The 140469-nt window shown below is 49.6% G+C and overlaps 4 protein-coding genes and 2 non-coding genes across 7 annotated transcripts; 4 read left to right on the top strand and 2 right to left on the bottom strand.

Moving 5' to 3' along the window:
- Positions 1-27928: 27928 nt before the first annotated feature.
- LOC113889841 (acyl-coenzyme A thioesterase 11) lies at positions 27929-78447 on the top strand. Of its 2 annotated transcripts, none has more exons than XM_027537152.1 (16): positions 27929-28421; positions 53645-53849; positions 54800-54869; positions 59834-59894; positions 61428-61526; positions 62333-62468; positions 65789-65945; positions 67077-67196; positions 68591-68735; positions 70354-70409; positions 71328-71394; positions 71748-71795; positions 72740-72873; positions 74055-74186; positions 74875-75001; positions 76403-76790. In XM_027537152.1, exons 1-16 carry the CDS (start codon positions 28389-28391, stop codon positions 76556-76558), a joined length of 1746 nt encoding a protein of 581 aa, XP_027392953.1. In that variant the 5' UTR covers positions 27929-28388; the 3' UTR covers positions 76559-76790. The 2 variants fall into 2 exon arrangements, with proteins under 2 accessions (XP_027392953.1, XP_027392952.1); XM_027537151.1 differs by having other exon boundaries at positions 27933-28421; positions 71712-71795; positions 76403-78447.
- Positions 76622-91380, bottom strand: LOC113889842 (protein FAM151A-like). The gene is made up of 8 exons (XM_027537153.1): positions 91127-91380; positions 89601-89747; positions 84575-84727; positions 83262-83421; positions 81606-81830; positions 78682-78821; positions 77764-77907; positions 76622-77372 (listed from the first exon to the last, which is right to left on the bottom strand). The coding sequence occupies exons 1-8, from the start codon at positions 91239-91241 to the stop codon at positions 76699-76701; spliced, it is 1758 nt and encodes a 585-aa protein (XP_027392954.1). The 5' UTR covers positions 91242-91380; the 3' UTR covers positions 76622-76698.
- Positions 91381-91785: 405 nt separating this feature from the next.
- TRNAP-AGG lies at positions 91786-91857 on the top strand. The gene has a single exon. It is a non-coding gene; the product is annotated as a tRNA-Pro (tRNA).
- A 4905-nt stretch (positions 91858-96762) lies between these two features.
- On the top strand, positions 96763-96869 carry LOC113890558. Its single transcript, XR_003510523.1, has one exon. It is a non-coding gene; the product is annotated as a U6 spliceosomal RNA (small nuclear RNA).
- Positions 96870-102088: 5219 nt separating this feature from the next.
- LOC113889840 (acyl-coenzyme A thioesterase 11-like) lies at positions 102089-104489 on the top strand. Its single transcript, XM_027537150.1, has 3 exons — positions 102089-102158; positions 102475-102558; positions 103478-104489. Exons 2-3 carry the CDS (start codon positions 102511-102513, stop codon positions 103682-103684), a joined length of 255 nt encoding a protein of 84 aa, XP_027392951.1. The 5' UTR covers positions 102089-102158; positions 102475-102510; the 3' UTR covers positions 103685-104489.
- On the bottom strand, positions 104384-132398 carry LOC113889839 (protein FAM151A-like). Its single transcript, XM_027537149.1, has 8 exons — positions 132192-132398; positions 129729-129875; positions 110930-111082; positions 109803-109962; positions 107560-107784; positions 106541-106680; positions 105526-105669; positions 104384-105134 (listed from the first exon to the last, which is right to left on the bottom strand). Exons 1-8 carry the CDS (start codon positions 132307-132309, stop codon positions 104461-104463), a joined length of 1761 nt encoding a protein of 586 aa, XP_027392950.1. The 5' UTR covers positions 132310-132398; the 3' UTR covers positions 104384-104460.
- Between the last annotated feature and the right edge of the window lie 8071 nt (positions 132399-140469).

Below are 140469 nucleotides of genomic sequence, written 5' to 3'. Positions count from 1 at the left end.
TTTACAGCCTTAGCTTTTCCCACTTTTGCTAACACTTGGTGTTTGCCCTTAACAGACACCACTGTGTGCTTTTCGCGTATTAACTTGTTTAATCCAATTTAAAAAAGAAAAGAAAAAACCCACACACACAAAAAACCCCTTGAGGTAGGCACTGTTATTACGAGCAGGGCTGTTTAACAGATGAGGAAAGTGAAGCCAGAGAGAACTGGTCCAGTCTTACACCATGAGTGGGTGGCAGGGCTGGGGTTAAATGGAGATGGGTGGTCCTCTGGAAGCCCTACGGCTTCTAGAAGCAGCATGGCGCTCTCACCTGCCGTTCAGGGGGCAGCCTCCCCACCACCTTGTGAAATGTGGACAAGTCCTTGGAACTTGCACCCCCACATCCCTACTGCTCCCCCAGACAGCTTTTCAGAGTATTTCATTCAAAGATATATGATGTTTGTTTTGAGCTGTACATGTCTGGATGAGCAAACCTTCCTCCATCTCTTTGACACATTTGACAGAAACCACCATGAAAAAAGGGACAATGTTTACAAAGAGATGGGAGCCTCTCCTGGAGCCCAACAGAACTGCGTCTCGGGGAGGGGCGGGTGTGACCTCCAAAGTCTCCTGGTATCTTTTTGTCTGTCTGAGCCCCTCTTCTTCCCCTTCCTCATACTCCTCCTCTTTATTCATCCTCTCTGGGCTCCAAGTGGACAATAACCTCCTCATGGCTCCGAAGCACTTATATACCTTTCAGTTCCCAGCGAAGAGAGAAAATCTAGTTGGCTGAGCTTAGACCAGGTAGGTCCAGTGAGGCCCTGCCACCTGTGACTGGGAGAGGGCATGAGGTACAAACACGGCGGTCATGGCCTTGGCCTGGGCGTGGGGGTGCAGCCTTCAGGGGAGGGGGTGGCCGTGAACTGCGGACGGGCACTGGAAGTACCTGTTGTGGCCATGGTGCTCCTTGAAGGCTAGACTAACAGACTTACCTCCGGGGCAATTTAAGGGTTTTAAGCCAAGGAGTAGCAGAATCTGATTCACAATTGAAAGCTTGCTTTGGCTGTGGAGGTGGAGGTGGGTTGCAGGGAGACCAGTGAGGAGCCCATTACTCCTGCATAGCTGGTGAGGGCCTGGATGTGGGCACAGTCCCTTAAGAAGGAAGCAATGGCACATGCTGTCTCCTTCTCAGGGCCACTTTTACTTCCTCCCTCCTGGGCCAGCTCAAGACTTGTCCATTGATTCCGACCCCTTACTCCACTCCAGGCCCTGTGCTGGGTACTAAGGCCCTACCCTTAGGAGTTCACTGCTGTGGGAGAGAGAGGACATGGACACAAACCTGTTAAATTGGGGAGTGGATGTGCGAGAAAGGAGGGTCAGGTGAAGGGCTTCTGAAGATCCTGGGAGGCCAAAATTACTTGGGATTGGAGCATGGGGTAGGAGGGTGGCTCTAGGCCATATCCTACAGAGTTAGCGTGAGGCAGGCATGGAAGAATAGGTAGAAGTTGAATGTATGGAGCCATGGGTGAAGGGCTTTCCGGGTGGGAGGGATGGTGTGGGCAGAGGCCTGGTGGGAAAGTAGGAGGCGTGGCTGGAAGTTCTGTTATTATCAGCGAGGTGTGTGGAGCTGAGCAGTGGGAGGTGCAACTAGAGAAAGGCAGGCACTGTCCTTCGTGGGACATCTTAAGTGCCAAGCTAAGGGATTTAGACTTTATGCAGTGGCAGGGAGGATCCGCTTGTGGAAGTCCAGTCCAAATATGGGTTGAGAAAGAATTTCCAGACACAGAGCATTGCGTAAAGGGAGAGTTTATTAAGAACAGAGAGTAGAGATAATTTGAGTGCTGTGAGCACCGTGGGCTGCCCTCCTGACAGACCAGGGAAAGCCGACTGAAGGGAGAATGGAAGGTGAGGGACACTGCAGATACAGCGGGCTGACTTCCTGACACACCAGGGAGAGTCTTTTTGTGAGTTAGAAGTCAATTTTAACTGAGGATTCCTGCTGGAAAGGTGGCATTAAGTGATTGGTTAGGGCACTATAGGGTGAGTGCTGGGGGTCATTTTTACCTGATATGGGATCAGGGAGCTGGCCTGTAAGGATCAGAGGGGCTTTTGGCAATGGTTCTCAATGAGGCTCAGTCAGTTCCAGAGGTGACCTTGGTCCTGGCTCCGCACCTATGGCCTTGGCGCAAGGCCTTGCACCTGTGAGCTTGACTCCACACCACTGACCGTGAGCAGATAGTGATGTGGTTGGTGTTTTCCTTCAGGACCCTGATAGCAGGGGTTCTATAAATTAAACCAGGGAGAAAGGCATTCAGACCTTCAGAGTACCAGGATCTTGGGGACATACTGGTGCCTAGAAATCCTCCTTTGAAATGCCCACCCCCATATCCCAGGGCCTTTGGGAATACAGCAGGGTGGTCGATGAGGCCAGGAGAGGTTTGTACAAGCACAGGGTGGCTGTGGCAGCTGCCACATGGCTGAAGACCTGCAGAAGCTGCTGATGGCTGGAAGGTAATTAACAATTGTAATCACTCCTGTCATGACATCATTAAACTCCTATTGCACTGGCTAGGCAGCTGATGGATGGGCCCGGGAGTCACAGCTCGTGGGGAAGGCAGGATCATTTGTCAGCAGGCAGAAGATCAGCAGTGGGGGCCCAGGTCTGTACACATGAGGTGCTGCTGGGCTCCCAAGGTGCTGGCTGCCATCCTGGGCCGGATCAGGACAGGTGAGGCTGGGCCCAGACCCTGAACTTGTTCAAACTCTAGTGTTTGACAATAGGTCTGAGCTGGGGGGTCTTGAGCAGCCAACCAGTGGAGGTGCCCAAGGCCCTGTATTGGGGGCTGAGCAGGGGCAGAGGTTGTGGGGCTCTGGGCATCCCCCTCCTTGCTTCAGATCTTTTCTCTCCAAAAGGAAATGTTTTTTTTTGTTGTTGTTGTTGTTGTTGTTGATTATACATGATTATTGAGAAAGAAATTCTAACAGTGTGGAGGAAGCATGTTCTCCACGATCCCGTTCCCTACACATCGTGTGTGCATGGGTGCTAAATTGCTTCAGTTGTGTCTGACTCTTTGCGACCCCATGGACTATACCCCACCAGGCTCCTCTGTCCATGGGATTCTCCAGGCAAGAATACTGAAGTGGGTTGCCATGACCTCCTCCAGGGGATCTTCTCGAACCAGGGATTAGGCTTATGTCTCCTGCAACTGCAGGCAGGTTCTTTACCACTAGGGCCACCTGGGAAGCCCTCCCTAGACATCATCATTGTTAGAAGTTTGGTTTCTCTTCTGGTTCTCAAGGTCTCTGCCAAGATTCTACCTGCTCCCTGGGCTACCCTGGTGATCTCCCAAGAAATCCTCCTTTTGACTTAAAAGTAGTCTGATGCTATTCCTTCCAGGTGTGGGCAAACTCAAGGAATAGAAAATTCCCACTCCCTCCCTGCCAACCTGCCCTCCCCCCAACCTATCCCCCTCACTCTCCCATGGCCAGGCTAGTTCCTAGGGTAGCTGGTCACTTTCATTCAGTAAACTCAGGAACAAGCTGTAATGTCCCAGCTTCTGTTGGTTCCTTGTGTTGCCAAGGAAAGAAGCTGCCTAGAAGGCTCCTATTTAGCCAGGCCCTGCATCTGTACAGAAGCTGGCTTGAGGCCTTGGGGTGGGGGGTGGGGGGTGGGGAGGGGAGAGGATGAAGGGTTAAGCTGTTAGAAAAAGCAATAGGAATTGGGGTTGTGCACGGGCATCTGGTATATTATCACCCTGCTTATTTAACTTATATGCAGAGTACATCATGAGAAACGCTGGATTGGAAGAAACACAAGCTGGAATCAAGATTGCCGGGAGAAATATCAATCACCTCAGATATGCAGATGATACCACCTTTATGGCAGAAAGTGAAGAGGAACTAAAAAGCCTCTTGATAAAAGTGAAAGAGGAGAGTGAAAAAGTTGTCTTAAAGCTCAACATTCAGAAAATGAAGATCATGGCATCCAGTCCCATCACTTCATGGGAAATAGATGGGGAAACAGTGGAAACAGTGTCAGACTTTATTTTTTTGGGCTCGAAAATCACTGCAGATGGTGACTACAGCCATGAAATTAAAAGATGCTTACTCCTTGGAAGGAAAGTTATGACCAACCTAGATAGCATATTCAAAAGCAGAGATATTATTTTGCCAACAAAGGTCCGTCTAGTCAAGGCTATGGTTTTTCCTGTGGTCATGTATGGATGTGAGAATTGGACTGTGAAGAAGGCTGAGCGCTGAAGAATTGATGCCTTTGAACTGTGGTGTTGGAGAAGACTCTTGAGAGTCCCATGGACTGCAAGGAGATCCAACCAGTCCATTCTGAAGGAGATCAGCCCTGGGATTTCTTTGGAGGGAATGATGCTGAAGCTGAAACTCCAGTACTTTGGCCACCTCATGCAAAGAGTTGACTCATTGGAAAAGACTCTGATGCTGGGAGGGATTGGGGGCAGGAGGAGAAGGGGATGACAGAGGATGAGATGGCTGGATGGCATCACTGACTCGATGGACGTGAGTCTGAGTGAACTCCAGGAGTTGGTGATGGACAGGGAGGCCTGGCGTGCTGCGATTCATGGGGTCACAAAGAGTCAGACAGGACTGAACTGAACTGACAGGCATCTGGACACAAGGGTGGAGAAAAACAAGGCCCAGGTGTGTGGATATGAGCTGCAGGAGGGTCTCCTCCTGTCTGCAGTGTGTTGGAATGAGCACTCTTAGCCTCCAGGCCTGGGGGAGTGACCCATCTGACTGATGGGACCACATGGAGCCTGACGTCCATGGACCAGGTTAGCCTGGGGCAGAACCTCTATGTCTTCGGAGACAGGGTGTTGGGTTGTTTAATGCTCTATATCAAACTGTCCCATAACTAAGTGGCATAAAGCAACCCTGTATTCCACTCAGAGATTCTGTGGATCACATTCTGGGCACTTCTTGTTTGGGGTCTCCTCAGTGGAGTGCAGGGTGACGATCTGGGGCAGATTCTCTCTCTCTTTTTTTGGCAGGAATGGGGAGTATCATCTTGCCGACAAGTAGAGGTAGGTAGAAGACACTCCCACCTTACAACCCCCTTCTCCAGTCTCACCTCACCAGCAATAAACAGAGTATTCCCTTGGGCCCTCCTGGAGCTCCTGGTCCCCCAGGGTGGCAAGTCATGAGGGCTCCCCTCTGTGCCCCCAGGAGCCTGGTGGGCTTGTAAGAGGAGCTTGGCCCGAAAGCACAGCGACTGATGAACTTCAAGACAGTGATGGCTGATAAGGGCTTTGAGACATTTCCTGGTCTGGCCCCGGTACCTCTGCTGCCTGATTCTTGTACGCATTGCTAGACGCCACGATCTCATGGTGTGGGGGAGCTCAGGGTGGGGTGTGTCGGGGCTGACAGGAACTCAGGGAGCAGGCAGCACAGACTGCCTGGGGGTAGCCAGGGTTCCGGTTAAACTTCTCATAGAAGGCAGCTTCCAAGATGGCCCACTGCCCCACACCTCCTGCGTGGTTCTCTCCATGCCAGATCAGGGCTGGCCCTACGTGAACAACAGAATAAAATGAAAGTGACGATGTGGCTCCAGGGACTGGTTCACAACAGGCGCTGCAGCGTCTGCCTTGGGTTCTTGGTTCTCCTGCTGCAGGGAAGCCAGCTGCCAGGCCGTGAGAACACTCAGCAGCCTGGAGAGGCCCACACGGGATGGAGCTAAGGGCCTGGGCCAACATCCAGAACTGTCACAAGCCAAGGGAGTGGGTCACCTCTGAGGTGGGTCGTCGGGCCCCATCAAGCCTTTATGTGTCTGCAGCTGCGTGGGAGACCCAAGTGAGAATGGCCCAGCGTCCTGAAATCTTAACCCAGTGAATTTGGGAGCATAATAGGTTATTGCGTAGGGTCACTAAGTTTGGTGTGATTTGCTACACGGCATCTGATAACGGTTACCTTCTACATCATACGTTCCAGAGAAGGACAGGAAGACGGTCCTTGAGAGAGTGGGAGGCAGATAAAAGCAGACATAAAGATGGACACAGCTCTCCCATCCCCTCGGGAAGCTGGGGGAGAGACCAGTCTGGACCCTGCGACCTGGCAGTCTCTGGTGTCAGGTTAATGTAAGAGGGTTTGTACAGTTTTCCACAGTGAGTGGGGCTAGAGTTCTTGTAGTGTGCTTAGGCCAGAGTTACGTTATCAGAGAGAATATACAGACACAGTAAGGGTTTTCTACAGGAAGCTAGTCTTTGAGATGTGCAATCTGTGTGATTTTTTAGCTGTTAGGGGAGGGAGTGAATTGTAACTATTTCTATGACCTCCCTCCTGCCCTCCGTCACCAAGGGATCCAAAGTTCCTGCCTCCCCTCAGCACAGGACCTGGCAGGGAAGAAAATGCCCTTGACTGAGAAGGGGCTGAGGAATGCACAAGACTCAGGGGTTGTGGGAGGGGCTTTTCTGGTGGTCCAGTGGTTGGGACTCTGCCCTTTCACTGCAGGGGGCTGAAGCGTGGGGCTTAGGGGAGTGGAGATGGGGTGGGGCAGGGTTGATCCCTGGTCTGGGAACTAAGATCCCACGTGAAAAGTAAGGGTTGTGGGACACCTGAGACTCAGTGGGGCAAGGGGCAGGGCAGGGAAGGGAGAGGCCTGGATTTTAGGAAGGAGAGGGGGTGAAAACCAAACAGAAAAGCATTTGTAAAAGCATTCTACTAAAAAAATATTTGACAATCATTGATTTAGCTGAACCCTCCTCAGGCTTCCTGTACCCTAATTTTATAGGAAAATGGGAGGTACCTTAAGTTGTGTTTTCCCATAAGCAGATCCTGAGAGAACATTTGGAAGGCAAGCCTGTTTGAGAGGTGACTGCGGGAATCAAGGAGGGGAGTGGGGGAGTGAGACAGGGCAGGGAAGGCAGCTGGGAAAGAGTGTGTTATCAGGCCAGTCACTATTGTGGGCACCTGGGTGGAACAGGCCCCACCTTGTCATGCCACCATGGGGCCAGGGAGCTGGCATGTATCCTCCAGCTCCCATTGGTCCTTGTCTGGGGCTGCTCCCAGGCCCTTCTGGACTGTTCTTCACCACACCTGGCCAGAGAGATGTCTGGGAGAGTGGCGTGGCAGGCTTTCCACCTGCCCTTGGGTGAGCTCAGAGGGCTAGGAGTGGGACATCCGTGGATGGAGCAGGCTGGCCCTCACAGAGTTCCCGGCCTGGGAGGCCTTTCCCAGGCAATCAGGAGACCTTGCTGACCCAGACTTCTGATCTGCAGTGGACAGCAGAACTGAGGAAAGTGATTTGTTGTAGCTTGGGTGCCTGGAGAGTGCTCCTGGGAGCCTGTTTGTGGGGGAAGGGCTCAAGGAGGATGTGAGAGGAAATTGGTTCAAATCCTGACTCAGTCCCTTACTCACTGGATAATTTTTATTAGGCTTATCTCCTTTCTCAGCCTCGGTTTCCTTAGATCCAAGGCGGGGCTGATGCTCCCTACCCTTCTGATCTAGAATGCTTAGAACACTGTAGGACTTTCCTGGTGTCCAGTGCTTAAGAATCCACCTGCCAATGCAGGGGACACGGATTCGATCCCTGCTCCAGGAAGATTCCACGTGCCGCAGGGCAGCTAACTCCATGTACCAGTCACTGAGCTCATGCCCTAGAACCCGTGTTTCACGACAAGAGAAGACCATGCACCACAACTTGGGAGTAGCCCCCACTTGCCGCAAATAGAGAAAAGCCGCGTGCAGCAACGAAGACCCAGCATGGCCAAAAATAAACAAAATTAATGAAATTAAAAAAAAGAACATTGTAGTGGGTATCAGTACCTTGCCTCCTAGTCCTTTATCAATTTCCCCTTCTTCTGACAACATTTGGGGCTCCAACTGTTCCCACTCTGTTCAGGAGGTTTGGCTGGAACTCCACCCTTGGATCCAGCCAATCTGAGCATGGCATCCCACTGGCTGTGGAGACTGGCTCAGAGGTGGGCATGTGCTGGAGCCCATCCTGCCACAACGAATCCCAGGGCTTGTGTAGGAGCTCTTGGAAAAGCTCCTGTCTCTGGTGAGCTAGGGTCGGAGCGCAAGAGAAGCTTATCACCAAGTGGAGCTTTAGAATGAACCCATGCATGGGAGAGAGTAAGAATAAGAGACAGACAGAGGCAGGTCCTAATGACTTTGCTTGAACCCCTGAATCAAGCTATTCCTGAAACTGCCATACCCCTTGTTGTCTCTGTATCTGAGCCAGTATGCTCCCTCTGTTGAAACTTATTTGTGTTGGATTTTTTGTCACTTGCAACAGAGAGATTTTTAACTGATAGAATCTGCAGAGCGGCTACTTTTTGCTTGTTTGCTGGCCTGAAAGAATGTTTGAGACCATCCATTCTTAGACCAGAGGAATTCTCTGGAGTATTTTATTGAGCAGAGGGATGAATCCTGTTTACTTTGGTGAACGGACATGAGGGTTGGTAAATGGAGAGACTGGAAGAGGGGTGTTGGAGAGTTTTCTTGTTTTTCCCTAAAACTGGAGAAACTTTCATTCTTGTTTGCCGGGGTAGACCAACGCTGCTGTCCTTATGAAGATGAGGAAAGGTGTGAAGGGCCAGGGCAGGACCCCAGGCAGAAGCCCCCAGAGAGGAGATGTGTGTCATTTGCAGGGAGCTCAAGGGGTTCATCTTAGGCTTCTGGACCCAGCCCCTCCAGGGTAGGAAGAAAGAGAAAGCGTGGAACATGGGGAAAACTTGAGCTCTCAACCCAGACAGCCAGATCAAATGCTTGCTTTTCTGATGACAGCCTGTGTTCTCCATCTGCCTTACCAGGCTGTGAGTTCAGATCTTTACCTTGTGTCCTGAGCACCAGGCCCAGCACAGAGGCGGCCTCAGAGCAGACTCATGGGATGCGGCCGAAGCTGACAGGAGATCCCTTTTCCAGGGAGAATGACATTTGTGGTAGAGTCTCCGCTAAAAGAGGTTATTTTCCCAAGATCCCACCAGTTGCAAGCAGATGAAAACCCCCTTTCCCTCCCTCTGCCCCCTGCTGCTTGTGGCTATGGAGGTGCTGGGATTAACCCCACCTCTGCCACTTACCAGCTGTGTGGCCTTGGACAAGTGTCTTGGCTTCTCTGAGCCTCAGTTTCCTGATCAGTGAAGTGGAGATAACTCATTCTTTGTGGGGTTATGTGAAGATTAAATGAAATAACTTATGTGGAAGGGCTAAGCACAGAGCTTGGCGTAAAGTTGGGTGCAAAAAGAGAGAATTCCCACCCGTCAGCCTCCACCAAAGGTAGGACTTGAAGAAAATGTCTGTGCATTGATGCTACATGACCTCACGTGTTCATGTGCGTGTGTGTGTCCACGTGTGCACATATACCGTGCTTGTGGTTATGTGCATGCTGTGTCTGTACGCACTTCAGTGTGTGTATAACCAGAGGTGTGCATATACACATGTGCGGTTATCTGCGTGCACGAGTGCCTGTGTGCTTTCCCAGCGCTATTAGTGGAAAGCCGTAATTATGCTTTATGGCAGCAGCAGCAGCAGCTCTGTCCCCCCAGCCATTAAGCTGCCTCCCCCAACTCATCCGGTGGTGGGGAGTGGCTGCAGCCGTGGCGCCCTCCCTTCCCCACCCCTGCATGCTGCTTGAGCACCCGGATACCCCCCTCTCTCACCATATGTCTGTCTTTTACAGTTCTTTGGTGCGTGGTGCTCATCGAGTGGGTAATTAGCTAAATGAATTAATTGACATCCATACGTGTAATTAGCAAATGGTTATAAGCAGCTATTCTCCTTGGGATGTCTAAAATTTCTAGGGGTCAGACACTGGGGAGGGAGGGTTTGTGATGTTCTAAGGAGTAAATAAAAGTGGCCAGTGTGAGTGTCGAGGACAAGGATGGGCCTGGGTGCCTCACCAGGCTTGGTGGCCTGGCTGTGGGTGGGGAGAGGGGCCAGGAAGGAGGGAAGAAGTATCCATGAACCTGGTCGGGGGAAACTGACTCCTAAGGCACTGGGAGTCAGGAGGCCTGGGTTCCTGCCCCATTCATGTTACTTTCTCTTTGATCTTGGGTGTCTTCTCTGGGCCACATTCTCCACTTCCAAGAGGAATGGATGGGACCGGCTGTCTCTTAGAAGTCTCCCTGTTCTGACATTCTTCCTGACCTTAAGCCAAACTTTCTAATGCAAACAGGGCCGTGCAAAGGTAGAGCGACGAGTCCCCTTCCTTGTTCCAGAGCATAGCATCACCATGCTGCTCTTTCACACCTGCAGCTTTGGGTACATGCTGGGCCCTCTGCTCCAAATGCCCTTGTCCGCCTTCTCGGCCTTTAAGGTCATTCAGAGCAGCACGCCCAGGAGAACTTTCTGAAATGACGGAAATGTCCCATGCAGTAGCCACTAGCCACATACAGAGATTGAAATGTGACTACTGCAACTGAGGAACTGAGTTTTAAATTTATTTACTTTTAATTTCTTTACATTTAAATAGCCACCTGTGGTTCGTGGCTATTGGACAGCATAGCTCTAGATTCTTTAAGATCCATTTCATTAATTTATTTGTTTACTAATTCATTAATTCATCAAACAAATATTTATTGAGTGCCCTCTGTGGCTAAGAGACCACCAAGAATAGGCAGGTGTGACCCCTGCCCTCATGAAGCATTTGTAATGGGAGAAGATAGGAGGGAGAAGAGAGAAAAACGAATGCACAAATCATTGGAAGAAATTAGAGCTATGAAAGACACCAACGAGGGGCTGAGACAGAGAATAAAAAGCCCAGGGAAGACTTTCTTTAGATGAGTGTTAGTCGCTCAGTCATGTCTGACTCTTTGAGACCCCATGGACTGTGGACTGCTGGGATCCTCTGTCCAGGGGATTTTCCAGGCAAGAATACTGGAGTGAGTAGCCATTTCCTCCTCCAGGAGATCTTCCTGACCCAGGAATCGACCTTGGGTCTCCCACACTTCAGGCAGATTCTTTACCATCTGAGCCACCAGTAAAGGTGTTTCTGGGGAGGTGTCATTCAAGCTGAGACCCAAGGTGAACCCTTCAGGAAGAGAGTGGGGGAAGGGTGCTCTAGGCACCAAGGTCAGGAGGCTGGCAAGAGCTGGTGAGTCTTCCGTGTTGGGTGTGATAAGTGTTAGGGTGAGGCCAGGAAATGAGGGGCAGGGGCCTGATGGAGAGGCCAAGGAGAGGACTATGGATTTGTGGTGAGGGTGGTGGAGGTGACTGCGGGGGCCTCAGCAGAGGTGTGGTACCATGAGCGAGCATCTTCAAAGCTGCATGGCTGCTCCGAAGGGCCAGTGGAGGGGATCCTAAGGGAAGCTGGAAGCTGGTCACCTAGAGGAGGGCACCTGGCAAGCGTGGTGCAAGGAGAGCTCATGGCTCCCCAGGCTAGACCAGGAACCTCTCTGAGATTATGCCACCCCCCAGCCCTAACTGCCACAGCACTACCACTCCTCGTCACCACCTATTACGGTCGGACCTCATCATCACCGAAGCACGTCTGATTCTGCGTCCCCACCTCACACAGCGCCTGCTGCAGAGTGGGTGCTCGGGCAGGACAGCTCCTCCCCAGCTCAGCCGGCGTGTCCTCCGTCTCCTGGGAAGAGGCCGCTTGGGAAGCTGACAGCAGTGGTGGGAGAGATGCCCGAGCCCCTGCTTCCTCTGCCACCCCTGCCTCGTGTGCTGCACTGGGCAGTTTGCAGAGCCTTTTTCCCATCCATGGCCTCAGTTGTCTCTCAAAACAGCCCTGAGAGGGAGGTGGAGCAGTAACCTTCATCCACCCATTTTACAGATTAGTAAAAAGTAGTAGCAGGGGGACCAAGTGCCAACCTCTCTGGAGGTAACAAGTTACAGAAGTTCAGTGTATAGCTTCGGGGTCAGACAGGCTAGGTTTGAATGCTGGCTGTTAATTTCTTAGCTCTGTGACTTCCGGCAAAGCACTTAACCTCTGAGAAGCAGTGTCCTTATCCATAAAATGGGGGAATAACTGCATCTATTTCCCAAGGTGGTGTGGGACTTATAAAGTGCTCAGGGGGAGTGCCTGGCACATAAGAAACATTCAGTGCTCTTGGCAATAGTTTGGGAATCTGATGGAAGTTATGCACAGACTCCACAAAATGCATGTATAGTTTCAGAAGGTTTGCAGGACTCCTGGAGCTCAGTCAGGGATGCCTTGGTGACAACGGACCCCGAGATAAGAAAATGTAATAAGAAAGACCCCAACAGCAAAAGAGATATCTAAGGAATACAGTGTCTAAAGAACAAAAGATGTGTAAGACTAGCATGGAAAATATTTTAACACTTAATCAAGGGATATTAAAGAAAACTTAAATGCAAAGACTTAACATTGATAAGGTATAAAATTGTCCCTGAATAATATATTAATATATAAGTATATTTAGTGTAACTCCAATCTAATATTCTAACAAGGATTTCTATGAAATTTGATGTATTGATTCTGATATATATATATATATATATATATATATATATATGCTGCTAAGTCGCTTCAGTCATGTCCAACTCTGTGCGACCCCATAGACAGCAGCCCACCAGGCTCCCCCGTCCCTGGGATTCTCAAGGCAAGAACACTGGAGTGGGTTGCCATTTCCTTCTCCAATGCATATATATATATAAGAAGAAAGATCAAAAAAATAGCCAAGCCCTTTCTGAAGAATAAGGTAGATTTGCTTTACCAGATATCAGTATTTATTATAAAACCCCAATAGTTAAAACAGTGTGGTCTGGCTCAGGAATGGACAAATTGACCAGTCAAATAGAATTGAGAGCCCGGCGTAGAACTCTGCATTTAATTTGCAAGATAGAAGCAAAAGGCAGGTGGTTTTTTGAACCACCAGGGTGGTTCAAGCTATGGCAGCTTCCAGAGCTGGACTGCCTGGCTTTGAATCCTGGCTTTGACACTTATTAACTGCATGATTGGAAAAGACTGATACTGGGAAAGATTGAGGGCAAAAGGAGAAGGGGGCAGCGGAGGATGAGATGGTTAGATAGCATCACTGACTCAGTGGACATGGATCTGAGCAAACTCCAAGAAATAGTGAAAGACAGGGAAGCCTGGCATGCTGCAGTTCATGGGGTCACAAAAAGTAAGACACAACTTAGCGACTAAACAACAACAAAACTGTGTGATCTTGGGCAAGTTGCTGAATCTCTCTGGTCTCAGTTTCCCCAAGGGCTATTCAATAAATAGAAGTGGACAACTTAATTGCAGATATGGAAAAATGAAGTTGAATTCACACCCAACTTCTTTCCAAAAAGCGATTTCAAATGGGTTAAGTACTTAAATGTCCAAGGCAACACTCTGAAATTTTGAGAATAAATGTAAATGAACATCATTCTGATTTTGGGGTAGTTCTTTAAAAAGACCTAAAAGTACTAACTATAAAACTTTGACTATATTAAAACCCAGAACTCCTTTTCCTAAAAAGAAAATCTTAAAGAAAGTAAAGTACTACAAATACAAGAACATATTTTCAATGCATATAGTAGCTAAAAGATATATATCAAGAACATGCAAAACTGGTTAATAAGGAAAATAAGCCCAAACTAAAAATAGGAAAGAAATATATGGCCAGGCATTTCTTTCTTTTTTTAAATATAAATTTATTTATTTTAATTGGAGGCTACCAGGCATTTCTTAAGAGAGTGCTTCCCTGGGGACTCAGTGGTAAAGAATCCGCCTGCCAAGCAGGAGATGTGGGTTAGATCTCTGGGTTGGGAAGATCCTCTGGAGAAGGACATGGCAACCTACCTCAGTATTCTTGCCTGGAGAATTCCCTGGACAGAGGACCTTGGAGGGTTTCAGTCCATGGGGTCACAAAGAGTTGGACACGACTTTGCAACTAAACGGCAGCAGCATTTCTTAGAGAAGGAAACAGGTGGTCAATAAACATCTGAAGAGACGTTCAACTTATTAGTGATCATGGAAACAAAAGTCAAGACAACAATCAAATGTCATTTTACAACATTTGAGTGTCCAAAATCAGAAGCCTGACAATTGGAGTGAGTGTGAATCAAGAGACTGCTTACATGTGGTTTGTGGGTGTGCAAACTGATACGACCACTTTGAAAAACAAGTTATTATTTTGTAACGTTGGACATTTTCATACACTACACCCCTGCAATTTTACTAGGTATATACCCACTCCTAAGTATGCATGCATGTGTGTGCTCAGACGCTAAGTTATGTCCAACTCTTTTCCTACTCTAGGGAATCTTCCCAACCCAGGGATCGAACCCTTATCTCTTGCATCAGCAGGCAGATCCTTTGCTGCTGAGCCATCAGGGAAGCCCCCACTCCTAGGTATATACTCCTTATACCGCAACAGGAGTCAGATACGAGAATGTTCATAATAGCAATTTGTATTAGAAAAACAATGACAAACCTCCTCCTCCATGCAAAGGAATGGTAAATACAAAGTTCAAGATGATGATTCCCTGAGTTGGGGAGGGTCACAGGATGGTGAGGACAATACAGGTAGATGAGAGTTACCATGAATACTCTAAAATTCGGGTAGTTCACAGGTCTTCATTCTATTATCAAAAATAAACTGATGAGGGAGTTGCCTAGTGGTTCAGTGGTTGAGAATCTGCCAGGGGATGTAAGTTCAGTCTCTGGTTCGAGAAGAACCCACATGTCACCAGTCAACTAAGCCTGTGTTCTAGAGCCCGAGAGTTGCAACAAGAGAAGCCACCTCAATGAGAAGCCCCACACATCTAGTGAGTAGCCCCTGCTCGCTGCAACTAGAAAAAGCCAGTGTGCAGCAATGAAGACCCAGCACAGCCAGAAATAAATACATTCTTAAAAAGTAAGAAAAAAGTAGGTTGATGAGAATTAGAACACAAGCCACAGACTGGGAGAAAACAGAGACCTCATCAAAGAAGACAGACAGATGGCAAATAAGCACATGAAAAGAAACTCCACATCATATATCATCAAGGAAATGCAAATTAAAACAGCAAGATACTACTGCATGCCCATTAGAAGTAAAACTCCTGGATTTAGCAAAATCCAAAACACTGACAACACCAAATATCGGGATGGATGAGGAGCAATAGGGACTCTCGTCCTTGCTTGTGGGAATGTAAAATGCTCCAGCCACCGTGCAGCACAGTTTGGCTTCTTACCTTACTAAACGTACTCCCACTGTATGATGCAGCGATCATGCTTGCTATTTACTCAAAAGAGTGGAAAACTTATCTGCATACAAAAACCTGCACATTGATGTTTATAGCAGCTTTATGCATAAGTGCCAAAACTTGGAAGAAACCAAGATGCCCTTCAGTAGGCAAAGAGATAAATGAACTGTGGTACATCCAGACAATGGAATATTATTTAGTGCTAAAAAGAAACGAGCTATTAAGACTTCCCTGGTAATCCAGCAGTTAAGATTCCCCGCTTCCAATGCAGTGGGCCTAGGTTTGATCCTTGGTTAGGGACTAGATCCTGCATACCACAATGAAAACTGGGCACATCAAGAGAAAGAAAGGAGCTATCAAGTCATGAAAAACATGGAGGAAACTTAAATGCATATTACCAAGTGAAAGAACAATCTGCAAAGGCTGAGTTCCAACTATATGGCATCCTAGAAAAGGCACAAAAGTGTAATGCCATTTTTTTAAGACAACAAAAAGCATTATCTTAGGATGTTTTAATAATTATTACTAACTCAGGGTTTGAGATAGTAGACTGAATATTTTTATTTATTAAAAAAAATGTCTGCTCATTAACAAGAATCCATTAAAATCACAGTAAAGGAAATAAAAAGGTACAAACTCCCAATAATGAAGAAACTGGAAAGGAGGGGCATCAGCACTTATGAAATTTTAGCAATAGACCAGTATAAAAGACAATTGACAATAGAGTCTCAGTATCCTCCAAAGATTGGCTCCAGGACTCCTGAGGATACCAAGATCTGTGGATCCTGAAGTCCCTTATATATGTGTGTGTGTGTGTGTGTGTGTATGTATATATATGGTGTAATATTTGTATATAGCCTTGGCACACAGAGAAGGCAATGGCACCCCACTCCAGTACTCTTGCCTGGAAAATCTCATGGACGGAGGAGCCTGGCAGGCTGCAGTCCATGGGGTCGAGAAGAGTTGGACACGACTGAGCGACTTCACTTTCACTTTTCACTTTCATGCATTGGAGAAGGAAATAGCAACCCACTCCAGTGTTCTTGCCTGGAGAATCCCAGGGACGGCAGAGCCTGGTGGGCTTTCGTCTATGGGGTCACACAGAGTCGGACACGACTGAAGCGACTTAGCAGCAGCAGCAGCAGCCTTGGCACATACCCTTGTATACTTTAAATCATCTCTAGATTACTTATAATGCCTAATATGATATAAATGCTATGTAAATAGTTGCCAGCAGGCAGCAAATTCAAGCTTTGCTTTTTGGAGCTTTCTGGAATTTTTTTTTTTTTTGGAATATTTTTGATCTGGAGTTGGTCGAGTCTTTGGGTGCAAAATTTGGAGATATGGAGCAGCTGACTGTATTTAGATATGTCAAGAACTCTTTTATTTAATTTTTTTTTTAATTGTGGTAAAATATACATGACAAAATTTACCAAACTCAGGATTTTTTTTTTTAGCTGCACCATGCTGTTTGTAGACTCTTAATTCTCAGACCAGGGATTGAACCCACACCCTCAGCAGTGAAGAGTGCAGAGCCCTGACTACTGGAATGCCAGGGAATTCCTCAACTGTCCGATTGTTAACTGTTCAGCTTGGTAGTGTTAAGTATATTCACATTATTTTGCAACTAATCTCCAGAACTTTTCTTCTTGCAAAACTGAAACAGTACATTCATTAGAACAACGCCTCATTTCCCTCTCCCCCAGCCCTTGGCAATTACCATTCTACTTTGTTCCTATGGATTTGACTACTCTAGATACATCATACAGTGGAATCATACAGTATTTGTCTGTCTGACATTTCACTTATCATAATGTCTTCAAGATTCATCCATGTTGTAGCATGTGTCAGAATTTCCTTCCTTTTTAAGGCCGATTAATATTTCATTGTATGTATATACCACTTCCTGTTTATCCATTCATCAGTTGATGGATGTTTGGGTTGCTTCCCCATTTTGCTCATTGTGAATAATGCTGCTGTGAACATAGGTGTACAAATATCTTTTGGAGAGTCTGCTTTCAATTCTTTTGGATATACAAACAACTCTTATAACTCAATAATAAAACAATCCAATATTTTAAAACCAAAGAAGATACACAGATTGTGGCAAATACGGATACAAAAAGATGCTTAGCAACATTAATGAACAGGAGACTAGAACTCAAATCGACAGGGATATACTGCTATGAATTCACTGAAATGAGTAAGGGATATACCGCTATGAATTCACTGAAATGAGTAAGATTAAACTGATTGATCAAATAAGTGCTGGTGAAGGTACGAAGGAACTAAAATTCTCATACGCTCCTGGTGGGGATGTGAAATGATACCAGCTTTTTGGAAAAATTTTGATACTGTGAAAAATGTTAAGGGTCTTCCCTGGTAGTCTGGTGGCTAAGACTTGGAAGTCCCAATGCAGAGTGCCCGGGCTTGATCATTGTTCAGGGAACTAGATCCCACATGCCTCAACTAAAAATCCTACATGCTACAACTAAGACCTGGTGCAGCCAAATAAATAAATACTAAAAATAATGTTAAACCTACATCTATCATGTGACCCAGCGAATCCATTCCTAGGTATTTCCCTAGGAGAAATGAAAGTATATGTGCACACACAGATTTGAGCATGAATGTCCATACCACCTTTATTTGTATAATAGTACTTAGAGACAACTCAAAGTCCATCAATAAGTAAATGAATAACCAAATTGTGATATATCCATAAGATGACATTCTACTCAACAATTAAAAAAAAACAAATTACTGATGTGTTTAATAGTGTATATGAACTGCAAAATAATTCTTCCAAGTGAATGAAGCCAGACAAAACACAATACATTGTGTATGTTTCCATTTATGCAGAATTCTAGAAAATGCAAACTAATCTGGAGTGACAGAGGCAGATTATTCTGTGCCTGGGAATGTGGGGCAGGGGGCAGTGGAAGGCAGAAGGGAGAGATTATAAAGGGCCATCAGGAAACTTTGGGGGTGAAGAATATGTTCATTACCTTGATTGTAGTTATATGGTCATGAATATATATGTATATACGACAAAACTCATTAAGTTGTATACTTCAAATATGTGCAGTTTATTGTATGTAATGATATTTCATTAAAGCTTACAAAAGCAAGCATAAAGAGATTAAATACATTTGAGTAGATCTATATGGAAAGAAATGCTATGTAGCAATAAAAATTATGGAAAGGTATTTATGATAATTGTAAAAAGGAAAAAAAAACAGATTACAAAACAGTATATCCAATATGGCCACTTTTCTATGGATAACCTGACTATCTCTAGGATTCACCATTTGATTGTGAACAATGTCTTATTAAAATTAAGCCACAGTTTATGTCAGCCCAGCGCCACTGCCTGTGTGGGAATTCCCTTTCCCTGCAAAGAACACCTGTCCCATATGTTTCTGGGTGTTCCCAAATGCGTCTCACTGCACTTGGAAAGCAACGTAGGATGTCGTTTGCTGTTGCAGATGCCTGGGGCCTCTTCTGAGCTGAGGCTCCTGCATTAACGCCACTGTCTGTGCCAGAGGTTGGCTTATGTTATCACCTAGGCTGCTGCCAAAGCCCCACGCATGGGGTGAGGGAAGTCCCCCATCTTGTTACCCAGCCAGGGGTCCCCATAGGAGGGCTGCTTGGGCCCCAAGTGTGGTGCGCTCAGCATGGCAACTCTTCTCTGAGAGGGTCTGGGCAGGTGAGTTCAACCATCAGCCCCTGTGAAGTGTCTGGAATGACTGTTCCCTCCCCATCTCTGGCCCTGGTATGGAATGCACTCCCACTGCCAAATTCCTCTTCCTGTGATAGCTATCTTTCAGGGATCACCAGCATCCTCCTGTGGTGACCCAAGGACTGAAGAGCAGATAAAACCAAGGAGGGTCTTGGAATGCAGGAATGGAAAAACCAGACCCTTATTGTCCTTCCCTCCCCCACGTTGTAACTATTAATGGATTTAGGTCCTCTTGAGCAGTAGAACTTGTCTCCCCTCTTACCCCATAGGGAGAAGGTATTTGCCTTACTCTTCCCCCCACCCAGTATATGTGCCTCATCCAATCAGCAAATGACCCGCAAGACCCCTATCCCACTCCTTGTACCAGAGGTGTAAAAGTGGGCTAAGGGCTCGTGTTCAACGTCGGTTCTCCCTTGAGCTGGCCTGCTGTTCTAACAGCGTCTCCCACTCTAAATAAACTTTATTTCCCTCTCATTCTGTCTCATGTCTGGAAATTCTTTTCCAACTTGCGCCCGGACCACGACATCTCTGTCAAGTCTCTGTCAAATTTGCCAGATGAGCCTGTATCCCAAACGTGAACACTGATGGAGATTCTTCTAGGCGGCTCCTTCATGTCTACGATCACATCACACATTTCATATTATATAACATACATATGTACTTACACTTGGTGGAGGGAGAGGGAAGCCTCCATCTCCCCTGGCCAGCATGTTTACCTCTTTCAGCTCTAGCGTAGCTGGAAGCACATACCAGGAAAACAGTAAGTGATTCTCTCTCAGTGAAGAGATCCCTGGGTGGTATTTATTTTCTTTGATCTCTTCTGAACTGCCCATTAAAATTTTTTTCTATCAATACCCATAAGGGCAAGGCCAGTGTGTCCTGCTCAAAACTGCACCCCAGCACCCAGCACCGCGTTTAGCACCTGATAGGTGCTCAATAAGGTGTGAATGACTAGTAGGTATTACTTTTTTTTTTTTTTAGGTATTACTTTTCAAGGCTGTGAGGGGCTGGTTTAACAATGACTGGGAGAACGTGTTTGCATCCCGCAGGCCGCCGGGCTCCACCTCGACCCAGCCAGGTCCCCAGCGTTTCCGCCTCTGCCTGGCGCCCCGGGATTGACGCCTAGAGGGGCGGAGTGTCTGGCTCCAGTCCGGGTGCCTCGGCCCTTTCTGATCCGCAGGCTCGGCAGCCCAGGGGCCACCTCGCCTGCGCTGGGGAGGGGAGGAGAGGGGACCAGACTGCTCCAGGAACCGGTCTGGGCCGCCCCGGCCTGTGCCTCTACCCGCTTCCTGCGCCTCCCTCCAGCCTCCGCAGCCTCCCCCATCGGAGTCTGCTCTGGGACCTCCCCCACGCCCCCACATCAGCGACGTCCCCAGGAGACTCCCGGGCCTCCGCCCTGCAAGGTGTTGGGTCCCCAGTGTTCCGCCACTTGGGTAAGACCCCAGCCGCCCGCAGCCCCTCCCCCGTCCCCTCTCTCCGGAAGGGCCGCTTTCCCTGGGATCCTTCTGTTGCTGGCTCCTCCTCGACTCCAGCACCCTCTCCAGGCCTGTCTGCCTCTACCCTACGGGAGCGCTCCAGATGGGGCAGGTGGTGCCTGGTAGCACTCCCGCTTGGGCAGGCTGGGGCACCAGGCATTCTGGGACAGGAGCTGGGATGGGCGGGGCCTCTCACTAAGAGGATGTAGCCTGGCCCTTGGAGGTGACTGAAGGCACAAAACTCAAAAAAGAGCCCACAAGGTGCAGCCACTGCTGCTCACTGGGGCCCAGGGGTGGGGTCGGGGAGCCAGTCACTGGCAAGGGCTCAATCCTGGAAGTTAGGCTGCGTCTGGATCCCCAGCAGCTGGGCCAAGAAGGAGGAGGTGATGAGAGAGAGAGAGAGGGAGGGCATGTTTGAGCCGCTGGGCAGGAAAGATTTCAGGGCTGGCTGGGCAGGTCCGGTACTCTGCTCACACAAAACTGAATCCGGCCTAAAGGACTGTAGGCATTCCCTCCCCTCCATCCCCAGCCTGCTGTATCTCCTCCCCTTTGGACCTTTCAGTGGGCTTCTCAACTGCTCTCCTGGCCCAGCTTCTCCACAATGGCGGTGGTTCTAAGAGAGGGCCTGGTCTTGAAGCAACAATGCAGTCACCTCCACTTCCTCTCTTGATGCCTTCACTACCGCCGTCCTTTGTTCCCCTCTCTTGCCCTCTCTGTAGTTATCTCACAACTTCCTTTATTCTGCCATGCAAGCCCAATGGGTCCCCAGAAAGAACCGGGAGTCTTAGCTCTGAGAACAGGGTATTCTTTCACTCACTCATTTGATCATTCATTCACACATGCACTTACTTCCGTTCACTCAATCCCTTTTCTTTCCCATTCCATCACTCACTCCCCCATTCTTTAGACACTTACTGAGCATCTACTGTATTCCAGTACCTGCGTGTTTGGTGGGAGGGGGGAAAGGTAGTCTGATGAATCAACATCGTTGGTTCTACCTGTTTGTTCAAGGTGAAGAAGGAGAAATGAACACAAGTCAGCCCAATTTAAGAGAAAAAGCATTCAATCAATGCTTTGATTGAAGTGTGGCTGTGTGTTTGTGTGGGCAGTGAAGATACAGAGGAAGGGAAAAATGTAATTTCCACTTAGGAAGAGCCCAGAAGTCTTCCTGGAGGTGGTGCCATTTGAGCCAGGCCTTGACTGTGAGGGGAGGGTTTGGATGTTGCGTTATTAGAGGGCATCCTGGACAGAGGAGCCTGGTGGGCTGCAGTCCACGGGGTCGCAAAGAGTCGGACACGACTGAGCGACTTCACTTTCACTTTTCCTTTTCATGCATTGGAGAAGGAAATGGCAACCCACTCCAGTGTTCTTGCCTGGAGAATCCCAGGGACGGCGGAGCCTGGTGGGCTGCCGTCTATGGGGTCGCACAGAGTCGGACACGACTGAAGTGACTTAGCAGCAGCAGCAGCAGGGTGGATGGAACAGCAGGAACAAAGGAAGGCCCAGATGTGTAAGGGAACAGTGGGAAGCTCTGTTCATGGCTTGAGGGAATTAGAAGAGATGTCTGGGATTTCCCTGGTGGTCCAGTGGTTAGGACTCCATGCTTCCACTGTCGGGAGTGCAGGTTTGATCCCTGGTCAGAGAATTAAGATCCCACATGCCGCTTGGCACAGCCAAAAAGAAAGAAGTCTGGACAGGTAGACTAGGGTGGGCAGAGGACAAGCCATGTGCTCCCTTGTCTTTGCCAGCTGTCACAGGCCATGGGAGCAACCTTGTTCTGGGTGATATAGAGCCTTGATGAAAAGGTGAAAAGCCTTTTCCTCATGCTAAGAGTAATGGTAATATCCTTGTTGATACTAGAGCTCTTTAGTATTATAGGCAGCCTTAGATGGAGTGAGTTCTTCAATCTTGAGGGTGTGTAAATGGAGGCGAGGACACTAGATGTGTGTGTGGAGAGGGGAGAGCTGCAGGCTCTGGCCGCTGGTGGGGTTCAGCTAGGACAATGCTGAAAATTAGTTGGAGTGATGGCGTCAGAGGTCCCCTCCCACCTAAAGAGTCCGTCGTCCTATCTGGGAAGGCCAGAGGGTCCAGCAGAGGGGATTCCTGGGAGTTTGGTCATTTATTCACTCATTCATTCCCTCATTTGCCCCTACACTCAATCACTCATTCATTAATTCATCACTTAGTTACTAAATCCTGGTCTGGGCAATCCTGTACTGAGGACTCAGCTGACACAGATGAGCTCCCAGTCTGATGGGGGAACAGACCCACGACTGACAGTGACAACCCAGTGTCGTCATGGAGTAGGAATAGAGACTGTTTCATTTATTTTGTTGCTGAGTGGGGGTAGAGCTGGTACTTGGACCTGAAGAATTAATGCAGACTTTCATCCTCCAGCCAGGAAGCCCCCATCGGTGGGGTCAGAAGAAGGATATAATTGTGGGAAAAGAAGTGTCTGAGGTAGAAAATACTCTGGGTTCACAAGACTTAAGAGGCAGTCTTCCTCTAGACATGGACCACTCAGGACCAAGCCTTTGGGCTGAGGGTGCCACAAGCTCATCCCTCACTGGAAATGAGCCCGCTGGACTTGGGAACCTCTAGAGAATTCCTGGTCAGCATAAGCTGTAAGCACGTTGTGTAGAGTGGGGGTTAAACTTCTGGGCTCTGGACCTAGATCAGTGTGCAAGTTGTGGTGCTGGCTATTATCAACTGTGTGACTTTAGACTCTGCCTCTGTCATTTCCTCTGCAGGAGAAAAATAATCATAGTACTTTCCTGTTAAGGTGACGCCCAGAGACGGTAGCAAACATGAAGTGCTTACCCAGTGCTGGGCAGGTGAGAATGATGGGCTAAATGAAGGGCTAAAATGACAGTGATGATGCTGATCATGATTGTGATGATGACGATAGGGATATACTGTCAGCATTTGCCTTTAAAACCTCAGGGAGAATTTTGAGCATTACTTTGCTAGCATGTGAGATGAGTGCAATTGTGTGGTAGTTTGAACATTCTTTGGCATTGCCTTTCTTTGGGATTGGAATGAAAACTGACCTTTTCCAGTCCTGTGGCCACTGCTGAGTTTTCCAAATTTGCTGGCATATTGAGTACAGCACTTTCACAGCATCATCTTTTAGGATTTGAAATAGCTCAACTGGAATTCCATCACCTCCACTAGCTTTGTTCATAGTGATGCTTCCTAAGGCCCACTTGACTTCACATTCCAGAATGTCTGGCTCTAGGTGAGTGATCACACCATGGTGGTTATCTGGGATCTTAGACATGCAAATTCCTGGGCTCTGTTGCAGCTCTGCTGAAGGTGGGTCCCAGTGATCTGTATTTCAGTAAGCCCTCTGGGGAATTCCCTGGTGGTCCAGTGGTTAAGACTTTGCATTTCCATTGCAGTGCATGCATGTTTAGTCCTCTGTCGTGTAAGTCTTCTCCAACTGTTTGCAACCCCATAAACTAGCCTTCCAGGCTCCTCTGTCCATGGGATTTCCCAAGCAAGAAAACTGGAGCAGGTTGCCATTTCCTTCTCCAGGGGATCTTCCTGAACCTGAGTCTCCTGAATAGCCAGTGAATGCAGGTTCAAACCCTGGTTAGGGAACTAAGATTCCACATGCCTCTCATTGTGGCCCAAAATAAAAAAGTCCTCTGGCTGATTCTGATGCAGGCTGAGGTTGGAGAACCATTGACTAGCTATCACTGAAGATCTCATCTCAATTCGCCTTTCCAGGACTATGATTCATCAGGTGTGTCTCATGCCTTCTGCATTTAAGGCCCTGGTCTGTGGGCTTGTGGGAGAGGCACAAAGATCAGTAAGATGGGATCTCAGCCATCAGGGGGCTCCCAAGGTGGAAAGGGGAGACAGACACCCATGGAAATATTCACTGGAGTAATAGACCAGAGCTGCTGAAGAGACACAAGGGTCAGTTCTGTAATAAATAGCAAAGGGGAGGGAGACCTTCGTGGGCTGCTGGGGCCTCTGCAGAAAGATCTAGTTCTTGACAGTACATTGATTCAGCCTTGCTGGAAGTCTTCTCATAAGTCTGACTGAATGAAACCTTTCGTATTTTATGCCTTGCTGTCATGTTGGTGGCCAGGACTCTAGGTTTGACGTCAGGAGTGGTGATTCTAGACAGCTTCCTAACTGTGTGACTCTGGTTGGCTCACTTTTCATCCCGGGGTCTCACTGTGTCCATCTGTAAGATGAGGGGACTAGACTGAGTCCAGTGAGTCTGAGTCCAGACATCTCTGGAGAGAGGGTAGGGTTGGGGCCCAGAGGCCTTCTGGGTTTCCTTCCCCTCATCTTACAAATAGCTGTGAAAAGAAGAGAAGCAAAAAGCAAAGGAGAAAAGGAAAGATGTAAGCATCTGAATGCAGAGTTCCAAAGAATAGCAAGAAGAGATAAGAAAGCCTTCCTCAGCAATCAATGCAAAGAAATAGAGGAAAACAACAGAATGGGAAAGACTAGGGATCTCTTCAAAAAAATTAGAGATACCAAGGGAACATTTCATGCAAAGATGGGCTCGATAAAGGACAGAAATGGTATGGACCTAACAGAAGCAGAAGATATTAAGAAGAGGTGGCAAGAATACATAGAAGAACTGTACAAAAAGATTTTCATGACCCAGATAATCACGATGGTGTGATCACTCACCTAGAGCCAGACATTCTGGAATGTGAAGTCAAGTGGGCCTTAGGAAGCATCACTATGAACAAAGCTAGTGGAGGTGATGGAATTCCAATGGAGCTCTTTCAAATCCTGAAAGATGATGCTGTGAAAGTGCTGTACTCAATATGCCAGCAAATTTGGAAAACTCAGCAGTGGCCACAGGACTGGAAAAGGTCAGTTTTCATTCCAATCCCAAAGAAAGGCAATGCCAAAGAATGCTCCAACTACCGCACAATTGCACTCATCTCACACACTAGTAAAGGAATGCTCAAAATTCTCCAAGCCAGGCTTCAGCAATACGTGAACCATGAACTTCCTGATGTTCAAGCTGGTTTTAGAAAAGGCAGAGGAACCAGAGATCAAATTGCCAACATCCGCTGGATCATGGAAAGAGCAAGAGAGTTCCAGAAAAACATCTATTTCTGCTTTATTGACTATGCCAAAGCCTTTGACTGTGTGGATTACAATAAACTGTGGAAAATTCTGAAAGAGATGGGAATACTAGACCACCTGACCTGCCTCTTGAGAAATCTGTATGCAGGTCAGGAAGCAACAGTTAGAACTGGACATGGAACAAGAGACTGGTTCCAAATAGGAAAAGGAGTTCGTCAAGGCTGTATATTGTCACCCTGCTTATTTAACTTATATGCAGAGTACATCATGAGAAGTGCTGGACTGGAAGAAGCACAAGCTGGAATCAAGATTGCCAGGAGAAATATCAATAACTTCAGATATGCAGATGACACCCCCCTTATGGCAGAAAGTGAAGAGGAACTAAAAAGCCTCTTGATAAAAGTAAAAGAGAAGAGTGAAAAAGTTGGCTTAAAGCTCAACATTCAGAAAACGAAGATCATGGCATCCGGTCCCATCACTTCATGGGAAATAGATGGAGAGACAGTGGAAACAGTGTCAGACTTTATTTTTCTGGGCTCCAAAATGACTGCAGATGGTGACTGCAGCCATGAAATTAAAAGACACTTACTCTTTGGAAGGAAAGTTATGACCAACCTAGATAGCATATTCAAAAGCAGAGACATTACTTTGCCAACAAAGGTCTGTCTAGTCAAGGCTATGGTTTTTCCAGTGGTCATGTATGGATGTGAGAGTTGGACTGTGAAGAAGGCTGAGTGCCGAAGAATTGATGCTTTTGAACTGTAGTGTTGGAGAAGACTCTTGAGAGTCCCTTGGACTGCAAGGAGATCCAACCAGTCCATTCTGAAGGAGATCAGCCCTGGGATTTTTGGAAGGAATGATGATAAAGTTGAAACTCCAGTACTCTGGCCACCTCATGCGAAGAGTTGACTCATTGGAAAAGACTCTGATGCTGGGAGGGATTGGGGGCAGGAGGAGAAGGGGACGACAGAGGATGAGATGGCTGGATGGCATCACTGACTCGATGGATGTGAGTCTCAGTGAACTCCGGGAGTTGGTGATGGACAGGGAGGCCTGGAGTGCTGCAATTCATGGGGTGGCAAAGAGTCGGACACGACTGAGCGACTGAACTTCCTCTCATCTGCATGATGAAGAGCCTGAAATTGTCCTCCTGCCTGCTTTATCTAGTGAGATGAACTGTCCTCTTTCTGAGCTGTTTTTCTTACCTGTCCAGAAAGTTCTCATGACACCTGTCCTCTTCACCTCGCATGGCTTTTTATCATGTTGAGCACAAACTTCAACTCAGAGGCTTCTTGATGCCTGAACCCTGTTTCCTGGCATTCAGGGTGCTCAGTGATAGATTTCCAGCTTTAGGATGGTTACTGCCTCTGACTGCATCCTGTTCTGTTCCCTTAAGGCCTCCCACCTCACCACTCTTCTCAGCTGATTCACTCTGCGGTCCAGCTCTAGCGCTGCCTCCGCCACGAAGCCTCCCAGACTACCCCAGCCCTCAGTGCCATCCTTGGACCATCTTGCCATTAAAAAAAAAAAAAAATTATTTATTTGTTTGGCTGCCCCTGATCTTAGTCTCAGTATGTGGGATCTAGTTTCCTGACCAGGGATTGAACCCAGGTTCTCTGCATTAAGCTCAGAGTCTTAGCCACTGGACTACCAGGGACGTCCCCATCTTGCCATTTTTAAGGCTTGACTTTAATTTTTCATTTGTCGACATTGAAGCCTACTGACAGACGTAAAGTCTTCGAAGGGAAGGCCTGAGCTCATAGTGATGGACGTTAGGGTCCTTGACTCCTAGAACAAGAGGGCCCAGAGAAAGCCGGAAACTTGCCCAGAGTCACACAGCACATTAGTGGGGAAAAAAAAGGGCCGGAACCCAGTTGTCTTAGGCCCAGGGGGAGACGTTAGGCACGTGGTCAGTGAACTAGAGGCAATGAGGGGCAGAGGCCTCAGAATCAGACTGACCTCTGTTGCAGTACAGAGGTCGACAGCTGTGCCACCTGGGACACCTCACCTGCCCTAAGTGACTGTGCGGGGGGTTGAAACGAGGACGTGGTGAGGCCCCGCACACAGTGGGTGAAGGTTGCTGCCAGGTGCTCTCTGTTGCGCACCATGCACTTGTCCATCCCAGCCTGCATTCCGCTCCCCTCCTTCTTTCCCTAAGCACCGAGCACTTGATTCTGTTGGCCTGCCATGAGAAATCCCATGTGTGTGTCAAGTCTGCCTCACCATGTCTCTTGCAGAAGTGAGAGGGAGAAGGGAAGATCCTGGTGGTCTTTTAGTCACTAGTGGCTACAGAGGGGCTGGGGTGGGCGCCCGGGGGCTGAACTCTGTGGTGCCCGTGGTTGGAATTAGGTAGGTGTCACTTTTAGAAAAGTCACACTGCCTATTTTAAGGAAGTGAGGGGGTGTGCCCTGGCCCTGGCCAGCAGCTGCTTGATGCTGGCAGGCCGGAGCGTGAGGCGGCACCCCAAGGGTGAAGAGTCCTAGCAGGTGGCTCTGGTATCTCTCTGGGAGGCTGCTGGCAGCTCCCTGGCTTCCTGCCACCTTCTGGCCTGACCCTTCGTGGATGGATGGAAACCTGGTGCCCGTTCTGTCAGTTTTCCTGGCTGGGACTGGGAGTGATCCCAGAGCAGAGACCCTGTGGGGAGGACGGCAGGGGCTAGCAGTGGGGGTGACCAAGTTTGGCGGTGGCTGGAGGTGTAGTGAGTGTCCGGCTGGCTGCCCAGTGGGCGGGCACAGGGCCCCTGACATGGCTGTGGCCCAGCTGGCAGGCTCTCTCCTTCCTCTGCGCTGAGCGGCGGGCACAGGAGCCTCTGTGCGGGGCTCTAGGGGAGGAGGGCAGTCTGAGAAAGGGCCCAGGCTCAGTGATAAGGGCTGGCTCAGAGGGCTGGAGCCGGGAGGGGGAGGAGGAGTGGGAGGCGAGGCGATCCCTGCGTTCGGAGTTGGAGCCGGCTGTCAGAGTCTCTGACCAGTGTCTCTCCGAGGAGGGTGCGACCAGCTAACGGGGCCTCCGCAGCAATGATCCAGACTGTTGGAAATCACCTACGAAGGGTATGGAGGGTGGGTGGAGGAGGGAGGTTTGGAGGCAGACGGGAGGGGACTGGAGTCTGGGGATCCCAAAAGAGAACGGAAGTTTCCATTTGAAGTCAGAAGTCCTACATCTTCTCTCTCCCTTTCCACTGGCCATTTTCTAGCCCTCTCTGCAAGGAGAAATTTCAGAACTCCTGGGCTGGTTCATTATAAGCAACAATCACCAAATAAGCCCCAGGGGCCATTAGGCCGACTAGCTGGGTTGTGTAGAATCATCTTCAGCAAGTTCTTTGCATCTGGGATTCTATTCTGGGGGTGCGTGTGTCTCCCCATGGAGTTCCATGCTTGTTTCTGCTGGATGACTGAGCTCTGTGGTTCTGTGGTGTTTAACTCTCAGGGTTCAGGGCTCGAAGGGTTTGGAGCTGCTAGAAGTTACAGGCTAGGGGTGTGCATGTGGGTGAGTGAGTATGGCAGACTGAAACCGAAGGGTTCTTGGGGACAGTGACCTCTTTGGGAGAGCATGTGCAGGACCAAGTGAGGGCTGTTGGGAAGGTGTTCTGCAAGGTAACCTTGCAGAGAACGTTTCCCTGAAACCTCTTAACAGGGACTTTAGAGCTGAGATTGGATGCTGAGGCACCAGACAGACCCAAGTGCTCAGTGGTCCCTGGTGGGGGCCTTTGATTTGGTAAATGGAAAAAGGTTCAGGAAAGACTGGCAGACGTGCTATGCTGGATGTAGAGTGAGTGTTCTCTGAAGACATTTTGGGGGAAAGCCTTTAAAAAGGGGTAAATAAAGACATCTCTTCTCCACTCCCTTCCTCTATCTGCACGACTACCACTCAGCCCAGACCTCACCATCCCCAACTGGCCCAGCACCTTTCCTTCCCTGCTTCCCTGTCGCAGGTCCACCCCCTCCTACTCACCCTCCGCTACAGAGATGCTTCTAAAAGGCAAATGTAATTATTCCTCACCTGTTCAGAAGGCTGCCTTGGGTATCATGCTCACATTCCTTACCTTATATAAAGGGATCTTGGTAATCTGCCTCTGCCCCCCTTTCCCTCCTCATTCCCCCTTCCCCATGCCTCTGTGTTTAGTATGGCAGCCATACCGAACAGCTTGCCACTGCCTCAGTGCACCACGCTTGTTCCCTCCTCTGCAAGAGTCTCTCTGCTAAGTGACCCCCACCCCCACCCCACCGCCAGACTCCCCACCAGCTTCCTGCGAACTTGTCTCCATGATAAGTTTCTTCTGAGCCCTCCAATCTGCTCAGATGCTGCCTCCTCTGGAAAGCTTTCCCAGATTTCTCTTGACATGACAAGCCCCTGTGCTAGCTCCTTCCCACCATGGATTGTGTGTGGAATTTGCATGTCCATCTCTCCCATCACCCAAGGCAGCTCTTGGTATTCCCAGCACCGGGTTGGATGTGGCCAGGCCTGGGAATGTTTAATGAACCAGTGGGCACAGGCAGCTTCTCAGTGAGACCAAGGATGGGATCTGAGCATCAGGGCTTCTTGGTCCCATCCCTGAGTGCAGGGCAGACAGCCTCTTCTGGGTGGGTAGGGCTGTCTGTGTCTTCTCTTGACCCCGTTGTCTTTAACCCTTCGTGACTCTTTTCCCATTGATCCTCATCAGTAACTGGGGAGAAGGCAGTGGAGGAGCAACATGTCTTTATCACAGAGATGACAGTAGTAGCAAATCCTTATACAGCTGAGCATGCTAGGTATCATATCAGATGCTTTGTGTTTATAACTCCTCCAGTTCTTTGTGAGGTAGGTGCAGTTATCATCTCCACGTCCTCCATGAGGAAACTGAATCTCCTCATGAGACTCAGAGAGGTTGAAGACTTGCCCAGTATCACACTGGAAGAAAGTGGCAGGGCGGAGATTTGAACTTGGGCAGTCTGGCTCTAGAGTTTGAGCTCTTAGAGAACTTAAGGCTAGGCCCGATGAAAGCTCAGAATGGGATTCCCACCCACGTGTCCCAGCTTGGAGCCCAGCTGGCATTCTGCTTCCCCACATTTGCCCCCGCCCGCACCCTGAGTCTGGTGGAAGTGGGGTGGGCATGGAAGTTGGGCTCACAGGCTGGCACAGGTGGGGTGGAAGTGGGGTGGAAGTGGGGTGGGAAGTGGGGGTGGGCATGGAAGTTGGGCTCACAGGCTGGCATAGGTGACCCCATACTGGCTGAGAACACTGTGCCCTTGATCACCACCTTTGGATTGCTGCCTGAATGGCAGCTCTCCTTGCACTCCCCTTGTTTCCTCCTGAGTTCTCCAAGTTCTCCTGGAATACAGGAGGAGACCATTCTCTGAGTTTGTTCAGTTCAGTTCAGTCGCTCAGTCATGTCCGACTCTTTGTGACCCCGAGTTTGTTACCAAAGCGGTTTTCAATAAAAAGCAAGCAAACCAAAAAACTCCACCAAACTCTTCCCTGGGGACAAAGAGAACTGTGTTAAATGCAGTCCTCAGATAACCCACAAGCCCTGCTTCACAGGGTTCCAGGGCCCTTGTCAGGATCACATGGCACTGCAAACAGTGAACATTTTGGAGTCGGCTCTGGCTCTCACCTGTTCCTGGGTACCCAGTGAGCACTGGCACGTGTGAGTGAGTGAGTGAATGAGGTTGCAAGTCTGATGCCAACCTAGGGGGACGAGGCTGGAGGAGCGCTGATGCCCGTATGGAGGTGCTGAAAGGGTCGTTTTTCCTGTTTCTCTCAGTGGAGACCCTTCTTCCCCATGCAAGTGGTCAGTCTGTACTGGGTACTGAGTCCTGTCTTCCTGGGTTGGCAGGGACCTGCAGGCACCTTGTGGGAGGCTGTGAACCTCTATTAAACCTGGGTTCTACTCCTGTTCGGGCAATTCCCCAAGGGGCCCAGGACTTCAGTTACCCTGGGAATGAGGATGGGGTTGTTTGTCCCAGTTTTCCCTGGCAAGCCTTACACCCGGTGGTGCTGCTGGCAGGGTGGTAGAAGACCAGATACAGCTGTGGGCATCTGTGCACGTGTTCACGAGCCCACAGACCTGCCTGCTGCTTCCGACCCCCTGTGGTAACCCCCTGCTTCACCTTGAACCTGAGGACAGCTGTTGGAACCGCTCCCCAGCCCCACCCCCAGCCTCAACTGGGGTCTAGTTCAAAGTGTGGGGAGGTTTAGGACACAGTATTTGGCCACCTCTGGATTAATATCTCATCTTCAACCCATTGTTCACGCTTAACCTTAGGCCAGGTGCTCCCCTTTTCTGGTTGTTCTCTGAGGTCTCCATCAGCCTTGACATCCTGGGGGTCTGGATGTTTGCGAAGGGTTTGTGCACCACTTTGAGATTGGTCCTGACAGTGAAAAGCAGGGGCCTGGCTTCCTCAACTACCCCACTGAGTGGTGGGGGAAGAGAAAACCCTAGACATAAGATAATGTGTCTCTCATGTAGCAGGAACGCAAAAACTTGTGAACAAATGGGCGGCCATGATGGCTCAGAGGGGGCTGAAGTGTTCCCAGAAGTCTTCCCAGAGGAGAGGAAACTCGGACACTTAACTTCAGCCTATCTGGGAGCCACATCTGAACCCCAGTCTCCGCCATGGGTGGATAGACCTGGTGTTCTTAGTCTGTTTGGAGGATTCATCTCCATCCTTCAAAACCCGGCCCAGCCATCATTCCCCTTCAAACCTCCATCCTTCTGCTCCCAGAGTTAGTGGTGTTTCCTTGGGATGGTGTGTTGGCCTGAGGTGTTTCCTCTACAGTGATTAGCCTGTGTCAGGGCTGAGTATTCTGTGATGAACCCAGGCTGTTGTGAGCTGACAGCTAATGAGGGAGACACAGTGAAAAGGTAGCCAAAGAAATATACAATGGAAATCTGTGATAAGAGCTGTGAACAGTAATAATAAATGTCATAAATGCGAGCTAGGTGACAAGCTTGCATTACCTCGTATATTTCTTATAACAAGTCTGTGGAGTAGATAGTGGTGCTGTGCCCATATTAAAGATGAAACTGAGACAGAGAGGTTAAGTAACTTGCCCAAGGTCACACAGCTAGTAAGTGGCACTGCTGAGATTAAACTCAGGTTGTCTGGGGAACAGAGAACTGTTAGAGAATAATGAGAGAGGTCAGAGAGAGTTCTCTGACCAGGTGACAGCTGAGCAGAGACCCAGCGGCTGAAAAGGAGGCAGCCATGGGGGGAGTTGGGGGGAGAGCATTCCAGGCAGAGGGAATAGCATTCATTTGCAGGCTCCAAGATGGGGGGAGCTTGGCAAGCTGCTAAAGGGAGGCTGGCGTGGCTGGGAGTGAGTGAGGGCAGAGCGGCTGGAAGGGTCTGAGGCAAGACTACGATGAGCTGCAGGCTGGGGGCCTGGGCCCCGTGAGCAGGGTTTGGGGTTTAGAGTGCTGTGAGTCCTGTTGCCCTGCCCACCAGGCTGTGCACTCCTTGGGGCTCTCTAGAGCCTTGGTGCTAAGGTGTGTAGTCCCTGCACACTGAGCTCAGCAGCCCAGGGAGACACATCAAAGGAGTTCCTCTCCTCTGAATGGCCTGTGCTATGAAGGTCCCCACTGCTTCCCATCCACCCTGACAGCTCACAATTGGGAAGTGGACCGTGGGATCAGCACCCTGATGCAGGCAAGGCACAGAGAAGTAAGGGGAAGTGCAGGGCTTGTATCGCTGGCAAGAGACTCAGAACCCCTACCTGCTAAGTGGGACCCCTTTCCCAGCCTTTGTCTTGGCCACTCAGTAAGTAGCCTCACTCTCCCACCCAGACTCACCCATGCCAACCTCCTCTGCCTACCTTCACACACTGACAATGCAGATTCAGAGCTGACCTCCTGCTTCAACCTCATACACACTATGGCCTGGAGAGGCTGCACCTCTGCCCTTCACCTGTGCCTGGTCCAGGAGCCTGGGGCCAAGCTGGACAGTGCAAAGTGTTAACTGCCTTTGCGATGCTCACTCACTTCATCTTTGGAGGCCTTTTCCTGTGAAGCAGGTCTGTTCCTGCAGATCTTGTTAGATTGCTGGCAAGATTAAAGGCATTGGAGGAGTGTAGAACTTGACACATAATTGACTATAGTAAATATTGGTTCTTTTCTTTCTGTCTCCTCTGGACTTCAGTTTCCTTAGTGGGTCAATGACAGGGTCAGTGGGTTGGGTGATATGGTAAATGCTATCTTTTGTTGAACACCTACTGAGTGTCAGGCTTAGTTAAACTTCCCAATAGCTCTGCATGGCTGCTGGTTTTCATCTAGCTTTACAGCTGAGAAAACCAAAGCTCTGGCCCCGAGTCACTTAGAGTGAGTTAGAGAATTCGAAGTCTTGTCTGATGCTAAGCTGCAGCTGGGCAGGGGCCCCGGTGCTGTGGCTCTTCTCCTTGTCCTGGGCTGACCTGGCTGAGCCGAGGGACTGACACCTCTGTCTGGTGCCTCTTGTGTCCTGTGGCTCCAGGGACAGATGGTGCTGCTGGCTGGGTCCTCTGCCAGCTCCCTGGCTGTGGGCCTGCATGTTCCTGCTGTTCCCAGAAGCAGCCTCCTTGTGGGTAGGAGGTGGCATCGAGCAGTGGTGGAAAGGACCAGAGTCCAGCATTTGGGGGACACAAGGATGAGTCAGACTGGACCTGTCCTCAGGTACCCCCTAACTGATAGACTGAGGTTCAAACCTATGATGACAGCACGGTGTGGCTGGGCTGTGACAGAGGGAAGTGCAGAGGTGGCCACTCACAGCCTATAGGACAGGGTGGTCTCCCTGGAGAGGATGATGGGGTAGCTCAGCTTTGAAAACTTTTCCAGGTTAGAAAGCACGGTCTAGGTGGAGGTTTATAAAATGTGGGAAAAAGTCTTTCCAAAGGAATAGGGAGAGCATTTGGCACTGACCCCTTGAGGAGTCCCTCCCTCCCTGGCCCCCTTGCTTATATAATATGTATCGTGCCTGGGCCTTCTTTGGTAGTAATAATCTGCTCTCAGCAAATCAGACTAATTAATAGTAATTAATGTGAGTAGACATTAAGTGTTAAGCCTCTCTTTTGGAGAGGAAGCCTAGTGAATGAGTAGAAAGAGCTCTGTTAGTGAGAAAAGCAAAGTCCCATCTCCACCACCCAGAGCTGAGTGGCCTCAGGTGGCCTGGCTTCAGTCCCCTCGTCTGTGCAAGAGGGAGTGTCGTCCCTCTCAGGGTCCAGTTGTTGTTCCGTCGCTCAGTCTTGTCCAGCTGTTTGCGACCCCATGGACTACAGCACTCCAGGCCTCCTTATCCTTCACCATCTCCGGCATTAAATGGCTTGTGGATACAAAGCCATCATATAATGTATATAAGTGCCTGGAACATAGTAGGTGCTCAAAAAAGTATAGTAGATGACTTCCTTGGTGGTCCAGTGGTTAAGACTCTGAGCTTCCACTGCAGGGGCTGTGGGTTTGGTCCCTGGTCAGGGAACTAAGATCCTGTATGCTTCACCATGCAGCCAAACGAAAAAAAAAAAAAAGTATGGTAGACTGGTGGGGGGGGGGAGGGAAAACATTGGTCAGAGGGTACAAACTTTCAGTTGTAAGATGAATAAGTTCTGGAGACCTGAAGTACAGCATGGTGACTGTAGTTAATAATAATAATGTCTTATGTACTGGAAATTTGCTAAGAATGTGGAGCATAAATGTCCTCCCTCCTCACCCCAGAAAGGGTAACTGATGTGATGGATGTCTTGATTTGCTTGATTGTGGTGGTCATTCCACAATAGTGATATAGTGAAGTCGCTCAGTCGTGTCCAACTCCTTGGGACCCCATGGACTGTAGCCTACTGGGCTCCTCTGTCCATGGGATTTTCCAGGCAATAGTCCTGGAGTGGATTGCCATTTCCTTCTCCAGGGGATCTTCCCAACCCAGGGATCGAACCCGGGTCTCCCGTATTGTAGACAGATGCTTTATATACATATATCCAAACACCGTGTTTTGCAACCTAAATGTGTACAACTTTTATTTGTCAACCGTGTCTTAATAGAATTGGGGGAAAAAAAATTATGGGGAGGCCCTAGTTCTCTACAGAGACATGGGACCTGGTTCCTGTTCTCAAGGAGTTTTTTTCCTCATATGTGCGCCCACTTTACAGTTTAAAAGGGACTGTGTTTTACCTGGTCCGGTTGTTCAAAAGTGCAGAGAGTCAGCAGACTGGTGGTGGGGGGAAAAGGGAAAATGTTGGTCAGAGGGTACAAACTTTCAGTTGTAAGATGAATAGGTTCTGGAAACCTGAAGTACAGCATGGTGACTGTGGTTAATAATAATAATGTCTTATGGCAGCACCCTTGAGGTGGCCCCTGGAGGCCCATCCTTCAGGATGTGAACCCTGGCCTCTCCATCTCTGAAACCGGCTCTGATCCGCCCTGGGGTGTGGCCCTGCTCCCAGGCCCGGAATCCAGGTCAGAGGTCAGGAAGGGAGTGGCTTTCAAGTCTTCCTAAAGCAGCCTCAGATTTACAGCATACTTCAGGGCTGAGCCAAACCAGGTGGGTCTCAGTTTCCATTTGATCCCTTGGAGGGGCTGTGGAGAGACCCAGCTCCTCTCCTTCTCTGGTGATACTGCCCCTCAGAGCTGTGGGAGGGATGGTGGTCTGGAGTCGGAAGGCTCTGGCTGGTTCAAGCGGCTACTGGCTACCTTTTCCCAGCCTTAGTTTTCTCATTGGTAACACATGGACTTGGAGGTAATAATGGTCCCTGTCATTTGAGCCTGCTTTGTGTCAAGGAGGGTAGCTCCATGATGCATAGAGACTGGATGGCCTGCCTACAGGCTTTGAGAGTGGTGGAGTGTGTGGGACATATGGGCCTGGGGAGAGGAAGGGACCCAAAGACTGAACAACTTTGGGTCGAGGGAAAGGGCAAACGCTTCCTCCACCCCCACCCTGAAGCTAAGAGTAACTGGTCCCCACCCACCTGCCCTTGCTTTGGAAGATAAAAGTGGAGCTTCCAGGCTGACAGACTAAGAGGAGGTAGGTCTCACTCCTGCTTAGACTGGTTCTCAGCGAGACTGGGAGGGACTTCTGAGCCCGGTAGGCCCTCTGAAGAGGCCATGGTGGGGGAAATGGTGATTCCCACAGCCCAGGGGAGATGGACTGGCCAGGGACCACTCCCTTTCCAGCTTTCTCCATATCACCTGGAAGGCAGGAGAGCCAGGAGGCAACCTATGGAGGGTCTCCCAAGTGCCAGGCTTTGTCTGAAAAGTCGTGCGGGCTGAGTGATCCGATCCCCCTCCAGGGCTGGCATCCCCTGGGGCAGCACCCCTGCCAGGCTCTGGAGTCAGAAGAACCCACGTCCAGTCTCTGCTCTGCCTTTTACTGGTCATGTGTCCTTGTGTGGATCTTTCCATGTTCCCTGAGTTTCCTTTTTCGGTAAAAGGAGGACTCCTGATTCAGGGTGCACTGGAGAATTAAAGACCCCCAAGGACTAGGCCTGGCACGCAGAAGGTACACAGTAAGTATCAGCCATAGATTCTGAACAGTGGTCTTTGAGCTTCTGGGAGAGCAATTTGGGGACAGCCCCTGGGCCATACACAGGTGGCTCTCTGCACATGGAGACCTGTCTCTTACTAGCTTTGTCCTTGTTGTTGTTCAGCCGCTCAGTCGTGTCCTCCCTGCATCCTCCTGTTCTGTCCTTCTCACACATGGATGCTATCAGCAAGTCATGATGATTCCACCTCCCAAATACACCTGGGTCCATCATCTCTCTTTGGACTGCAGTTGCCCACAGAGGAGTCTCCCTGCTTCTTCTCTCACCCTGCAATCTGCCCCCACACAACAGCATGCGTGGATGCTCAGCCATGTCCAACTCTTTGACCCCATGGACTGTAGCCTGCCAAGCTCTTCTGTCCATGGGATTTTTTCTAGGCAAGAATACTGGAGTGGGTTGCCGTTTCCTCCTCCAGGAGATTTTCCTAACCCAGGGATCGAACCAGTGTCTCCTGCATTGGCAGGTGGGTTTTTTACCACTGAGCCACGTGGGAAGCCCCATACGACAGCAAAGTGATATTAAAATGCAGGTCAGATCAACTCTCTCCCCATTCACAGCCTCCAGTTCTTCCCATCACATGTGGAGTAGAATCCAAATTCCACAGGAACTTTAGGCTTTGGGCAGTGTGGGACTAGTTTGTTCCCTTCTCCCTGACACTGCTCCAGCCTCACTGCCCACCATACTGCTCCTCTGGCAGCCAAGCTTGTCCCTGTTCCTCTTTGGGCTCTTTACACACTCTGCTCCCCTGCCTGGGACCCTGTGCCCCCAGGGCCTTGCTCAGTCACTCTTGCTGGTCTCATTCAGATCTTGGCCATGACCCTTGATCACCCAATCTAAATTAGCCCCTTCCGGTCCACCACCTTGTCTCTCTTTCACATCCGCTGTTTTTCTTCTTTTTATTTGTTTATTTGGCTACACTGGGTCTTCCTTGCTTTGCGTGGGCTTTCTCTGGTTGCAGTGAGCAGGGGCTACTCTTCCTTGCAGTGTATGGGCTTTTCACTGTAGCAGCTTCTCTTGTTGCAGAGCATGGGATCTAGGCACTGGCCTCGGCAGTTGTAGCTTGCGGGTTCTAGAGTGAGGACTCAGCAGCTGTGGAGTGCGGGCTTAGTTGCTGTGCATGCGGCGTGTGGAATCCCCCCAGACAAGGGATCAAACCCATGTCCCTTGGCAGGGAAGCCCTCTTCTTCGTTTTAAAAATTGAAATATTTAAAAAACAAAAAGAATTGAAATATAGTTTATATATAATGTTGTGTTAGTTTCATGTGTATAGCAAAGTGATTCAGTTACACATATATATTCTTTTTCAAATTCTTTTCTAATTATAAGTTATTGCAAGACATGGAGTATAGTTCTCTGTGCTATACAGTAGGGCCTTGTTTATCTAGTTCATATATAGTAGTGTGTTTTTGTTCATCCTGAACTCCTAGTTTATCCCCACCCCACCCCCATCCCCTTTGGTAACTTTAGGTTTGTTTTCTATGTCTGTGAGTCTATTTGTTTTGTACATAAGTTCCTTTATATCACTTTTTTAGATTCCACATATAAATGATATGTGATATTTGTCTCTCTCTGCCTGACTTCGCTTAGTATAATCTCTAGGTCTGTCCATGTTGCTGAAAATGGCATTATTTCATTCTTTTTTATGGCTAATATTCCATGTATGCATGTTCCATGTCTTCTTTATCCATTCCTCTGTTGATGAATGCTTAGTCGCTTCCATGACTTGGCTATTGTAAATCGTGCTCCTCGCTGTTTTCCTTCTTATATCACTTTTCACTCTAAAATGATCTTGTTCCTTTGTTTATTGTCTGTTCGTGAGTGGAGAGCCTGGGTTGGTGTTCAGTGCTGTACTCCCAGTATCTTCTTGAAGGAAGGAATGGAGTTTTAAAAAAGATTGCTGTTGATCCCCAGCCAGAATTAGCCTTTTTCTAACCTCGTCCACTCCTATTTAGTCTGGGTTTTATTCCTTACCAGGACCCCCCTGTCCTGACTCAGCCAGCCCTCACATCTGTAGCCAGAGGCCTGGCACCCAGGCCATATGCAGCCCAGCCCTCTCGCTGTCCCTCCTGTTGCCTGACTGTCCACCCTGTGCCACCCGCTGTCCCCTCTGTTCTCCCCTCCCTGGGCTGGGCCTCACACTGCCTGCCATACCCCAGTGAGAGGCTGTCTCTTCCCTGCCACCCAGTCACTCCTGTCTTGAACACGTTCCCGCCTCTCACCTCCAAAGAGGCCTCCAGCAGCCCTCGGGCCCCGTTTGGATGCAGCAGGACTTGTCACTGTTGAGCCTGTGGATGGAGGAAACCATGAGGCCATTTTTTCAGAAACAACCATAAAGCTGGCGCCACCCCAGCACACATATATATGATCTGTGTTCAGTTGTGTCTGACTCTGTGCAACCCCCTATGGACATGGAATTTTCTAGGCAAAAATAGTGGAGTGGGTTGCCATTTCCTGCTCCAGGGGATCTTCCCAACTCAGGGACCGAATCTGCATCTCTTGCGTCTCCTGCATTGGCAGGCGGATTCTTTACACTGAGCCATTTAGAAAGCCCAAGCACACGTATATCCTAGAGCAAAGTGACAGCAACAGAAAAACTTAAGTGCAGGTTGATAGCATGACTCTTACTCATTTTCATCTGTTTGGTTTTCTATCTAAAAGTTACAACCTTTCAGGTGGCCATGTGTGACCAAGTGTGTCTTCATTCAGTCCTTTAACCAAATGTTGAACAGAGCACACAAATATGGGAGATGGCTCCCAGGTTCAATTTAACTCACGTCTACTGAACACTCACAATATTCTGGGTCTGTGCGAACGCAAAAATATGTCTATTCCTGCCTTGGTAAACTCTTCCCTTGTGCCTGGAATGCCTTGTTCCCCATAAACCCAAGCTGGTTTCTAGTGATCACTGCCTTCTATTCCAAGAAACCATTTCCTTAGTGAGGCATCTTGAGCCTTTCAGGGGCCTGGGAGATGAGAATTTGTTGAGTCTGGTTAAACTGTGAGTGGTCATCTGGGGGAGGCCCCCATGGAGTGCCACAGACACCATCCTGTTCAACATCTTGATCCACGGCTGAAATGAAGCCCTGATGGTAGACAGATGGCATGTTTTATTTGGAAGTGACTGTCCCGGGATGGGGCTGAATGGCCCATCTGATCCCCACCGTTGCTGGGAGCTTCCTGCAGCTCTCCACTCCACCCGAAGCCTGGGTCCTTGCCCCGAAGCTTTCTGTGGGCTCTGCCAAGGCTGCCTGGCCACTTTGAGTGGGCATCTCTTACCCTAGGGACCAGTGCAGGCTCTTCGGTTAGGATGATTTCCTGTGTCCTTCGACAATGCCTCTATACTTTTAGATTCTTTTCCATTATAGGTTAGTGCAAGATATTGAATATAGTTCCCTGTGCTATACAGTAAGTCCCTGTCATTTATCCATTTTACATACATTAATTGTTGCTGTTCAGTCGCTAACTTGTGTCTGACTCTTTATAACCCCATGGACTGCAGCACGCCAGGTTTCCCTGTCTTTCACTATATCCCAGAGTTTGCTCAAACTCATGTCCGTTGAATCAGTGATGCCATCCAACTATTACATACTCTGTCATTTCCGTCTCCTTTTGCATTCAATCTTTCCCAGCCTTAGGGTCTTTTCCAGTGAGTCGGCTCTTCATACCAGATGGCCAAAGGACTGGAGCTTCAGCTTCAGCATCAGTCCTTCCGATGACTATTCAGGGTTAATTTCCTTTAGGATTGACTGGTTTGATCTCCTTGCTGTCTAAGGGACTCTATATTAATATTAGTGTATATTTGTTCACCCCAAATTTCTAATTTACCCTCCTCCCCAGCCCTTTCCCCTTTGGTAACTATAAATTTGTTTTCTATGACTATGGGTCTATTTCTGTTTTGTATGGAATCTAAAAAAATGATGCAAATGCCTTGACTTTTTAATAATATGGAAAGCTGGTACTTTTTAAGCACTCTTCAATCCTCACTATGATATTATTATTCCCACTTTACAGATGTGCAAAGTGAGGTTTAGAGTGGCTTAACTAATTATCCAGGGAGACAGAGGCTGGGCCAGGATTCCAGCACAGTCTGTTTTCCTCTTGCCAGCCCCCTGTGCCTTCCTGTTTTTCCTTTTTCTCTCTCTGCCCTGATCATCCCTCTTTAACAAGCCTTTCTTGTGGGCTCAGATTTCTCTGAGACAGTTCAGGGCACATAGGGGTGGGGATGAGACTAGGCCAAGAATGATAAGGCCGTCTTACAGCCAAAGAGCTTGAGGCTGAGGAAGGCCCTGGAACATGGTAAGTGCCCAGCAGAGAACCACTGGGCCGTCTGCTTCAGCTCAGCAGACCCACCAGGGAGTAGGCCAGGCCCAGTTCTCACTCCCATCCTTCCACCTCCAGACTTGGGGCCTTAGAAGCAGCCCCTGGAGGGTTGGTGTCCTCTTGGTAGACCTCCTTCTGTGACCCATTCCTCTCACAGTATAAGGAAGTGTGTTGTGTGGATGAAGTCACACCTATTATGGCCACTCTGCTCTGCTTGGGACTGATTTCTTGAACACTCTCGGGGCAAGAAGTCGGAGTATGAGGGGAGGGGCAGGAGATCTGGTGATCAGAGACAGGCTGGGCCTCAGGGGAACTATGGGGACCTGAGCAGGAGACTGAGCCTGTAAGTGCTGCTTGGGGTTGGGACAGGGGCCCCGCCTGCTGGGGAGGGCAGATGCTGTCCCTTAGCGGAGGGGACTGCAGGCCCCAGGGCAGCAACTGGGGCCTCCAAGGGGCCACGGGGCTGTTAGCTTCCTGGGGCAGGAAGTCCCAGCTGTGGCCAGAATCCCAAAGGGCTGAGAGCAGCTCAGGCTTGAGGAATGTGAGCAGTGGGGGAAGTTGGGAGGGGGCCCCTTTCCTGCCTTCTTCACTTCTCTCTCTGGTGTGTGTGTGTGTCTTCTACTTGCTTTGTTCCCTACCAGCATCCATTCTTTGACCTCTTGTTTTTTCTATTTCCTCTCTTTCTTTCCCTTCTTTCCCTCTTTCTCTTTGTAACCCATCTCTCCTCCCCTCCATCCCTCTTCTCCTTCTCTCTCCCTCCCAACTTTGTCCTTCTGGAGAGGACTTCTGGTCCCTGTAACTGGTGTTTCCAGCTCCAAGGTAAACGGGCTTGTTTGCAGGATGTCTGGACCTGGCCCATCGCCTGGCTACCCGTTGCCATGGTGACTTGGAGGCGGTGTCAGGCAGGAGTCTTGGCTGTCTAGCAGGGGGAGCATGAAGGGCTCTGATGAAGGAGAGAGGCTTGCCCTCCTCTTCACCAATCCTGAAGGGCCCACCCCACTGCCAGGGGCTCCCATGGAGGGGTATTGCCTGTGAATGTGGGCTCCAAGCTGGGTACTATTGGAGAGGGTTGACTGAGAGGCTGCAAAGTGGGGACCAGTCACACTTGGGGTCAGACTGCCTGTGTGCAGACCCTTCCTGCACCTTTCTGGGGTCTGCTGGAGGTAGAGGGTAGGAGGTGGCAAACAGCTCCAAGGAAGAAAGCTGCAGGGAGGCAGCTGTCAGTTGGGGAGGGGTAGATAGAAGAACTCTGACAGGCAGACCTGCTGTCAGCAGAAGGGGATGTAGACACAGGGCAAGTGTCTACATCAGCAGGGAGTGAGCCTCCTGTCTCAGAGAGCAAGCAAGCTCATGTTGGACAGTCACTGGGCAGGGTGGTGGTGGTAACTGAGATATCTGTGTCTGAGAGGGCATATGTAGCCATCCATGAGGTTTTTTCCTACTCCAGAGAGCTGAGGATTTACAAAGCAGTTTTTGGCTGACAGAGAGCTTGCAGTTTCCACTCTGGAGGTAGCCACCTCTCTCCCTCACAGGCTGCTGACTTTGAGTGTCTAGTAGGACAAGTGCCCAGAAAAGGCAATGGCACCCCACTCCAGTACTCTTGCCTGGAAAATCCCATGGATGGAGGAGCCTGGTAGGCTGCAGTCCATGGGGTCGCTGAGGGTCGGACACAACTGAGCGACTTCACTTTCACTTTTCATTTTCGTGCATTGGAGAAGGAAATGGCAACCCACTCCAGTATTCTTGCCTGGAGAATCCCAGGGACGGTGGAGCCTGATGGGCTGCTGTCTATGGGGTCGCAGCAGCAGCAGGACAAGTGCCTGGATGCTGGACTATGCTGGGAGGAGGTCATGATACCATCACTGTTTCCTGCAGAAGGTGTGAGGGTCCATGGGGAGGAAGCTTCCCTAGGGGCCCCGCCTGGCATGTGTGGGTGAGAAAGGGCCTGAATGCTGGGGACACAGCAGTAAACATTCTGCTGTGTCAGGCTAAAGAGAGGCAATTACAGCGAAGTGCCCAGCTAGCCTTAGCCCTTGAGTTAAACAGACATGGGTCCAAGTCCTGACTGCCCTTTACTGGCTATAATGATTGTGTGTGTGTGTGTGTGTGTGCATGGCACTTAACCCTTTTTGAGCCCCTCTTTTCCCATCTGTAAGATAGGAATAATAACAACATTTAACTATCAGGGCTGTGTGGGGATTGAGAGAGAAGGCGCAGAAAATGCCTGGCGCCCCACCTGCACATATCAAGTAATTAAACAAGGGAGCGTGATTGTTGTCAGTCTCCCCTGCATCCCTTTCCATTTTATAAGCAAGAAAGTTGGGGCCAGAGAGATTTAAAAACTTGCTCACGTGCCATCTGTTGTTCTGCAAAATGCTGCAGGAACAGTGCCCAAACAGTGTAGAGAAGCAGAACTGAGGATGTTGGCTGAGGCTAATTTGAATCCTGGCCCCACACAGCCAGTCCCTGCAGGTTCTGCCTGGTTGCCAGGCCCCTGCTACCCCTCCGTGTAGCAGCATTTCCCAAGTAACCCCTGTCTTGCTCTGTGTGGGCTGTCCTGTCCCTGTGGGCAGGCCCTACTCAGACTCAAGAAGTGCTGAAATGAAAGGAGAGCTGAGCCACTGAGGTTTACAAGGCACGTTCCAAACGCCACCTTCCATCTCCACATTTTGTTTCCCAGCAGTGATAAGCCTGCTGGAGGAAGGACAAGTCTGGTCCTGCCCAACTGCTCCATCTTCTCCAGCCTCCCTCACACGTGCACCACACCTCACAGCTAACTGGGTGCTTTAGTTTCAGGATCTCCTTTATTTATTTCTAAAAACATTTATATATTTGGCTCTATCGGGGCTTAGTTGTAGTGTGTAGTAGGCTCAGTATTTATGACATGGGGGTTTCGTTGCCCTGTGGCACGTGGGATCTTAGTTCCCCAAACTAGGATCGAATTCGTGTTCTCTGCATTGGAAAGTGGATTCTTGACCACTGGACCACCAGGGAAGCCCCTGGCATCTCCTTTAACCCTTACTAGTCTTGGATGACGATGGGGTGGGGATTGTCCTCTACTTCTCATTAATTTACCTAAGGATTGCCAGAGTTCAGGCCCTTTTGCCTTGGGCAGACAGCCCCTGAGCCTCCATTTCCCCATCCATACCAGCAGGCAGTCGTTCTCTATCTCCAAACCCTTTTCACTCTTGGTGCAGAGGCAAGGGTTGCCCTGTAGATAGAGGCAGGGGGCCTCACTTAATCCCTGCTCTGTGGTTCAGCGCTGGGCGACCTTGGATTTGGGACTCCTCTGGATCACCTGTGTACCTTGCCTGTGATAACACCTCAAATGTTTCTTATGGATCGGATGAGATAGGAATGGGTAAGCATTCAGGAAATGCCCTCCCTGCCCTCTCTGGCCCTTGGCTGACTCCTTAATGGGGCAGGAGGAATTCTCCAGATGACTCAGGTGTCAGATTTCAGACAAGCTATTTTTACCCTTGGGGGTGGAGGCAGACAGATGATGTTCCGACTGTTCTAGGATGGGGTGAGAGGTCAGCACTTCTAGTGGGGAACTTCTCTTGATTTCATGGCCTACATTCTCTCTGCCACATGGGGTGACACTGAGAATTGGAGACCCTCTGAACCAACTCATTCATTTGGTCCACAGTGAGCCAGGCTCTGTGCTGGGCCCCGTGGACACCAGAAGTAAAGAGGGCTCCTGCCGATGGATCTTTGTGTCCAGTGTCCACCAAATACTCCCACAGTTAAATGAATGTTGTCATAACGGAGCACATTGCAGAGTGGAGGTTCCTGGGGCCAGGAGCCTGAGGATAGAGGGAGAGATAATGGAGCCGAGGGACCGGTAGTCATTATGGAGGTGGAGAGGAGAGGATGAATGCTCCAGACAGGGAGTAAGCAGCGGCCTGAGGGGTATGAGGAACTGAGAGACGGTCAGTTGTCTGGGGGTATATGGTGTGAGCAAGACTGGGGGTGTGGCTGGAGGGCCTTGTGGGTCTTGTCAAGGAAGTCCTTTGTTGTTCAGTCACTCAGTCATGTCCACCTCTTTGTGACCCCATGGACCGCAGCACACCAGGCTTCCCTGTCCTTCACCAACTCCCAGAGCTTGCTCAAACTCATGTCCATTGAGTCGGTGATGCCATCCAACCATCTCATCATCTGTGGTCCCCTTCTCTTGCCTTCTATCTTTCGCAGCATCAGGGTCTTTTCCAATGAGTCGGCTGTTTGCATCAGGTGGCCAAAGTATTGAGTCTTGTCAAGGAGGTCCTCCCATAAGCCAAACAATTTCATGGTTTGAAAAGAGTTCTTGGAGACTCTCTAGTTAAATGCTCCATTTGACAGATGAGGAAACTGAGGCACAGAGAGGCAAAATAACCTATCCAACGTCTCCTGAGGATGATAAGTTGATGGATATAAGTTCCACTTATATTGAGTTTTATAGGAAGGCACTAAACTGGAAATGCCTCGTGAAGCTCTACCTCCAAAAGAGGTGGGCTTAGCTCACACTTTCAATTATATCCGCTACCCCACTTCCTTTCTTGTCAGATTTAGGGTCAGGGGCAGGATGAACATGTTGAAGGCCCTCCCATCCCCCTCTGTCCTCACTGGGAGAGCACAAAAGCTGACCAGCCTGCCATAGGCTGTGGGCTCTGGGCAGGGACGCAGGGTACTGGCCTCTTTTCTCTCCTTGGTCACTGACTGGCTGTGTGACATGGGTTGGTTTGCCTCCCCTCTCTTGAGTTTCAGATGGAAGAGTCTCTTCATCTCCAAGGCCTGTGGAGATAGGAGTGTGGGCTTTGGCTGGTAGGTCTGGGATTGCTTTTTTTTTTTTTTGCCATACACACAGTTTACAGGATCTGTTTCCCCCACCAGGGATTGAACCCAAGTAACAGCAGTGAAAGCCTAGAATCCTAACACTAGGCCACCAGGGAACTGCCCTGGAATTGTAAAATAAAATTTTTTATTTTATTTTGTTTTTTTTTGCTGTACAGCAAGCATGCAGGATCTTAATTCCCTCACCAGGGATGAAACCTGCGCCCCCTGCAGTGAAAGCATGGAGTCTTAACCACTGGATCCCCAGGGAAGTCCCATCTTCTGGGATTGTCTTAAATTCTGTCTGTCACGTCTCAGGTGCTCAGAAGCAATACACTGGCTCTCACAGCCTTGGTTTGTTCATAGTAAAATGGGTAGAATAACAGTGTGTTGTAGGATATATATGAGAATTACTGAGAGAAGACATGTGAAAGCTCCTAGCGTACAACTTGGTACATAGTAGATGTTCAATAAGTGCTAACCAAATGAATGGCATCTAGGAGGTTCTTAGTAAGAAATAATGGTTTAATTCTCTACCTTCCTCACCCCCAAATCTTGGAAAATGTCAAGTGCCAATACACCCTGTAGCTAGAAGTAAAATGAGGATGTGCCTACAGGGCACTGGAGACCATTATTTATCTTCTAGAATGAAGGTGTCATCTGATGACATATGGCCATCAGCAGCCTATGGAACACCGATGTCCTCCCAGCCCTCATGCTGGCTTCACACACAAGTGCACCCACTTTTCATCTCAGAGTTTGGTACCCACTACTACCCTTTTTACCCTTGTCTACTGGGAATCTCAAGGCCAAATGAAATTCTTTATGGCAGCATCTTTGTGCAACTGGTTTCCTCGCGTGGCTTCCTTAGTGGGTCAGAGCGTAAAGAATCTGCCTGCAACCCAGGCGGAAGACCTGGGTTCAATCCCTGGGTCAGGAAGATCCCCTGGAGAAGGAAATGGCTACCCACTCCAGTATGCTTGCCTGGAGAATCCCATGGACAGAGGAGCCTGGCACTCTGCAGTCCATGGGGTTGCAAAGAGTCAAACACGACTGAAGTGACTTAGCACAGCACGTGCATTCCCGATGTAATCGCTCCTCCCGTATTTGGCTCTTAGCTCTGTTTGCATTTTGGGTCTCTGTGCATACTCAGGGTGTGTGCGTGTGCAGGCTGCCTCAGAGCCCTCTGGGGGAAGAAGACAGGGAATGGGATTGAAGGGTGTTTAGGAGGTTGACAGATGCTTCTGTGTTGCTGGTGGGAAGACTGCTGGGAGGCGACTGGTGGCTCTGAGAGCCTGGAGCCACGTTTGTGGGGACAGGGAAACAACTTGGGCAGCTCCCTCACACTCTGGGAGGGCCTGGCTCTCTGGGGGCCTGGCTGGTAGTGGGCCAAGGTGCTTCTCCCCAACCCCCAACCCCCCGGCCCGCCTTCCAGTCCCCGGCCCTTGGAGAGAAGCCTGGGAGGGAGAGTGGGAGGAGCAGGGCCATGTAGGGTCTCCTGCCCTGCAGCTGAATCCCTGCTTCTCTATCACTGGTTCTTTGAATTCTCACAGAACCTCTCAAACTGGCTACCAGTCTTGCCTCCTCACGGGGTTGCCATGAGGTTCTGGTGAACTCATGCGTGAGAAAGTACCGTGTAAACAGTCTGGTTTGAACTCTGTTTAGTAGTCTCCCAGCTATATTTTGGTAGGAAGCCCAAACTCAGCTTTATAATGCTAACCTCAGTGCTCAGTAAATGTTAGCCACGTGGCAGGTGCGTACTAGGAGCTGTGAACATTTGATCTTTAATTTCATCCCCATGATGACCCTGGATGTAGGTATTATGATCCCATTTCTTGCAGTTATGGAAGCGGAGGCCCACAGAGGTAGGCTGAGCAGCCTGCCTGAAGTCACATGAGTTAGTTGACTTGAGTCCAGGCCAGGCTGATCTCCAGGGGCTGTGCACAGCCCTGTGGCATGGTGAGTGAGCTGAGAGGTTACCCAGGCCAGCTTCTCCCCTCCAGGGCTGGTGGGCCTCCTCTGTTCCAGGCCTGCTCTTTGAGGTGGTTCTTTGGTTTATTTATATTTTTGCTGGGCTGGGTCTTCTTTGCGGCACATGGGCTTTTTCTCTAGTTGTGGTGCGTGTGAGCTGCTCTTGTGGAGCACGGGCTCCTAGTAGTGACATGTGGGGGTTAGTGACATGGGAAACCTTAGTTCCTTGACCAGGGATTGAACCTATGTCCCCTGCATTGGGAATGCAGAGTCTTAACCACTGGATTGGCAGGGAAGTCCCTGAGATGTTCTCCCTGCTGGCTGGTCTCCACATTTTCCTGCTGATCCCTGTAGGGCACACCCTTCTCCAGGGGTCTTCTTTGGTTTCTGGGGACTCTTTGCCCCACACCCCATCCCCGCCTCTGTCTCCACCCGCACAGGTGCCTAGTACTTTCCCACCTGTTGCCCTTTGCCCCAGCCACTCCGTCGCCCGAGCCCTGCTGCTCCTGCTTTTGTTTTCTGCTCTTCTCTAGTCCTTCTGTACCTCAGACTGTCCTCTTCCTCAAGTCTCAGCTCCAAGCCTGCCCTTGCCACCACTCTTTTCCTCCCCTGTAGGCATTAATTTGGCACCTGCTCTGTGCCAGGCCTACATCCATCCCTGCCCTGCGGGAATGCCTGTCTGCTAGGGCAGGTGGCTGTGAAAGCAGTGGCTGCCTCTGTCAGTGTTGTGATGGAGATAGTGAGGCTGCGGGGTCCGGGGAGGCCCTGACTCTCCCTGGGGAGGAGGCAGGCATGGGGAAGGGGCACTGAAGAGGGGGTAGGAGGAAGGACTCACTTGGCAGGTAGAACAGATGGAGGGGTCCTAGGCAGCGGTAGTGAGAGTGTGCTCTGAGAAACCAGGTGTGCTCTGGAGCTGGGAAAGCAGCTGTGGGGGCAGTGGCAGGGGCTACAGAGTGGGGCCTTGACCCTAAGAGCCATGGCGAGCCACTGAGAAATCTTGAGCAGGAGAGGTGCCTTCTCAGGCTTGCCCTTCAGAAAAGTCTGTGTGGCCCTACGGGTCAGAACAAGGTCCCAGTTGTGCAGACTGGGTCTAGCTTCCCCGGAAGGCAGGATGCAATAGGTTGTGGTTGTTAAGTTGGTGGATTTGGGTTTTGGAAAGAGCCCTTCAGTGTTGTGTAGAGGCCTGGAAGGAGGTGGAGAGACTGGAGGCCTGTGAACTGGCTGTGGAGGCAACCCAGTGAGTGAGCAGTGCAGGGGCCTGAGCGCATCAGAGTGTGGGGGCTGAGGGGTGGGGGGCAGACCAAGAGTTTAAGGAGGTTGGATCCCTGGAGCTTGGCTACTTGGGGGACAGAAGAAGTCCAGGTTAAATCTGTTGTGTGGGCCGGTTGTCCAGTTGCCCAGAAGGAGCCCTGTGGCCTAAGAGGCTTTCCCCTTTACTTTAGCCTTTCCCCCAGTGTCCCCAGCCATGAAAAGGTTGGACAAGGTGGCCTTTCTTGCTCAGACCCAGCTGTTCTGTCACATGACTCTGGCTGAGGAGAAGGGACACAGAGCCCACAGTGTAGCGGGCTGAGGCCTCGTCTGGGCTTACTCAATCTGGCCAGGACTGTTGCGGCTGGGCGCCAGTGCCTGGCATGGCTGCTGTCTGAGAGTGCACGTCTTTGCCCCTTAGATGCCCTCCCCACCTTCATGCAGGCTCTGTCCTCCCTGTCAGCTGTCCTGGCTCAGCCTTCCTGGCTGCCCCAGGCCCTGATTCTGTCCAGGGCTTCTGCTTTCCCCGTGACTGGCCCTGAGAGGAGTGGCTGGGCCCTGGGGCCTCATTGGCCAAACCCTGCTGGGCCCCCACACGCCCCATCCTCCCTGGCTGGCTGCCTGCCCACCAGGGGGTTGGGAGGCTGCCTGGCCCGGCCTGCCCTGTTGTGGCAGACTGCCTTGGAGCCCCAGGAAACAGTTGGAGTCTGGAGGCTGTGCTGCCTTTCCCCTTGGCTCATGCTTCAGGGGCTCAGCGCTCCTGCCTCTGAGGGAGGTGGGGCCACAGCACAGTGGGGCTTGTTCCTCTGCCAGCCCCAGGGTGGGAGCTCCGTCCTTCTCAGAGCACAGTATTTCCTGCCTGACAAGTGACAGAGCTCCTTAGCTTCCTTGTTAGAAAGCTCAGCTGGCCATGCCAGAGCCCTGCAAGATTAGACGCCAGAATCCTGGAACCAGGGCTGAGATACCTTGGAGACTGGCAGTCTCCCCTGGGCTGGAGGAGAAGGGGCTCAGAGGAGAGGGGACTTGCTTAGGATCACATAGCGCTCTGGGCCAGGGCTAGGATATGAACTCAAGTCTGCCTCTAGACATCCCTTTATACATCTTTGATGTGGTCCTACTGGGTTCCAGGTACTTCTAAGCATGAGAACTAGAGTAGGAGCTTCTCAAAGGACTGGCCCAGTTTTTCTTATAAGCTCAGTGTTTGAGAGGGTCCAGTACAGAGAGAGGGGCTTCTCTGGCAGTTCAGCTGGTAAAGAATCCGCCTGCAATGCAGGAGACTTTCCGGTTTGATTCCTGGGTTGGGAAGATCCCCTGGAGAAGGGAAAGGCTACCCACTCCAGTATTCTGGTCTGAAGAATTCAGAGGTGGAGGCCTGCAGTCTCTCCACCTCCTTCCAGGCCTCTACACAACACTGAAGGGCTCTTTCCAAAACCCAAATCCACCAACTTAACATGTAGTCCATGGGGTTGCAAAGAGTCAGACGCTACTGAGCAACTTTCACTTTAATACAGAGGAATTGCTTGGAGAATGAATGAGTGAGTGAATGAATGAACAGAATGACAAGGCAAAGATCCTGCCTCCAGGCATGTAGACGACAATGGATGGGACTTCTGTTTCACAAAACAGGAAATAGGAGGCTGGTAGGAGTGGGGATGACAGAGGATGAGATGGTTGGATAGCATCACCAACTCAGGGGACATGAGTTTGAGTAAGCTCCGGGAGTTGGTGATGGACAGGGAAGCCTGGCGTGCTGCAGTCCATGGGGTCGTAAAGAATTGTACATGACTGAGCGACTGAACTCAACTGACGAGTGGGGATTGGCTAGGTGGGAAGCAGAGAGGATTAGAACTCAGGTGTCCTGACTGCTGGTCTACGACTTTTTTGCCATCCTCACTTTCCTCGTCTGTAAAATGGGGTAAATGGTCTTTACCCTCTGCCTGCCTTGTGACGATTCAGTGAGGCAGTGGGTGAGAACAGGCTTGAACAGCAGGGACGCTGTGTTGGGGTGGGAGGCGTCTTCCCTGTGTGCACATCTGGAGCTGCCCAGAAACTCCACATACTCTGCTTTTCTTCTTCCCCCTTACTCTCTGCATCTTGCTTCCACCTTGCTTTTCTCCAGGACTTCTTTCTGGAATGCTTGTCCCAGAACTAGCTGTGGGAGGGGCTTGGGAAGAGTGTGGGTAAACACAGTCTGCCTGCCTCCTCCCTCTACTGTCTCCCACACCTAGAGTCAGCCACCCACATCCACATCCAGGCAGCCCCCAGCACATACCAGGCTGGAAATGCCTTGGCAATGGTTACCATGGTGACGGCTCCTGCTGCTTGGATCGCAGTGGTCTGGAAGCTGTTTGCAACAGCCTGGCAGCCTGGTGCCCGCAGGTCCCCACCCAGGCTGCGAGCTCCTGGGGCAGCTGCCCTCTTCTCTCTCATTTTGGTCCCCAGCATTGCACTTGGTATTTAGGGGCGCTTGGCAAGGAGCTGCCTCTCCAAGGAACCCACAAGTTGTTCTGGGTCAGACTAGCTTGGTTCAAATCCCAGGGCTACCTCTTAGGGGTCAGTGACCTTAAGCAAGTCAACTTGGTGTGTTTTGAATTTATTGAATTAGCTATGGAATCCTTGTGAGGGGAGCTATCCAAAGAGTATAACCCCCCAGAATGAGGCCCATCCTTTCCCTGAGCCATCACTGCCCCCATCCTGTAGCAGTAGCAGGGTCAACATAGGTCATAGCACTTTTTGCTGCTGAATCCACATCCAGGGCCCTGGATTCCTCATCTTGGGCCCCTGGAAGCCCTGCAGGCAGTGTAGTGTGGTGATTAGGACCTCAGTCGAAGTGGCTAGACCTCTGGAGTCACAGCTGGGCTTGGCACTTACTTGAGCTTCAGTTTTCTAATCTTTAAAATGAATATAATAATGTACCTCTTTCAGAGGTTTGTTGTATGGATAAAATTTGAATTAGGACTTGTAAAGTGCTTAGAAGAGTATCTGATACTTTATAAGCACTTTATAAGTGTTAGCAGGGACTTATCACCACAAGTGGCAATGGCCATGAAAATTGGAGGGCTTACCATTTGGCGCTAGTGGTAAAGAACCCTCTTGCCAAAGCAGGAGATGTAAGAGTTGCAGGTTTGATTCCTGGGTTGGGAATATCCCCTGGAGGAGGGCATGGCAATCCACTCCAGTATTCTTGCCTGGAGAATCCCATGGACAGAGGAGCCTGGGGGTCTACCGTCCACAGGATCGTAAGGAGTCAGATATGACTGAAGCGACTTAGCACCCACACATACATGAAAACTGGAACCCATGTGCCTATCCCTACTTGTCATTTTTCTCACACAGGCAGGTGTCCCCAGCTCTGTTCACAGTGTGATGAGGGAAAGCTGGCCAGAGAGACAGGATGGCAGGTCAGCTCCCCTTCCTCATCCCACCCCCTCCAGGGGACTGCCAGGCACGCCTACCTCTGTTGCCTGGCAAATGAAACTCCTAAGCTGGACCCTGGGCAGAGACTCCTCTTATTCATGAGTTCTAGGATTTTCTCTGCTGGTTCTCCAGCTGGCAGCTGTTCCAGCCCTGGTCTGGATCAGACAGCTGGTCAGTGACTGGCTGGAGCCTTCCCTGTCAGTAGAGCCAAGTGCTGACAACGGAGGAGCATCAGCCGAGGTGCTGCTTCCGATGTCATCTGAAACATGAAGAGCCCGAGGAAAGGGTCTTATGGGATGAGATAGGAACAGATCCCTGGGCTTGACTATTGTAGGGCTCACTGTGCTGTGTTGTGCTTAGTTGCTCAGTTGTGTCAGACCCTTTGTGACCCCATGGACTGTAGCCGCCAGGCTCCTCTGTCCTTGGGGATTCTCCAGGCAAGAATACTGTAGTGGGTTGCCATGCCCTCCCTCCAGGGGATCTTTTCAACCCAGGGATTGAACCCAGGTCTCCCATATTGCAGGTGGATTCTTTACCATCTGGGCCACCAGGGAAGCCCAAGAATACTGAAGTGAGTAGCCTATCCCTTCTCCAGGGGATCTTCCCAACCCAAGAATCGAACTGGGGTCTCCTGTATTGCAGGCGGATTTTTTACCAGCTGAGCTACCAGAGAAGCCCGTAGGGCTTACTAGGCCTCCCTGAATAGAGACGGGAAATCTTACCAGAACGAAGGTGAATCTGAGGCAAAACTTGAAAAAGCTGGTCTACAGATGAATTAATACTCTGCTCCATCCCTTTCTCCCCACCCCCTCCCTCAGGTCCAAGGATATGTTAACCTGGAATTTGTGGCCAAAAGGAAGCTGGGCATAGTAGGGGCATCCAGAGAGCCCCTGGGGTCTGAGACCCTGGGCTGGAGGGTGCTGGCCACTCTTGGAGTTGGGTTTTCTTGGCACGTGGTCTTGGGGATCTCAGGGGCTGGCAGACCTGGAGACTCTGCTGTGAGCTGACCATCCCACCTGCTCCCCAGGGCCTGGCCTCCGTGTTCTCCAACCGCACGTCCCGGAAGTCGGCCTCACGCACTGACAGCGACAACATGGCAGATGGCGAGGGCTACCGGAACCCCACGGAGGTGCAGATGAGCCAGCTGGTGCTGCCCTGCCACACCAACCAGCGTGGCGAGCTGAGCGTCGGGCAGCTGCTCAAGTGGATCGACGCCACCGCCTGCCTGTCCGGTGAGGCCGAACCCGGCATGGCTGCCCTCCCAGCCTTGGCCACACACACCAGGGGAGAGGCCGTTCCTGAGCGCCGCCCTCTTCTCTCATCCCTGGCTTCACTCAGGCAGCTCCACCTGCCTGTGATGCCCTCTTCAAGTTTCACATGCTCAGCTCGGGCCCACCCTCTTGCCTGCAAACCCCCAGGGCTCTGAGTGCTGGTCCTGGACTCTAGGGTCCCTGCTCTGATGCAGCGTAGCATTAGACGTGGTTGCTCTGAGGCTGGCAGTAGCAAAACCCATGGCATTGGGCAGAGTTGAATGGAGGTTGGATGGAGCTCATTTTGTTGCCTTTGATGCCCCAGTATTCTCCAGCCCGCAGGGAGTTCACAGGCAGATGGTAGCAGGGGAGCAGACAGGAGACCTAACTGTCCCCCTGCACTGTCTGATAGGGGCTGGGAAAGGGAGGCGGAACTGGGGCTCTAGGAGAACAGACCTGAGACGACCCTGACCCATCCCTGGAAGTAGAGAAGGAATTCTAGAAGGACTCAGGCCTGGGAGCAGAGTCCTCAGGATGAGAGTGACTCAGGCAAGGAGACAAAGGTGGGTGAGGTTGCCTGGGCACTCGAGGAAGTCAGAAAGTGGAATAAACATGGCGTGATCATTCATTCAGCGGCTGCTTATTGAATACTGCATGCCAGGCACTGCTCCAGGACTGGGCACAGCAGTGAAAAATATGGGCGAAATTCCTTGCCCTCGAGTGACTTGCGGTCTAGCAGAAGGGAGAGGCACTAGACAGACAAAACCCAGATAAATAAGACAGGGTCAGGGTGTCATAATCACGGTGAGGAAAGTAAAGAACGGTGGGGGTGTGAGCGAGGAGGCAGGCCTTAGCTAGGAGGGTCTGATATTGATCAGAGGCCTGGGCCATGGGGAGGCTGCTAACAGATGGCTTTCTTCTCCTGATGCCAGCGGAGAGGCATGCAGGGTGCCCCTGTGTCACAGCCTCCATGGATGACATCTATTTTGAGCACACCATTAGGTAAGTGGCCTCCTGCCTCTCTTTCTGGTCTCCCCATCACGATCCCAGAGCCTTTCCCCCATCTCCTGCCTTATCAGCCTTGTGCTGCCTGGCACCTGCCTCAGCTGGGGGCCTTTGCAGATGGACAGGGGGCAGCCTTTCCGGAGCCATGACCCATCTGCAAGGTCTCTGGGACAGCAGTGAGCTAGGAGCTGCCCCTGTGGCCAGGTGCTGTGGGGTGGACTCCCTCAGCCAGCTTTGGAGTTGGATGTTGCTCAAGCTGCAGCATGGGGTGCTGTGTGACTTTGGGGAAGTCAGTCTCTTTCTCTGGTCCTCAATTTTCTTATCTTCAAAATGGAAGTTGTTCAGTCACTAAGTCGTGTCCAACTCTTTGCAACCCCATGGACTGCAGCACGCCAGGCTTCTCTGTCCTTCACTATCTCCCGGAGTTTGCTCAAACTCACATCCATTGAGTTGGTGATGCCATCCAAACATCTCATCCTCTGTCACCCCCTTTTCTTCCTGCCCTCAAGCTTTCCCAGCATCAGGGTCTTTTCCAATGAGTCAGCTCTTCAAATCTGGTGGCCTAATTATTGGAGTTTCAGCTTCAGCATCAATCTTTCCAATGAATATTCAGGGTTGCTGGTTAGACTTAATCAGGGAATGCCTTTTGGGGCTTGGCTCTTCTCTGTGGGTCATTGGTTATCAGACTGTAGGGAGGTCCCTAGACAAGGTGCCTTGGCAGAGCCTGAGCCAGAAGTTTGGACCATTCAGCCTCTGCTCACATACCTCCAGGAAAGGGGAGCTCATTACCTACTAGTTTTGTTTGTTAGATGTCTGTACTGGTTAGAAAGGTTTTCATTACACTATACTGAGCTTGGTCTTCACACGGTTTTGCTAGGACCCAAGGAGCATGCCAAGCCCTCAGCCCAGGGCAGGCTGCAGGGGCTGCATGCAGTGCTCTGGCCTCCAGGCCTGCTTCTGAACTATCAGTGCCTGGGACATCGAGTGCCAAGGACTTATCCAGGACTTCCTGGTGCCCCATGGGTCATGGTTAGGAAGAAGTTTGGGCAGTCCCTGTCCTTACTTATTCAGTCATTCATCGCTACCTGTGCCTTTTTTTGGACCAGGGCCCATGCAGGGTTTGGAGTCCACAAAGTCAGCTGGAACATAGTCTCTGTGCCCCAGGAGCTCCCAGTCTGCAGGGAGGCAGATATAGAAACATAATTTCAATTCAAAGGGGTAAATTCCAGGCAAATAATGATCTTTGACATATGGGTGCTTTGTAGTACTCATCTTTGAATATCTTATTTTAGAATAGTTTTTGATTTACAAAAACACTGTAGATGGCACAGAGTTTCTATAACATCTTACATTCGTACGGTACCTTTGTCACAGTTAATGAACCCATGTGCTGTGCATAGTTGCTCTGTCGTGTCCAACTCTGTGTGACCCCATGGGCTACAGTCCGCCAGGCTCCTCTGTCCATGGGGATTCTCCAGGCAAGAATACTGGAGTGGGTTGCCATGCCAACCTCCGAGGGCTCTTCCCAACCCAGGGATCAAACCCAGGTCTCCTGCATTGCAAGCAGATTCTTTACCAGCTGAACTACCAGGGAAGCCCTAATGAACCCATACTGATGAGTTATTTGTAAGCCTTTTTAAAAACATGTAAACAATTTTTTACATGGAGTGTGGTTGATTTACAATATTCTGTTAGTTTCAGGCGTACAGGGTTGTAAAGCAGTTATACTCCAGTTTTAAAAAAATGGGGGGAGAAGGCGCTACTGTATAACACAAGGAACTATATTCAAAATTTTATAATAACTGTAGTGTCTTTTTACTATTGATAATTAACTTACTAAGTCCTCAGAACAACACTGTGAGACCCTGGTTATTAGTATCCTCCTTTTACAGGTGAGGAAACTGAGGCGCAGAGAAGAAAAGTAACTTACTTAAGGGCTTACAGCTGGTGGAGACCTCAGGCTGTACTACAAGCAAGGCAGTCTGGCCCCGGAGAGCTTGCTCTTAACCAGCAGGCTCTGCGTGCAGGCATGGTCGGTCGTTTCGGTTGTGTCCAACTCTTTGTGACCCTAAGGACTATTGCCCACCTGGCTCCTCTGTCCATGGAATTTTCCAGGCAAGAATACTGGAGTGGTTGCCATGCCCTTCTCCAGGGATCTTCCCGACTCAGGGATCAAACCTGTGTCTCCTGTGCCTTCTGCATTGCAGGTGGATTCTTCTTCCACTGGGGCACCTGGGAATCCCAACCAATGGGCTACATTGCCTCTGTTTTTGAGGGTGGGTATAGAGGCACTGTGTGGTGCTGGAGAAGACTCTTGAGAGTCCCTTGGACAGCAAAGAGATCCAACCAGTCCATCCTAAAGGAGATCAGTCCTGAATATTCACTGGAAGGACTGACGCTGAAGCTGAAATTCCAATACTTTGGACACCTGATGTGAAGAACTGACTCATTTGAAAAGACCCTGATGCTGGGAAAGATTGAAGGCGGGAGGAGCAGGGAACAACAGAGGATGAGATGGTTGGATGGCATCACCAACTCAATGGACATGAGTTTGGGTGAACTCCAGGAGTTGGTGATGGACAGGAAGGCCTAACATGCTGTGGTCCATGGGGTTGCGAAAAGTTGGACACGACTGAGTGACTGAACTGATAGAGGCACTGGAAAAGGAAGTGACAACCCACTCTAGTATTCTTGCCTGGAGAATCCCCAAGGACAGAGGGGCCTGGCGGGTTATAGTCCATAGGGTTGCAAAGAGCTGGACATGACTGAAAGCATGCGTGCATAGTGGCACAGGGGCTTCCCTGGTAGCTCAGCCGGTGAAGAATCTGCCTGCAGTGCAGGAGGCCCTGGTTCGATTCCTGGGTCGGGAAGTTCCCCTGAAGAAGGGATAGGCTACCCACTCCAGTATTTTTACCTGGAGAATTCCATGGATAAGGAGCTTGGTGGGCTACAGTTCATGGGGTCACAAAGAGTTGGACACGACTGAGTGACTGAGCACAGCTCATAGGGCCACAGAGGGTAGTCACGGGTGGCTTCCTGGAGGAGGTATTTGAGCTGGCTCCAGTACTGCATGCTGTGAGAATTTGTAGGCCAGTGGAGCTGTGTCTGGGTCAACTCTGAGTCTCTGCTGCCAAAACGGGATCTGACACCTGAGGAGCAATGATAGAGAAGGCTGGGGTGGGGCATGTAGTGATGGATGGGCCTGCCATAGGACCCAGGAGAGTGGAGGTGAGTCTGGGCAGAGGAGGGTGTGGGTGTGAGGGTAAGCTGGAGAGGGGCCTGGAGCATGGTTGGTGACCTGGAAAGTCCTGGCCATACCTGAGGAAAGCTGGGAAAGGTTTTTTTTGTTTGCTTGTTTTTGCTTTAGCCATTTAAAAATGCCTCACAATGCATCTCTAAGGAATAAGAACTTTTAAAAAACATAACTTAAATACCACTACTACCGCTAAACAAAACGAACAGTTTCTCACCACCATCAAATATCCAGTCAGCGTTCAGTTGCCCACAGTGTCTCTTGAATTTATTTTGTTTTGCTTTATAGTTTTTTGCTTTATTTTGTTCAAGTCATGATGCAAATAAGGTTGCATTTGGTTACTTCGTCTCTTGTCTTTTGTTTTTCCTTTGGCCATGCTTCATGGCTCATGGCATCCTAGTTCCCTGACCAGGGATGGAACCTGGTCCCCAGCAGTGAAAGCACTGAGTCCTAACTACTGGACTGCCAGGGAATTCCCTCAAGTCTTTTTTTTAACCTGTAGGCCCTACATCTCCCCCATCACCCTCTCCCTGCACCCTCTCCTTCCTCCTCCCACTCCCTGTCTCTCTCTGTTTTTCCTTGAAGTTTGTTTGTTGAAGAACCTTGGTCATTTGCTCTCTAGGGTTCTCCATCATCTGGGTTTTACTATTAGTATCACTGTGGTGTCATTTAACATGTTTCTCTGTCTGCCAAGAGTATTGGTCCTGGGGAAGGGCTCTATTACAACTGGCTGAAAAGGTCAGATTTGTCTATAGGTGCTGCCTCTGGAGGGGTTTTGGGAAACTAGGGGCTTGAAGGGGCCCCCAAGGAGGCTGGGCAGTGACTCAGGGGATAGAGCCAATTTTGACCTGAGCTGTGAGATGGAAGACAGGAAGGAAGAGAAGCTTGGGAGTCCAAATGGGTGACTGCTTGGCTTTAGGGGAGGCTAGAGAGGAAGAGGAGAGGGGAGGAGGAGGAAGGGCAAGGGTCTATTTTAGTACTGCCAAAAATAGATTTTCTTTTTATTGGTGGGTCAGGGAAGTTCATTTTCTAATATTTTATCATGAAAACTTTCAAAATTATAGAAAAGTTGAATAGCGGTGTGATCATTACCACTGAGAGTCAATAATTAACACTTTGCTAAATTTGCTTTATCTGTATGTAGATAAATACAGGTATACCTTATTTTACTGCACTTTGCAGATCTTGCATTTTTTACAACTTGAAGTTTTGTAGCAACCCTGCATTGAGCAAATCTATTGACCTCACTTTTCCAACAACATTGGCTCATATGGTGTCTCTGTCACACTTTAGTAATTCTTGCAATATTTTAAACTTTTTCATTATTATTATATTATTTATGGAGATCTGTATTAGGAGGGTAAATTTTGGCGGGCTACAAGAAGGTGGGATGTGGGGGAGCTTTCCTTAGGAGGGACTGTTGAGAGCAAAGAGAATCTTGAGTGTTCATTGGACTAGGGGGAGCAGGGGGAAGCGGGAGATGAATGACATCATGCCACTTCTCTTGCCTCAGCTTCCCCACCTGTAAAATGGGGTGCTAACACCGTCTTGCCAACTTGCTTTGGTAGCATCATAGATGTGAATATGCTCTGTATGCTGTAACAGTTTTTGGCTAGTTCCCCTCAGCAGAGGCCCCACAAGTATCTGAGGCCCCTTTTCTCTCTTTTTGTCCCTCTGGATGGCTCATCTCTTGCTTTTCCCTCTGCAGTGTTGGACAAGTTGTGAATATCAAGGCCAAGGTGAACCGAGCCTTCAACTCTAGCATGGAGGTGAGCCACTGGGTGGGTGGTTTCCACTTTCTCTTTGTTCTCAGCCCCCAGCCTGAGTGCACACGTGCTCATACTCACAGCACCTTGGCTGAGGATACAGAGTTCTGAAATAGCTGGCAAGTTTGGGAGGATCTAGGGATCTAATTGTCTAATGGCTGTAACACAGAAGGGGAAACTGAGGCCAGGGAGGGGAAGGGACGTGCCTCAGGTCTCCGAGCGATGTGGATTCCACTGTGGGCCTTGACTTCCAGCTTCCTGGGTCTTCATACCTAGTGTCAGATACTCTGTTCAGCAGCCAGGTGACTGCAGGGAGGACAGCCACTGTGCTTAGCCCTGACGTCAGCCACTGTGCTTAGCCCTGACGTCAGTGGGCTGAAGCAGTGAGAGCGGTAGACTTTGGTCCATTAGCTTACCTCCCACAGCCTCTGTCTTCACATCTGTAAAATGGGAACATGATTCCTATGCTGCAGGATTGTGGAAGGTTTAATGAGAGAACTCTTTGGTGATGCAGGGTGGAGGGCCTCTACTTCCCACTTATGGACGTCAGGCCCAGGCAACTTTACCCAGCTGGGCCAGTGGTTACTGAGGCACACTGAGGCTTGGATAGCAGAATCTTTTTTTTTTTTTAATTTTATTTTATTTTTAAACTTTACATAATTGTATTAGTTTTGCCAAATATCAAAATGAATCCATCACAAGTATACATGTGCTCCCCATCCTGAACCCTCCTCCCTCCTCCCTCCCCATACCATCCCTCTGGGTCGTCCCAGTGCACTAGCCCCAAGCATCCAGTATCGTGCATTGAACCTGGACTGGCATCTCGTTTCATACATGATATTTTACATGTTTCAATGCCATTCTCCCAAATCTTCCCACCCTCTCCCTCTCCCACAGAGTCCATAAGACTGTTCCATACATCAGTGTCTCTTTTGCTGTCTCATACACAGGGTTATTGTTATCATCTTTCTAAATTCCATATATATGCGTTAGTATACTGTATTGGTGTTTTTCCTTCTGGCTTACTTCACTCTGTATAATAGGCTCCAGTTTCATCCACCTCATTAGAACTGATTCAAATGAATTCTTTTTAATGGCTGAGTAATACTCCGTTGTGTATATGTACCACAGGATAGCAGAATCTTGACTGTAGCTCTGGACACCCCATAAGGGCCCAAGGTCCCCCTATGGACCCCCAAGCTGTCTGTCCTTCCAATTTAGCCAACACTTAAATTAACTTACTTCAAGCCCTTTCATAACAGTGTCATTTTGATCCTCTCAATAACCCTGTGAGGATAGGTACAATCATTCCCATTTTACAGATGAGGAAACTGAGGTCCAGAGAAAGGAATTTACATGCCCAAGGTTCCCCAGGGAGCCAGGGCCAGAATCAGAACCCATCCCACGTCTCTAGCCCCCTGCACTTGGTAGGTGATACAGGAGTACCAGAAGCCAGGCCTGGTGATGCTTCCCATCTCAAGCTGTAGGATTCTAGTTCCTCCCTCCTCACTTGTCCACCTTGCTCTTCCTTTCCAGGTGGGCATCCAGGTGGTCTCCGAGGACCTGTGCTCTGAGAAGCAGTGGTGTGTGTGCAAGGCCTTAGCCACCTTCGTGGCCCACAGGGAGCTCTCCAAGGTGGGTGAAGGTAGCATGCACAGGCGCTCTATGCTGCCAGGCCACCTGGGTGCCTTTCTAGGGCAGTGATTCTGGGGGTTGGTAGAGTGGTAGAGATGAGGGTGCAGCAGGGAATCCATGGCTTCCAGAAGGCCCAGCCCCCACTGTGGGTGAACCCAAGTGCCTTCCTGCTCTGCTTTTCCCCTTCTCTCCCCGTGCACCTCCCTGCAGTATTCTCCAGGTCTTTCCATTGCCTTCCATGTCCTGCCTTGACATTCTTCATCCACGGTTCCTTTGCCCAAGAATGGGCTCAGGGGACACTGGAGGATGAACATGATGTATCAGTCAACATGGAGATGGAAGATGGGGACAAAGAGGGGACAAGACTTGTAACCATCCAGGAGCCCCAGGTGCGAGATGATTACTAGGGGGACAGTTGTTGTTCAGTCACTAAGTCGTGTCCAGCTCTTTGTGACCCCATGGACCATAGCACGCCAGGCTCTCCATCCTTCACTGTCTCCCGGAATTTGCTCAGATTCATGTCCATCGAGTCGGTGATGCCATCCAACCGTCTCATCCTCTGTCGTCCCCTTCTCCTCCTGCCCTCAACCTTTCCCAGCATCAGGATCTTTTCCAAAAAGTCGGCTCTTTGCATCAGGTGGCCAAAGTATCGGAGCTTCAGCTTCAGCATCAGTACTTCCAATGAATGTTCAGTGTTGATTTCCTCTAGGATTGACTGGTTTGATCTCCTTGCAATCCTAGGGGGCCAGGCCCTCATGCTATTTCAGGGAATTTGTCCTAAAACCCCCACTCCACCCCCGCCACAGGTGAAGCTGAAGCCAACTGTGCCTCGGACCGAAGAGGAAAAGACGGAGCACAGTGTGGCGGCCGAGCGCCGGCGCATGCGACTGGTCTACGCAGACACCATTAAGGACCTCCTCGCCAACTGCGTCATTCAGGATGGTGAGCGTCATGGGTAGGGAGGGCAGCTCGTGTCCTACATGCTCCCCTCTGTCTGGGGCTCCTACTGGGCAGAGAAAGGAAGGAAGTCTCCCTGGAATATCCACCCAGTGATGGCCTCAGGCCTGGATAACACTCTTGCCTCAAGGTCCCTTAGTGGGGAAAAGGGAGCATTTGGACCTCTCGCCCAGCTCCCAGGAGCCATGAAGATGAAGCTGGGACACATAGAAAACAGTTTGTCATCCACTAAATGCATTTGGGTCTCTAGGAGTCAAGGTATTTGGGAAGGTAGTATTGAGCTTGGCCTTGAGGACCCTCAGTTCAGTCGCTCAGTCATGTGCAACTCTTTGCGACCCCATGAATTGCAGCACGCCAGGCCTCCCTGTCCATCACCAGCTCCTGGAGTTCACCCAAACTCATGTCCATCGAGTTGGTGATGCCATCCAGCCATCTCATCCTCTGTTGTTCCCTTCTCCTCCTGCCCCTAATCTCTCCCAGCATCAGAGTCTTTTCCAATGAGTCAACTCTTCCCATGAGATGGCCAAAGTATTAGAGTTTCAGCTTTAGCATCAGTCCTTCCAAAGAACACCCAGGACTGATCTCCTTCAGAATGGACTGGTTGGATCTCCTTGCAGTCCAAGGGACTCTCAAGAGTCTTCTCCAACACTACAGTTCAAAAGCATCAATTCTTCGGCACTCAGCCTTCTTCACAGTCCAACTCTCACATCCATACATGACCACAGGAAAAACCATAGCCTTGACTAGACGGACCTTTGTTGGCAAAGTAATGTCTCTGCTTTTGAATATGCTATCTAGGTTGGTCATAACTTTCCTTCCAAGGAATAAGCATCTTTTAATTTCATGGCTGCAATCACCATCTGCAGTGATTTTGGAGCCCCAAAAAATAAAGTCTGACACTGTTTCCACTGTTTCCCCATCTATTTGCTATGAAGTGATGGGACCAGATGCCATGATCTTCGTTTTCTGAATGTTGAGCTTTAAGCCAACTTTTTCACTCTCCTCTTTCACCTTCATCAAGAGGCTTTTTAGTTCCTTTTCACTTTCTGCCATAAGGGTGGTGTCATCTGCATATCTGAGGTTATTGATAGTCCTCCCGGCAATCTTTATTCCAGCTTATGCTTCCTCCAGCCCAGCGTTTCTCATGATGTACTCTGCATATAAGTTAAATAAGCAGGGTGACAACATACAGCCTTGACGTACTCCTTTTCCTATTTGGAACCAGTCTCTTGTTCCATGTCCAGTTCTAACTGTTGCTTCCTGACCTGCATATAGGTTTCTCAAGAGGCAGGTCAGGTGGTCTGATATTCCCATCTCTTTCAGAATTTTCCACAGTTTCTTGTAATCCACACAGTCAAAGGCTTTGGCATAGTCGAGAAAGCAGAAATAGATGTTTTTCTTGAACTCTCTTGCTTTTTCCATGATCCAGTGGATGTTGGCAATTTCGTCTCTGGTTCCTCTGCCTTTTCTAAAACCAGTTTGAACATCAGGAAGTTCACGGTTCACGTATTGCTGAAGCCTGGCTTGGAGAATTTTGAGCATTACTTTACTAGCGTGTGAGATGAGTGCAATTGTGCAGTCGTTTGAGCATTCTTTGGCATTGCCTTTCTTTGGGATTGAAATGAAAACTGACCTTTTCCAGTCCTGTGACTACTGCTGAGTTTTCCAAATGTGCTGGCATATTGAGTGCAGCACTTTCACAGCATCGTCATCTTCTAGGATTTGAAATAGTTCAACTGGAATTCCATCACCTCCACTAGCTTTGTTTGTAGTGATGCTTTCTAAGGCCTACTTGACTTCACATTCCAGGTTGTCTGGCTCTAGGTGAGTGATCACACCATCATGATTATCTTGGTCATGAAGATCTTTTTAGGACTTAAAAAAAAAAAAAAAAGCATATGTTGGGTTGGCTAAGAAGTTCATTTGGGTTTTTCTGTAGGATGTTCCCTCTTTTGGCCAACTCAGTAGACAGGTAGCTAGATAGGTAGCTAGATTGAGATAGCTCTAGGGATAAAAAGATAGAGATAGGATAAAAAGCAAGACTCTCTTCTACCCCAGAACCCAGGCTCCTCCAAAAAGGCAGCTACTGTTACTCATTTGGGGGCCATCTTTCCAGAAGTATCTCCTGCAATTTATGCATAAAAAACAAAGTGAAAGTGTTAGTCCCTCAGCTGTGTCCAACTCTTTGCGACCCCATAGACTGTAGCCCACTGGGCTCCTCTGTCCATGAAATTCTCCAGGCAAGAATACTGGAGTGGGTAGCCATTCCCTTCTCCAGGGGATCTTCCCAACCTAGGGATCAAACCTGGGTCTCCTGCACTGCAGGCAGAGTCTGTACTGGCTGAGCCACCAGGGAAGGCATATTAATGCATACTACCTCTCATTTCAACCCTCTCTTCTTTCCCCATAGGGGAACGGTACCTTCTGTCCCATATCTTGCTCCTTTCCCCTTAAAAGCATATCCTGCAGATTGTCCTGTGCCAGCACACAAGATCTACTTTGGACTGGGAGGATTTTGACAGGTGGAGAGATGAAGCAAGGTTTTTCTGACAGAGGACTCAGGCTGGGGGCAAAGGTCTAGAGGGTAACCTTGGTTTTGTTCTCTGATCTCCAGACAATGAGAATGCAGAGTCTTCCTGGAAACCTAAAGGAGGCAATTTTAAGACCCATCAAGGATAGTTCAGCCACCCAGAGTGGAGAGAGAGCAGGCAGAAGTAGCGAACCCCAGTGAAGGCAGTGAGCTGTGCTCTAGATTCCACGTGCCCTATTTATGTGGGGCCTGAAGGCCATGGCAGGCCCAGCTCTTCCTATGGTCATCAAGGCCCCTGGCACCATCCATCCCACGGCAGCCCCTGTGGATCCCTCCTGTCGTGACAGCCCTTCTACCCAAGGGTCAGTCTAGATGCCTTGGACTGGCGTCTGGGCCCTTGTCTGAGCCTTATCTTGTGCTGTCCCTTTACTTGTCCTCAGCTCCAGCTAAGCCAGGGTCTCGTTGCTCCCTATGACTGTCCTGCCTGTCTGGTTTCCAGACCTTGGCTCAGGGCTTCAACTGCTCTCCTCCCTGCCTGTGGCATCGCTGAGTAGCCTGCACACCAAGCGAAAGACCTCCTCTTTCACAGGCCTCACCCAACAAGCTCTCTCCCCCTGGGAGATGGGAGATACATGGCACCTCCTTGATGCTGAATGAATAAGAGAAGCTGTGTGGAGTGGTGGGGGGGTGGGGGGAGGGGGGTCCTGGGCTACCCGTGGCAGGGTCTGCCCTCAGGAATCTTTTCACCTCCCTCGCTTTATCCCTCCTTGGTCAGATCTGGAGAGCAGAGATTGTAGCCACATGGTGCCGGCCGAGAAGACCCGGGTGGAGAGTGTGGAGCTGGTCCTGCCCCCCCACGCCAATCACCAGGGCAATACTTTTGGGGGCCAGATCATGGCCTGGATGGAGAATGTGGCCACCATTGCAGCCAGGTGCCTCCTCTTCTTTCTTCCCCTCTTTCCCTTGGCCGGTTCTCTCTGGGGCAGAAACCCTGACTTGGTGCTGGCATTCAAGGCTTCAGAAGCTCGACTGTTCTTATAGGGTAAGCTGGGGCCTTCAGACCCAGGGGACCAGAGAGGAATGATTTTCTGTGAGCTCGCCAGGGGAAATGTCAAGCCCTCAGCTAGCACCAGGGCCTCCCCTTGCCCTGGCTCTGCCCACTCACTTCCTGGATTTTATACTCTTTGCAAAGCAAGCCATTTGCCCTTCTCCTTCCCACCCACCCCACCATGCTCCCAGCCCTTGTCTCCCCTCCTGGCTGACCTTCCACCTTGTAGCCCCACTATTCTTTGCTAAACTCCTGTCTGTCCTCTAAGAAGCCTCTCTAACTGTCCCCTTCTCCCTAAAGGTGGAAAGAATCCCTTCCCTCTCCTGTAACCTCTGTACCTGTCATGGACTTGTTCTGCCCCAAGTATTGGAGCATATTTTTGTAGTTATGACAGCCGACATTCATTAATTGACACTGTCATACCTCCACGACTTTGTACTTGCTGTTCCCTCTGATAGGAGTGCCTTCCCGAACCCTTATCCTCCTCAGCCAGGCGAATTCTTCACCCTTTGGAGCCTAGCTCCAATGGCCCTTCCTCTGTGTTTACCTTGTGGATATAGTACATAAGCAATGCCATTTTGGGCAGCCCAGGCTATGAGTGCAATAAGATCTCAGAGGAGAGTCAGAGTGTGGATAGTCAGGGAGGGCTTCCTAGAGGAGGAGTAGGTCAGCTGGGCCTTGAATGACAAGTAGCTTTGGGTAAGGGGAGGGCTTCCAGGTAGTAGGAACAGCAGGTGGTACGATATAAACATTGAGAGGAAAAGGTTTATTGCAAGCCCTGCTCTTTGTCACCTCAAATTCAGCTTTTTTTCCAGCTACGCATGTAGACCTCAGTATTCTAAGCTGTGAGATGGGACTTTAGTTCTCTTCCTCTGGGTGCAGCTGTCACTGGGTTGGGTGGGAGTGGGTGGGCCAGAGGGTGGTGCGTGTGGCTCTGGGCAGGGTCTGGGGATGGGGGCAGGGAGAAGCACTGGAGGGTGCTTTGTCCTGTCCCCTGACCCCTGGCCTCCTCCAGCCGGCTCTGTCGTGCCCACCCTACCCTGAAGACCATTGAGATGTTCCACTTCCGGGGTCCATCCCAGGTTGGGGACCGTCTGGTGCTCAAGGCCATTGTGAACAACGCCTTCAAGCACAGGTGAGGGGCTGGGATGGGTGAGACGGGGCCCCCTGGGACTGAGGGCTCTTCCTGACCTGAGAAGGGACATTACCTCAAAGTGCCAGGAACCGTTTCCCCTGTAGACGAGGTCTCCGGGGTCTGAAGTCTGGCTGCTGGGTCCCTGCACCATCGCTAGGATCCACTCTGATGTTCCTCCCCTGGGCTCCCCATCCTGCGTCACACCACGTGCTCTATGTCTTGGGCTCTCTCGCTGGCTCCTGCCTCTGACCCTGCCACACTGTGGATGCTTGGGTCACGGGGCACCTCTTGCCAGTGTTCTGTTGTTTATCGAACCCTTCCCGACCCTTTTCCTAAAACTTCAAATAGTTCCCAGAGCCCTATCTTTGTAATGGATTCTGATACCCCCACGAAAGCTTACTTAGAGTATGCATCTCTTTTGATGATTTCAAAGATGTGATTTTCAGTAATATGTAGTCATTAACAGGGAGGGATCAAGAGCCAGGCTGCCTGGGCTCAAATGTGGCTTACCTCTTAGCATCTGTGTGGCTCTGGGCGAGTTACTTAACCCTCTGAGCCTCAGTTCTTTTGAGAACCGGGGCTCACCACAGCTACCTCATAACTGTGAGGATTAAATGCGGAGTTACTGTTTAATAGTATAATGACAGAGAGAACGTTCACTGAAGGTCAGCCATTGCTGCTGCTATTATTATTATTATTATTATCATTTTACTATTCCGTCTGATAAGCACACATTCTGCTGTTGTGCAGAGCAAAAAGTCCTGAACTAGGATCTGTGAGGCCTGGTTTCTAGTGCAGATTCTCTTCCTGACTGTCGTGTGACCTTGGGCGAGTTAGTGCCCTGTTCAAGGTATTGATTTCCCCATCTGCATAAAGTCTGCATTCCTAAGTGAGGGGAATGGAGGCAGCTGCTATTTTATAATTCATCGAGACAGTCGGAGATACAGAGACAGCAGCAACTGAGCTGTCGGGAGCACGGCAGTGAGAGCACTGGTGAATATGTTTATAATGAGCATTTTCTCTAATTAGGCCCTGCCCCTCCACCTCCTTTATGTCTTTCCATAACCCTTTATTTTTACATAAACATATTTTATAGAGACATTTGTTTCCCCATCCCCTAGCTGTTAATGCATGAGAACCTGGACTGCACAGGTTTATTCATTTCTGTGACCCCCAGAGACGAGCATGGGTCAGGGGTGCAGCGGGTGCTGTGTAGACATGGTTGAAAGGGAACGCTTCTGAGTTTCCTGCCCAGCGGTCCCTGATCCAGGGTGTGGGATCAGAGCAGGAGTGTGTGTGTGTGTGTGTGTGTGTGTTCACATGCACACATGTGTTGGGGAGGGGTGGCCTTGGGAAGGTCTGTCCAGCTGACAGCATCCCTCCTTCCCCCTCAGCATGGAAGTGGGCGTGTGCGTGGAGGCCTACCGCCAGGAGGCCGAGACCCATCGGCGGCACATCAACAGTGCCTTCATGACCTTCGTGGTCCTGGGTGCGGATGACCAGCCTCAGATGCTGCCCTGGATTCGGCCCCAGCCTGGGGTGAGTGCCCTCCTACCAGCCCCCTTCCCCCTCTGCCCAGGGGTGACAGGACTGGGGAGCACAAGCCCAGCTCTTTCCTTCTGCTGGGGCACAGCTTGGCCCTGAGTGCCCTGCTGTGACCCCCAGGGCTGCTCCTTGTGCTTTTTGGAAGAACTTGAACCGTGTGTGTGGGCCTCCCTCATTGCTGGGCGTTAACCGGCACTCCTGAGCCTGCAGAGCTGTAAAAGCACTGGCTTTGGGGTCAGATGTGGGTCGGACCCCACCTTGGCCACGTTCTAATGGGTGCCCTCTTTGAGCTTCAGTCCCACCTTTAAAGAGGGCATATCTGCAGTTCCTGCCTTGTAGGACTGCTGGTGAGACACTGATCCTGTGCCTGACTGAGTGGCAACTGCTCTGACCATGGTGACAGGGGAGCAAAAAGGGTAGGGATGAGAGTCAGAGACCAGGGGTCCAGGCTGGCTCTGAAAAATGTTCCCTTGTGCCTCCTGAGGGCCAGGCTCGGGCTTGCTTCCAGGGGCCAGGGAGTGACCTTGGTGAGGTTGCCTCTTCTCTCCCAGAAGGTCCTCTGCACTGCCCGCCGCACAAGGCTGAGCATGTAATGTGAAACCTCTGCTCTAGAGCCCAGTGTTGGGCAGTCAAGATGGGTGGTGGGCAAAGGAGCGGGCAGCCTGAAGACAGTGGGACAGGAGACAGACTATGATGGCCTTTCAGGTCTTTGCCAATAAACGTCCATGAGTGAGGAGACGTTAGTTAGAGGTACTAGTTCAGAGGTGGGCTCCGGGCTAGGACATCTGTGTTCTGTTCCTGGCCACACTCCTTAGCCCCGTGACCTTGGGTGAGCCACTTAGCCTTTCTGTGCCTCAGTTTCCTCCTCTGTAAAATGGGGATAGTACTGGGAGTTCCCTGATGGCCTAGTGTTTAGAATCCCAGGATTTCATTGCCATGCTGTTGCTGTTGTTCAGTCACTAAGTTGTGTCTGACTCTTTGTGACCCCATGGATGATCGCATGCCAGGCTTCCCTGTCCTCCACCATCTCCTGGAGTTTGCTCAAGGTCATGTCCATTGAGTCGGAAGTGCCATCTAACCATCTGTCCTCTGGCACCCTCTTCTTCTTTTGCCTTCAGTCTTTCCCAGCATCAGGGTCTTTTCCAGTGAGTTGACTCATCACATCAGGTGGCCAAAGTATTGCCAGGACCCAGGTTCAATCCCTGGTGGGGGAACTGAGTAGCTGCAAGCTGCGTGGTGTGGCCAAAATAAAATAAAATGGGTGTAGATGTAGTGCCAAACACAGAGGGTTGGTATAAGACTTAGGTGAAGTTTTGTGTGGAAAACACTTCAGAAGCGTGCCTGCTGATAGCACGTCCCCTTTCATGGAGGACGAAGCAGGTTTAGTGAGGGCGGGTGGTGTTCCCAAAGTCAGTCACGGGTGTGAGGGGAAGCTGGGGCTGGGCCTCAGTGACCGGGCACTGCGCTGTCCAGGCTGCCCCTGTGAGACTGAAGTCCGCTTTAGGACTGCAGGGAGGGTCTTCTTGGGCCCTCTGGGGAAGGAGGGCAGGCGGTAATAGGGGCTGGGGGAGCTGGTTGTCCTGCCCACCACAATCTGGGCTCCTCTCCCCAGGATGGCGAGCGACGGTACCGAGAGGCCAGTGCCAGGAAGAAGATCCGCCTGGACAGGCAAGTGGAGGCCAGGAGGTGGGAGGGGACACGGCTTCAGTTCTGTCTCAACTCCCTGTCTGCTCCCTGCCCCTGGGAACTCACCTGTCTTTGGTGCTGCCCCCAGGCTGGGCGTTTACATCCAGACAGTCTCTGGTCTTGGCCTCATGACACAGTGGTCTTACCGGCCCCTTATACAGGTGAGGATGCTGAGGACAGAGGGATTAGGTGTCCATGGGCACACAGACAGGAATGATTGGCAGAATGAGAATTTGAACCTGGGCAGGTGTGGCCAGTTTTACATCTTGTGTCCCTCCCATTGATTCCGATGATGCCCATTTTGGAGATGAAGAAAGACTCTGAGAGGAGGTGAACAATTGCTTGTGATGCAAATCCAGGTGTGAATGATTGCTACCAAAGCACTTTACATGCCTGAAAGTACTGTAAATGCACCAGGGTTTACCATCTAATGTTAATAAGAAAAATGTGCATTTAGGGAGGGGTTTGGCAACCCACTTCAGTACTCTTGCCTGGAGAATCCCATGGACAGAGAAGCCTGGCGGGCTACAGTCCATAGGGTTGCAAAGAGTCAGACACAACTGAGCCACTAACACACAATATGCCAAATGCTGTTCTCCTCCTGATGACCCCATGAGGGAGCAGGTGTGACTACTTATCCCATTTTACAGATGAGGACACTGAGGCACAAGGGTGAAGTCACTCAGGCAAGGGTTACGGGTCTACACCTTTCCCTGCAAGCCCCACCTCTGAGTGTGCGTGTCCTCAGCTGCTGTCTTCTGTGTGCCCAGCCAGTCTCCCTGGCCAGATAAGGGTGCCTCCCACCCTGCTGGGCTGAGCACAGGGCCTGGCACCCAGTAAGCCTGCTGAGAAGAGGTGGGCCCCAGAGGGACCAAGGTTGTCATCTTCCCTCTCTCCCAGGAAGTACATTGTGTCCTGTAAGCAGGCGGAGATGCCCCTCTCTGTCCCCTGGGATCCTAGCAACCAGGTAAGGCCTTCTGCTCTGTGCGGACAGCTTTCAGACCTGTCGGGGACCCGCAACCCTCCCTTCTTGGAGGAGGCCCAAAGGGGACAGGATACTCTGCCTCAAGGCCAGGCTGGTGAGCCAGGGCCTTTCCCGTGTCCCCCTGCTTGGCAGGAGCGAGCTGAGGTCCCAAGGCGGGGAGGAGTCTGGCCCAGCCCGGGCCTCCCTTCCCAAAGCCCGGGGCTCCTTCCTTCATGTGCAGCTTCCTCTCCACACATCAAAGTGGCCCTGGCATGAGCCCCCGAGGAAGGGGAGGGTGAGGCTGCTCTGTGTCTGGGCAGGTGTACCTGAGCTACAACAACGTCTCCTCCCTGAAGATGCTTGTGGCCAAGGACAACTGGGTGCTGTCCTCGGAGAGCAACCAGGTAGCGGACCCGCCCTCCCAGCTTTCCTTTCTCCTTTGAGCAGCCAGAGGTGTTGACCGTGAGCTGAGAAACCCTCTCGAACCACTCAGGTCAGAGGGGGGCTTCCCTAAAAGGCCCTGGGAGAGCTGTGAAACCACCCCAGTTATAGCAGCACGCCCGCCCCCTCAAGGCCTGGCGTGGCTTGGCTGGGGGCTGGGGGCGAGGGTGGGCTGAGGGGGGCTTGAGCTCTGCCACTTCTGCCTGTGTCCTGGGGTGGGTCACCTCCCCACAGTGACATCAGTGGCTGGATGGACGCCTGGCTCTGAGGATCCATTCTGGTTTCGCGTTAGTTACTGCTTCTTTATCTTTTTATTTTTAAAAAGAAAATGTTTGATATTTTTAAAAATTGAGGCATAATTTACATACAGTAAAACTTCCCCTTTTTAGTGTGTAATCCTGCTAGTGTGGAAAACACATGAAGTTACATCATCGCGACAGTAATCAAGATACGGAGCATTTCCATAAACCCCCAATATTTCTGTCTCCTCTGTGATCAAGCCTCTTCCCTCCCAATCCCTGGAAACCACAGACCAGTTTTCCGTGCCCTTCGTTCGGTCTGTTTGAGAATGTCCAGTAAAGGGAGTCGTGCAGCATGTAACCTTTGACGTATTTCCTTAGGCACAGTGCATTCACTTGTGTGAAGGGATGAGTGTGTTCCGTTTCACGTCAAGTACCATTCCATCTGACTAGTGGGCTTATCCATGAAGTCCCTGCTTCTTCAGACACCTTCCTATCCACTTGTGCTGGATCTCACATTTTTCACGGGGCTGCCACCGAGGCTCAGAGAGGTTGAGTCACTTGTTCACAGACACACAGCAATCAGTGCGGCCCTGACTTCCAGCCCGGGTCCCCAGCATAGTCTGAGGAGGAGACGAGGGAACGAGGCTGCCCTCTGTCCCGTGCAGGTCCGCCTGTACACTCTAGAGGAGGACAAGTTCCTCTCCTTCCACATGGAGATGCTGGTGCACGTGGACACAGCCCAGGCCTTCCTGCTGCTCTCTGACCTCCGCCGGAGGCCCGAGTGGGACAAGCACTGCCGGTGGGTGCCAGAGGGCGGGGGTATAGGGGAGTGGGGGTCGGGGAGGGGGCCCCGAGGGGTCTCCCCCCTCTGAGCCATCCCCCACTGCTCTGGGCCCCTTGCTGGCTTTTATCTAGGGGTGGGTTATGGGAGGGCAGCTGCTATGGTTATATGTTAGGTGAGTATCTGAGTCATGGGTATTCCAAGCCCTCAGGGAAGGGACTGAGCCTGGAATTGGAGGTGGGGGCCTGGCCCAACTATGTGACCATGGGCCAGTCATGTCCTTTCCGGGCCTCAGTTTCCCTCCTCTTAAAATGGGTCCTTGAGGTATGGGTATGTATTTGCACATAGGGATAGATCAGTGGTTTTCAAACTGAGTTCTGCCTTCTGAGAGGGGGCTTGGGGACTACTTGGGGAGGTGGTTGGGAAGAGGAGGGCGTGGGTGGGAACTCCTCCCAGACTCAGGGTAGCTCAGACAATGTCCAGTTTGCTTAATTTGCCAAGCTTGCCAATTCTTCATATGGGTATGTGAAGGGAAAGTGGCAGGTTTGGACATGTCGTGTCTCTGTGAGGATGTTCTTGTGAGTGTGTGTTGGTATAAGCCTGGGTGTGTCTACCTGGGCACATGTGTGTAGTGTACCCGCGTCTGAGGGGCACAGCTCTGGCACCCAACCTGTGCACATCCCAGACCTGCTTCCTTATTAGCTCTGTGGCCGTGGGTGAGTTATTTCTCTGAGTCCCAGCCCCTTCATCTATTAAATGGGGATACTCAGAGTACCAACTTCATGGGCTGATGTGGCGTTAAAGGAGATAATACCTGAAAGCTCTTAGAACAGTGCCTGGCACAGTGGGCACTCACTAAATACTCAGTATGGTTACTAAATCATCACACATCTGTGTATTGCATTTGCACCGACACAGACATCTGTAGTACTGTGTGTGCATCAGTGGGTGTCCATGTGTTTCTGCACGTATGCCCACAAGTGGGGTTTATTTGCTTGTGTACGTGTCTGCAAGCCCAGGTGTGTATGTCCCCTTTGGCCAGGCTTTTCTGCCCTCCTGTGGTCCCTGTTGAGCAGTCTGGGGGTGATACATCCCCCAAGCATGTGCTCAGGGTGGCTGAAGCATGGGGGCGGGGGAGCGGCTGGGTCAACCCTGCTGTCATGCACGGAGCCTCTGTGACCCCCATGGACTCTGCACAGGAGCGTGGAGCTAGTGCAGCAGGTGGATGAGGATGATGCCATCTACCATGTCATCAGCCCTGCCCTCGGTGGTGACCCCAAGCCCCAGGACTTCATCATCCTGGCCTCTCGACGGAAGCCTTGTGACACCGGGTGCGTGCGTGCCTGCCTGCCGGGCTGGGAGGTGGGCGGGTTCATCTTCCTCCCCACGGAGGGGACATCCGTGTACAGTCAGCCCTCTTTCCAATGGCCTCAGGACCTCAGCGTAAAATTGGTGGCCGTGGTCTTACTGTGGGTAGAATGGAGAACAAGAGGACATATTGCCCTTTCCGGTCACTCATGCTCTAAAGCAGGGTGGTCTCTGTCCTTGGTGTGGTGAGGGTGCCTTGCCCCAGGTCACGGACAGGCCAACTCTCACATGGCCCATTCCTTGGCCTCCAGCCTCTGAAAGCCCCATGTTGCCTGAAGGGTGGTAAGGCTCCCGGCTGCACCAAGGTGAGGATGCTGGAGAAATGGCATCACCTGTGCTAGAGACAGGCAAAAAGATGAAGCAAGGAAATCCAAAGTACAGCGCTGCTTCCCCGGGCTGGGGGAGGGAGGCGGGGAATGTTTCCAGAAGGTCCACAGTACAGTCACCCTGGTATCTGGTGAGTTCAGAACTGCTCACCCACAGAAACTTCCTGTCTAGAACCTCCTTTGCAGCTTGACCTGGAGCCAGGCTGTGTGCCTTAGACTCTGGTGAGGGCATCCCTGCAGCAGGGCCCTGATCAGTGCTGGAGGGGGCTTCTGGAAGCTGCCCTCACCCTTTCCCATGCCCCCTCTGCACACTTCTTCCATACAGGGAACCTTATGTCATTGCGCTGAGGTCAGTTACGCTGCCCACACACCGCGAGACCCCAGAGTACCGGCGTGGGGAGACTGTCTGCTCAGGCTTCTGCTTCTGGCGCGAGGGGGACCAGTTAACCAAGGTGAGGCCTAGTGTCTCCTTTCCCTTCCCACCCAGATTCACCCCAAAGCCACACTTGTGTCCAGAGCTCAGCTCTGTCCAGACCTCAGCACTCCCACTGGCCAGTAAGCTCTCTTCCAGCTGTAGGGAGCCTGAGTATCAGGGCCTAGAAAGGAGCCTTCATTAAAACCTAATCTGTGCAGATACAAGTCCGAGGACACAGTTGAACCAGGCCTGTGTGTTAGTTGCTCAGTCGTATCCGACTTTTTGCAATCCCGTGGACTGTAGCCCGCCAGGCTCCTCTGTCTATGGGATTCTCCAGGCAAGAATACTGGAGTGGATTGCTGTTCCCTTCTCCAGAGGATCTTCCCAACCCAAGGATCGAACCCTGGTTTCCCGCATTGCGAGCAGATTCTTTACTATTTGAGCTAAAACTCCATCTTACTTATGTACCCCTTTCATGTCTAGGAAGGCCATCAGGGCCCATGAAACTCATCAGGGCAGTGTTACCTGGCTGGCTGAAAATGGGCTAGCTGGGAAACTCAGTGCCCCTTCCTCAGATCGCAGTGGCTATTAGGGCCCTGAGACACCCCATGTAGAGACTTGGACATTTGCTAACTTAGTGTTCCCTGGGGTTATTCTAACTGCTTGCTGCAGATTTGCTGACAAGGGCTTAGTCGTGTCCTATTCTGCCACACCATGGACTCTAGCCTGCCAGGCTCCTCTGTCCATTCTTTCTTTTCCAGGCAAGAATATTGGAGTGGGTTGCCATTTCCTTCTCTAGGGGATCTTCACAGCCCTGATATCAAACCCTGGTCTCTTGTATCTGCTGCATTGGCAGGTAGATTCTTTACCACTATTGCCACCTGGGAAGCCATAATCTAATGGTAGCACCTTCATTTAAAGGAGTTTTATGCTTGGCTCTGGAGACCTAGCCTTCTAGAGCTTCCGGGCTAGAGAGGGGAGACACGATGACAGTATAGTGTGTGGTGACAGAGGGAAGCCAGGGTTGTCAGCCCCAGAGGAGGGGTCAGGAGAGTAAAGCTACAGGAGGTCACGCCTGCCAATCATGCAGTCCTCAAAGGCCCCAGGTGCTGCTGGTATTTGCTGCCTTCCTAGCAGGTGACTGGGCTTCCATGGTGGCTAAAGACAGTAAATAATCTGTCTGCAATGCGGAAACCCCAGTTCTATCCCTGGGTCAGGACAATCCTCCAGGGAAGGAGACGGCAACCCAGTCCAGTATTCTTGCCTGGAGAAGGCCATGGACAGAGGAGCCTGGAGGGCTACAAGTTCATGTGGTCCCAAAGATTTGACACGACTGAGGGACGAACACACAAAGATGCCAACTGCCTGTTTCATGTCCACTCAGTACCCTCTACTGCCCCCTCCCCATCCTCCCTGGGTGTGGCTCCCCGTCCTGCAGGTGTCCTACTACAACCAGGCCACCCCGGGCGTCCTCAAGTACGTGACCACCAATGTCACCGGCCTCTCCTCTGAGTTCTACACCACCTTCAAGGCTTGTGAACACTTCCTCTTGGACAACCGGAACGACCTGGCCCCCAGCCTCCAGACCCTCTAAGCATCCTCCCTGGCCACCTCACGTCCACTCCCACTCCATCCTGCCCCAAGGACATGCGTGCAGTGCACTGAGGAAGCAGAGGCATTTATTTCTTCCTGCCTCCCCGTGGGAAGCGGGGGTCCACCAGGCCACCTGGGTGCTCAGTGTGTGCCAACATCCGCCAGCAAGTCTTGGCGGTAGCTCTGGGGTAGCCTGTAGTAAACTCGGGTCTTCTTCACGGCCCTGGCTGCCAGCAGCGCTGCCCGCACAGACGCATAGAGGCCCCGGCCAGGGCTGTGTTCCACCGTGACCGTGGCCCGGGGAGAAGCTTCCAGCAGCCGGGCCACGACTCCAGCAGGGCTCTGGGCCAGAGGCCCAGCCTGCAGCTGGAAGGACACAGGTTGCCAGAGGCCCTGGCAGAGCTCCAGCATGTCTGTGAGCAGCTGTTCCCTGTAGCCACTGCCCAGCACTTCCTCGGGCCAGCCTGGTGCCACTGTCACATGGGGGAACACCTCGGCCACAGCTGTAAGCAACTCCCTGCCAGTCATGTAGCCGGGGACCATGAAACTCCCGTGGGAGACGGTGGCCCCGACCCACACAGGCCTAGACAGGTGGCCAAGGGCAGAGAGGGTGGCCAGCGTGGCCAGGGATGGCCGCAGGGCGGTGGGCTCTGCTATGTGCACGTGGATCCCCCAGCGTCCGGGGTGCATGGCCAGCTGCTGCAGGCAGGACTCCAGCGTCAGGGCACGGCCATCTGGGGTGCGGACGAGGGGCACGGGGTCCCCAGCTGCAGGCTTCTGGAGGCCCACGTCCAGCAGGATCATGCCTTCTCGGTCTGGAAGAGGTAGTGGAGGCAACAGTGTCTGGGGTAAGGGTTATCATGGGGTGTCAGAGGCCCTTGCTGAAGTTAAAGGGACAGCAGGAGGTAATGGGGTGTGTTGATTGGATCTGGGCTCCAGGTGGAAGGGCTGCTTTGTGAATGTGCCTGGGGCTCATCAGAATGGCCCAATGAGCCGCTAGCTCAGCTCTGAGGCCTGTGCCCGCCTCTCTTGCAGCACCATGTGACTGAAGCCTCACAAGTTCAAATGCCAGGAGCCCCATACTTTTGACAACGCTGCTCCCCCACCTTGCAGCTGCGTTGCTATGGTAACAGAGACCTGAGGTAGCTTCCCCGAGGTAACCCTTGCAGTTGAGCTAGGAGCACAGGGGCTGCAGGCAGACCTTACCTGGGAGCTGCACTGTTGCTGTGCTTCCATTGCCCTGGATGTCAGGAACCAGCCACTCCACGCTCAGACCCTCGTCCCCAGGGTGCTGGAGAGCAGGGATCAGGCTACCCCCAGTGTAGTAGCTTGGCTTCCGTGAGGTATTCACTGTGGGTCAGATGGCCAAGGTGGAGAGGCCACCAGTCACGGAGGCCTTCTGTACACCCTGAGTCCTCTCTAAGCCTCACAGCAAAGTTCCAGGGAGCTGGAGTTCCCTGCTGTGTAGATGATGGGTGACTTGCCCAAGGTCCTACAGCCAGTGGGCAGGGTTGCTGGGATTGGAGCCTGATGGAGCCAAGTCAGTCAGGCCCCAAGCTGGTATTCCTCCCCCTCACCTAGATGGCTCCCAGAGCAGGAATGTTGGGTCTGATGGGTCCCCTTGAGATGGCCTGATTGCAGGCTCTCCTCGGTTTGGAGTTAAGGGAACAGGGGCTTTGGACAAAGGAAAAAGCATCATCGATTAGCAGGTACAGTGGAGGAGCCGTTCTCTGAAATGCTAGAGCAACCCTCAGAGGAACTGTACTGCAAGAGGAAGCATCTTGCAAGGGGAACCCTACAAGGGGTTTGGAATTTGCTGTTTCCAGTAGGAGCTGTGCCACATTTAAGCTGAACAACTTTGTATTAATTATGTAACTGTTTTGAACCTCAGTTTCTCTATCTGTAAAATGGAATCTCTGCTTCATGGATCTATGGAGCTTAGCATTCCATCCCAGGGTCTGGCATACAATGGATGCTTCAAATGATTCCTTTCTCCTATCTCACGTAGGATTTTCCCCTTTCATTGGCCTTCCCCACCGAGCTCTGCTCCCATATCTACTAGGTTCTGCCCTGTGCAGAATCCACCCCACCAGCCTTTCCCACCCTCCCGAGACCCCTCCCTACTGGCACGCTGCTTGAACTGAGACAGGAGAGGCTCAAAGAGGTCATAGTAGACTTGGTGGGTGGCGGCGTTGTCTCGGATGTAGAGGAGGTCGTCCACTGTCACGGGGTCCGAGGCAGACTGCCACATTGTCAGGCTGTACCTGGGGTCCAGAGAGCCAGCTCAGAGCCTGCCTGGGCTCAGCAGCCCTCAGCCCCTCTCCCATGCTCAGAACTCAACCTGAGCTGGTGGGGAGGCCTTGGGAACCCTGACTGAGGGCAGCGGCTAAGAAGGAGGGGAGATGGACTGGCCTGCCTCCCCACTCGGAGTGTCTATTTGTGGGCCCTCTGTTAGGAAAGAGGACCCACAAAGACACATTTTAGGAATCAGTGAACTAAAATGGATGGGAATGGGCGAATTTAATTCAGATGACCATTATATCTACACTGTGGGCAAGAATCCCTTAGAAGAAATGGCGTAGCCCTAATAGTCAACGAGGAGTCCGAAATGCAGTACTTGGGTGCAGTCTTAAAAATGGCAGAATGTTTGTTTCCAGGGAAGTCCATTCAATATCACAGTAATCCAAGCCTATGCCCCAACCACTAGTGCCGAAGAAGCTAAATTGAATGAAAAAAAGATGTCCTTTTCATCATAGGGGACTGGATGCGAAAGTAGGAAGTCAAGAAATACCTGGAATAACAGGCAATTACAAACTGAGACAGGCAAAGGCTAACAGAGTTTTGCCAAGAGTATGCACTGGTCATAGCAAACATCCTCTTCCAACAACACAAGAGATACTCTACACACATACATCACCAGATGGTCAATACCGAAATCAGATTGATTATATTCTTTGCAGTCAAAGATGGAGAAGCTCTATACAGTCAGCAAAAACACACTGACTATTGCTCAGATCATGAATTCATTGCCAAATTCAGACTTAAATTGAAGAAAGTAGGGAAAACCACTAGGCCATTCAGGTAAGACTTAAATCCCTTATGATTATACAGTGAAAATGACAAATAGATTCAAGGGATTAGATCTGATAGAGTGCCTGAAGAAATATGGATGGAGGTTCGTAATATTGTACAGTAGGCAGTGATCAAAACCATCCCCCAAATGCAAAAATGCAAAAAAGGCAAAGTGGTTGTTTGAGGAGACCTTACAAATAGCTGAGAAAAGAAGCGAAGGCGAAGGAGATTAAGAAAGATATACCCATTTGAATGCAGAGCTCCAGAAAATAACAAGGAGAAATAAAACCTTTCTAAGTGAATAATGCAATGAAATAGAGGAAAACAATAGAATGGGAAAGACTAGAGATCAAGAAAATTAGAGACACCAAGGAACCATTTCATACGATTGGGCACAATTGAGGACAGAAATGGTATGGACCTAACAGGAGCAGAAGATATTAAAAAGAGGTGGCAAGAATACAGAGAGGAAAAAAAGAATCACAGAAAAACTATACAAAAAAAAAAAAATCTCGATGACCTGGATAACCACGATGGTATGATCACTCACCTAGATCCAGACATTCTGGAGTGTGAAGTCAAGTGGGCCTTAGGAAGCATCACTATGAACAAAGCTAATGGAGGTGATGTGATGGAATCCCAGTTGAGCAATTTTAAATCCTAAAAAATGCTGTTAAAGTGGTGCACTCAGTATACCAGCAAAATTGGAAAACTCAACAGTAGCCACAGGACTGGAAAAGGTCAGTTTTCATTCAAGTCCCAAAGAAGGGCAATGCAGCCATGAAATTAAAAAACACTTGCTCCTTGGAAGAAATGCTTTCACAAACCTAGAGAGCATATTAAAAGGCAGAGACATTACTTTGTTGACAAAAGTCCAGATAGTCAAAGCTATGGTTTTATCACTAGTCATGTACAGATGTGAGAGTTGGACCATCAAGAAGGCTGAGTGCTGAAGAATGGATGCTTTATGAACTGTGGTGTTGGAGAAGACTCTTGAGAGTCCCGTGGAGACCAAGGAGATCCAATCAGTCAATCCTAAAGGAAATCAGTCCTGAATATTCATGGGAAGGACTGATGCTGAAAAGCTGAAGCTCCAATGCTTTGGCCACCTGATGCGAAGAGCCGACTGATTGGAGAAGACCCTGATAGTGGGAAAGATTGAAGGCAGAGGAAAAGGCGACAACAGACGATGAGGTGGTTGGATGGCATCAGTGACTGAATGGACATGAGTTTGAGAAAGCTTTGGGAGGTGGTGAAGGACAGGGAAGCCTAGCGTGGTGCATTTCATAGGGTCACAAAGAGTCAGACAAGACTCAGAGACTGAACAACTTAGGAAAGAGATAGGGACAGAAGAGATGGGCATGGGGGAGGGGGTGCGGCTTGGATTAGAAGTCAGGTATGAAGGGGGAAGGGAGTGGCCTCCAGTGGGGAGAGGCTGAGGAGGTGGTGCTGGGCAGCTGGGACCAGTGCAGAGTTGCGGGGGAGGGTGGGCTCCACCAGTCCCACAGAGCTATTGGGGCAGAGGCTACAGGTGTAGTCTGTACACCCTCAGAGAATAGCTGGCTCCCAAGAGAGGAAGCTGTGGGAGGCAAATTGCCTCTCAGTGTAAACACTTTCTGGAACTTCCCTAGTGGTCTAGTGGGAAAGACTGTGCTTCCACTGCAGGGGTTGCTGGTTTAATCCCTGGTGGGGACCTGAAGATCCCACATGGTGTGTAGTGGGGCCCAAAACAAATAAGCAGAAAAAAATAAACACTTTCCACTGGACAGGCTGCCTCAAGTGATAGCTACCCATTACCAGAGGTATACAAGCAGAAAGCAGGGACACTGTAGAGAATGTGAGCACCAGCAGAGGTTGGGCCAGATGATCATGAAGACCCTTCTAACCATCAGCATCTGAGATCTTGCTGGGGATTCAAGGCCCGGGAGTGAGTTTGGAGGGAGAAGGGGCCAGGGCAAGGGCCTGGGCATTCTTACCTGTCAGATTGGCCAAGCAGCCAGCTGAAGTGGGGCCAGGCAGCCCTGACCATGACAGCCCGTACGGGGAAGGTCACCTTCTGGGGCACTGCTCCCACCAGCTCCTGCATCTTCTCCACCATGGCCCGGGTATATGTCCCATCTGGGAACAAGGGCAGGTACAGGGTAGTCCAGCCTGGAGACAGGGTTGCCTCAGGATACTTCTCTTGGACCAAGGCCAGGAACCTGCAGAGAATCAGAGATGCTGGTCTTTAGATCCCCTTCCTCATCTGGGTTCCCATCAGAGTGCTTGGAAGAGGCAGGATCTATCACATCTAGATATTAGAGCACAGTCCTGAAGCACATGTTGGCTTGCTCAAAGTCCCATGTTAGGGCATGGACACTGGAGCCAGTGAGGCCTGGGTTTGAGTCCTGACTATGACCTTGGGCAGCTCACCCAACCTCGTTGATTCTTAAAAAGTGGTATCCTTTCAGGCAGGACAGGGCTTCTCAAACATCCCCATGTGGATGAGGAGGTGCATCCAATCCCCAGGTGTGGGATCTGTGCTGCCAGCTGTGAGAGTCTCTGAATTTTCAGATATTTAAAAATGTCATTCAAATTTTGAACTCTTACAAATTTGAATAGGCACATAATATTACCCTCTCCACCTCGCAGATTGACTCCAACGTTCACTCCAAGAAGATCAAATCTTGGGCCACTAGCTACATTTTCAAACTGCTGCTTTTCAAATGCACCACGTTAAAAACTAGATAAATACTGGGTGGATGTATTGTTAGCTGACTGGTTGAAAAGATGGTTTAATGATGGATGGGTGGATGGATGAATGGAGATGGACAGTAGAGAGCTGGAAGTTAGAGTCAGAAGGCCTGGCTTTGTATGGTTGCTCTGCCAATAGATGTAGGCAGGTCATTTAACGTCAGTGAGATAATTCCTGTATTACAAACTAAAAATAATAGTACCTACCTCATTCTCATTGTAAGAGTTAAATGGTACTCTACAACTAGACTACTTAAAACAATGCGTGTGACAGATAATAAAAATTCAACAGATTGAGCCTCAATTATTGTCTGCTTTCTTATCTGCAAAACGGTGAGAAAAAAATGCTCCTAACCTGGCATTTCTATGGGAAGATGAACTTAGATATATTCTCTCCTTTCATGCGGCCCTCTGTAAACTTGAGTGCACCATGCAGCTGGTACTATGTAAGTGCTGTTGTTGGCAGTACGGGGATCTGGGGGGCAGCTGGGGGGTGGGAGGGGAGGCTGGGGAAGGAGTTAGTGCTTCAGACTTTTCTAGCAGGCCAAGGCTTGCCCTGGTCACTGTTTGCCATCCAGGAATAAACATTATAGTAAGGGGACAAACCCGTAATCCACCAGTGATAGCCTTGTGAAATCAGGACTGTTAGGAGAAAGTGTGAGGGAGGGTCCTCAGCAGCCTGGGACGTCAGGGAAGTTTCTGGGGCAGGTAATGGCTGGTTTAGCAGGAAATGGTGGAAAGGCATTCAAGGCAGAGGGAACAGCATGTGTGAAGGCTCAGAGGTCAGACGACATGGTGTGGCTGGAGGCAAACTCAGCAAAGGTCCCCTGAGCACCTGCTGTACCCGATGTTGAAGGAAACAGACTGGACACAGCTGGAGCAGAGAGGCAAACACTCACTGTGTGGCATTGACCTCTATTGAGAGGCCCACATTGGGACCCCTCTGGATGTCAGCATTGATCCACACAGGCCTTCGAACTTTCCCCTCCTCTGTCAGCCGCCGAAGGAGGTCCAGGGAGGGGCCCACAGCCTTGATGCTCTTGAAGTCTAGCTTGATGCCTGTAGGGAGAGGGCCAAGGGCTTGGGAAATTGGTCCCTTGTGCTCAAGGAAGAAGGAAACAGAAGACATGACTTCCTGGGACAGAGAGAGGAGGTGTGGTGTGTGTGTCAGGGGTGGGAGGGAAGACAGGGCCGGAATTCTGGGTGGGTGTGAAGAAGGCTTCAACGAGAGAAAGGACTTGCCCGTGTAGGAGTGATGTTCCATCCCTCATCCCCAAGGGGAAGAAGCAAATGATGGCTAAGGGCTTGGGACTTGGGGCTGGTGCAGATGCCAAGCATCTGATGAAAAGGGACTGTGATTCTTGGACAGGCAGACTTAGAGGGTCCAAAGCCACACAAGCCTAAAGAGCAGGAGATGAGGCTGAGGAATTAGAGTCAGTTGCTCAGTCGTGTCTGACTCTTTGCGACCCCATGGACTGTAGCCCAGATTCCTCTGTCCATGGGATTTCCCAGGCAAGAATACTGGAGTGGGTTGCCATTACCTTCTCCAGGGGATCTTCCCCACCAAAGGATTCAACCCAGGTCTCCTGCATTTCAGGCAGATTGTTTACCAGTTAGAGAAGGATGTTGAAAGCCAGGCCAAGGAGATCATAATTTGTCCTGAGGACAATGGGGAGCCATGGAGGGTTAAAGCAGGGAGTGACTTGACAGTTGGCATTTTGGAAAGCTCAACCGGGTAGGGGCTTGGTAGACTTTGGAGGTAGGAAGCCAGTGAGGAAGGAGGTCTGGGAGAAAGATGATGTGAGTGGGACTGGATCGCGGGTAGGGTTCAGGGTTAGAATTGGCAGATGCAGCAGCTGAGTAGCTGCAGGGGATGAGGGAGAGGCATTAGGGTGATGCCTGGATTCTTTTGGTAACTGGCAAAGAGACATGGGAGGGGAAGGTGGAATTGGCTTTGAGCATGTTGTATCCAGTTCATGGATTCAGGGGGCCTGAATGCTCATGTTTGGCCCTTTGCAGCTTACCCTGCGTGTTTACTCCCTCGTTTCACCCATCTTCCCTGAGCCCAGGCCTCTAGATTGGTCTGGAAAACTGAGGCAAAGAGCAACTCTTAATAGGGATTGGACTTGTCTCCTAGTGGAGCAACCCTTGCACATGTGGTCTGAGTACTGGAGGGCTTGGCAGCTGGGGAGGAGCTGAGAGAAGTCCTTACCCTTCTGGGAAGAGGCCAGCACAGCCTCCAGCCACTGCTCTAGGGTGTTGTCGCTGTAGATGGCTGGGGGGTGCGCCATGATGGGGACTCCTGTCTCGTTGACTGTGCCGAGCCCTTCTGTTGTGATGTCTGCCTCCAGGACCATGACGTTGCCTGTGAATGAGGACAAACTCGATCAGTTCCTTTTTTAAATCTATTTTCTTCATCAAAGTGTTACTCATTTATTATAGAACATTTGGAAAATATAGAAAAGCAGAAAGGGAAATATTAACCCACATTTCCATCCATTTTTATAATTTTTACACAGTTGAGACCACTCAGTATTTATAATTTTAATCTTTTCTATGTGTCACTTAAAAAAAAAAAAAAGCTGCAAAAGCCCTGATTGAGGGTGGTCACCCTGTTTCAGTTAGCTACTCCCCCACCTTTCCTGAGACATTTCAGTAGTCTCTAAACTTTTGCTACTAACAAATAAGGATGCATATTTTTTTTCTGATTTTTCTGATTATTTTCTACCCTGACTTGAGGAACTTTAGTCAGGGCCATGCGGGGTCGTTTCTTTGGTTGTTTTCTAGTTAATTATTTCTGGTTGCTGGTAGCAGACTTTCTCTAGTTCTGGCAAGCAGGGGCTGCTCTTCACTGCTGTGCCCAGGGTTCTCATTGCCGTGGCTTCTCTTGTGGAGCACGGGCTCCAGGCGCACTGGCTCCAGTTGTTCCAGCTGCAGCCTCGGTAGTCCCGGCTCGTGAGTCCAAAAACTCTCAGGCTCAGTAGTTGTAGCACATGGGCTTAGTTGCTCCAAAGCATGTGGGATCTTCCTTCCTAAACCCTGGATCCAGTGGATTCTTATCCACTGTCGTTGTTCAGTCACTAAGTCGTGTGTGGATCTTTGTGACTCCATGGACTGCAGCATGCCAAGATTTCCTCTCCTTCAGTGTCTTCCAGAGTTTGCTTAAACTCATGTCCATTGAGTCAGTGATACCATCTAACCGTCTCATCCTCTGTCGCCTCTTTCTCCTCTGGCTCTCAATCTTTCCTAGCACCAGGGTCTTTTCCAATAAGCAGGCTCTCTCATCTGCTTATTGGAAGCCAAAGTATTGGAGCTTCAGCTTCAGTCCTTCCAGTGAATATTCAGGGTTGATTTCCTTTAGGATTTTCTGGTTTGATTTCCCTGCAGTGCAAGGGTCTCTCAAAATTCTTCTCCAGCACCACAGTTTGGAAGCATAAATTCTTCTACCTTCAGCCTTCTGTATATCACCAGGAAGGCTGCAGTATCATTTTTAAAGCCCATATTATCAAATTACTGTCTAGAAAAATTCGTGTGACTCATATGCCTGCCAGAAGTACATAAGCTGGTCCATCTCTGGGCACCCTTAAGGGCACTGAGCGTTGTTATTGTTTTTGTCTTTTGAATGCATATAGTTAACTCCTGAGGTGGCTGTGTGATACCCATTGGGAGAGTTCAGTCCAGGAGGGAGTCAAGGACTTTGAGTGCGAAGCAGGCTGGCAAGAGCAGGTCAGTTGACCTGCTGACCGAGGAGTGGAGTGAAGCCTGGGTGGAGTTGCTGTGAGTGCCTGGTCCATCACAGATAGTTGGCATCAGAGGGGCCTCTTCTGTTTTATACTTGCAGGCTGCTACCCTCAAAGTCCACTCAACTATACCTGATTGTGTTACTTCTATTAAAAATTCAACAGCCCTGGCTTTAGTCCTGAGAATCCAATCTGAATGCCTGCCCATAGTCTGTGAGGTCCTGTAGGACCAGGCCTGGCAAACTTTGCCCTCTCACCTCGAGTCCCTCTCTCCTTCAATATCTAGCTTCCATCCACTCCTGTTTCTCCAACATCAAAAACTACCCAGGAACTGTTCAAATGCAAGTTCTGCTCAGCAGATCTGGGGTGGGCCCAAGACACCTACCAAGCTCCCCAGTGATGCCCAGACTGCTGGTCCACAGACCACACTTGGAGCCTCGAAGCTCAGATATCTTGTCTCCCATCTCTGGGCTCCTACACCTGGCTGTTGCCATGGCAACACTCTTCCCCCCACAGTTTTACTAGGCCACCTCCAGCTCGTCTGTGGGTGTTGGCTTAAAATATCAAGGAGGCCATCCCTGAACCACACAGTCAAAGTCAGGCTGACAGCTGATCCTTTGAGCACTCAGCCCCCATGTAACTACTCATATAGCACCATCCTTCCTGAGCCTGAGGGCTAGGAGCAGGCTCCAGGTCTATGGTGCCCATCACTTGGATTTCCAGTGCCAAGATGGTACCAGGCCTAAAAAAGGAGCTTCAGAAGTGTTTGTTGGATGGTACAAGACTGGCTAAATGAATGATAGAGAAAGCTGAGATCAGGGACTTCCCTGGTGGTCCAGTGGCTAAGACTCTGTCTTCCCAGTGTAGATGGCATAGGTTTGGTTCCTGGTTGAGGAACTAGGATCCCACAGGCCTCACAGTGTAGCCAAAAGAGAAAAAAGTTAAGTTCAACCATCCCAGGTCCAGAAAAGTAAAAGAGCTTACACAAAGTTGCAGAGAATTTTTGCAAATTTCTCTAAGCCTAGGTGTCTGGATTTCCAGAAGGGAGAGGAAGCTGAGTGCCAGGCTGTCCCCAGCACTGTTTCAGGCACTTTGCACTGTCCCATTTCATCCGCATATTATATCTCTGGCCCAGTGCTCCGGAATCTTTGGTGTCCTCACTGACAAGATGGGGATGAATCTCTCTGGGCTTTAACTACAGCACGTGGACATAAATTATGTTGTATTAAAAAATAAAAATTAAAAACAAAAACAGGTTGTAAACTGTGAAGGGCTATATGAAGGTAACTTTTATTTCTATGGTTTTCTTGTCTTAACTTGGTTACTGAGGAATGCTGAAAGAGGGAACCAGAGGGGTTTGGCGCCCAGCAAGGCCCAGAGAAGTCAGGCCCCAGGTGGGTAGCTGGGCAGCTAAGAGGGTAGCTAAAGAGAATGGGTGCTGAGAGGTCTCCTTCCCCATCTAAAATGGGCCAGGTCCGGTCTGGGGAAGGTGGCGGTACACTGGGAGGGAGCCAGGGCTGGAACCCAGGTCTCAGTCCTGGTGAGTCTCTGAAGCTGCTGCCTTGCTTGACCTGCACCAGCTGCCTCCCTTGAGATGCTGGTAGCCCCTGAACTCAGGACCACATCTCACTCGTTTCTACACCTCCTCTCAAGCTGGGTGCAGAGCAGGGGCCCAGCAAATGCTCAGTGAGGGGGACTAAAGATGGATGGACCTAACCTGCGTCCTTGTGATCAGCACCTGGACCCAGCTTCCTCCTGCACGGCCATTCACACCTGTTCGGGGCCTTCCAGATCCTGAATCTGGGAGCCAACTTGGGGTGGGTGTGGGGCGGTGGGGTATGAGGGAAGAGGAGATGAGGGAAGATGCATGTTCCTTGAGCTACAGTAGGAGCCCTGGTCCTAAGGGATGCAGACAAGTGAGGAGTGCTGCTCTCCACAGGGAGCTCACAGGAAGTTCCCAGGCCCTCCCTCCCTCCCCACCCATGAGCTCTACATATCACATCCCAGAGGAGCACCACGGCAGACCCTGAACCCAAGACTGTCAGCTTCCAGTCCCCGCTATAACACTTGCAAGCTGTGTGACCTTGGACAGGTTACTTGACTTTTCTGTGCCCCATTTCCCTCATTTACTAGAGGTAAATAATAAAATATCCGTTGTATTGCATTCACTGTGTTTTAATTATCATCTACATGGAGTAAATCACTCCATTAGTCTGGGGTATTCCTATTGTTTCAGCATAATTACTAATAATGACCTCTTTCATGACCAAAAGTGCCCTGCTTTCATCCTACCAGTCCATATTTGGCAGAGGAAGTGGTTTGAGCTGCAGATGGGTGAAGTCACTTGTCCAAAACCACTCCTTTGGTAAATGGTGAAATGTAGAATTTGAGCCCACTTCTGTCTGCCTCCCAAGCCTTTGCTCTGGCCCCTTCCATCCACATAGATGTCCGGTGTGACTTCACCAGTCTAACTCTGGCCTACCATTGCTTCCCCTCAGGATCCCTACCCCAGCTGTGGAGCCACCCTCCTCCCATAGACCTATGGAAGGCCTCAGGTCCTTCCCACCCCTGTGGCTATACTGACTGGTTACTCTGCATGCTCCACGTTATTGGGCACCACCTATTTGGGGCCCTTAGCTTTCTTCTTGGCCAAGGTCACAACTTGGTGGGGCCTGATCCCTATCTGCTGCCCCAGGACCTACCTGAGATGAGCCTGGGGCTGGCAGAGCCTCTTTGCCTTCCCTCAGGCCTTACCTCCCAGATAAGAGTCCTCACTCTTGCCAGGGAGTTCTCTAGCTCCTCCTTCTCACCCAAGTCTGACCATTAGCCTCCGAATCCTGAAGCAGCAGCAGACTGGCTCCACCCAGCCTGCAGAAGCCCTCCCTGCTGCTGACCACCAAGCCTGCCTCCTCCAAGAAGTCTCTCTAAGGACTCATTCATTCATTCAGCAAACCTTTCCCTGTCTCTTACTCCCAGGCCCCCTGTGGTGACTCTGCAGGAGGTAAGAGCCAGAGGCCTTGAGCCTGGGTCTTGTTCTGCTTCAGACCTACTGCGTGACTGTGGACAAGACCCTCTCCCACTCAGGATCTAACTTCCCTAAAATTGAGGGTTTTGGGTAGAGCAGTGGTTCTCAAAGTGTAATCCTGGGCTCACAACATTAGCACCACCTGAAAACTTACTAGCAATGCAAATTCTCAGGTCCCACACCAGAGCCAGTGAATCTGAAACTCACTTCTGAAGAGCGCACAAATTTGGGGCCCCTTCCTTTCACCTTGAAAAGATGACAGCAAGATATGACCTTGGACCCAGACATCGCCCTACAACCTGAGCCAGTCACATAACCAGTGAGGCCTCACTTTCTCAAGTGGATGATGGCAAGAACGCGGCCATACCCATCCTAATGCTACCTCACAGGTAATGCTGTGAGCCTCGCCTCCACTCTCCCTCCATCTTCTCCGCCTCTGCCCCAGCCTGCCCCATCCTGGCAACTGGACTTACTGCTGAGGGCAGCCTTCATCTGCTCCTTGCTGTTGGCACGGTGGTACCAGGTGACCAGCAGGCCATCCCTTTGGCTGATCTGACCCAAGCTTAGCAGGTAGTCCAGCATGTCTGCGTCAGAGCGGCAGGTCCCATCCTGTTCACAGCCTGGAATCAAGGCCAAGGAGGCCGTTAGCATCAGTTCTTGCCCAAGCCCAGGGCTCTTGTCTGTACATCCTACTAACCCTCTCTGGGCCCTGGGGCCATGTCCAGCCTGCCATCTAGCATAGACAGTGGACCCCAGAGTCGTCAGTGCTGTGAGAGAGAAACATGTGGGGTCCTGAGCACAAGGATGCTCTGGGCCAGCCTGGGGACATTGGAAAGTTCACTGATAAGGGAATATTTGAGGGAGACATAGAAGGATGGGTGTGTAAATTTAACCAAGAGAGGGGATTAGGTTATTCCAGACAGAGAGGAAAGTATAAGAAAAAGGGTTGGCCATAGGAAATGTGGTTGCTTAAAAGAATGGCCATTGCTCTGGTACAGATACAGAGAAGTGAGATAGGACAAGATTGGAAAAGAGGGCTGTGATCTGGTTGTAAAGGACCCTGGGTGCCAGCAAAAAAAAAATGGGGTGTGTGCTGGAGATAGCAAACAAGGCTGTGTTTAGAAAGTGCTCCTTAGTGGCAGGGCGAGCATGGATTGGCGAGAGCAGGCTGGTGGCAGAGACTGTGTGGGAAGGGGCAGGCTGAGGCAGGGGTCCAGCAGGAGAGGGGGAGCTGAGAGGTTAGGGTGAGCAGGGAATGGAGATAGAGGATGGGAAGGAAGAAGCCTCGAGGCACAGGACTCTTCAGTCAGGAGAGGAGGCTGCTCCCAGGTCCCCATGTGGATGGAAGGCCCTTCATCAGGAGAGGGTGCTGGGGTGTGAGGGTAAGTTCAGCCCAGTCCACTGAGCTTGTGATGCCTGAGTGACCTCCATGGAGAGTTCATCTGGGAGCATGGAAGGATAGCTGAAGCCTGGTAAAAGAGGAAGGGAAACAAAGTTAATGAGACTGTTTTTTGGAGATCAAATCTTGGTGGGCTTGGTGATGGGAGAGGCAAGTAGAGCTGTGGATGGAGGATGTTTTGGTAGTCAATTCGAAAGGAAACCAACTCTGAACACTCATTGGAAGGACTGATGCTGAAGCTGAAATGCCTGTACTTTGGCCACCTGATGAGAAGAGGGACTCACTGAAAAAGACTCTGATGAGGGGAAAGATGGAAGGCAGGAGGAGAAGGGGACAACAGAGAATGAGATGGTTGGATAGAACCATGGACTCAAAGAACATGACTTTGACCAAGCTCTGGGAGAGAGTAAAGGACAGGGAAGCCTGGTGTGCTGCAGTCCATGGGGTCGCAAAGAGTCAGAGACAACTTAGCAACTGAACAGCAGCAACAATGGGGAGGAGAGCAGAGGCCAACAGGGCTGTCGATGGGGACGGAACCTTATGGGGGCAAAGAGTGAGGGATGGGGAAGAAAACCAGATAGCACGGCTGGGGGCTCCTACCTGGCAGGATGGTGTGTTTCTGCAGCAAGAAGCCCATGATCATCGCAGTGGCGAACACCAGAACCGCAATGACACCACCGACAATGGCCCACTTCCAACACCCCTTGTTTGCCATGATGACCCTCTGAGGGGAATACCCCTCAAAGGGCAGAGTCTCCTGAGGCTCTGAGAGCTGGGATCCAGAGGGAGGAAGGAGCCTTGACAGCGCTTAAATCTCCTCCTGGCAGAACAGCTCCTGCAGGCCTGGAATGTCCCAAAAGGCAGCTTTGGAGGCCCCGCCTACCTCCCAACCTCCTCCTCCTCCTCCGTCTCTTCCAGGATCTTAACAGGTCAAGCAGAAAATCCTGCCACCTCCAAAATGACCTTTGAGCACAGTAAGAGACAGCAGCAAATGTTAGATGGAGCCCACCGCTGCCTTCCCCCACCAGCAACCTGCTGCCTGTCTGCTCCAGCCTGAGAGTTGGGGGGCCAGGGATCTGGACCCAGCTTGACCTTGCTTTCCTAAAGACCTGGAGGTTTTCTTCCCCTGCATAGAAGGAGGCCTTCCTTCTTTCTGCCCTGCCCCAGGGAGTCTGGAAGGTCAGGCAAGGGTGAGTGACAAGAACAGATTAGATCTGCCAGAGGAACGTGAATTTTCCTTCTATCCCAGATAGATTAGTGGCTTGTTGGTCTAGGGGTATGATTCTCGCTTAGGGTGAGAGAGGTCCTGGCTTCAAATCCCAGACGAGCCCTACTTTGGACTTCCCTGGTGGCTCAGATGGTAAAGCGTCTGCATACAATGCAGGAGACATGGGTTCAATCCCTGGGTCGGGAAGATCCCCTGGAGAAGGAAACGGCACCCCACTCCAGTACTCTTGCCTGGAAAATCCCATGGACAGAGGAGCCTGGTAGGACAGTCTGTTGGGTTGCAAAGAGTTGGATACGACTGAGTGACTTCACTTTCAGATAGAAGTGAAGATAGATGGATAGAATTGATAGAACTGGCATGCTGACCTGGGCTGCTGCAGGCCACTTCTGAGTCCACAGGGGAGGGACTGGTCACTGCCTGGCCCAGAGGGTGTTCTGTGGTTCCCGGTGTGGGAAAACAGAGACTGTCCCTGTTTCAGAGACCCTGGAGTTTAAATTAGTCCAAGAGCCAACTGCCATGTGCATGGGGAATTGGGACAGAAGTGTACAGAGAAATCCAGCAGGGGCCTTGATTACTTGAGTGAGTGTGTGTGTGTCTGTGTGTGTGTAAGAGTGATTAGAAGGATGCCCAGGTGGGCAGATCCAGGGAATCTGGGACCTAAGGAGAAGGTCGGGAGGGAGTTTGGTTCAGGTATCCTCAGGTCATGGGGGCTCCGGGAGTCCCTGAAGAGCAGCTGCCCAGGAAGGAATTGGATGTAGAAGTCTAGGACTCTGGACCAAACATGAAGCTGTGAGCATCTTTTCCTGCTTAAGGCAAGAGAGAAGGGGGTGGAGGCAGACTTTTGGGGACCACAGACTTTAGGGCTGGTGGGGGAAGAGAAATTGGTTAAGTGTTGTGGGACAGAATGACAAGAGGTGGGGAGGGACCAGGAAGCCAATAGAAGGGTCACTTAGAGGAGAAAGGGGTGGTCATCTGTGCCTGGAGATGGAGGCCCATGAAGACAGCAAGGCGCTGCCAGACTTGCCAGTAAGAGTAAGGGTGATGTTGGAGACAGTCTAGAACTTAGCTCTTACCATCGACTAGGCTTTCCACATACAAACAGCCTTTGTTTTGTTGCCAAAATCTTGGCTGTCTGTGCACCAATTTCAAACAGAAATACGGAGACAGTTATGGGGGAGAAGGAAAAAGTGGCTTTATTACTTTGCCAGGCAAAGGAGAAACACAGCAGGCAAGCTGCTCAAGAAGTGTGCCCCACTCTCTGGTGACCAGGGAGAGGTTACCTAGTCAGGCAGGAGTATGTGATAAGGATCAGGGCAGTAACGGTCTTCATTCCTTCTTCTGCAGTTTCTAAAGGGAGGGGTTGCTGGCAAGATTAGGGCGTTTGCAGGGTCTCAGGTGATCTAGTCTCTTATCTTGATGAGCCTCTATGGTCCCTTTAATCTTGCCTCAGGTAGTTATGTTGCTGTTCCTCTCTTGATCAGCAACTGTTCTACCAGTTGGAACCAAGAGGTCATGGAGCCTGGAGTTTGGCCTATAAGAAATGACAGACAAAGAGACCTCAGTGCCCAGGTACCCCACAGGGCCCTGCTTGGCGTCCGCTTTAGAACTGTGTGCTTATTTAGTCTTTGTGACATTCTTGTGGGGAAGTATAACTCCTGCATCTCAGATAAGGGAGTGGGAGTCGGTCAGCAGCAGAGCTGAGGTATAAGCCTGGGTCTTTCCACCCAGCAGGCTGTGTGTTGTCCATCCCTGGAAAGGATGCTGGTGGATTCTGAGGCACTCAGCATAGCAGCCTCTCTCAGCTCTGTGGCCTCTGCAGGCTGCCTTTGAGGAAGAGGGTCTTTATTCAGCTCTGGCTTTTGGCAGGAGGAAGACTTCTGGGTTGGTCTCCAGGCCACAGGACCCCATTGCCCATGACACTCCTCATGAGACAGAAAACTGATGTTGGTACTGAGCCCCACTCTGTGCCCAGTACCATGGTAGCTCTGGGGACCCATCAGCCCCCTGTGACATATGGTAGGAGAGGAGAACATGGGGGCTGTCAGGGGCTCCAGCATCTCTTAGGTGGAGCCACTGTTCTAGAGCTGATGCTGCGGGAGTGTGGGGTTACAGCCTGTAAGATGGGCTAATAGCATGGCCTCCGAGGTGGGACCTGATGGATCCCTGATGAGCACAGGGGAACTGGGAACCCCAGCCTCCTGGGCAGGCCATGTGACTTTCAGGGGAGACATGGAGGACTTAGAGAGCCATGTAGGACCAGGGCTAGGAAAGGCTGTTCTAGATGAGGGGGCAGTGTGTGTGGAGGGAGCAGAGCATGTGGGAGAAGGGCTTGCCCAGGAGGGCAGCTGTGCAGTGGGGCTGGACCCTGCCAGGTGGGAGACAGGGATGCTCAGGGGAGAAGGCTGGGGAGGCTAGCAGGGCTGGGTCACCCTGATAAAGAGCTTGACTCCAACCAGGAGGGCATAGGGAGCCTTCGTCTGTGGGAGAAGCAGGAGAGGGACATGCTCAGCTTCGCATTTTGGAGAATGATTCTGGAAGCTGTTATTGAGGAATGGCTGGAGGAGGGCCCCCTCCACACCTCTTATCCCCCCATTCCCTGTCACAGAGCCACATGACCTCCCAGGCCATTCCACTCAGAACCACCACAGGTCCACCTAGACCCAGCTTCTCTTTCCTGGGTTACTTCAGTTACCCACACCCTTACTTGAAAACTGTGTTTTCCGTGCCAAGTCAAAAGACACAACCAAGCCAAAGATTCAGAGGAGGATTTATTACTTTCCCAAAGCAACGTCTCCAGGAACAGCAAAATAGGAGCAGTTGTACATGTGTGTTTATGAAGGGGCTTGAGCAGAGGAGAATTCCCCATAGAATTGAGGCAAAAGATGATGGAGTCCAAGTTTTAGTTGACTGAAATCATGAAGCTCAGGAAAGGTCAACATCCCATCCTCCGCCTGGGTGGAAGCCTTAGTTCTGGCAGAACTCCCTGTGAGATTGTTTACACATACCCCTTGAGGAAGAACTAGGACTCTGTTTTATCTGAACTATTGTTTCTTGAGGGCTTTCCCTTTGTTCTTACACTCCCTTACTTCCCGTAAGATTGTTGATTACTGAGACCTGTTCAAGGGCAAGCACTGTGGCCACTTTATTTAAGGAAGCATAAAGTATGAAGTGAAAGTCGCTAGTCCTGTCTGACTCTATATAGTCCATGGAATTCTCCAGGCCAGAATACTGGTACAGATTCCCTTCTCCAGGGGATCTTCCCAACCCAGGGCTCGAACCCAGGTCTCTCATATTGCAGGTGAGCCACCAAGGAAGCCCAAGAATATTGGAGTGGGTAGCCTATCCCTTCTTCAGCAGATCTTCCTCACTCAGGAATGGAAGAGGGGTCTCCTGCTTTGCAGGTGGATTCTTTACCAGCTGAGCTACCAGGGAAGCCCATTTTATTTTAAGTAGCAAGGCAACCAACATACTCAGTTCTCAAGCTTCTGCCCCCACCCCGCCAAAATCAACTGATGTTCACAACTGTCATTGTACATTTATAATAAACCACTGAAAAAATACTTAGTTTCAAAGAGAAAAGTGGTTACTGAGTCCTAAGAATGCAGCATTGAAATGATTTCCTATACTTAGTAGCCTCATTTCTGTGAAAATTGCCTGCTGTTGTTTCATATCCTTGAGCTTTGTGGATTCACATTATCCTGCAATCCCTTTCTAGAGTGACTGTGCAGGAGGCAGGATCTATAACTAAAGGACATCCATTTCACTTTTACCGAGTACCTATTCTGTGCCATTTACTGTGTTAGATGTCGAGGACAGAGACACCAATGTGCCACAGCTGCTGCTCTAATTGGATCATGCTGCTGCTAAGTCACTTCAGTCGTGTCTGACTCTGTGTGACCCCATAGACGGCAGCCCACCAGGCTCCGCCATCCCTGGGATTCTCCAGGCAAGAACACTGGAGTGGGTTGCCATTTCCTTCTCCAATGCATGAAAGTGAAAAGTGAAAGTGAAGTCGCTCAGTCATGTCCGACCCTCAGCGACCCCATGGACTGCAGCCCACCAGTCTCCTCCGTCCATGGGATTTTCCAGGCAAGAGTACTGGAGTGGGGTGGCACTGCCTTCTCCTAATTGGATCATACATTGTTTTTAAAACCCAAAACCAGGAAAATAGTAATATATACATACTCCAGATTTTGAAAAAAAATCAAAGCTAGTAAAAAAGAAAAGAAAAAAAAATATTTTCCTTCTGAGAAAGTTATTATTAAAGTTGTGATGTATATTGTTATACATTTTTTCTATGCATACATAAAAAACAACCTTCAAAAAGAATTGTCTTGTGATATTGCTCTGTACCACATCCCAACATTTATTGTATTTGTTAGGTTTTAACGTAGTATAATCTGGCCTGTGGAATATTTATATTTGCCTGTTTAAAAAAACGGTTGGGTTTCCTCTGCTTGTGGGGGACAGCATGTCTAAATGCATAGGCTCTGGGCGCCTGTCCTCCCTTCTAGCTCTGACACTCACTAGCTGTGTGACCTGGGGCAGTCACTTCACCTTTCGGTCCCTCAGTTTCCTCACTTATTACCTTGTAGGGTTGTCATGAGGGTTAAATGACAAAACACATGTAAATCATTTGTGACAGTACCTGGTACCTACCAAATGCTTGATAAAGATGATGTGTTGTTGTTCATGTATGTATATAATTTATAAAACATGAGTTTGTAATCTGCTTTTCCCTCACATACATAATATGAGCATTTCCCCATATGATTGCAATTTTCCCTTTTAATAGATGCATAAAATCTCAATCAATGGCTGTTTCCCTAGTTTATGGAACCATTACCTTCCATGTTGGATACCTGATTGTTTACAGTCTTTTACTAATAAGCAAATGCTCCAATAAGCCTCTCTGGCCATATTCCTGATGATGTTCTAGGCCTGATTCTCAGAAGTAGAATTGCACATTTTTAAGGCTTCTGGAATCTGCTGTTAAGATTTCATTCCCATGCTCGCTTCGGCAGCACATATACTAAAATTGGAACGATACAGAGAAGATTAGCATGGCCCCTGCGCAAGGATGACATGCAAATTCGTGAAGCGTTCCATATTTAAAAAAAAAAAAAAAGATTTCATTCCCTAAGATTTACATCAGTGTGGAGCTGCATGGTTGGGTGGGGTTTCCACTGGGGGAGAGGAAAGAGCAAGTGGCATTCCAGATAACCGGCAGGATGACCCAAAGCTCAGAAGGAGGGAGCACAGGACATCCTAGGGGAACTGGGGGAAGGCTGTTAAGTCATGAGGTTTGAGTGAGCCTGTGGTCGGGCAATAAGGCTGCAGGGCGGAAAAAGCCATCTTTGATTCACTGGTGATGGCAGGCTGTGGTGTAGCATGAATCAGGAAAAGGTTAACGGAAGTAGGGAACCCAGCGAAGAAGCTCTTGTTAGAAGCCAGATAAGGGACTTCCCTGGTGGTCCAGTGGTTGCGAATCCACCTCCCAGTGCAGGGGACAGAGGTTTGATCCCTGGTATGGGTACTAAACTCCCACATGCCGTGGGGCAAGTACACCTGCGTGCCACAACTAGAGAAAGCCCACATGCTGCAAAGTAAAAGGAAAAAAAAAACAGTAAGAGAAGAGGAGATCTGAATTGGGTGTGAGGAAAGGGGAGGATCTGTGTGTATTTTCATCAAAGAATCTTTTGGACCTGGAAACTGACACCACGTGGAGGAAGGAGGAGAGGGAGGGAGGAGTCAGAGGCTTTGCTGGAAGGTTTCAGCCTGTCTCTTGGAGAATCAGGGACCACTGATAGAAATAAGAAAGCTGGGAGGAGGAACGGGTTTTGTGGGAAGAAGATTCAAGTAAGACGTGGTGAGTCACGTCAGGTATGTAGATGATGAACCAGTTGGGGCGGGAAGCCCAGGGATGGGGCTATGTTAGTCTCAGCCCAGGGTGTCCGCAGATCCACTCCTGGCTCTTCCCTGGCCCTGCACTGAGTTCAACCCTGCCCCCTGTCTGCCTTCCAGCTGCGTCAAGCAATGGGAAGCACTGGCCGGATGGAGTAAGAGGTTGGGAGAGGCAGTGTATTTTGTCATCTCTTTTCCTCTGCTTCAGGGAATGTGTCTAGCAATGAATGGCTCCTACTCCCACTCTGGTATCCCTGCCTTCCGCCCATTTGGCTCCTCGCTAGCATCATGAAACTGTTTTCTTTTTTTACACTTTTTTTTGGCTGCAAGGCATGCAAGATTCGCTTCTGACCAGGAATTGAACCTGTGTCCCCTGCAATGGAAGCATCTTAACCACTGGACTGCCAGGGAAGTCCCTGCTTCCTCTGTTTCAAATGAGGCTTCCCTGCTGGCTTAGATGGTAAAAAATCTGTTTGCAATGCAGGAGACCCGGGTCAATCCCTGCGTTGGGGAGAAATACTTAGTGTTGTTTCTTGCTTTCCACCTTGGACCCTGACTTATTCAGGAGCCATGTGCATGGATACCATAATTGAAGCGAGGAGTATAGACAAGATCCCAAGTGAGAGAGGGGAGACCCAAGCCCAGAATCCCAGGGGACACAGATGTAAGGAGGTGTGTTTTTTTTTTTTTTTTTTTTTAAGAGGGGGTAGGGAATGGGGACACAGAAAACAACACAAGAGAAAAAGAATATGGGGCAGGGAGAGAACCAGCAGAGTGAAGTGCTCCAGAGATCAAGGAAGGAGGATTCCTAAGTTTGAGCATCATAAAGCAGATGCTCTAGGGAAGGCAGAGAATGAAGATCGAGGACAAGACTTTCAACTCAGCCATGTCATCAGAGGCAGAACCCCAGTGGAGAGGAGGTGGCAGAGAACAGATTAAGTGTTAAAGAACAGGGCAAGAGTGAGGTTTGGGAGGACAAAGTGAGAGTAAAACATTTCTTCAGGAAATACTTACTGAAGTATTGAAATACTTGCCAAGTATATTTGGTACCACGTATGGGCCAGGCCTCAGGTACCTGGTGTGCAAAGATACATAAGATGTGGTCTCTGTTCTTAAAGCATTCTCAGTGCAGAGAGGGAAACAAGTTTCCAGAGATTTGTAGCACACTATAATACAGTTCTGATCTATGCTGCAAGAGCAGAGAGAAAGTCCTGAGCTGTGGGGAGGGGCCCAAGGAGGACTTCCTAGAGAAGGTACCACTGGTTTTTGACAGATAAGTAGGAGTCATGCAGATGGAATGGGGATGAAAGGGAGGAAGAAAGCACCCTGGATGGAAGCAACAGCCTGAGAAAAGGCAAAAAGGTAAGAAACGTTACTGTGAGTTTGGGGGAACCGCTGTGTTGCTAAAGCAGAAACTGTGTAGGAGATGAGACTGGGAAATGATTCCAGTGGAATAATGAGCCAGATATGTCAATGGGAGCCAGAGGCAGTGGGAGATTCACTCTGATGTGCTAAAACAGAATAACAGACACCCTGGAATCCCACATGCAGTGACAATATTTTCAAGAATGAGGATAAAATAGTTTTTTTGTAAACAAGATCTGAGTATCACTAATAAATTATTTTCTAAAAATGTTATTTGTTCATTTTATTTTTGGCTGCGCTGGGTCTTCGTTGCTGCACTAGGATTTCTCTAGTTGCAGCGAGTGGGGGCTATTCTGTTGCAGCACACAGGCGGCTCTTCTCTCGTCACTGAGCAGGGGCTCCACGGGCTTCAGGAGTTGCAGCTCCGGGGCTCAGCAGGTGTGCTTCCCAGGCTCTAGAGTGCAGGCTCAGTAGCTGGTGTGCAGAGGTTTAGTTGCTCCACAGCATGCAGGATATTCCTGGACCAAGGATCGAACCCAAGTCCCCTGTATTGGCAGGCAGACTCTCAACCACAGGAAGCCCCATCACTAATAAATTCTTATTGAGGAATTTATGAAGGCTATTCTTCAGGCAGAAGGAAATTGATCCCAGATGGAAGGTCTGTGATTGAATTTAAAAAATGATCACTATTGAATCAAACTTGGGTCCACTCGCCCCCTTGTGTGCAGTAAAGCCAATCTCCTGACACTGGGTTGCGGTGAAGGAAAGTGCAGCATCTATTACCCGGCACCAAGCAAGGACTTTAGGCAGTTAGTGCTTAAAAGACCCAAACTCCCCAATGGCTTTAGGGAAAGGATTTTAAACACAGGGTTAGGGAGGGAGGGAATGAGGGAGGTTGTGGGGTGTGTGATCAGCTGGTAGACTCTTCTGATAGGTTGATGGTGAGGTAGTTGGGTTCCAAGTGGACTGGGGTCTACACACTTGTGGACAGCACACAGTTAACTTCTTCCACCTGGTGGAGCTTTCATTCTCTGCAAAACAGCTAAAAGGACATGGCTCAGGATATTATTATAGCCCTTGAGGAGGAACAAAAGGTCCATGACTTTGTTTAATGGCTAAACTTATTTTGTCTTGTTTGACTGTTTTCCTTTGCTTCTGCCTTTTCTCACTTCTCTGATTAAATTTATTCTTTGGAACTTGAGGAAGGCCTAGGAGGCTAAAGTTTTCCTATAAACAAGAGCCAAGTGGAGGCAAAGGAGGAGGTGGTTCTGTCCTGGGAAGGCCCCATAGTGTCCTGCTCAGTTACTTGATCAGATAAAATATTCATTTGTGAGACAGTTAAATCAAAACAAAAACTGATTGCATGAAACAATGATATCTAATGTTGTTGTTGCTGAGTTGATACGTCATGTCTGACTCTTTAGAAAGAAAGAAAAGAAAGTGAAGTCGCTCAGTCCTGTCTGATTCTTTGCGACCCCATGGACTGTAAGCTACCAGACTCCTCCATCCATGGGATTTTCCAGGCAAGAGTACTGGAATGGGTTGCCATATCCTCCTCCAGGGGATCTTCCAAACCCAGGGATTGAACCCAGGTCTGCCACATTGCAGGCAGACGTTTTACCATCTGAGCCACGAGGGAAGCCCGTCTGACTCTTTGGGACCCCATAAACTGCATCGTATCAGGCTCCTTCATCCTTCACTATATCCCTGAGTTTTCTCAATTCACGTCCATTGAGTCGGAGGTGCTAACTCACCATCTCATCCTCTATCGTCCCCTTCTCCTCTTGCCTTCAATTGTTCCCAGCATCAGATCTCAGATGAGTCGGCTCCACCGATCAGGTGGCCAAAGTATTGCCACGGCCCAGGTTCAGTCCCTGGTTGGGAACTGAAATCCCACGAGCTGCATGGCACTGCCAAAATAAAGTAAAAAGGGGGTAGTGCTAGTGCCATCCACAGAGGGTTGTCACGAGGCTTGGTGGAAGTCTGGCACGGGAAACTCTTCAGAAGCGTGCCTGCCCATAGCAAGTCCCCTTTGGAGGAGGAAGCAGGTTTAGTGAGGGCGGGTGGTGTTCCCAAAGTCACTCACGGGTGTGAGGGGAAGCTGGGCTGGGCCTCAGTGACCAGGCACTGCGCTGTCCAGGCTGCCCCTGTGTGACCTGAAGTCTGCTTTAGGACTGCAGGGAGGGTCTCCTTGGGCCCTTTGGGGAAGGAGGGCAATAATGGGGGCTGGGCAAACTGGCTGTGCCAGGAAGAAGATCCGCCTGGACAGGCAAGTGGAGGCCAGGTGGTGGGAAGGACACGGCTTCAGTTCTCTCAACTCCCTGTCTGCTCCCTGCCCCTGGGAACTCACCTGTCTTTGGAGCTGCCCCTGGGCTGGGTGTTTACATCCAGGCGGTCTCTGGTCTTGGCCTCTTGACACAGTGGTCTTACTGGCCCCTTGAACAGGTGAGGATGCTGAGGACAGAGGGATTTGGTGTCCACGGGCACACAGACAGGAATGATTCTCAGAATGAGAATTTGAACCCGGGCAGGTGTGGCCTCTTTTACATCTTGAGTCTCTCCCATTGATTCTGATGCCCCTTTTGCAGATGAAGAAGCAAAGGCTCTGAGAAGAGATGAGCAATGGCTTGAGATGCAAATCCAGGTGTGAATGACCACTGTCAAAGCACTTTACAAGCTTGAAAGTGCTGGAAACACACGACGGTTCACCATTTGATATTAATAAGAAAAAGGTGCTTAGGAAGGGTTTACCATACGCCCAGTACTGTTCTTCTGATGACCCCATGAGGGGGCAGCTGTGACTACTGATCCCATTTTACAGATGAGGACACTGAGGCACAAGGGTTCACTCAGGCAAGGGTTACGGGTCTACACCTTTCCCTGCGAGTCCCCACCTCTGAGTGTGCGTGTCCTCAGCTGCTGTCTTCTGTGTGCCCAGCCAGTCTCCCTGGCCAGGTAGGGGTGCCTCCCACCCTGCTGGGCTGACCACAGGGCCTGGCACCCAGTAAGCCTGCTGAGAAGAGGTGGGCCCCAGAGGGACCAGATCTGTCATCTTCCCTCTCTCCCAGGAAGTACATCGTGTCCTGTAAGCAGGCAGAGATGCCCCTCTCTGTCCCCTGGGATCCTAGCAACCAGGTAAGGCCTTCTGCTCTGTGCGGACAGCCTTCAGACCTGTCGGGGACCCGCAACCCTCCCTTCTTGGAGGAGGCCCAAAGGGGACAGGATACTCTGCCTCAAGGCCAGGCTGGTGAGCCAGGGGCTTTCCCGTGTCCCCCTGCTTGGCAGGAGCGAGCTGAGGTCCCAAGGGGAGGAGGAGTCTGGCCCAGCCGGGCCTCCCTTCCCAAAGCCCGGGGCTCCTTCCTTCATGTGCAGCTTCCTCTCCACACATCAGAGTGGCCCTGGCACGAGCCCCCGAGGAAGGGGAGGGTGAGGCTGCTCTGTGTCTGGGCAGGTGTAGCTGAGCTACAACAACGTCTCCTCCCTGAAGATGCTCGTGGCCAAGGACAACTGGGTGCTGTCCTCGGAGAGCAACCAGGTAGCGGACCCACCCTCCCAGCTTTCCTTTCTCCTTTGAGCAGCCAACCCTCTCGAACCACTCAGGTCAGAGGGGGCTTCCCTAAAAGGCCCTGCGAGAGCCGTGAAACCACCCCAGTTATAGCAGCACGCCCGCCCCCTCTAGGCCTGGCGCGGCTCGGCTGGGGGCTGGGGGTGAGGGTGGCTGAGGAGGGGCTTGAGCTCTGCCACTTCTGCCTGTGTCCTGGGGTGGGTCACCTCCCCACAGTGACATCAGTGGCTGGATGGACGCCTGGCTCTGAGGATCCATTCTGGTTTCGCATTAGTTACTGCTTCTTTATCTTTTTATTTTTAAAAAGAAAATGTTCGATATTTTAAAAAATTGAGGCATAATTTACATACAGTAAACTTCCCCTTTTTAGTGTGTAATCCTGCTAGTGTGGAAAACACATGAAGTTACATCATCACGACAGTAATCAAGATACGGAGCATTTCCATAACACCTCCGATTTTTCTGTCTCCTCTGTGATCAAGCCTCTTCTCTCCCAATCCCTGGAAACCACAGACCAGTTTTCTGTGCCCTTTGTTCGGTCTGTTTGAGAATGTCCAGTAAAGGGAGTCGTGCAGCATGTAACCTTTGACGTATTTCCTTAGGCACAGTGCATTCACTTGTGTGAAGGGATGAGTGTGTTCCGTTTCACGTCAAGTACCATTCCATCTGAATAGTGGGCTTATCCATGAAGTCCCTGCTTCTTCAGACACCTTCCTATCCACTTGTGCTGGATCTCCCATTTTTCACGGGGCTGCCACCGAGGCTCAGAGAGGTTGAGTCACTTGTTCACAGACACACAGCAATCAGTGCGGCCCTGACTTCCAGCCCGGGTCCCCAGCATAGTCTGAGGAGGAGACGAGGGAACAAGGCTGCCCTCTGTCCTGTGCAGGTCCGCCTGTACACTCTAGAGGAGGACAAGTTCCTCTCCTTCCACATGGAGATGCTGGTGCACGTGGACACAGCCCAGGCCTTCCTGCTGCTCTCTGACCTCCGCCGGAGGCCCGAGTGGGATAAGCACTGCCGGTGGGTGCCGGAGCGCGGGGGTATAGGGGAGTGGGGGTCGGGGAGGGGGCCCCGAGGGGTCTCCCCCCGCTGAGCCATCCCCCACTGCTCTGGGCCCCTGCTTTTAGCTAGGAGTGGGAGATGGGAAGGGAGGCACTGTGGTTGTGTGTTAGGTGAGTATCTGAGTCAAGGATATTCTGAGCCCTCAGGGAAGGGACTGAGCCTGGAATTGGAGGTGGGGGCCTGGCCCACCTAACTATGTGATGATGGGTAAGCCACCTCCACTCTGTGCCTCAGTCTGGGGACAGCCTCCCAGCTGAGAAGGGAGACACGTGATGAGAGTATAGTGTGTGGTGACAGAGGGAAGCCAGGGTTGTCAGCACCCAGAGAGGAGTCAGGGGAGTCCAGCTGGTCACGCCTGCCAGTAACGCAGTCCTGTATGGCCCAGGTGCTGACTGGCATTTGCTGCCTCCCTGGCAGGCAACAAGGCTGCTGCCCCCCTGGCCTCACGTCCACTCAGTGCACCTCACCAGGCCGCCCCATCCTCCCTGGGTGTGGCTCCCCGTCCTGCAGGTGTCCTACTACAACCAGGCCCACCCCGGGCGTTCTCAAGTACGTGACCACCAATGTCACCGGCCTCTCCTCTGAGTTGTACACCACCTTCAAGGCTTGTGAACACTTCCTCTTGGACAACCGGAACGACCTGGCCCCCAGCCTCCAGACCCTCTAAGCATCCTCCCTGGCCACCTCACGTCCACTCCCACTCCATCCTGCCCCAAGGACATGCGTGCAGTGCACTGAGGAAGCAGAGGCATTTATTCCTTCCTGCCTCCCCGTGGGAAGCGGGGGTCCACCAGGCCACCTGGGTGCTCAGTGTGTGCCAACATCCGCCAGCAAGTCTTGGCGGTAGCTCTGGGGTAGCCTGTAGTAAACTCGGGTCTTCTTCACGGCCCTGGCTGCCAGCAGCGCTGCCCGCACAGACGCATAGAGGCCCCGGCCAGGGCTGTGTTCCACCGTGACCGTGGCCCGGGGAGAAGCTTTCAGCAGCCGGGCCACGACTCCAGTGGGGCTCTGGGCCAGAGGCCCAGCCTGCAGCTGGAAGGACACGGGTTGCCAGAGGCCCTGGCAGAGCTCCAGCATGTCTGTGAGCAGCTGTTCCCTGTAGCCACTGCCCAGCACTTCCTCGGGCCAGCCTGGTGCCACTGTCACATGGGGGAACACCTCGGCCACAGCTGTAAGCAACTCCCTGCCAGTCACGTAGCCGGGGACCATGAAACTCCCGTGGGAGACTGTGGCCCCGACCCACACAGGCCTAGACAGGTGGCCAAGGGCAGAGAGGGTGGCAAGCGTGGCCAGGGATGGCCGCAGGGCGGTGGGCTCTGCTATGTGCACGTGGATCCCCCAGCGTCCGGGGTGCGTGGCCAGCTGCTGTAGGCAGGACTCCAGAGTCAGGGCACGGCCATCTGGGGTGCGGACGATGGGCACGGGGTCCCCAGCTGCAGGCTTCTGGAGGCCCACGTCCAGCAGGATCATGCCTTCTCGGTCTGGAAGAGGTAGTGGAGGCAACAGTGTCTGGGGTTAGGGTTATCATGGGGTGTCAGAGGCCCTTGCTGAAGTTAAAGGGACAGCAGGAGGTAATGGGGTGTGTTGATTGGATCTGGGCTCCAGGTGGAAGGGCTGCTTTGTGAATGTGCCTGGGGCTCATCAGAATGGCCCAATGAGCCGCTAGCTCAGCTCTGAGGCCTGTGCCCGCCTCTCTTGCAGCACCATGTGACTGAAGCCTCACAAGTTCAAATACCAGGAGCCTCATACTTTTGACAACGCTGCTCCCCCACCTTGCAGCTGCGTTGCTATGGTAACAGAGACCTGAGGTAGCTTCCCCGAGGTAACCCTTGCAGTTGAGTTAGGAGCACAGGGGCTGCAGGCAGACCTTACCTGGGAGCTGCACTGTTGCTGCGCTTCCATTGCCCTGGATGTCAGGAACCAGCCACTCCACGCTCAGACCCTCGTCCCCAGGGTGCTGGAGAGCAGGGATCAGGCTACCCCCGGTGTAGTAGCTTGGCTTCCGTGAGGTATTCACTGTGGGTCAGATTGCCAAGGTGGAGAGGCCACCAGTCACGGAGGCCTTCTGTACACCATGAGTCCTCTCTAAGCCTCACAGCAAAGTTCCAGGGAGCTGGAGTTCCCTGTTGTGTAGATGATGGGTGACTTGCCCAAGGTCCTACAGCCAGTGGGCAGGGTTGCTGGGTTGGAGCCTGATGGAGCCAGGTCAGTCAGGCCCCAAAGCTGGTATTCCTCCCCCTCACCTAGATGGCTCCCAGAGCAGGAATGTTGGGTCTGATGGGTCCCCTTGAGATGGCCTGATTGCAGGCTCTCCTTGGTTTGGAGTCAAGGGAACAGGGGCTTTGGACAAAGGGACAAGCATCATTGATTAGCAGGTACAGTGGAGGAGCCGTTCTCTGAAATGCTAGAGCAACCCTCAGAGGAACTGTACTGCAAGCAGAAGCATCTGGGGTTTGGAATTTGCTGTTTCCAGTAGGAGCTGTGCCACGTTTAAGCTGAACAACTTTGTATAAATTATATAACTGCTCTGAACCTCAGTTTCTCTATCTGTAAAATGGAATCCCTGCTTTAGGGATCTATGGAGCTTAGTGTTCCATCCCAGAGTCTGGCATACAATGGATGCTTCAAATGATTCCTTCCTCTTATCTCATGTAGCATTGTCCCTTTCCAATGCTCTGCCCCACCTAGCTCAGTGCTTTTGTCGGCAGATTCCACTCCACCACCTTTTCTTTCCCCTGGAGGAGAAAATGGCAACCCACTCCAGTATTCTTGCCTGGAAAATCCCATGGCCAGAGGAGCCTACAGTCCATGGGATCACAAAGAGTCAGACACAACTGAGCATGCATACATATACACCTTTTCCCACCCTCCGCAGACCCCTCCCTACTGGCGAGCTGCTTGAACTGTGACAGGAAAGGCTCAAAGATGTCGTAGTAGACTTGGTGGGTGGCAGTGTTGTCCCGGATGTAGAGGAGGTCATCCACTGACACGGGGTCCGAGGCCGACTGCCACATCGTGAGGGTGTACCTGGGGTCCAGAGAGTCAGCTTAGGGCCTGTCTGCGCCCAGCAGCCCTCAGCCCCTCTCCCATGCTCAGAAGTTAACTTGAGCTGGGGGTGTTGGGCACTACCCGCTTCCTGGGGGCAGAAGAAGCCACAGAGGCCTTGGGTAACTGAGAGCAGAGGCTGAGAAGGAGGAGAGATGGACTGGGTTGCCTCTTCGCTTGGAGTGTCTATTTGTGGGTCCTCTCTTAGGAAGGAAAGACAGAAGAGGTGGGCATGGAGCTGGGAGTGGTGGGGGTGGATCAGAGGTCAGGTATGAAGAGGAAAGGCAGTGGCCTCCAGTGGGGAAAGTCTGAGGAAGGTGCTTGGCGGCTGGGGGCGGTACAGAGCCGGGGGGAGGCTGGGCTTCCTCAACCCCACAGAGCTGTTAGGGGCAGAGTCTCTAGGTGAAGTTTGTGCACCCTCGGGGAACAGGTGGTTCCCAGGGGAGGAGGCTGTGGGAGGCAAAGTGAGTCTCAATATAAACTCTTATTGGAACTTCCCTGGTGGTCCAGTGGGTAAAACTGCTTCCATTGCAGGGGATGCCTGTTTATCCCTGGTTGGGGAACTAAGATCGCGCATGCTGTGCAGTGTGGTCCAAAATAAATAAACAGATAATAATTATAACAATAAAAAAGCAACACTTTCCAATGGACAGGCTGCTTCAGGTATAGTGACCTGCCTGTCCCAGAGGTGCACAAGCAGAAAGCAGAGATGTTGTGGAGGATGTGAGCACCAGCAGAGGTTGGGCCAGATGGTCATGAAGACCCTTCTAACCATCAGTATCTGGGATCTTGCTGGGGCATCAGGACTGGGAGTGGGTTTGGAGGGAGTGGGGGCCGTGGCAGGGGCCTGGGCATTCTCACCTGTCAGACTGGGCCAGCAGCCAGCTGAAGTGGGGCCAGGCGGCCCTCGCCATGACAGCCAGCACGGGGAAGGTCACCCTCTGGGGCAGTGCTCCCACCAGCTCCTGCATCTGCTCCACCATGGCCCGTGTATACGTCACATTTGGGAAAAGGGGCAGGTAGAAGGTGGTCCAGCCTGGAGACAGGGTTGCCTCAGGATACTTCTCCTGGACCAAGGCCAGGAACCTGCAGAGAATCAGAGATGCTGGTCTTTTAGAGCCCTTTCCTCATCTCCTGGGTTCTCATCAGAGTGCTAGGAAGAGGCAGGGTCTATTGCATCTAGATATTAGAGCACAGTCCTGAAGAACAGGGTGGCTTACGAGTTGCTCAAAGTCCCATGGTAGAGCATGGACTTTGGAGCTGGGGAGGCCTGGATTTGAGTTCTGACCTTATGACCTTGGTAAGTTCACCCAACCTCTTGGATTCTTAAAAATGGCATCCGTTCAGGCAGGACAGGGCTTCTCAAACACCCTCATGTGCATGTGGAGATGCAATTCAAAGCCCTAGGTGTGGGATCTGGGCTCTATCAGCTGTGAGAGTCTCTGAACTTTCAGATATTATTCAAAAATTTCATTCAGATTTTGAACTCTTATAAATGTTAATAGGCAAATAATGTTACTCTCTCCCCTTCCCCAGATTATTGAGTAACCTCACTACAAGAAGATCAATCATTTTTTTTATCTTGGGCCACTGACTACAGTTTCAAACTGCTGCTTACTAAATGCTCCTCAGTTTGAGACTTGATAAATATTGGGTAGAAGGATTGTTAGCTGACTGGTTGGAAAGGTGGTTTGATGGATGGATGGGTGGATGGATGAATGGAGATGGACAGTAAAGATCTGGAGGTTAGAGTCAGAAAGACCTGGCTTTGTATGTTTGCTCTGCCAATTATTAGACTTAGGCAGATAATTTAACCTCAGTAGGATATGTTGTATTACTAAAATGAAAATAATAGTACCTATGTCATTCTCATTCTAAGAGTTAAATGGTACTCTACAACTAAACTACTTAAAACAGTGTGTATGACAGATAATAAACATTCAACAGACTGAGCCTCAATTATTGTCAGCTTTCTTATCTGCAAAATGGTAAGAAAAAATGCTCCCAACCTGGCATTTCTATGGGAAGATGAACTCAGATATATTCTCTCCTTTTATGCGGCCCTCTGTAAACTTGAGCGCACCATGCTGCTAGTGCTACTGTTGTTGGCAGTGCTGGGACCTGGGGGTTGTTTGTGGGGTGGGAGGGGAGGCTGGGGAAGGAGTTAGTGCTTTATAGACTTTAGTTAGTGCTTTCTAGGAGGTCAAGGGTTGCCCTGGCACTGTTTGCTGTCCAGGAATAAACACTCTGCTGCTACTGCTGCTAAGTCGCTTCAGTGGTGTCCGACTCTGTGCGACCCCATAGACGGCAGCCCAGCTGGCTCCCCCATCCCTGGGATTCTCCAGGCAAGAACACTGGAGTGGGTTGCCATTTCCTTCTCCAATGCATGAAAGTGGAAAGTGAAAGTGAAGTCGCTCAGTCGTGTCTAACTCTTAGCGACCCCATGGACTGCAGCCCATCAGGCTCCTCCATCCATGGGATTTTCCAGGCAAGAGTACTGGAGTGGGGTGCCATTGCCTTCTCCAAATAAACTCTGCTAAGCTGCTGCTAAGTCAGTTCAGTCGTGTCCGACTCTGTGTGACCCCATAGACGGCAGCCCACCAGGCTACCCCATCCCTGGGATTCTCCAGGCAAGAACACTGGAGTGGATTGCCCTTTCCTTCTCCAACGCATGAAAGTGCAAAGTGAAAGTGAAGTTGCTCAGTCGTGTCCGACTCGTAGCAACCCCATGGACTGCAGCCTACCAGGCTCCTCCATCCATGGGATTTTCCAGGCAAGAGTACTGGAGTGGGGTGCCAGTAGGGCACAAATCCATAATCTGCCAGTGAGAGCCCAGTGAAATCAGGACTGTTAGGAGAAAATATGAGGGAGGGTCCTCAGCAGCCTGGGACGTCAGGGAAGTTTCTGGGGCAGGTAATGGCTGGTTTAGCAGGAAATGGTGGAAAGGCATTCAAGGCAGAGGGAACAGCATGTGTGAAGGCTCAGAGGTCAGACGTCATGGTGTGGCTGGAGGCAAACTCAGCAAAAGTCCCCTGAGCACCTGCTGTACCCGATGTTGAAGGAAACAGACTGGACACAGCTGGAGCAGAGAGGCAAACACTCACTGTGTGGCATTGACCTCTATTGAGAGGCCCACATTGGGACCCCTCTGGATGTCAGCATTGATCCACACAGGCCTTCGAACTTTCCCCTCCTCTGTCAGCCGCCGAAGGAGGTCCAGGGAGGGGCCCACAGCCTTGATGCTCTTGAAGTCTAGTTTGATGCCTGTGGGGAGAGGGCCAAGGGCTTGGGAAACTGGTCCCTTGTGCTCAAGGAAGAAGGAAACAGAAGACATGACTTCCTGGGACAGAGAGAGGAGGTGTGGTGTGTGTGTCAGGGGTGGGAGGGAAGACAGGGCCGGAATTCTGGGTGGGTGTGAAGAAGGCTTCAACGAGAGAAAGGACTTCCCCATGTAGGAGTGATCTTCCATCCCTCATCCCCAAGGGGAGGAAGCAGATGATGGCTAAGGGCTTGGGATTTGGGGCAGGTGTAGGTATTGTCAAGAATCTGATGAAAAGGGACTGTGACTCTTGGACAGGCAGGCTCAGAGGATCCCAAGCCACCCAAGCCTGAATAGCACAAAGTCAGGCTGAAGAATTAGAGAAGAATTTAGAAAGCCAGGCCAAGGGGATCATAATATGTTGACAACATAGGGAGCCATGGAGGATTAAAGCAGGGAGTGACATGACAGTTGGCATTTTGGAAAGCTCACCCAGGTAGGGGCTTCATAGAGTTTGGAGGCAGGAAGCCAGTGAGGAAGGAGGTCCAAGAGAAAGATGATGTGAGTGGGACTGGATCGGGGGAAGCCTTCAGGGTTAGAATTGGCAGATGCAGCAGCTGAGTAGATGCAGGGAATGAGGGAGAGGCATTAGGGTGATGCCTGGATTCTGACAGTAACTGGCAAAGAGACAGGAGAGGGGAAGGTGGAATTGGCTTTGAGCATGTTGTATCCAGTTCCATGGATTCAGAGCCTGAATGCTCATGTTTGGCCCTTTGCAGCTTATCCTACACTTTTTCATCCCTCATTTCACCCATCTTCCCTGAGCCCAGGCCTCTAGAGTGGTCTGGAAAGCTAAAGCAAGAGCAACTCCTGACAGTCATTGGACTAGTCTCCTAGCAGAGGGACCCCTGCACATGTGGGCTGAGGACCAGAGGGGTGGGCAGCTGGGGAGGGGCTGAGAGAAGTCCTTACCCTTCTGGGAAGAGGCCAGCACAGCCTCCAGCCACTGCTCTAGGGTGTTGTCGCTGTAGATGGCTGGAGGGTGCGCCATGATGGGGACTCCTGTCTCGTTGACTGTGCCGAGCCCTTCTATTGTGATGTCTGCCTCCAGGGCCATGACATTACCTGTTGCATTGGACAGAGAAACTTTTTAAAGCAATTTTCTCATCATCAAAGTATTACACACTTATAGAATATTTGAAAAATACAGAAAAGCAGAAAGAGAAATATTCACCCACATTTCCATCATAGTTCACTTTTTGATGTATTTTCTTCTATTTTTATCTATGTATAGTTTTTCCACAGTTGAGACCACTCAGCATTTATAATTTTAATCTTTTTCTTTCAATTTTGACACATTTTCACAATCTTTTCATGAAAAAAGAAAAAAACCTGCAAAAGCCCTGATTGAGAGCAGTCACCCTGTCTCAGTCAGCCACTCCTCTGTCTTTCCTGAGACTCTAAATTTTTAGGAAGACTCAGCAGTCTCTGAATTTTTGTTACTAACAGATAATGATGTATATTTTATTCTGACTTTCTGGTTATTTTTTACCATGACTTGAGGAATCTGAGTCAGGGCCATGCTGGGTCTTTTTTAAAAAAATTAATGAATTATTTTTGGTTGCGCTGGATCTTCATTGCTGGGCGCGGGCTTTCTCTAGTTGTGGAAAGCAGGGGCTACTCTTCACTGCTGTGCACGGGCGTCTCCCTGCAGTGCCTCTCTTGTGGAGTACGGGCTCCAGATGCATGGGCTTCAGTTGTTCCAGCACGCAGGCTCGGTGTGGTGCATCAGCTTAGTCCCTAACCGGGGATGGAACCCATGCCCCCTGCATTGGCAGGTAGATTCTTAATCACTGTATCACCAGGGAAGTCTGCGGGGTCATTTTTAGAGCCCACATTATCAAAGTACTGTTAGAAAAATTCATCTAACTCATATTCCTGCCAGAAGTACATAAGTTGGTCCATCTCCAGGCACCCATATAGTGCTGAGAATTGTTATTTTTGTCTTTTAAATGTACGCAGTTAACGCCTCCAGTGGCTGTGTGATGCCTGCTGGGAGCGTTCAGGCCAGAAGGGAGTCAAGGACTTTGAATGAGAAGCAGACTGGGAAGAGCAGGCCAGGCTCTCTGATCAATGAGTGGTGTAGAGGGTGGGTGGGGTCGCTATGAGCTCCTGCTCCATCGAAGACAGTTGGCATCAGAGGGGTCTCTTCTGTTTTATACTTGCAGCCCTGCTCCCCTCCAAGTCCATTTAGCATATAGCTGCTAGAGTGACGGTTCCATATACCTGATCCTGTCACTTCCGTTAAAAAATCAAAATTCCCTTAGCCCTGAGAATTCAATCCAAATGCTTGCAGAGTCTGTGAGGTCCTATAGGACCAGGCCTGGCAAACTTTGCCATCTCACCTCGAGTCCCTCTCTCCCTCAATATCTAGCTTCCATCCACTCCTGTTTCTCCAACATCAGTGTGCACACAGACCACCCAGGAACTGTTCAAATACAAGTTCTGCTCAGTAGATCTGGGGTGGGGCCCAAGACACCTACCAAGCTCCCCAGTGATGCCCAGACTGCTGATCCACAGACCACACTTGGAGCCTCGAAGCTCAGATATCTTGTCTCCCATCTCTGGGCTCCTACACCTGGCTGTTGCCATGGCAACACTCTTCCCTCCACAGTTTTACTAGGCCACCTCCAGCTCATTTGTGGGTGTTGGCTTAAAATATCAAGGAGGCCATCCCTGAACCACACAGTCAAAGTCAGGCTGACAGCTGATCCTTTGAGCACTCAGCCCCCATGTAACTACTCATATAGCACCATCCTTCCTGAGCCTGAGGGCTAGGAGCAGGCTCCAGGTCTATGGTGCCCATCACTTGGATTTCCAGTGCCAAGATGGTACCAGGCCTAAAAAAGGAGCTTCAGAAGTGTTTGTTGGATGGTACAAGACTGGCTAAATGAATGATAGAGAAAGCTGAGATCAGGGACTTCCCTGGTGGTCCAGTGGCTAAGACTCTGTCTTCCCAGTGCAGATGGCATAGGTTTGGTTCCTGGTTGAGGAACTAGGATCCCACAGGCCTCACAGTGCAGCCAAAAGAGAAAAAAGTTAAGTTCAACCAGCCCAGGTCCAGAAAAGTAAAAGAGCTTGCACAAAGTTGCAGAGAATTTTTGCAAATTTCTCTAAGCCTAGGTGTCTGGATTTCCAGAAGGGAGAGGAAGCTGAGTGCCAGGCTGTCCCCAGCACTGTTTCAGGCACTTTGCACTGTCCCATTTCATCCGCATATTATATCTCTGGCCCAGTGCTCCGGAATCTTTGGTGTCCTCACTGACAAGATGGGGATGAATCTCTCTGGGCTTTAACTACAGCACGTGGACATAAATTATGTTGTATTAAAAAATAAAAATTAAAAACAAAAACAGGTTGTAAACTGTGAAGGGCTATATGAAGGTAACTTTTATTTCTATGTTTTTTTGTCTTAACTTGGTTACTGAGGAATGCTGAAAGAGGGATCCAGAGGGGTTTGCGCCCAGCAAGGCCCCGAGAAGTCAGGCCCCAGGTGGGTAGCTGGGCAGCTAAGAGGGTAGCTAAAGAGAATGGGTGCTGAGAGGTCTCCTTCCCCATCTAAAATGGGCCAGGTCCGGTCTGGGGAAGGTGGCGGTACACTGGGAGGGAGCCAGGGCTGGAACCCAGGTCTCAGTCCTGGTGAGTCTCTGAAGCTGCTGCCTTGCTTGACCTGCACCAGCTGCCTCCCTTGAGATGCTGGTAGCCCCTGAACTCAGGACCGCGTCTCACTCGTTTCTACACCTCCTCTCAAGCTGGGTGCAGAGCAGGGGCCCAGCGAATGCTCAGTGAGGGGGACTAAAGACAGATGGACCTAACCTGCGTCCTTGTGATCAGCACCTGGACCCAGCTTCCTCCTGCACGGCCATTCACACCTGTTCAGGGCCTTCCAGATCCTGAATCTGGGAGCCAACTTGTTTGCGGGGTCGGGGGGTGGGGTATGAGGGAAGAGGAGATGAGGACAGGAGCAGGTGCCTGCTTCCACAGTAGGAGCCTTGGTCCTCAGAGGTACAGTCAGGTGAAGAATGCTGCTCTCCACAGGGAGCCCACAGGAAGCTCCGAGACCCTCCCTCCCCTCCCCCCCACACCAGGCGCTCTACACATCACATCCAGCAGAGGGGTGCCATGGAGGAGCGTGCAGACCCTGAGCCCAAGACTGCTAGTGTGCGGCTCCGCTGTTGACCTTCAACACCCCCTGAAGGAGTTCACGTGGAGTGAGGCACTCTGTGCTGCAGGGAACCTGGTGGGACAAGTCTTTGAAGTGAAAGTCGCCCAGTCATGTCCGACTCTTTGCGACCCCATGGACTAAACAGTCCATGGAATTCTCCAGGCCAGAATACTGGAGAGGGTAGTCTTTCCCTTCTCCAGGGGATCTTCCCAACCCAGGGATTGAACCCAGGTCTCCCGCATTGCAGGCGATTCTTTACCAACTGAGCTATCAGGGAAATATTTTTAGGAACAGGTTTTATGTTCCCAATCCTTACATATAGGGGAATTTGACATGCTTCCCTGGTGGCTCAGATCGTAAAGCATCTGCCTGCAATGCAGGAGACCAGGGTTTGATCCCTGGGTTGCGTAAATCCCCTAGAGAAGGGAATGGCCACCCACTCCAGTATTCTTGCCTGGAGAATCCCGTGGACAGAGGAGCCTGGTGGGCTACAGTCCGTGGGGCTGCAAAGAGTCAGACACGACTGAGTGACTAACACTTTCACATATCTAGAAAAGCACTAAATCCCTTCACGATGACATCAGATCCTTGTGACTAGGAGAAAACCTCTTGTAAAGTAAGCACTTGATAGCATTGAACTCCGCCTTCAACAAAATCTTATATATTGAACTTCCCCCACTACCTCTTTGGAGCAGTCTCTCAGAGCTATTTGAGGTGCTGCTTTCTCGGCTGCGGTCGTCATTTTGCCCCAAATAAAACAACTCGCAACTCTCAAGTACAGCATCTTTTTTAGTAGACAGTTAGAACTGGACATGGAACAACAGACTGGTTCCAAATAGGAAAAGGAGTACGTCAAGGCTGTATGTTGTCACCCTGTTTATTTAAATTATATGCAGAGTACATCATGAGAAACACCGGACTGGAAGAAACACAAGCTGGAATCAAGATTGCCGGGAGAAATATCAATAACCTCAGATATGCAGATGACACCACCCTTATGGCAGAAAGTGAAGGGGAACTAAAAAGCCTCTTGATGAAAGTGAAAGTGGAGAGTGAAAAGTTGGCTTAAAGCTCAACATTCAGAAAACGAAGATCATGGCATCTGGTCCCATCACTTCATGGGAAATAGTTGGGGAAACAGTGGTAACAGTGTCAGACTTTATTTTTTGGGGCTCCAAAATCACTACAGATGGTGACTGCAGCCATGAAATTAAAAGACGCTTACTCCTTGGAAGGAAAGTTATGACCAACTTAGATAGCATATTCAAAAGCAGAGATATTACTTTGCCAACAAAGGTTCGTCTAGTCAAGGCTATGGTTTTTCCAGTGGTCATGTATGGATGTGAGAGTTGGACTGTGAAGAAGGCTGAGTGCTGAAGAATTGATGCTTTTGAACTGTGGTGTTGGAGAAGACTCTTGAGAGTCCCTTGGACTACAAGGAGATCCAACCAGTCCATTCTGAAGGAGATCAGCCCTGGGATTTCTTTGGAAGGAATGATGCTAAAGCTGAAACTCTAGTACTTTGACCACCTCATGCGAAGAGTTGACTCATTAGAAAAGACTCTGATGCTGGGAGGGATTAGGGGCAGGAGGAGAAGGGGACGACAGAGGATGAGATGGCTGGATGGCATCACTGACTCGATGGACGTGAGTCTGAGTGAACTCTGGGAGTTGGTGATGGACAGGGAGGCCTGGCATGCTGCGATTCATGGGGTTGCAGAGTCGGACACGACTGAGCGACTGATCTGATCTGATCTGATCTGATGACCACCAACTAAGGACCCAGAGTGCATGTTCCTCCTCACTTGAACTCCACGAGAAACCGGAGCCTTGGTACCAGGAGTGGCCCTTCGAGCCCATCTGCTTCCTCGGGGAGTGCAGATGAATTTGGGTAAGCCTCTCCTGGTTTTCGAATCTCCCTATTGGTTGAGATTCTGAGTTTTATTTGGTTGTGGAGCAGGTTACCTGCCCACTTACAGCTGGAAAGATACTGGAGAGGGCCCGGGTGAAATATCCAGGGTATACCCACTCATGATCTAGACACTGACTTGGGCTCTGTTGAAAAATACTAAGAAATTTCCACACAGTAGAAAGATACTGGGTGGGAGACTTGCTGAAAGATGCCAGAGAATACCCATCCAGTGAAAAGGCCCTGGGGCAGAGGGCATGGATTGAAAAAAACTTGAGGAATACCCAGGGCTCAGCTGAAAGATGCCGAGGTTGTTCCGTTGTAGGGAACTGAGCAGTCTTGGTTGAGTGGTTAGGTAAGAGGCTGATCTGACACTTTCCCTCAGTTAGACTGCCTTTATAGGCTTTGTCGGGGTAAAAGTGAGAATGTATGAGAGCTTTGCTCTGAAGAAAAGGGACAAGGCTTCTACTGGCCAGCTATGGTTTTCTCAGGTAACTGAGAGATTTATGGGAGTGGTGAAGGTCTAGTCTTCGAACAGTACAGTGGTCCCATAGGGAAACTCACCTATTAATTAAAATACTTGCTCGTCTGGGGGTCGCACCTAAGAACTGGCCATTCAGCGACCTGAGCAGCCATCTTAGAGTGCTGGAGGCAGAATCTAAGGCACATGAGAGGAGCTAAAACGAGTCTGAGGTGACTCCTGGAGGAGTTCAGCTCATAGGCCTGCCACACAATTTCACCAGTGATTTTTATCCCTGAAAAATTCAGCTTAAAGTGGAAAACAGAATCTCAAACGCAGAAACAGAGGGGTGTCAGAAGGCCAACCTCTGACTAACATTCCAGCCAGATTCATGTCCAATGCGTATGGAGCTGGTATTTGCAAGGACCTCGTTAATTGGGGAAATTATACTAAAAGAGTTCTCAACCTAAAATGGCCAAACTGGGGCTCTTTTGATATTCCGAAATTGGCATTTTTGTGCCCATGATTAGAAAAGGCCGGCCATACTACTTTGCTTGGTATCTAGAAGTATATAAGAAAGGAAACTATAGAGTAACTTCTTTGCAGGAAACCAAGAAGAAATTGCTTGAAACTATATCAGAACCAAAAAAGGCTGCTAGCACTGACTCTGCCAGGTCACAGGTCTAGTGGGACTGGGAAGTCACATTTGGCATTTATGCCATTTGACTTTTGATTTTTGGGCAACCACTTTGCCATCTTTTGGGAGCACTCTTACCACTTGGCTTTTGATTTCTGGGCATCCTTTTGCCTTGTTATTTTATTTGGAGTGTGACTCCTGGCTGGTGAGGTTCTGGTTTGGTTTGAGCATGCAGGCATCTGGTACCAACTGCTTGAGCTTGTATGGGAAGTGCTTCCTCTAAGGTTCTACACTCCACCTGGGAATGCCTTGGAAAAAAATTTCAAATGACTGGTCAACCTATAGCTATGATCCAATGACAAGAAAAGTGACCTAAAAATATCAGATCTTTACTGACACAGGATAGGGAAATGGACTGAAGTTCCCTTATGTCCAGGACTTTTCTCCTATAATCAACAGCCTGGGGCTAAGCAAACTAAGACCCCCACTTCCCCAGAAGAACAAACCTTGTTGGGACCAATCTGCCCTTGTTATCAGGGCCAATTTGAGCACTCAGTTCAGTTCAGTTCAGTCGCTCAGTCGTGTCCAACTCTTTGCCACCCCATGAATCACAGCACGCCAGGCCTCCCTGTCCATCACCAACTCCCGGAGTTTACCCAAACTCATGTCCATCGAGTCAGTGATGCCATCCAGCCATCTCATCCTCTGTCGTCCCCTTCTCCTCCTGCCTCCAATCCCTCCCAGCATCAGGGCCTTTTCCAATGAGTCAACTCTTTGCATGAGGTGGCCAAAGTACTGGAGTTTCAGCTTCAACATCAGTCCTTCCAATGAACACCCAGGACTGATCTCCTTCAGAATGGACTGGTTGGATCTCCTTGCAGTCCAAGGGACTCTCAAGAGTCTTCTCCAACACCACAGTTCAAAAGCATCAATTCTTCGGTGCTCAGCTTTTTTCACAGTCCAACTCTCACATCCATACATGACCACTGGAAAAACCATAGCCTTGATTAGATGGACCTTTGTTAGCAAAGTAATGTCTCTGCTTTTCAATATGCTATCTAGGTTGGTCATAACTTTCCTTCCAAGGAGTAAGCGTCTTTTAATTTCATGCCTGCAATCACCATCTGCAGTGATTTTGGAGCCCAGAAAAATAAAGTCTGACACTGTTTCCACTGTTTCCCCATCTATTTCCCATGAAGTGGTGGGACTGGATGCCATGATCTTCGTTTTCTGAATGTTGAGCTTTAAGCCAACTTTTTCACTCTCCTCTTTCACTTTCATCAAGAGGCTTTTTAGTTCCTCTTCACTTCTGCCATAAGGGTGGTATCATCTGCATATGTGAGGTGATTGCTATTTCTCCCAGCAATCTTGATTCCAGCTTGTGCTTGTTCCAGCCCAGCGTTTCTCATGGTGTACTCTGCATATAATTTGAGCACTATCAGGTCTAAATTCTGGCTATAAAACTATGATCACAGAAAAATAAAGACGATTTTTGACAGTGTGGTCACAATTCTTTAGACTCCAGAGAAAGCTTTAAAAAAAAATCTCTTTAAGAATTCTTGCCCTGAGAAATAACTCCTCCTATGCCTTGAGACCAGAGTTTTCTAGATAACTTATCCATTATTGTTCAGTTGTTCATTAGTGTCTGACTCTTTGCAATCCCATGGACTGCAGCATGCCAGGCTTCCCTGTCCTTCATCTCCCGAAGCTTGCTCAAACATGTCCATTGAGTCAGTGATGCCATCCAACCATCTTGTCCTCTGTCGTCCCCTTCTCTTCCTGCCTCCAATCTTTCCTAGCATCAGGGTCTTTTCTAATGAATTGGCTCTTCACATCAGGTAGCCAAAGTTTTGGAGCTTCAGCATCAGTCCTTCCAATGAATATTCAGGATTGGTTTCCTTTAGGATTGACTGGCTTGATCTCCTTGCAGTCCAAGGGACTCTCAAGAGTCTTCTCCAACACCATAGTTCAAAAGCATCAATTCTTTGGCACTCGACCCTCTTCATGATCCCACTCTCACATCCATACATGACTACTGGAAAAACCATTTTTGTTGTTCAGCCCTTCAGTCATGTCTGAGTCTTTGCGACCCCATGGTCCAATGAGTATTCAGGGTTGATTTCCCTTAAGATTGACTGGTTTGATCTCCTTGCTGTCCAAGGAGACTCTCCAAGGGACTCTCAGGAGTCTTTTCCAGCACCACAGTCTGAAGGCATCAATTCTTTGTCACTCTGCCTTCTTCATGGTCCAGCTCTCACAAGTGTATGTGATCACTGGAAGACCACAGCCTTAACTGTAAGAACCTTTAAGAGCAGAGTAGTGTCTCTGCTTTTCAATACACTGTCTAGCTTTGTCATAACTTAAAAAAAAGTAAGCGCTTACAAATCAAGCAATTCTAAATAAGAGATAAATCAACCTAAAAGAATTTCAAGTTCACATGAACTGGGAAATATTCAGTATTAAATCAGTACAGTTCAGTTCAGTCGCTCAGTCTTTTTGACCCCAGGGACTGCAGCACGCCAGGCTTCCCTGTCCATCACTAACTCCCAGAGCTTACTCAAACTCATGTCCATTGAGTTGGTGATGCTATCCAACCATCTCATCCTCTGTCATCCCCTTCTCCTCTCGCCTTCGATCTTTCCCAGCATCAGGGTCTTTTTCAATGAATCAGTTCTTCACATCAGGTGGCCAAAGTACTGGAGTTTCAGCTTCAGCATCAGTCCTTCCAGTGAATATTCAGGACTGATTTCCTTTAGGATTGACTAGTTGGATCTCCTTGTAGTCCAAGGGACTCTCAAGAGTCTTCTCCAACACCACAGTTCAAAAGCATCAATTCTTTGGCACTCAGCTTTCTTTATAGTCTAACTGTCATATCTATACATGACTATTGGAAAAAACATAGTTTTGACTAGATGGACCTTTGCTGACAAAGTAATGTCTCTGCTTTTTAATATGCTGTCTAGGTTAGTCATAGCTTTTCTTCCAAGGAGCAAGCGTCTTTTAATTTCATGGCTGCAGTCACTGTCTGCAGTGATTTTGGAGCCCAAAAATAAAGTCGGCCACTGTTTCCATTGTTTTGCCATCTATTTTCCATGAAGTGATGGGACCAGATGCCATGATCTTAGTTTTCTGAATGTTGAACTTTAAGCCAACTTTTTCACTCTCCTCTTTTACTTTCATCAAGAGGCTCTTTAGTTCTTCTTTACTTTCTTCCATAAGGGTGATGTTATCTGCATATCTGAGGTTATTGATATTCCTCCCAGAAATCTTGATTCCAGCCTGTGCTTCATCCAGCCTGGCATTTCACAAGATGTACTCTGCAAATAAGTTGAATAAGCAGGGTAACAACATACAGCCTTGACGTACTCGTTTCCCAATTTGGAACCAGTCTGTTGTTCCATGTACAGTTCTAACTGTTGCTTCTTGACTTGCATACAGATTTCTCAGGAGGCAGGTCAGGTGGTCTGGTATTCTCATCTCTTTAAGAATTTTCCACAGTTTATTGTGATTCACACAGTCAAAGGCTTTGGTGTAGTCAATAAAGCAGAAGTAAATATTTTTCTGGAAGTCTCTTGCTTTTTTCAATGATCCAATGGATGTTGGCAATTTGATCTCTGGTTCCTCTGCCTTTTCTAAATCCAACTTGAACATCTGGAAGTTCACGGTTCACGTATTTGGTAGTTTGAACATTGTTTGACATTGTCTTTCTTTGGGATTGGAATGAAAACTGACCTTTTCCAGTCCTGTGGCCACTGCTGAGTTTTCCAAATTTGCTGGCATATCGAGTATTAAATACCTGGCATTAATGTTTGTTTATTAATCTAACTAATATATACATGTCTAAGAGTCACTAACATTAACATTAAGCAGAGTATTTTCATTGTGTCTAGGTTTAATGTAAGTTAAATAGTATATCTGTTACAATTTTGTCAGCAAGGAAATTCCTCAAGTAAAAAAACTTCTAAAAAATATAAATGAGGTGAACTTTTAGATAAACTCTATTAAGAATAATTATGCTTTAGGAATATCTGTCTAAAATACTCTGTAGATTGGGGTAACTTGAAATTCTAAGGGCTAACTACAGAGAACCGTGTGGAGATTCCTTAAAAAACTGGAAATAGAACTGCCATATGACCCAGCAATCCCACTGCTGGGCATACACACCGAGGAAACCAGAATTGAAAGAGACACATGTACCCCAATGTTCATCCCAGCACTGTTTATAATAGCCAGGACATGGAAGCAACCTAGACGTCTATCAGCAGATGAATGGATAAGAAAGCTATGGTACATATACACAATGGAGTATTACTCAGCCATTAAAAAGAATACATTTGAATCAGTTCTAATGAGGTGGATGAAACTAGAGCCTATTATACAGAGTGAAGTAAGCCAGAAAGAAAAACACCAATAGAGTATACTAATGCATATATATGGAATTTAGAAAGATGGTAACGACAACCCTGTATGTGAGACAGCAAAAGAGACACAGATGTATAGAACAGTCTTTTGGACTCTGTGGGAGAGGGAGAGGGTGGGATGATTTGGGAGAATGGCATTAAAACATGTATAATATCATATAAAAATAAATAAAAAGCAAGCACTTCTCAGGGGAAAAAAAAAAAAAGAAATTCTAAGGGCTATACTAAACTAAGTAATGGGAGTCTATTGAATAGCTAGGTCATTTCCAAATAAAATAAGATTTTGAAGCATTTATCACTGAACACTAATTTTCCCCTAGAGATTTGGGACTATTAATGAATAATGTTTGGTACCTTCCTAAAAGGTTCTCTCTAAGAAAGAAAAGGTTTTTGGAAATAATCACTGGTATTTATGCTCACCAATCTACAGAATGCTAATATAAAGGTCAGTTTTTGGTTGCTTAAGGAAAGTAGGATGTATATTTTCAGCAAAGAAGATGTGAGGAATGGAATTGCATTTTATGAAGGGAAAAGCAAGTAGGCCTGACTTACAGGTGGTTGTTTCAGGATGGGAGAACAAAGTATTGGGTACAGAAAGTGATAAGAAGATTTGTGGAAAGCAGACCCCGAGAAAAGAATTTTGTGGGTGGTTAGGACTAAGTTTAAAATAAATTTAATTAAGTTTATGTTTAAATGAAGTTAAAAGTAAGCTGGTACAAAAGCTTAAATTTGGCTTTTCTCTATCTTCAGATGTTGAACTGCCTTGGTAATAGATTTAAGTTTCTTTATCTCTTAAATGATCTGTTCTGAAATCCTTCATTGTAGAATAGTTACTGTTTCACAGTGACCTATAATCCTACCTGACTGAATGTTCTAAGCCTTTTTGATATTTGTTGACAAAACTTCTTGCTGCTAAGTCCCTTCAGTCGTGTCCGACTCTGTGCAACCCCATAGACGGCAGCCCACCAGGCTCCCCCGTCCCTGGGATTCTCCAGGCAAGAACACTGGAGTGGGTTGCCATTTCCTTCTCCAATGCATGAGAGTGAAAAATGAAAGTGAAGTCGCTCAGTCGTGTCTGACTCTTAGAGACCCCATGGACTGTGTAGCCCACCAGGCTCTTCTATCCATGGGATTTTCCAGGCAAGAGTACTGGAGTGGGGTGCCATTGCCTTCTCCGACAAAACTTCCTAAATAATTCAAATGAAGCACTTTCGGCTTCTAGCTAAGAGGGCCCCTGAAACATCCCAAATGTTATCCTAGATTCATATTGAATACAGAATCACATGGGAAGTATTGCTAAGTGAGTAATAAATCTCGGGTTATATTGTATGGTAAATGTTACTAATTTAGATATATTAGAAACTATATGGAGTTCCTAAAGTTCTGATATATCTTGGTAAATGCTATCAGTCATAATTCTAGCTACTATCTTAAAGTGTTGTCACAGCACTTAACCAAGTTTCGCAAAAATGCTTCCTCCTGAAGAAGATTTATAAAAAGGACTTTTGGATAAATGTAAGTTTCTGAACTGGGTAAATAATGAAAGGATTCTAATGGAAAACCTGGTGACTTCACAAAGGTTAACGAAAGGACTGAATGAACTGGCGAACATGCTAATAACTTTTGTGGTTTCTGTATGAAAAATTACTGGTTTGAATCTGTGTTTTCCAGGTGCAAGAAAAACCTTCCCCTCAAATTAATTATGACAATAATTTGCTAAAATTATACTTTAGAAACAAATTGAAACATTTATCTTTTCTCTCTATCTGACCCCTCCAGAAACTGGAAACTCTGCTTCTAGTAACTTTATCAGATAAGCTAGAAAAGTTATATCGATAACAGCTACAGAAATCTCAAGGAATTTTGGAGACCTTGAGAAGGGCGGAATCCACCTAGATCTGTTAGGTGAAAGGTGAAATCTGTGATCAGCCTTTGGTGTGACTTTCTTAGCTCTGAAAGGTTTTATTTTAAAAGTTCAGTCTGAGATGCTATAAAAGCTTTGGCAAAGAAAAAAAAGCCTATGATCAATTATGCTTACATAAATCATCAGGCCAAATTTATTGACACCACTCCAGGCTTCAGCAATACGTGAACTGTGAACTTCCAGATGTTCAAGATGGTTTTAGAAAAGGCAGAGGAACCAGAGATCAAATTGCCAACATCCGCTGGATCATCAAAAAAGCAAGAGAGTTCCAGAAAAACATCTATTTCTGCTTTATTGACTATGCCAAAGCTTTTGACTATGTAGATCACAATAAACTGTGGATACTTCTGAAAGAGATGGGCATGCCAGACCACCTGACCTGCCTTTTAAGAAACCTATATGCCAGGTCAGGAAACAACAGAACTGGACATGGAACAACAGACTGGTTCCAAATAGGAAAAGGAGTTCGTCAAGGCTGTATATTGTTACCTTGCTTATTTAACTTCTATGCAGAGTATATCATGAGAAACACTGGGCTGGAACAAGCACAAGCTGGAATCAAGATTGCCAGGAGAAATATCAATAACCTCAGATATGCAGATGACACCACCCTTATGGCAGAAAGTGAAGAGGAACTAAAGAGCCTCTTGATGAAAGTAAAAGGAGAGTGAAAAAGTTGGCTTAAAGCTCAACATTCAGAAAACTAAGATCATGGCATCCAGTCCCATCACTTCATGGCAGATAGATGGGTAAACAGTGGAAACAGTGGCTCACTTGATTTTTCTGGATTCCAAAATCACTGCAGATAGTGATTGTAGCAATGCAATTAAAAGACGCTTGCTCCTTGGAAGGAAAGTTATGACCAACCTAGATAGCATATTGAAAAGCAGAGACATTACTTTGCCAACAAAGGTCCATCTAATCAAGGCTATGGTTTTTCCAGTGGCATGTATGGATGTGAGAATTGGACTATAAAGAAAGTTGAGCACCAAAGAATTGATGCTTTTGAACTGTGGTGTTGGAGAAGACTCTTGAGAGTCCCTTGGACTGCAAGGAGATCCAACCAGTCCATTCTGAAGGAGATCAGTCCTGGGTGTTCATCAGAGGGACTGATGTTGAAGCTGAAACTCCAGTACTTTGGCCACCTCATGCGAAGAACTGACTCATTGGAAAAGACCCGGATGCTGGGAAAGATTGAGGGCAGGAGGAGAAGGGGACGACAGAGGATGAGATGATTGGATGGCATCATCGACTCAATGGACATGGGTTTGGGTGGACTCCAGGAGTTGGTGATGGACAGGGAGGCCTGGCGTGCTGCAGTTGATGGGGTTGCAAAGAGTCGGAGACGACTCAGCAACTGAACTGAACTGAACTGAACACCTATTTCACAAACAAACTAGTCTTAATTCGGTTATATTTGGTAAAAACAAGGGTAAATTTAGGGAGAAAAAGATGTTTCAATGATTGTTAGATTCCAGTTTGTTAATGGAGGTCTGTATCTACTAAGACTCATTTCCTGGTAGTTCTTTGCTATTATGCTGTATTAATGTAAAATTTAACTGAATTTTTAAAGGACACTCTAAATTAGTTTCTGAAGCTTATCTCAGTAATCTATCTTTGAATGAAGATCAGATACCTCATGACTGTGACCAAGACCAGAAAAAGACATAGTTTAAGGAACTGTCTCCTGCGTGGATGGAAGGACTTTTTTATCAGAGGAAGCTGCAGTACCCTAGGATGAAAAGAAAATGACACTAGAAGCAGACAGCTTGCTCAAGATGCTGGACCTGATTCATATGATCAGTTATAATGTTTTCTTGACTTCTTGGACCTTTGCCTATAAATCAAATGTTTTCTATCATGGACATGATTCTATGCTAGTTTAAAACTCAATCCAACTGTTGGATTTGTGGCCAGTTACCTGTGTCTAATACTTCTGGATTACCTTGGTGGATTTTTCCCCTTCAGGGCTCTGACTGGATACCCCCTAGCAAATTTATTTTAGAAAATAATTTAGTCCTGTTCTATCTATTCATGATATTACTGTATGGGATCCTCTCACCTGGCCAGTTAATAATACCTGCTCTGACCCTGGCCATAGATTTAAGTTTTCTCTTAGGGTCACTCAAACTCCAATTAGAATGGCAAGCTAAGTCTCAATCAAAAATTGTAACCTCTTGTCTACTAAAAGGAAAACTCGCACAATTATGGGATGGATCTATATGGTTAACACCAAGCTATGGTCACTTAAGTTTAAAAGCTCCTCTAAGGATAATCAACCTAGTAATATTATGAAACTAGGCTGGGTGCTTTATGAATTATGCCTACTATTACCCTTAGAGAGAGTGACTGATATGGGACTTGGTGGATTTGGGGTTTTAATTAATGGCTTTGGCATCTGGAATGGATAGGAAGGTGTAGCCTGGGATTACCATGAACTCAAGGATATATACATAACAAATTAGAGGTAGCTCAAGCCAATCTAACATTGATGCAAGCTCAATAAGTCAAGACATCTGTATTCTACTGGTATGATCATTTAGCAGCTATTTTTCATGACTTCAATGGGATTGGAGGGTGTAATTGATCATATTGAAGCCTTAACAACTTTCACTCAACAAACTTCAAATGATAGTAACCAGATTATTAGCCTATTGAACTCTGAGGTCTCAATGATGAGAAAGGTGGTACTACAAAACCCTCGGCTGTTGACATCATTGCAGCATTTCAGGGAGGTACCTGTGCCATAATTCAAACTGAATGCTGTGTTTTCATACCTGATGAATCCTTTAATGTAACACCTTTGATGAACCACAAGAAGAATCAGATTTCTGCCTTAAGTGATTCATTCCCTAGTCTTGATAATCTTTTAAAAAACTGGTTTGGAAAAAAAAAAACTGGTTTGGTGCAAGAGGCTCATGGCTGAAATATTTATTTATAATTCTGCTAATGTTGTTAGTTGTATTATTTGCATTTTGCCTGTTTTACAAGATTATTGTTTCTTGTATTACCAAGTGTATGACTGAGCCTCCAACGAAAATAATGTTGACTAAACTTGAAACAGTTGATCAAATGTGTAGCTTGATATGCGATCAATGATCATAATAGTGTAACCCTAGATATAGGAAGATGCAACGAGAGGGAATCTTACTTTTTTGGAGCAAAACTAGAAGATAGATGTCCAGAGATCTTTGACTATTAGGACCTAGTCCAATAATAGCTCATTGAGTGGCCTATCAACAAAAACCTTCAGAATCGGGAATGGGCCTTCCTAGCAACACACTCCAGTGTTCTTGCCTGGAGAATCCCAGGGATGGGGGAGCCTGGTGGGCTGCCATCTCTGGGGTCACACAGAGTGGGACACGACTGAAGCGACTTAGCAGCAGTAGCAGCAGCAGCAGTACAGGCCAAAATGGTCATGAAATGCCTTCCCAAGTTTCCTCAGTCAGTAAAGAATCTGCCTGCAATGCAGGAGATCTGGGTTCAATCCCTGGGTCGGGAAGATCACCTGGAGAAGGAAATGGCAACCCGCTCCAGTATTCTTGCCTAGAGAATCCCATGGACAGAGGAGAGGAGCCTAGCAGGCTACAGTCCGTGGGGTCTCAAGGCTTGGAGAGGAAACCACCACCAAGTATGGTTGGTTTATGACCACAAGGGGGCACTGTCAACTCTAAATCGGCACTTGTCAAGAGCTTGGACGCTGACTGAACAGCAAGGGCACTTGCCCTCTGCTTCTGTGGAGATTGAATCCGGTGCTGCTGCAGCTGGTGACCCTTCAACACCCGCTGAGGGAGTTCAGGGTGGAGTGAGCTACTCTGTGCTCCGGGAGCCTGGTTTGACAGGTCTTTAGATAGGTGGGTATTTTTCCTTTCATCTCCTCATATCTACAAAAGCACTAAATCCCTTCATGATGACATCAGATCCTCGTGACTAGGAGAAAACCTCTTGTAAAGTAAGCATTTGGTTGCATTCAACTCCCCCTTCACCAAAATCTTTTATGTTGACCTTCCCCCACTACTTCTTTGGAGCAGTCTCTCAGAGCTATATGAGGTGATGCCTCCCAGGCTGCAGTCCTGATTTTGCTCCAGATAAAACGTAACTCATAACTCTTAAATTGTGCATCTTTTTATTTAACAGTTGTGGTGACCAAAATAGGACTCGAACACTTGCAGATCTCAAGTTGTGCATCTTTTTTACTTGACAATTAACTCACTCAGCTAGGGTGATCACATGTCCCCATTTGCTTCAGCATAATTACTAATAATGACCTCTTTCATGACCAAAAGTGCCCTGCTTTCATCCTACCAGTCCACATTTGGCAGAGGAAAAACTGAGCTGCAGATGGGTGAAGTCACTTGTCCCAAACCACTCCTTTGGTAAATGGTGAAATGTAGAATTTGAGCCCACTTCTGTCTGCCTCCCAAGCCTTTGCTCTGGCCCCTCCCATCCACGTAGATGTCCGGTGTGACTTCACCAGTCTAACTCTGGCCTACCATTGCTTCCCCTCAGGATCCCTACCCCAGCTGTGGAGCCACCCTCCTCCCATAGACCTACCCTGGGGACCTAGCAGGACCTGCAGCGGGGAAACTGGGCCTTGGGTCCTTCCCACCCCTGTGGCTATACTGACAGGTGCCTCAGCATGCTCCATGCTGTTGGGCACTGCTTGGTTGGGGCCCTTAGCTTTCTTCTTGGCCAAGGTCACAACTTGGTGGGGCCTGATCCTTATCTGCTGCGCCAGGACTTACCTGAGATGAGCCTGAGGCTGGCAGAGCCTCTTTGCCTTCCCTCAGGCCTTATCTCCCAGATAAGAGTTCTCCCTCTTGCCAGGGAATTCTCTCTCCGCCTTATCACTGAAATCTGACCATTGGCCTCCCAATCCTGAAGCAGCAGTAAACTGGCTCCACCCAGCCTGCGATGCCCTCCCCTTTGCTGATCACTAAGCCTGCCTCCTCCAGGAGGTCTTTCTAAGGACTCATTCATTCATTCAGCAATCCTTCCCCAGTCACTTACTCCCAGGCCTTGGTGACTCTGAAGGAGGTAAGAGTCAGAGGCCTTGAGCCTGGGTCTTATTCTGCTTCAGACCTACTGTGTGACCATGGACAAGACCCTCTCCCATTCAGGATCTCACTTTTCTAAAAGTAGAGCAGTGGTTCTCAAGGTGTGATCTCGGGGTCAGCAACATCTGCGCCATGCAAATTCTCAGGCCCCACCCCAGAGCCACTGAATCTGAAACTCTCTTCTGAAGCATGCTCAAACTGGGGACCCTTCTTTCCACCTCAAATAGTCACTGCTTTAGAATTAACAAGCACGTTCGTGAACATGATTTAACGAGCTTTCCCACAGTGCTGAAAAACTGGTCTCCCCTGCTGAACTGGGCCAGGCATGATGCAGTGATTCAGAGTATGGGGTTTCTGATGCTGGCTTGTTGTCATTGTTTAGTCACTAAGTCGTATCTGACTCTTGATACTCCATGGGCTGTAGCCCACCAGGCTCTTCTGTCTATGGGATTTCCAAGGCAAAAATACTGGAGTAGCTTGCCATTTCCTTGTCCAGGGTATCTTCCCAACCAAGGGATCAAACCTGCATCTCTTGCATTGGCAGGTGGATTCTTTACCACCAAACCACCATGGAAACCCACAATGTTGGCTTAGCCACTTTGTGACCTTGCTGTGAATTTCGGTTAAGTCACTTAACTTTTCTGAGCCCCCATTTTTCTTCTGAGGGATGGCACCCACAAAACAGGCAGCTTTTGGTACCAGGAGCCCCAGTGTAACTGAGTGTGTGTGTCCCCACAGGGGGTGTGGCTGACTGGTTGCCATCATCATTGTGGATTGGAGGCTCAGGAGTTATATTAAGATAATTCGCTCAGACTTTTACACTCGTTTTGGTAGGGCTAGAATTCAAACACATCTTCTGGTTCCTCAGATTTGAGAGCAAAGGCCTCCTTAGCAGGCAAGTTGTCTCCTGGCAAGGCCTGGGAAGGAGAGCAGGATGTGACCTTGGACCCAGACATCGCCCTACAACCTGAGCCAGTCACATAACCAGTGAGGCCTCACTTTCTCAAGTGGATGATGGCAAGAACGCGGCCATACCCATCCTAATGCTACCTCACAGGTAATGCTGTGAGCCTCGCCTCCACTCTCCCTCCATCTTCTCCGCCTCTGCCCCAGCCTGCCCCATCCTGGCAACTGGACTTACTGCTGAGGGCAGCCTTCATCTGCTCCTTGCTGTTGGCACGGTGGTACCAGGTGACCAGCAGGCCATCCCTTTGGCTGATCTGACCCAAGCTTAGCAGGTAGTCCAGCATGTCTGCGTCAGAGCGGCAGGTCCCATCCTGTTCACAGCCTGGAATCAAGGCCAAGGAGGCCGTTAGCATCAGTTCTTGCCCAAGCCCAGGGCTCTTGTCTGTACATCCTACTAACCCTCTCTGGGCCCTGGGGCCATGTCCAGCCTGCCGTCTAGCATAGACAGTGGACCCCAGAGTCGTCAGTGCTGTGAGAGAGAAACATGTGGGGTCCTGAGCACAAGGATGCTCTGGGCCAGCCTGGGGACATTGGAAAGTTCACTGATAAGGGAATATTTGAGGGAGACCTAGAAGGATGGGTGTGTAAATTTAACCAAAAGAGGGGACTAGGTTATTCCAGACAGAGAGGAAAGTATAAGCAAAGGTATGGTCATAGGAAATGTGTGGTTGCATAAAAGAATGGCCATTGCTCTGGTACAGATACAGAGAAATGAGATAGGACAAGATTGGAAAAGAGGCCTGTGATCCAGCTGTAAATGACCCTCAGTTCAGTCAGTCACTCAGACGTGTCTGACTCTTTGAGACCCCATAGACTGCAGCATGTTAGGCTTCCTTGTCCATCACCAACTCCCGAAACTTGCTCAAACTCATGTCCATTGAGTCGGTGATGCCATCCAACCATCTCATCCTCTGTCGTCCCCTTCTCCTCCTGCCGTCAATCTTTCCCAGCATCAGGGTCTTTTCAAATGAGTCAGTTCTTCACATCAGGTGGCCAAAGTATTGGAGTTTTAGGATTGATTGGTTTGATCTCCTTGCAGTCCAAGGGACTCTCAAGAATCTTCTCCAACACCACAGTTCAAAAGCATCAATTCTTCTGCACTCAGCTTTCTTTATGGTCTAACTCTCACATCCATACATGACTACTGGAAAAACCATAGCATTGACTAGGTGGACCTTTGTTGGCAAAGTAATATCTCTGCTTTTTAATATGCTGTCTAGGTTGGTCATAGCTTTTCATCCAAGGAGCAAGCATTTTTTAGTTTTATGGCTGCAGTCACCATCTCAGTGATTTTGGAGCCACCAAAAATAAAGTCAGCCACTGTTTCCACTGTTTCCCCATCTATTTGCCATGAAGTGATGGGACCAGATGCCATGATCTTAGTTTTCTGAATGTTGAGTTTTAAGCCAACTTTTTCACTCTCCTCTTTCACTTTCACCAAGAGGCTCCTTAGTTCTTTGCTTTCTGCTATAAGGATGGTGTCATCTGTGTGTCTGAGGTTATTGATATTTCTCCCAGCAATCTTGATTCCAGCTTGTGCTTCATCCAGCCTGGCATTTCACAAGATGTACTCTGCATATAAGTTAAATAAGCACAGTGACAACATACAGCCTTGATGTAATCTTTTTCAATTTGGAACCAGTCTATTTGTTTTTCCATGTCCAGTTCTAACTGTTGCTACTTGACCTGCATACAGATTTCTCAGGAGGCAGGTAAGGTGGTCTGGTATTCCCTGGGCGCCGGCAAAAAAAAAAAAAAAAAAAAAAATGGGGTATGTGCTGGAGATAGCAAACAAGTTTGTGTTTAGAAAGTGCTCCTTAGTGGCAGGGCGAGCATGGATTGGCGAGAGCAGGCTGGTGGCTGAGATTGTGTGGGAAGGAGTGGGCTGAGGCAGGGGTGCAGCAGGAGAGGGGGAGCTGAGAGGTTAGGGTGAGCAGGGAATGGAGATAGAGGATGGGAAGGAAGAAGCCTCGAGGCACAGGACTGAAGATACAGGCATGAGACAGAAGGAGGTCCCCATGTGGATGGAAGGCCCTTCAGCAGGAGAGGGTGCAGGGGTGTGAGGGTAAGTTCAGCTCAGTCCACTGAGTGTGATGCCTGCATGGCCCTCCAATAATAAGTGTTCATCCAGGAGCATGGAAGGATAGCTGAAGCCTGGTAAAGAGGAAGGGAAACAAAGCTAACGAGACTGTTTATTGGAGATCAAATCTTGGTGGGGCAAGTAGGGCTGTGGATGGAGGATAAGTCAATCCTGAAGGAAACCAACCTTGAATACTCATTGGAAGGACTGATGTTGAAGCTGAAACGCCAATATTTTGGCCACCTGATGAGAAGAGCCAACTCACTAGAAAAGACTCTGATGCTGGGAAAGGTTGAGGGCAGGAAGAGAAGGGGGCAACAGAGGATGAGACGGTTGGATGGCATTACCGACTCAACGGACATGGTGGTGGTGAAGGACAGGAAAGCCTGGCGTGCTACAGTCCATGGGGTCACAAAGAGCTGGACACGACTTAGCAACTGAACAACAACAGGGAGGAGAGCGGAGGCCATCAGGTCTGTCGATGGGAACAGAACCTTATGGGGGCAAAGAGTGAGGGATGGAGGAAGCCAAGCAGATGGCATGACTGGGTGCTCCTACCTGGCAAGATTGTGTCCTTCTGCAGCGAGAAGCCCAGGACCATCGCGATGGCGAATACCACAGCCGCACTGACACCGCCGACAATAGCCCACTTCCAGCACCCCTTCTTGTTGGCCATGATGACCCTCTGGGGAGAATACCCCTTGAAGGGTTGTGTCTCCTGAGGCTCTGAGAGCTGGGATCGGGTGGGAGGTAGGAGGCTTAGCAGCACCTAATTCTTTCCCTGGCAGGACAGCTCCTGCAGGCCTGGAATGTCCCAAAGACAGCTTTGTAGGCCCCGCCTACCTTCCTATGCTCCTCCTCCTCTCTCTCTCCCAGGATCTTAACAGGTCAAGCAGAAAATCCTGCCACCTCCAAAATGACCTTTGAGCACAGTAACAGACAGCAGCAGATGTTAGATGGAGCCCACCACTGCTCTCGCCTGCTGCCTGTCTGCTCCAGCCTGAGAGTTGGGGGACTAGGGATCTGGACCGAGCTTGACCTTGCTTTCCTGAAGACCTGGAGGTTTTCTTCCCCTGCATACAAGGAGGCACCTAGTTGGTCCTTCCTTCTTTCTGCCCTATTCCAGAGAGTCATGAAGTTCAGGCAAGGGTGAGTGACAGGAACAGATTAGATGTGCCCAAGGAACATGAATTTTCCTTCCATCCCAGATAGATTATCTACCTGGGATTGAAATTGATAGGACTGGCATGCTGGCCTGGGTTGCTGCAGGCCACTCCTGAGTCCATAGGGGAGGGACTGAGTCACTGCCTGGCACAGAGGGTGTCCTACAGTCCCTGGTATAGGAAGGCAGTTAGAGATTGTCCCTATTTCAGGGACCCTGGAATTTAAATCTGTCCAAGAATCACCTGTCATGTGCATGGGGTTTGGGACTTACAGAGGTGCACAGAGAAATCCAGTAGAGCCCCTGGTTACTCTAGTGTGTGTGTGTGTGTGTGTGTGTGTGTGTGTAGGAGTGACTAGAAGGATGCCCAGGTAGGCAGATTCAGGGAATCTGGGAAGTAAGGAGAAGCTCAGGGGGGAATTTCATTCAGGCCTCCTCTGGATCATCTCTTAAGAGCTGCTCAGGAAGGAATTGGATGTAGAGGTCTAGGACTCTCGGAAAAAACACAAAGCTGTGAGCATCATTTCCTGCTCAAGGCAAAGAGAGAAGGGGGTGGAGGCAGACTTTGGGGACTACAGACTTCAGGGATGGTGGGGGAAGAGAAATCAGGTAAGTGCTGTGGGATAGAACGACAAGAGGTGGGGAGGACCCAGGAAGCCAATAGAAGGGTCACTTAGAGGAGAAAGGGGTGGTCATCTGTGCCTGGAGATGGAGGCCCATAAAGACAGCAAGGCACTGCCAGACTTGACAGTAAGAGTAAGGGTGATGTTGGAGAGGGCAGTGTCCACACTCCATTTACAGTGAGATGGTCACTTTTTTTTTGGTTACAATATCTAACACTAGACAAATCTCTTTTTTGAAAGAAAAATCTAGAAATCAGCTCTTACAATTGACTAGGCTCTCCATGTATGAACAGCCCTCACTTTGTTGCCAAAATCTTGGCTCTCTCTGCACCACGCCAAACAAAAATATAGAGACAGAATTACTGAGGAGAAGGAAAGAGTGGCTTTACTACTTTGCCTGGCAAAAGGGGATCTTGAGGCTAGGGCCTCAAGAACTGTGTCCCCCTCCCTGATGGGTCAAGAGAGGTTACATAGTCAGGCAGGGGTATGTGATAAGGATCAACACAGTAACAGTCTTCATCTCTTCTTCTGCAAAGTTTCAAAAGTGTGAGGTTGCTGGCAAGATTAGGGTGTGTGCAGGACAAAGGTCCATATAGTCAAAGCTATAGTACTTCTAGTAGTCACGTACGGATGTGAGAGCAGGACCATAAAGAAAGGTGAGCACGGAAGAATCGATGCTTTCAAACTGTGGTGCTGGAGAAGACTCCTGAGAGTCTCTTAGACAGCAAGGAGATCAAACCAGTCAATCCTAAAGGAAATCAACCCTGAATATTCATTGGAAGGACTGATGCTGAAGCTGAAGCCCCAGTACTTTGGTCACCTGATGCGAAGAGCTGACTCATTGGAAAAGACCCTAATGTTGAGAAAGATTGAGGGCAGGAGGAGACGGGGACGACAGAGGATGAGACGGTTGGATGGCATCACCGACTCAGTGGACACGGTGATGGTGAAGGACAAGGAAGCCTGGCGTTTTGCAGTTCATGGGGTCACAAGGAGTCGGATACTACTGAGAAAAGGTCTTAGGTGATCCAGTCTCCTTATCTTGATAAGCTTCTATGGTCCCTTTAATCTTGCCTTAGGTGGTTTTGTTGCTGTTCCTTCCTTCATTGGCAACTGTTCTGACAGTTGGAACCAAGAGAAGGTCATGGAGCCTGGGTCTGGCCTATAAGAAATGATGGACATAAAGGCCTCCATTCCTGGAAGTCCCACAGGGTGCTGCTTGCCATCAGCTTTAGAGTTGTATGCTGATTTAGTCTTTGGGATACTCTTCTGAAGGAAGCATCACTTCCGCATTTCAGATAAGGGAGCGGGAGTCTGTTAGCAGCAGAGCTGGGTTATGAGCCTGGGTATTTCTGCTCAGCAGACTGTGTATTGTCCACCCCTGGGAAGGATGCTGGTGGATTCTGAGGCACTTAGCTTAGCTGCCTCTCTCGGCTCTGTGGCCTCTGCAGGCTGTCTTTGAGGAAGAGGGACTTTATTCAGCTCTGACTTTTGGCAGGAGGAAGAGCTCTGGGTTGGTCTCTAGGCCACAAAGAACCCCATTGCCTACGACACTCCTCATGAGACAGATAATTTATGACGGTACTGAGCCCCACTCTGTGCCTGGTACCATGCTAGCTCTGGGGACCCATCAGCCCCCCGTGACATATGGTAGGAGAGGAGAACATGGGGGTTGTCAGGGGCTCCAGCATCTCTTAGGTGGAGCCACCGTTCTAGAGTTGATGCTGTGGGAGTGAGCTTACAGCCTGTAAAATAAAAGATAAGCAATAGCAGGGCCTGTGAGGTGGAGCCTGATGGATCAAGAGGCACAAAGGAACTGGGAGCACAGGGGAGGAGTCCCAGCCTCCTGGGTGGACCACGTGGCTTTCAGGGGAGCCGCCAGGGCTAGGGAAGAATGTTCTAGATGAGGGGGCAGTGTGTGTGGAGGGAGCAGAACATGTGGGAGAAGGACTTGCTTGGGAAGGCAGCTGTGCAGCGGGACTGGACCCCGCCGGGTGGGAGACAGGGATGCTCGGGAGAGAAGGCTGGAGAGGCTAGCAGGGCTGGGTCACCCTGATAAAGAGCTTGACTCCAACCAGGAGGGTTTTTCTGTGGGATAAACAGGAGAGAGACAAGCTCAGCTTTGCATTTTGGAGAATAATTCTGGAAGCTGCTATTGAGGAGTGGCTGGAGGGGGCCTCTCCTGTCCCTAGCCCTGGGGCCATCCAGATTCAGCAACCCTCCACACCTCCCATCCTCCCATTCCCTACCACAGAGCCACATGACCTCCCAGTCCATTCCACTCAGAACCACACAGGTCCACCCAGGCCCAGCCTCTCTTTCCTGGGTTACTTCATTTACTTGGCCCCTTACAGGAAAACTGGGTTCACCTCTCATCAGTGCCAAGTCAAAAGACACAACCAAGCCAAAAATTCAGAGAAGGAAGGATTTATTATTTGTAGCATGTAAGAAAGGACACAGGTATGTTCATGAAGGGGGCTTGCACAGAGGAAAATTCTGCATAGAATTGGGGCTAATGATGACAGAATCTAAGTTTTAGTCGATTGAAACCTTGAAGATAAGGGAAGGTCAGCATCATCCCATCCTCCACCTGGGTGGAAGCCTTAGTTCTGGCAGAACTCCCTGTCAGATTGTTTACACATACCCCTTGAGGAAGAACTAGGACTCTGTTTTATCTGCACTATTGTTTCTTGAGGGCTTTTCCTTTGTTCCTACACTCCCTTACTTCCCTTACTAAGATTGTTGATTACTGAGACCTGTTCAAGGACAAGCATTGTGGCCAGGCTTAGGTCACAAAATGGCTTCTCTTATGTCAAGACAGTCATGCCCAGTTCTCTTTCTCGGGGCATGTCTTCCCTATTATATCTGCTTATACCTTCCTCCTATATGGTAAGGATAGAAATGGAGGTCATGAGGAAGCACCCACGTTTCAGATATGGAACAGTGATCTTTAGAGCTGGTGCTGCAGGGAGTTCTTCCCACTGTGCCCTGAGAGAGGGAGTGGGGATATACAGCCTAGAGGTACCTCGGTGAGGAAAGATATCTGAGTGTTCCTAAATAATCAACACTCACCAGTTGGGGCCCCTGAACCACAGGGAGAATATGACATGGATTCCTCTGAGGCATAGAATCTGGGTGCAGTGTTAAGGCCGTGGGAGAAGAAACTGACCAAGGCTAAGGCATCTGGGAGGCTTCCTGGGGGAGGTGGAATTTGACCTGGACCTTGAAGTTTGGGTCCAACTCTTATATCCATACTTGACTACTGGAAAAACCACAGCCTTGACTAGACAGACCTTTGTTGGCCAAGTAATGTCTCTGCTTTTTAATAGGCTATCTAGGTCAGTCATAACTTTTCTTCCAAGAAGTAAGCATCCTTTAAGTGAGATGTGAGAGTTGGACTATAGAGAAAGCTGAGTGCTGAAGAATTGATGCTTTTGAACTGTGGTGTTGGAGAAGACTCTTGAGAGTCCCTTGGACTGCAAGGAGATCCAACCAGTCCATCCTAAAGGAAATCAGTCCTGAATATTCATTGGAAGGACTGATGCTGAAGCTGAAACTTCAATATTTTGGCCAGTTCTTTGATGAGAACTGACTCATTTCAAAAGACCCTGATGCTGGGAAAGATTGAAGGCAGGAGGAGAAGGGGACAACAGAGGATGAGATGGTTAGATGGCATCACCGACTCAATGAACATGAGTTTGAGTAAACTCTGAGTGTTGGTGATGGACAGGGAGGCCCGGTGTGCTGCAGTCCTTGGGGTTGCAAAGAGTCAGACATGACTGAGTGACTGAATTTACTGACTGAAGGTTGGATAGGATTTCTTAGGGAGAAATTTCCCCTAAAAGAAGTGATCATTCTTTCTTTAAAAATCGTTTCAGCAAGTAGTTTTAACTGGTTGCTTTCATTCAATTCAAGACTTTTTTAGTGCACATTTATTACCAGAATTTTGGCTTTTTTTGGTGGATGTGTTAATTTAGTGGCTTAAAGAGCACATTTTTAATCTTCCAGTCCCTCTAGGCCAAAATCAACATAAGGTGTGGCTGAGTTTCTTTCTGAGGCCCTAGGGGAGAATCTGTTCCCTGGTCTTTTCCAGTTTCTAGAGCTGGCCTGCATCCTTGGTTCTTAGCCTTATTCCTGTATTTCCACAGCCAGCAAGGTTGGGCATATTAGCATCTCTCAGTCTTACTTTCTTCTGCCTCCCTCTTCTACTTAGGACCTTTATGGTTAAATTAGGCCCACCCGGATAATCCAGGATCATCTCTCCACTTTAAGGTTGGCTAGTTAAAATCTTAATTCCATCTGTAATCTTAATTCCTTTTGCATATAAAGTAAGGTCACAGGTTCCAGGGATTAAGATGTGGCTGTCTTTGGGGGACCATTATTCTACCTGCCATGGCAAGGGTTAGCTTTTATTTCCCCTTTTTATTTTATTTTGAGCAGCAAGGCAATCAACAGACTCTTTCCTCACGCCAAAAAAGAAAAGAAAAGCCAACTGGTGTTCACAACTGTCATTGTAAATTTGTAACAAATCACTCAAAATGCTTAGTTTCCAAGAGAAAAGTGGTTACCGATTCCTAAGAATGCAGCGTTGAAATGATTTCCTGTACTTAGAGGCCTCTTTCCTGTGAAAATTGCCCGCTGTCATTTCATAGCCTTGGACTCTGTGGACTCACATTGTCCTGAAATCCCTTTAGAGGGTGACTGTCCAGGAGGCAGGATCTATAACTTTAAAGGACATTCAGTCCACTTTTACTGAGCACCTACTCTGTGCCACTTACTGTGTTAGATATTGGGGATAGAGACACCAGTGTGGCACAGCTGCTGCCCTAATTGGATCATATATTGTTTTTAAAACCAAACACTAGTAAACTAATAATATATACATATTGTAGATTTTCAAGAAAAACCAAAGGTAGTAAAAAAAAGAAAGAAACAACAATAATACTGCCATCCTGGGAAAGTTATTGTTAAAGTTGTGATGGATATTGTTCTAGATTTTTTCCAGGCATATGTAGTATATAAGCTTTAAAACCAAAAAACAACCTTCAAAAAGAATTCTCTTGTAAAACAAAAGAAAAAAACAAGGGAACAAAAAAAAGGAATTGTCTTGTGATACTGTTCTGTATCACATCCCAACATTTATCGTACTTGTTCCGTTTTAAGGTAGTATCATCTGCCGCAGAATATTTAAATTTGCCTGTTTAAAGAAGGCTGGAGTTCCACGGCTCGTGGGAGACGGCGCAGCTCAGTGCACAGGCTCTGGGCTGCCTGTACTTCCTTCTGACACCCACTAGCTGTGTGACCTGGGGCAGTCACTTCACCTTTCTGTATCTCAGTTTCCTCATTTATTACCTTGTAGGGTTGTTGTATGGGTTAAATGAATAAACACATGTAAATCACTCGGGACAGTACCTGGTACCAACCAAGTGCTTGATAAAGATGATGTGTTGTTGTACATGTGTGTACATAGTTTATAAAATATGAGTTTGTAATCTGATTTTTCCCCACATATATAATATGAGCATTTCCCTATATGATTACATTTATCATTTAAAAAAAAAAAACTATTTATTTATTTGGTTGCACTGGGTCTTACTGGTGGCCTGCAGGATTCCTCTCTTCTTTTAGGCATGTGGGATCTAGATCCTTGACTAGGGATCAAAGCTGGGCTGCCAAGATTGGGAGTTCAGAGTCTTGGCCACCGGACTATCAGGGAAGTCCCCCAATTTTCCCTTTTAATAGATGCATAAAATCTCATTCAATGGCTGTTTCCTTAGTTTATGGAACCATTACCTTCCATGTTGGATACCTGGATTGTTTACAGTCTTTTGTTAATAAGCAAATGCTCCAATGAGCCTCTCTGGCCATATTCCTGATGGTGTTCTAGGCCTGATTCTCAGAAGTAGAATTGCACATTTTTAAGGCTTTTGGAATCTGCTGTTAAGATTTCATTCCCGAAGATTTACATCAGTGTGGAGCTGCATGGTTGGGTGGGGTTTCCACTGGGGGAGAGGCAAAGAGCAAGTGGCATTCCAGATAACCGGCAGGATGACCCAAGGCTCAGAAGGAGGGAGCACAGGACATCCTAGGGGAACTGGGGGTAGGCTGTTAAGTCATGAGGTTTGAGTGAGCCTGTGGTGGGGCAATAAGGCTGCAGGGTGGAAAAAGTCATCTTTGATTCACTGGTGATGGGCAGGCTGTGGTGTAGCATGAATCAGGAAAAGGTTAACGGAAGTAGGGAACCCAGCGAAGAAGCTCTTGTTAGAAGCCAGACAAGGGACTTCCCTGGTGGCCCAGTGGTTGCGAATCCACCTCCCAGTGCAGGGGACAGAGGTTTGATCCCTGGTATGGGTACTAAACTCCCACATGCCGTGGGGCAAGTACGCTTGTGTGCCACAACTAGAGAAAGCCCACATGCCACACACACATACAAAAAACAAGCAAAAGAGGAGATCTGAATTAGGTGTGAGGAAAGGGGAGGATCTGTGCATATTTTCATCAAAGAATCTTTTGGACCTGAAAACTGACACCACGTGGAGGAAGGAGGAGAGGGAGGGAGGAGTCAGAGGCTTTGCTGGAAGGTTTCAGCCTGTCTCTTGGAGAATCAGGGACCACTGATAGAAATAAGAAAGCTGGGAGGAGGAACGGGTTTTGTGGGAAGAAGATTCAAGTAAGACGTGCTGAGTCACATCCGGTATGTAGATGGTGAACAAGCTGGGGCGGGAAGCCCAGGGATGGGGCTATGTTAGTCTCAGCCCAGGGTGTCCGCAGATCCACTCCTGGCTCTTCCCTGGCCCTGCACTGAGTTCAACCCTGCCCCCTTGTCTGCCTTCCAGCTGCGTCAGCCAAGGGGTGGTACTGGCAGGAGTAGTGTTACCAAAGGTGTGCACTGAGGGGTCCGGCTGCTCACCACTCAAAAGACAGTAAACAGGCCAGGTTGGTGGAAAGGAAAGTTTGTTTATTTCAGATGCCAGCAACTGGGGGTGGGGAAGGTGGCAGACAACTATCCAAAGGCCAACTCACCCCCTGACAAGCAAGGTGGGGGGAGCTT

The sequence above is a fragment of the Bos indicus x Bos taurus genome, chromosome 3 (assembly GCF_003369695.1).
Source record: "Bos indicus x Bos taurus breed Angus x Brahman F1 hybrid chromosome 3, Bos_hybrid_MaternalHap_v2.0, whole genome shotgun sequence".
NCBI lineage: Eukaryota > Metazoa > Chordata > Mammalia > Artiodactyla > Bovidae > Bos > Bos indicus x Bos taurus.
Note: the sequence above shows the minus strand (reverse complement) of the source record. Positions and strands in the feature narration are given on the sequence as shown.

Coding starts and splice junctions, on each gene's coding strand:
- LOC113889841 (XM_027537151.1), top strand. CDS start 28,389: ATGATCCAGACTGTTGGAAATCACCTACGAAGG. Junction 62,469..65,788: donor CAACTGCGTCATTCAGGATG/GTGAGCGTCATG, acceptor CTCCTTGGTCAG/ATCTGGAGAGCAGAGATTGT. Junction 75,002..76,402: donor AGGGGGACCAGTTAACCAAG/GTGAGGCCTAGT, acceptor CCCGTCCTGCAG/GTGTCCTACTACAACCAGGC.
- LOC113889842 (XM_027537153.1), bottom strand. CDS start 91,241: ATGGCAAACAAGGGGTGTTGGAAGTGGGCCATTGTCGGTGGTGTCATT. Junction 81,831..83,261: donor ATAGAGGTCAATGCCACACA/GTGAGTGTTTGC, acceptor GATTCTCTGCAG/GTTCCTGGCCTTGGTCCAAG. Junction 77,373..77,763: donor AGCAACAGTGCAGCTCCCAG/GTAAGGTCTGCC, acceptor TACCTCTTCCAG/ACCGAGAAGGCATGATCCTG.
- LOC113889840 (XM_027537150.1), top strand. CDS start 102,511: ATGCTCGTGGCCAAGGACAACTGGGTGCTGTCCTCGGAGAGCAACCAG. Junction 102,559..103,477: donor TGTCCTCGGAGAGCAACCAG/GTAGCGGACCCA, acceptor TGTCCTGTGCAG/GTCCGCCTGTACACTCTAGA.
- LOC113889839 (XM_027537149.1), bottom strand. CDS start 132,309: ATGGCCAACAAGAAGGGGTGCTGGAAGTGGGCTATTGTCGGCGGTGTC. Junction 107,785..109,802: donor ATAGAGGTCAATGCCACACA/GTGAGTGTTTGC, acceptor GATTCTCTGCAG/GTTCCTGGCCTTGGTCCAGG. Junction 105,670..106,540: donor ACAGTTCAAGCAGCTCGCCA/GTAGGGAGGGGT, acceptor TCTGACCCACAG/TGAATACCTCACGGAAGCCA.